General features: G+C 44.3%; 2 protein-coding genes across 4 annotated transcripts in view; one reads left to right on the forward strand and one right to left on the reverse strand.

Moving 5' to 3' along the window:
• The first annotated feature begins 1,896 nt into the window (after window positions 1-1,896).
• Window positions 1,897-86,473, forward strand: plcd1a (phospholipase C, delta 1a). 2 transcript variants are annotated; one of them, XM_043690857.2, is made up of 15 exons: window positions 1,897-2,074; window positions 41,986-42,150; window positions 54,703-54,931; window positions 63,018-63,147; window positions 63,657-63,885; window positions 64,363-64,564; window positions 66,437-66,581; window positions 70,083-70,235; window positions 72,260-72,403; window positions 73,744-73,900; window positions 77,362-77,478; window positions 77,571-77,749; window positions 83,871-84,006; window positions 85,117-85,266; window positions 86,275-86,473. In XM_043690857.2, exons 1-15 carry the CDS (start codon window positions 2,047-2,049, stop codon window positions 86,355-86,357), a joined length of 2,247 nt encoding a protein of 748 aa, XP_043546792.1. In that variant the 5' UTR covers window positions 1,897-2,046; the 3' UTR covers window positions 86,358-86,473. The 2 variants fall into 2 exon arrangements, with proteins under 2 accessions (XP_043546792.1, XP_043546789.2); XM_043690854.2 differs by lacking the exon at window positions 1,897-2,074 and adding an exon at window positions 19,567-19,890.
• Window positions 86,474-108,742: 22,269 nt separating this feature from the next.
• The window catches only part of vill (villin-like), a 163,017-nt gene continuing 143,957 nt past the window's right edge, over window positions 108,743-127,802 (reverse strand). For both annotated transcript variants that reach the window (XM_043690859.2, XM_043690858.2), the window contains exons 15-20: window positions 126,380-126,525; window positions 125,796-125,940; window positions 119,894-120,082; window positions 113,743-113,817; window positions 112,755-113,003; window positions 108,743-112,278 (exon numbers count right to left, since the gene is read on the reverse strand). In XM_043690859.2, coding sequence (XP_043546794.2) covers window positions 112,165-112,278; window positions 112,755-113,003; window positions 113,743-113,817; window positions 119,894-120,082; window positions 125,796-125,940; window positions 126,380-126,525 — 918 coding nt within the window. In that variant the 3' untranslated portion in view covers window positions 108,743-112,164. The remainder of the gene's footprint in view (window positions 112,279-112,754; window positions 113,004-113,742; window positions 113,818-119,893; window positions 120,083-125,795; window positions 125,941-126,379; window positions 126,526-127,802) is intronic.

Raw genomic sequence — 127,802 nt, forward strand, 5'->3', positions numbered from 1 at the left:
TGTTAGCGGCGAGGTGGTTGGATTTTCAATGCAGTCAGGCAGAATCACCGGGGATTCATCAAAGATGCAAAATTGTAGACCCAGAATACCCTGAAGTGGTTGACAATTGAGGGGCTTGACAATGGACAGATATAAAACTCCCCCTTGTAACCATGTAACGGAATTTGTACAGCCCGATCAAGGGTCACCACACGGACAGTGGGAGATTGGGGTTAGGGTCCATTGGGGTTCATTGTTCCGGATGGCGATTGTTTTCACCGTTCAGAGTTTATTTTTAAAGAAGTGGTTGTTTGTTAGGGTTTGGGAAGATTGTGGTTCTCGGGGGCCGCGATGAGGCTGTTCCCTTCTGTCTTGATATTTTCACTCACTCCTAGAGTTGATTCTCCTGAGTTTCCCTTTTAAATCTGGTTTAAGCTTTCTACCAGATCTTGTCCCATATTCCAGCTTAGTTGTTGTTGGAGTAATGGTAATATTACTGGTGCGAGTAATCCACGCCTTTCCAGGCTAATTCTCTGGGGATGCAGGTTCAAATCCCAAATGATGGCTAATGGGATATCAATTAGTACATCCCGAAAAGTATATGTACCAAATAATTAGTTATAGTATTAATATTTAGAACATAAAACTTTTTGTTTCTGAATACAAGTTATAATTTACGTATGGTTTTGTATAAAATGCACAAAAACTTATTACGTTCCCAATTCGTTTAAATGAGGGTTTTTTTTAACGTGTGGCCAAAGGTCTAAAATCGACGGGATCCAAGTGGGCGGAAGGCGATAAAGTTCTGGGATTGCCTCCCTCGATAACAGTTGATCTGACATCCCGCTTCATTGATCCATCTTTCCTACGCGTCCTTGTACCAAGAGCAACTCCGACTGCCACAGAAAATCCAGCACTGTCCAGGCTGACAGCTCTCCAGAGACCCACAGAGGCTGAGTTCCAGATCCCAATATTCCTTGTGTGAAGGCCCTCCCTCATTTCACCCCTGAGCAGTTATCCTTCTCTGGACTCCACCCAGGAGAGGGCCTCATGCAGCCTCTCAAACCCACAGGCCCAATCGCCCCGACTTGCGTCTCTACACGCTCTTTCCAGACAGGATGCCCTTATATTTCCCAGTTGGGTTGAGGGTGTTCAGATTAGCTTGAATGAGAAACAGTGGTCTGGACCCAGATACAGCTTTGTAAAAAGCAAAGGTGGTGCAACCATTACTTCTCACTTCAGAAAGGTATCTTTAACGTTGAGAATATTTCCACTGAACCATGCTCTTGCAGCGAGTCCTGTGAATTGTCAGGGTTTGGATAGAACCAGGGGGTTCCATCACATTCAGCCTTGGAACTATGTCGCCCTATCTTTCACTATCGCAGGAACTGACTGTCTGGAACACCTCAGGACTGAAGGGGAGTGAGCAGATAGCTCACCACCTTCCCGGGTGCAAATAAGAATGGACAGAGATACCCACATCCCTTCGGTGGTGAAAAAAATACACGTTATTGACAGTGTCCGCAATATTTTTACTGTCCTACTCTGCTGTTAAATTGTGCATTGTTAATATCCTAGCTGACAATAGGCATTGAGAAGACAGACGATGTTGGATTAATCACAATGAAATCTTATTTCGCCGCTCGCCGGGTTCGCCTCTGGGCTAAAGGACAGACCTTTGCACGGCCAAGTAAATATTCCTTACACTTCATTTTAAACAATTGGTGCAATTCTGCTTCTATGTTTAATCTGTTCTCCCGCTGTCTTTGAAAGGTACAGGGCAGGGGCAGGTGTAGTGCCTTTTAGAACGTGGTGAGTGGGTGATAGACAGGCGAGGAGGGGCCGAGCGGCCAGGAGGGGCGGGCTGACTCTCCATCACAAGGTACAACGCTGGCAGTGAGTGAGAGGCTGTGTGTGTGTTTGCAGGCTTTGCAAAAGCACGGTTGGTCTTCTCTTCCCATCGCTGGCACTTGGGAAAACTTCAAACCCGCACATTTTCAGAGTGGATTCCTGTTCTGTTGATATATCTTTTCAAAATCACACTTAGTCTGGCGAGAGGGATCCGAGATGCAGGACTGCAATGGAGTGGAGAGTGGTAGGTTTTTTTTTAACAAAAGTACTTAAATGAACGCAGGGGCTGGGTTGGTGGGACAATAATGGTGAGCTTTTTGGTTTAAAATTTATCAGTTCAATGGAAACAGCGTGGAATATTCCAACGATAACAAGTCTAGTAAAATCATTGATATTTTCTGTACCTACAAGCTGAATTATTAGTTTTTTTTCCCTCTGGGGCATGTTGTGTGAAGTATGTTATCTCACTGTCAGTTGGAGCCCAACCCAGATATGGTGCTTTCTCTCTCATTTCCCCACCCCCCGAAGTTGACATGCATGTCCCAGGTAAAAAGATCCTATGATCAGGGCCGAATGGACTGTGGTGGTTCAAGAACGCGGCTCCCCGTTGCCTTCTCCAGGGCAACAGGAGATGGGCAAGTGCTGGTCCCAGCCAGCAAAGCCCCATGTCCCGTGAATGGTTTGTTTTTAAAGTCGCTCTACTCTCTTTCACAGCGTGGAAATGCGGTGTGCTTGGAGGGGTGTCAGGATACCAGTGTTTCTCATCAGTGCAGTAGAGACTTCTTGAAAGCTGGGTTAATGTGCAGTTCCACTGTTTGGCACACTCAGCTAGTTTCAGGGATAATGTTGGGACATTCCGTGTACTAGGATTCTGCTTCGCTCTGCGCGCCTGTGTTTTACAATGTGTCGTCCCTTTCATTGAACGCCTGGTCAGTATTTTGGCTTTTTTTTTTGTAAATTTTCTTTTCCCATTCTCCCTCACTGTGATGGGAGAGATCACAAGCTTCCTGTCATGAGAGTCCAATCACCTACCCCTCCCCCACACCCCAGGGGAAAAACCTTGTTTTTTGCTGTATTTATCAGATGTCGTCTTGTGCTGGAATGAAGGGAATGCAGATTGGATTTGGAGTGCTGTTCACTCCATGACTCTTAAAAACAAAGGAGGAGTCAATTTGCCCATCATATCTGTGCTGCCACTTCAAAGAGTTGTGTGTGTATATTGACTTTTACATTCTCCTTAATACAATTCTTTCAAAGATATATTCTGATTGTCCAGCTGGTTAATTTAGAACCAGCATGTACCGGTTATGTTTCTGCATCTGGTTCATAAGTACTGTGGCGGGAGAGCTGCAGAGGACTAGTTGGCACATTTTTTTAAAAAGTCAGAACTGGTCCAGCTAGTTGCTGGGGTGTGTACTTGTTGGTGTTCAATCATTTTCTTCCAGACAACTCTAGCGGTGTGACCTCCCTTTTATAATTTGTGTTCAATTATCAACATGTCTAGGTAAATAACGCATATTTTCAAACCAATCTGTTCAGAGATGTTATTGTACACCTCTCGAGCAGGTAGGGAATGAACCCAGCTGTCCTGGCTCAGAAGTTGGGACACTAGCATTGCACCACAACAATCTTAATGCATGTCTGGTATAATACAGGAACACGAATGAGCAAGAATGTGTATATTCTATACCTGATCTGCAAAACATTCACAGAACTGCAGGTGGCAGCACGTAACAGCGTGGACTTGAAAACTCAATATTGTTGCTGAGCAAGATGAGGCTATTAAACCCATTGTATCTGCACCAGCCCTTTCTAAATGAGCAGTTTACTTAGTACCATGAAGAAGAGTAATCAAAACTCAATGTTAGTTTGCTATCTCGACATGGATGCTGCCTGACCTGCTATGATTTCCAGCGTTTATTTTGTTTTCATACAGATTGCAGCATCTACAGTAATTTGCTCCTTAGTGCCGTGTTCCTGTTGTCTCCTCGTTCCTGGGACTCTCTGCATTCTTCCTAAGACTTAATAAGTCTAAAATATTTTTGAATGCTTCAATTAAACTTGCCTCCACCATACTGGCAGGCAGTGCATTCCACACCCTAACCACTTGCTGAATGAAGACCATTTGCTGTAGGTGTAGAGGTAAACCAATTGCGTCATCAAGGCTGCTCAGCTGCTCATTGAGATGGTGGCTGTTCTAATAATCCTTAACTACTTTCCTGGCTATCCTCCTCAACCTACAATTGCCTTACTTCAGCTTGCCACCCTCCGAAGTAATTAATTCTACAGATTCATCACCCTCAGAAATCCTCCCTTGCCTCTCCCATAAGGGAGAGGCATAAGACTGTTACCCTGAGATAATGTCTGCCAGTCTTAGACTCTTTCACAAGTGAACAATTGTCTCAGCACCTGTCAAGACTCTAAGAATCTTGTGTTTCAATAAGGTGTCTCATTCTTCTAAACTTCAGTGAGTTTCACCAAAGATCCTCATACAGCACCTTCGAAACCCACAACCACTTCATCCTGAAGGACAAGGGTAGTAGATACATGGGAAGACCACCACCTTCAAGTTCCCTCGGAGCCATTCACCAATCTGACTTAGAAATATATCATTCTGCCTGGGTCAAAATCATGGAATTCCCTTCCTAATAGCAAGGTGGGTCTACCCACAGCAGGTGGACTGAATGGTTCAAGAAGGTAGCTCACCATCACCTTCTCAAAGGCAACTTGGGATGGGCAATAAATGCTGGCCCAGTCAGTCATACCCACATCCCACAAATGAATGAAATAAAACAAAACCTGTAAGGATAACATGCTCAACTCTTCCTACATAAGAGATCCCATGCCTGGGATTGATCTAATGAATCTTCTCTGGACTGTCTCCAGTGCCAGTTATCTCCCCTTGGACAAGGGGACCAAAACACTACACCGTATTCCAGCTGTAGTCTGACTCATGCCTTGATTAGTTTTAAAAAGGCCACCTTAACTTTACATTTTAAAAAAAAACTGTGGATGATAAATCAGAAACAACAGAAATTGCTGAACAAAAATAACAGCAGGTTGAGCCGCATCTGTGAAGAGACAGCAGTGTTTCTAAGAAGGGTCATTGGACCTGAAACATTCATTCTGCTTTCTCTTCACAGATGCTACCAGACTTGCTGTGCTTTTCCAGCAATTTGTCTTCCTAATTTTATACTTCATTTCATTTTTGAAATAAAGGCCATCAATCCTTCCCCCATTACTCACTGAATTTGTATGCCAGCGTTTTGAGATTCATGGATGAGAACTCCCAAATCCCTCTGGACTGTAGTTTTCAGCATCTTTCACTGTTTAAATAATATTCCAATCCTGCCAAAATGCCTGACCTCACTTTTACATGTTCCATATGCCGAAGTTTCCCATTCACACAACGTGTCTGTGTCCCTCTGTAGACTCTGACATCCCTTATCACTTGCTTCTATTTTTGTTATCTGCATTTTAGGCAATAGTAGATTCATTTCCATCATCCACGGCCTTAATAGTTATTGTAAATAATGTGGCCCCAGTGCTGAACCCTGGTCATACCCATTAATGCCTTTGGCATTCATTTACTTTATTCTGAATATTACATGCATTTTAAAAAGAGCCATTTAATTATGCCTTTTTACTATTTTCATTCCCCTTCGACTCTATATGCTGCTTTAAATATCTTTGTCCCTTGCTGTCACATTCTGATATCGTTATCTAAATAACTGCCCCACAATGCTGATATCTCTGTTTTGGAGGCTTATATATCCAGAAACTACTTTTTTCTTACCCACCCCACTTAGTTTAAAACCCTCCCTACAGCCGGAGCTATTCCGTTTGCGAGGGCACTAGTCCCACTGAAGAAGTTTGTTCTTATTGTTTTTGCCAATTTCCTTAAATCCATACCTCCTCATTCTCGCGATTCTTTCACAAGTGGGAAGAAATTTTCTTTTCGGACAAGCCCCTCATGATTTTCAAAATCATTTTCAAATCTGCTCTCTGCCTTCTCCTCTCCTAGGAGAGCAGTCCTAACTTCTCCAATCTTTCTTCATAATTGAAGTTCTTAATTCTTGGAATCCTCATAATCCTGGGTTGAAAATATGTTGCTGGAAAAGCGCAGCAGGTCAGGCAGCATCCAAGGAACAGGAGAATCGACGTTTTAGGCACAAGCCCTTCTTCAGGAATCTTATGCCTGAAACGTCGATTCTCCTGTTCCTTGGATGCTGCCTGACCTGCTGCGCTTTTCCAGCAACATATTTTCAGCTCTGATCTCCAGCATCTGCAGTCCTCACATTATCCTCATTATCCTCATAATCCTCTCTACACTCTCTCTCCAATACATTTGCAACCTTCCAAAAGTACACCTGAAAGATGAAGTGCAGTGGTAGATGAGGAAAGAAAATGTCACTCCTTCTTCTCTTTAGGTTTCACTGCCCCATGGAGCATCCTGCCCCTGTGTGCCACTTGCTGCAAGGGGTATCTAGGTTTGAGACAAATATCAAATGGACTGGAAAGACTGAAATGAGGAGAGTATCCCCTTATAGCTATCCATGTAGGATGTCAAAAATAAGGAATGCCACAGGTTCCAAAACCAGAGGGCATAGATTTAAAGTGAGGGGGGAAAGAATTAAAAGGGACCTGAGGGGCAACTTTTTCACGCAGAAGGTGGTGCGTATGTGGACGGAGGCTGATACAATTACAACATTTAGAAGGCAACTGGATGGCTATATGAATAGTAAAGGTTTATGAGGGATATTGGCCAAATGCTGGCAAATGGGACTAGATTAATTTAGGATATCTGGGTTGAGTTGGATTAAATTAGATTAGATTAGATTACATTACAGTGTGGAAACAGGCCCTTCGACCCAACAAGTCCACAACATTTACCCCTTACCTAACACTACGGGCAATTTAGCCTGGCCAATTCACCTGACCCGCACATCTTTGGACTGTGGGAGGAAACCGGAGCACCTGGAGGAAACCCACGCAGACCTGGGGAGAATGTGCAAACTCCACACAGTTAGTTGCCTGAGGCGGGAATTGAACCCGGGTCTCCGGTGCTGTGAGGCAGCAGTGCTAACCACTGTGCCACCGTGCTGCCCACTAATGGTCTGTTTCCATGCTAGACAGCTCTATGACTCATTAATTTAGGAGATGCGTCACATTTAGGGTCATGACTTCACAAGTATCTCCAGCATCCATTCAGAATAGGAAAAACATGGTTTAAGGATTTAGATGGAGAGAAAGAATTGTGCCTTGAGTGTTAGGACCGGTTCTGGGATAACTGGAGCCAAACCACAAGAATGGGTTGCATCAACAGGGAGGATACCAACGCAATTGTAAGTCATTTATTTAAGAGACTGAGAAGTTTAAACTAGGGGAAAGTGAATAGATTAGATTCTGTACAGTGCGGAAACAGGCCCTTTGGCCCAACCAGTCCACACTGACTCTCCGAAGAGGAACCCATTCCAGACCCACTTCCCTCTGACTAATGCACCTAACACTACGGGCAATTTAGCATGGCCAATTCATCTAACCTGCACATCTTTGAAGTGTGGGAGGAAATTGGAGCACCCAGAGGAATCCCACGCAGAGAATGTGCAAACTCCACACAGACAGTCGCCTGAGGCTGGAATCAAACCTGGGACCCTGATGCTGTGAGGCAGCAGTGCTAACCACTGAGCCACCATGCCGCCCATAGTAGATGGAAGGCAAAATGCAGCCAAATAAAATGAGCTAATGGAGAAGGAAGATACCGATGTGGCTAATATTCCTGTAGAAAAACCTTCCTGATGAAAGGCTTATGCCTGAAATGTCAATTCTACTGCTCCTCAAATGCTGCCTGACCTGCTGTGCTTTTCCAGCACCACCCTTTTCGACAGAAACAAACTTTGTAAGAGGAACTTAGAGCAGAGAAATATAGTCAGCTGGACTTTATAAGTTTTAAAAGAAAACCTTACAACACTGTAGGTTAGCACAAAGCAAAATCCATGGGAGAAGGAGCAGCATTAAAGGAAAATGCCAAACTGAAATGCATTTATTACAATACAGAGAGTGTGTGGGTAGTGAATGGAGCAAATCTTAATTAACTGTCCCTCAATTCAATGATAAGTCCACTCAGGCACATATTTCTTCTATGGTCTTTAATATGATTGGCCCATTCTTGATTTGTCGATCTTTTGGGTACATGACGCATAATAGTGGGTTCCGGAGTGCAGGATTTGTTTTCTTCCCTGCTATTGCTTTGCCTTCTCAATAAAATGTGGAGATGCTGGTATTGGACTGGGCTGGACAAAGTCAGAAGTCACGCAACACCAGGTTATATTCCAACAAATTTATTTAAATTCAGAAGCTTTCAGAGTGCTGCTTGTCATTTCAAATAAACCTGTTGGACTATAACCTGGTGTCATGTGACTTTTGATTTTATCACTAAGCCATTTGGATTCTGTGATGCAGCTTAATGTACAGGTTGTCGCCATCTTAAATCTTGGGAACAAGCTGTTTCCAGTAATTAATGTCAATGCTGTCAGGCTTCAAAGAGAGCTTCAGAATGTCTTTAAAACATATTTCTTCTTCCCTGAGCACTGGGCATTTGAGAGTGAGGAAAAACAGGACTTGGCAGGGGGAAATGTTTCTATGTTATCTGGACACAATGTTCAGTCCATCGTGATTGGTCAAGCAGGAATTTTCCGAGTGCTTTTGGAGGTTCTTCAAGAAGGACGCGAGCATTTGGTCAATGGTCATCACCATTGAACTTGAAACTTGCTGCAAAGGCATTGCTATTGAAATTTCTCTTGTACCTTCAGTGACACACAGCCAACGTTTCACTGCATTTCAGGACTGTGGCAATGTGAACACTAGGACTTTTGATTTTTGTGGTCAAACGCTTGCTGGAGTAGTTTGTAAGCAGGCTGATTGATTGCTGCTGACTTCATCAATGGTGACCTTTTGATTTAGGTCGCTGTCAAAGTCTAGAAAGTGCTCAGCGTATTCCAGAGAGTCTCCTTGAATATCTATTGGAGGTGAATATTTGGCTGAACATGTCTGGAGTGATATCAGTTTTGTTTTGGTAACATTCCAGGACAGATCAAATCTCCCATGCAGAATTTGAATAGCTTGGTGAGGCTTGTAAATGAGGTGCAGAGTAGACAACAAGATTTGCACTTTCAGTTCAGGTAAAGGTTAAGCAGCCATAACCCAGTGAACCATAGGGCTGTGTTGTCATTAGAGGCTGGTGGATTAACCTGAGGGTCCCCACACCTCAAGCAAAAGGAGCAGTCGAGAAAGTGGAACCTTAATAGTAACCTCAGCTGGTACAGGATCCCATGCTATTAGTATCATTCTGCATCACCACCTGCCCAGCCAACTGAACTAATCAACCCCTCTGTAGGTCATGTAGTGGTCAGTTTAGCTTTAGCATAGAAGCAACTGAAGTTAGTTTTCCATCTAATCAGTAATCAAAACTGACACCAGATGTTTAGTGGAATTGATAGTTACTGTCAGGTAGATTGACACCAGTCCAGTGGAACCATCAGAAGTAATGATCTTGGAGTATCTAGGTTTAATGTTAAAGGAAAATAAATCCAGATTATGGTGTATTTGAGAGGAATAGAAAAGATTAACAAGGAGATGGCACAACTACAGTGAGGGATATCTTCAATAGAAGGGCTTGATGTAAATGATTTAATATGGTGGGAGGTCAGAACTTTAATATGACTTGTGATGTGATTAGGAATGTATTCCCAATCTCCATATTGTAGAAAGAAAATAGAAGAGAAAATCAGCAGTTTGATTAGAGAAAAATAGGAATACCAACATTATTATTCTGGAATATTTGGATGAAACATGGAGGGGGAAGAAAACAGAACCACTGAAAAGGTGAGCAGGACTCCTTACCCAATCAGAAAATGGGTAAACTGGCAAAAACAGAGACTTTGAGTTAGAGAAAGGTTCTCATTTGAGCCAAATATGGCCAGGAATGTAGTTTGTCATGAAGTTCCAGATCTAACCACCAAGGAGGAAAATGTCAGCGCAAAAATTAAGATATCTGAATGAGAGATTTTCAGAAAGATGAGTGAGCTATGTAAGATGAAGTGGATAAAGAATTTTGACTCACATGATTCGAACACTCCAGTGAAATATTCTTTTAAAAGCCGAAAGTATGGTAATTTTTTTCTTAAAACAGGAGCTAATTTTGATAATTCTAAGTGGGGAAAATATTAAGATATTTTAAAGGGTGAAATGATCATCTATTTGCATCAAGATTAAAATGTTAGAAATAACTAATGTTGATTTGTAGAGCAACGATCATGTTTGGTAAACCTCCAATCTTTGAGGAATTAACAACGCTAGAGAAGTAGGGGAAAGTGAGGAAAGGGGTCAAGTTGGGGGCGGGGGGGGGGGCGGTGTGGATGAGCAAATGGAGTAAGCAATAGACTGGTGTTCAGCAACACCCCAGTCCTGATGCATGTCCCTCAAGTAAGCATGAACTGCCTTTGACCCTGCAAGCAACATGCTGGTGATATGAGGTCCTTAAATGATATTGTCACTTAAACTCCAGTTGGCCTAAGGTGGGAAGGTTCTCCACATGCTGTCCCAACACTGAATTAATTGGGATGGAGGTAAGAAGATTGCGGGATCCCCACTTCCACCAACCCTCACTGTGGGAGTGAATATTAAATTTTGTCTTTGGACTCCACGCTGTAAGTAGGATTTTTGATGCCTTCGAAAGAGTGCAGCACAACTTGGTCTGCTGCCTTCATGGTGAGGCAGTACTAATACAAAGGGAGAGTAGGAAACTAGATATTTCCTCTGAACAATGCAGATTACAATTTCTTCAAGTACACACATGAGATTGTGGTTTCACTCCAGGGTTAAATTTTGAGGCAGCAACCTCCTCACTGTTGAGGATGGGATTGGATATTTGAGTGAAGGTGACAAGGGAACTGGGTGGATGCATGTGATTATAGACTATTTGCTCCCATGGAGAGTGTACAGAAACGCAAACTGCACGGAATGAATGGCTTCTCTTTGTTTTAATTGTTATGTATTTTTGTGTAATGTTATCACATTGCCCAATTGTTACTGACTAGGTTATGTAGGCTTTGCAATGTATCTACAGATGTGAGCTCTTATTTCAAATGAAAGCTGTTCCAACCAGCAATAGAGGCAAAAAACAAACAGTACTGATCTCTAGGATTAAGTTGGACTCCAACATAATCACAGCCCGCTGGTATTTTAATGATGGGTTACTGCACTAGTTTAAATTTCCAGGACACTCAGCTTACCACTCAACAAGACTATTAAAATCAAAAGTCCATAATGTTTAGGCTACTGGTTGCATGTAGTTTCCCAAACTGGTGGCCATCAGACTTGCAAGCCAGTCCACAACTATCCTTCTATTTCCCACAAACTTGCTTCCCAACTTTTCCAGTCCTTGTCTGGTCTGTCTCCAGCACTCCACTCCTAAATTTACAAACCTTGATGTCCAAATGGCTCTCTTCTCCCCTCCCCCAAACTCCCCTATTTACCACCTTGATATTTTGATTTTCAGTTGGCTCAACTACCAGTTCACGGTCCCTGCACTTTCAAAGAGGTATTATGCAGCCTCCCCTCCACAAAACTCTGTTGAACATCCACGCTGGAATTCTTTACCCAAAAGAACAGTGGAAGTTGGGGCAGTGAATTTATTCGAGGCTAGTTTAGACATCTTTTTGATAAGAGAGTCAAGGTTATGTGAGGGTGGGATGTGGAGAGTGATAGGGCAGAGAGGAAAGTGAAGTTAAGACCATAACCAAATCACCTGACTTGAATTATTGAATCACAGTGAACTTTCGTCATGATTTTCTTGTCTGTTCTTGACATCAGTTGGGAATTAGAGAACAATTTGCTGTATAAAGTAAAAACCTCTTATTTGTTCTACCCACGTGCTTTAATGATTCATAGACAGGGTCACCAGATCCCTCAGCATTGCAACGTTCTGCAGTCTCTGTCAGTGTTTTAGTAATATTCTGTTCTGATCCTCCTCTCAGAAGTGGTTAAACGTGTGGACTAAAGATCTTAATGGTCACATATTTGTCAAGGTTATCAATCAAAGAATTTGTCTTCAATTTAGATCAGAACAAAAGAATCTTGCCCTCCTCACATGATGCACAGCATTGACATGGCTGACCATTCCTAACATTCCCTGCCTCCTCTGCTTTACCTAGCATTGTGGTACTGAATTCATGGTTGCACTTACACATATCCACCACCAGGGGCATTTCTTTATATGCTCCACAGAACCCCTCAAACCTTCCTTCATGATCCATTCTTGTGTACCTGTTACAGAGGAGCATATGAATTGGGATCGGGAATAGTCCCCTCTTGCCACTTTCACCATTCAATAAGATCATGGCTGATCTGATAACTCCTCATTCCTGCCTACTTGAATTGCTCTTTCTCTCCTCTCTCCCATGCACTCTTTCCCCACCCCCAAAACCAAAACACTGATTATCCAGAATCTATCTACACCTGCCTTCAAAATATTTGAGGATTCTGCTTTCAACACGTTTTCGAGAAGAGTCCCAGAGGCACTCTGTATTGTCTGAAAATACTTCTCACTTCAGTCTTGAATGGATGACCCCCCCCCCCCCCCCCCCCCCAGTCTTTACACAGTGCTGTTGCTCTTCAGTAGCATTATTTGCAGGCATTGGCTCAGCTTTCATATGCATGCTCCTGTCATTCATTCCAGTTTGACCCCTATCGAGAATAACTTGGTCAAGTTACAGGAATTCCTCAGAACGTGTTCAGTCCAACCAGTGGAGGAAACCTCATATGAACACCAACTGAACTGCTGGTTTTGAACTCTGCATTTTAAGAAGGATATTGTGGCAAGAGAGATATGGGGTGGATACACTAAGTGGCTGCCTGCTGTGAGAAATGAATATATTGAGTGTCTTGGAAAAATGAAACTCCTTTCTATTGAAATAGAAATTGGACATTGGATAAGTATTTAAAAGTGCACAGGGATGACTGTGGACAGAAAAAGATGGAAAATTATCTCACCAAGCTTTAGTCATCTGACCGAATATCTCTGTGACCCAGTGTCACCTTATGTTTATAATGCTTCTGTAAAGTGCCTTTGGCTATTTTAAGTTAAAGGCATTGGTGTGGATCTTTGGAGTCCAAGAAGGTCCCAGAGGACTGGAAAATGGATAATGTAACACCCCTGTTTAAGATGGGAGGGAGTAGACTGGCAGGAGGCTGGAAGAACGCAGCAAGTCAGGCAGCATCTCGGGACGGAGGCAGAAGGCTGGAAATTATGGGCCGGTTAGCCTGACTTTGGTCATTGGTAAGATTTGAGTCCATTATGGATGAGTTTGCAGACTACTTGAAAGTGCCTGGTGAAATGCGGCTGAGTCAGCATGGCTTTAAGGGGAGGTCATGCCTGACAAATCTGTTCGAATTCTTTTGAGGAGATAACAAGCTATTTTGACAAAGAAGAGCCAATGCACATAGTCTATTTGGATTTACAGCACACATTTGACAAGGTGCCTCACAGGAGACTGCTCAATAAGATAAAAGCTTGTGATGTCAATGGACTGCATTGTTTAGAGGATTTGACTGACAGGCAGAGTGGAGATAAGTGGTGTTTTTTTTTCAGAACGGCAATGGTGACGAGTGGAGTTCTAGGGGTCCATATTGGGGCCACAACTGTTCACGTTATGCATTAATGATCTGGATGAAGGAACTGAGAGCATTAAGTTTGCAGCTGATGCAAAGATAGCTGGAGAGACAGATACTGTTGAGGAAGTGGGGAGACTGCAGAAGGACTTGGACAAGCAAGGAGAGTAGGGCAAGGATGTGGCAGACGGAATATAATGTGGGAAAGTGTGAGGTTATGCACTTTGGAAAGAATGGAGGTGTAGACTATTTTCTAAACAAGGGAAGGCTTTGGAAATCTAAAGTGTAAAAGGGCATTTGAAGTACTAGTTCAGGTAAATGTGCATGTTTATTTGGCAGTTCCTTTCTGTTGAAATAGAAATTGGATATTGGATAAGTATTTAAAAGTGCACAGGGATGACTAGACAGAAAAAGATGGAAAATTATCTCACCAAGCTTTAGTCATCTGACCGAATATCTCTGGAAGGCAAATGCAATGTCAGTATTCATTTCAAGAGGGCTAGAATACAAGAGCAGCAACATACAGCCATAGCAGTGTAAGGCTATAGTCAGACCACGTTTGGAATATTGTTTCGGGCCCCATACCTGAGGAAGGTTGTACTGACGTTGGAGGAGGCCCAGAGGAAGCTTACATAAATGATCCTGGGGATGAAAGGCTCGTTATACAAGGAGTGGTTGAGTATTCTGAGTCTGTGCTATGGAGTTTGAAAGGGTGAGGGGGGGTGTCATTGAAACCTACAGAATGCTAAGATGACTCCATGTCCACACTATCCAGATGCTTCCACTAATAGGAGGACACCAGGGCACAGCCTCAGAGTGAAGGGATGACCCTTTTAGAGCGGAGTTGAGGAGAAATTTCTTCAGCCAGAGGGTGGTGAATCTGTGGAACTCATTGCCTTCCAGAGTGCTGTGGAGGACATGTCATTGCATGAGTTTATTTAAGATACAGGTCCTTGATTAGTAAGGGGCTCAAGGGTTACAGGGTGAAGACAGGAGAATAGGATTGGGAAACATCAGCCTTGATGGGCTGAATAGCCTAATTCTGCTCCAATGTCTTCTGGACTTGTTAATTGTAGCACAGATCATGCCTCAATGTAAGGATAAACGTTGTAGGTGACTGAAGGTACAGAACATGAACAATTGGCCATGTGAGATTGGGTCATCTGTGTGGACCTCTATGTAATCTCCACCAGATTCTGGTAACTCATCAGCGCTAAACTCAATGATCGATTCTAATCCTCCTTCATGTGCAACCTCTCTATGACATCATGTCTACCTATTCCTGTAGTTGTCTGCAGTTCTCATTCTGAACTCTTTAGACCGTGAACTCTTAAGCATCCTCCACTTTCTTGGCATAGCTGCAAACCATACAGCATTCAGAAATCTAGACTCTTTAAATCTGACAATACCTTTCCTAGAGCTCTCTAATTCTAACTCTTTGTTTGAAGAGCATCTTAAACAATCTTTGACCAACTTTTTAGTCACTGTTGTAGGAAGATTTTAAAGAGGAATCTTTGTTCAGAGTCCAGCATAAATCTATCTTTATTCAATGCTCCTTATCACACAGGTTGGAAGAGGTCACTGGAAACAGACTCCAAGATACTGCCCCTCTCCCAATAAGGCACAGGATATTTAAACGTTCCATATTACAATGGTTACATGCAACATTGACATCAGCGCTTGCCATCTCCCCTCTGACTGTTATGTCCCTTCCCGGATGTTTGCCAGCTGCATCATACTAAGTGTGTGCTGTTTGGTACCCTGTGAAACTGCGATTGTTTATTTTCCCATGGTCGTAATATTTTGCAATTGCACCCCCCTTTTTGGTGTCCTTTCACGCGGTTATCTGTTTATATCCTTTAGTTTATGTTATTTGGTGTTTATACCATTCATTCTTTAATCCTCTCTTGGTGACGGGATGGGGACCTCTCTCTCATTTTTACAGCCATTTATCTAAAGGATGTTAGTTAGTTAGTTGCACTTATAATTTCAGTAAACCTACATATATAATCTGTAATGGCACTTACTTAAACCTTTTGATTATGGTGGCAAAATAACAAGTTTGCTCTTTCCCAGTAAGATTTCTTTGAAGCACATCATTTCTCTTATCTGGTCGTCATGTGTATGAAGACCATGATTCTGACTGGAAATTGCTGCCTCAAATCTCTCCACCCACGGGCAACCATGACAGTCACCCACCTTTTGGCTTGGTGTCTTTTTTTTTCTTAAATCGGTTTGTTATATCCCTCAAGAAACCTGGGATACCTTCTAGTGTTAGAAATTTTTTAAAAAAAAATTTGTTTATAATTTTTGGAACTTGGATTTTAAAGATGTGTTTTTGATTCAGTTCAGAAGTAATTGTTTATTTTTAAAGGTCAGAAAGGCTTTTGGAGCATTGACCTAAATACATAATTTTCAAGAAAACCTGCAATTCAGTCAGGATAACAGTAGTTTTAATTGATGGAATGTTTACACTACTGAGTTTATGACAGATTTGGGGTGGAGGGGTTTTTAAAAAAAAAACAGATTGCAGACATTATTGTGTGTTTTGACTTCAGAAGAATTGGAAGTTCACTTGAGAAGGGAGAACTTTTTTTTTACCCAGCTGATGAATCAAGTTTTCGGTTCAGGTGAGTAGTCCCTCTACGAAAAGAATTTTAGTTTGTGAAGTCTCCGAGCTGAGGGAGTTTATGTACAAGTTTCAAGGTGTCAGCACTGAAAAGTGATTTGTGCCAGCAGTCCAAGAAAGAGAATTGAAACAAAATCTTAAAACTGCCTCTGATCTGAGAGAGAACTGGGTTGGCAGTTAAGAAAGAAATGAGTTGCAATAAGTGTAATACTTCTGTGGAATTTGAATAGCTAACAGTTGCTGATAAACAGTAACAAAGTTTCAACCTGTGTTAAGGTCTTTCTAAACTGTCTTTAGATTGTGATTTTTTTTCTTTTGTCCAATGAACTTGTGTTCTTTTGTTTCAAAAAGAAATTGGCAGCCTTATTTGAATATGTTTGTCATTAACCACTGATAAGCAACTGCAAAAGTTAAATAATTGATCCATCAAACCAGGTGTAATATGGGATCTGACCTGTCCAGTATTAATATCAGTGGAGATTATAACATTATGTAAATAAATACAAGGTGTATTTGGTAAGTCCTTGTTCAGACTGGATCATTTGTGTGTTTTTATCATGTAACTGTTTTCAGCTTTGACTCCCTGCCAGAAGGTCAAGAGCTGAGACATTGGCTAATATCTGGTTAGTGTTACACAAAGTTCATTTCCAAGAGTAAAGCAGCCCGAATCAAACTACATCAGGATTCAAGTAGTGTTCAGTTTCCATTGATACTTGGTAGGTAACAATGGCAATATGTAAATGCCAGCAATTTGAACAAGACATCTTGATCAAGATCCCCAGTCTTAAGATATTGTTCACTGGGTTTCCTGCAGATTGGGATCATTGGTCAATGGTATGAGCTAACCAATCAGTATAACCATGGTGACAAGAGCAGGGTAGAAGTACAGAACTCTGAAATGAATGGTTCATTTCCTGACTCCTCTTAAGACTGCGCATCATCTACAATGCTCATGCTAGCAATCTGCTGGAGAATGCTTTCCTAGAAGGATGGAGCCACAACAACACTCAAAGTACAGGACCAGTTTGCCTTATTACTGTTAGCGCCATCACTGGACATGGCATCCATTCCCTCCAACACTGGCACCCATTCAACCCTTACCCATGCGAACAAAGACAGTGGCCTTTAAGGAAAATCATCAAGTCGAACTGTTCCGTGACTTGGATGGATATTACGGTTTGCATTTAATGTGCCCCAGAATTTTGTAATTCCTGACTGAGCACATTTTTGTGGGAACACCAGGAAAAGGGTTGTATTATCTCAAAGGAGAAATCTCAACATAAGGATGGCTAATAAATTACAATGTTCTCTGTATCACTGTTTGGATCCTCCCCATGTGCTACACTGAGCGAAGCTTACGCATGGTGGCATATTTCAGAAAAGTGGCTAGATTGGATTTTGAACTCCCAAAATATTTATGTGGAGAGCAAGGCTGAGTCATGCTTGTGTGTCCGCTTTCGGTCCTATGTACCCTGGCCGCATTCAAAATTCAATCCTGGTGCAAAATCTGGCTACTCTTCTGTTTTTGCAATGGCTTTTTGGACTAGTGGGAAAGCCAAGTGCCGCCTCTGGATGGGTGATCGGTAGAGCAGTCCCATCCATCTCCTCGATATCCCCACCTCTTCCAACAAGACCAGCCAGCCTGTATAAAACAGGTGTCTAAGTTATTTACTCCAGTCCCTACGCTGCTGCGATATATTGTGCACGGAGCTACAAACTCCACCCCTGCTAAGACAGGCAGATTGAAACCCAGTCGAGAGTGTGGTGCTGGAAAAGTACAACAGTTCAGGCAGCATCCGTGGAACAGTAGAATCAATGTTTCAGGCATAAACCCTTCATCAGGAATTAAGGGCTTATGCCCAAAATGTCAATTCTCCTGAAACCCAGGTCAACTGAGGAAAGAAGAAATTCGGATCTCGTAAATACCCAAAACCAGTCCAAGAGATTGCTCTGGCTAAAATCCATCCTTGTAATAGCAATCTCTCATGAGGTGATGTTTTCTCCACACCTCATGATGATGGGCTTTTAGGGAGACTACATCCAGAGTACTGTGTACAGTTTTGGTCACCTTGCAATTTTATGTTTACATTTTTTTTAAAAAAAATGTATTAGAAACTGTACAGGTTCATTTGACTGGGTTATCTTGTGGAAAGCTTGTGGTTTGGGTCTGTGAGCATTGAAGTAGGGAAGGATGAGGTGTGAACTTACTGAGATACAGGAGTCTGAGATGGTGGAGGTGGGTAGATGCTGACAGGGTGTTTCCCTGGGGGCAGGAGGGAAGGTTGGGGGAGAGAATCTAGAATGAGAGACAGAGCACCATGTAAAAATTAGTGTCTCATTTGAGGGGACAGATGGAAAAGTGTTATGGTCATAATCAGATCAGTTGTGATCTTTTTATCAATTGGTTGAAAAGAGATGCAATAGAAGTGTTTAAAATCACAAGTTTGATTTTATTATTGTCACATCTACCACAATACAGCGAAATGTACAGTTTTGCATGCTAACCAGACAAATCATACGTCACAAGAATGCAGAATATTTCCACATGTAGGGAATCTAATCTAATCATATAGTCTTACAGCTACAGAGAAGGTGCTGAGGAAGATCAGCTCTAATATTGAGAGTTCATAAGTCTGATGACAGCAGAGAAGAAGCTGTTCTTGAATCTTGGTACACGTTTTCAAGCTTTTGTATCTTCTTAATGGGAGAGGGTGGAAGAGGGTATAACCTGGGTGGGAGGGATTTTTGATCATGTTGGCTGCATTCCTGAGGAAGTGGGAAATATAGACTGAGTCCCTGGAAAGAAGGCTATTTTGTGATGGACTGGGCTGTGTTCACAACTCTAATATCTCCTGATGTATCCTGATGGAAAGAATCCTTGGCACATCTATAAAAAGTGGGTAGGCAGAAGTCCATCCCATGGGCAGGAGGATCCAGAACCAAATGCGCAGGTTTAAGGCAACCGACAAAAGAATCCATGTGAAGAAAAATGTTTTACTTAAAATACAGCAAGTGGTCAGGATCTGAGATGTGCTGCCTGAAGATATGTTGGAGGCAGATTCAGTCACTGCATTTAAAAGGATGTTGGACCTCCTGTCAGAAGAAGAAAAGTTAATGAACTGCAGGAATGCGGTGGAACTTGGCAAATTGTTTGCTCTTGCTGGGAGCTAGCACAGGGTGGAACGAGTGGTCGCCTCTTGTGCTTTTTAACCATGCCAAATTTCTATCAGGCCTTGAGACTGTGCCCAGCCCACTCTCCAGAACTGGTTCCCCAACTTTCCAGGTGTCCCTGCATCGTAACACTTCCAGAAGACTCCACTGGCTGTGTAAAGACATCTTTTTTTGGGGGGGAAACCTCGAAATTCTAATAGAAATGCGAGCCTTGGTTCCTTTTTTTTCTGTTTTAGTAATGTTTGGGATATACCAGGTCAAGGAGTCCAAAGTCTGAAACCCGCCCCTTTCTTTTAAGAAAACACGGAGCTCGAGAGGGAATCTAAAACCCTCCCACACACTCTCAGTGGCCCTCGCCAGCAACCTTGCGGGGAAGTTTCAAGATTCAGTCTGTACCAAACTCCGAGGCGGAAGGAAAAGGCTGGCCGCTGTTTGTGTACATTGCGTTTGATTTAGCAATAACGGCAAATTATATCGATTTTGTAAAAAAAAAATGCAATGCATTCGCAAGTCCAGGAGAACCGAGCAGGAGGATGAGCGGCTGCGGGAGGCGACTGACAAGGAGGTCCAAGCCAACCTGAGCCGGCTCGGTAAGAGTTATCCCGGCTGGGGGCTGGGCTTTGTCAGTGCCGGAGAATCTGTCTGTCTTGTCTCTCTCTCTCTCTACACTGAGAGACCCACACAAGCTGCTGGTATTGGAAGTGCCAGCACGCACTCACTTACACACACACACACTCACTCTCTCTGCCTCTGTCCCACCCAACACTGCCAGCAGTGTCCGAGTCCAGCCCAGGCAAGTTCAGCTGAAAGCTTGCAAGCTTTCAATCAAGCGAGAAAAAAATTAACACCACCACTCTGGTGCGAATTTCTTCTAAAATTCCCCTTTCAGGTCTTCCTCTCTCTCCCTCCGTGTGTGACCCTCTCTCTACCCGCCCTACCCCTTTTTTTAAGTGGGAAGTTCTCTCTTTCCTCCCTCTCAGGTGTTACCACTCCCTCCCTCTCCTGCCCTCCTTCCCTCCGCTCTGAGCAATCTTGCTTCTGTTATGAGCTAGTGGCGGCATGTTTACACTAATGCTGTGTGGGGTTTTGCCTTTTGATAGGATATCCTGTTGCAGTCTGTCTCTGGTGTATGTCATGTCCTGATTTATGTATTTTACTTCGATTCCCATTTTACATTCTACGCTATTTAATTTCCTTCTCTGCTGCCCCTCTAAACCAATGTTTGTACGTTTGCCTTTACATTCGTATTCCAAGCCAAGTGCCTCAGAACAAATTTGCACGGGGCGGGTTTGGGGGTTGGCAGCGGGCAGGAAACCGAGGGGAAAGTTTGGGTGGTGGGAGGCGGGGTGAGGAAGAGAGAGAGAGAGATTGACGCGAGGGATGTAACCTAGCTAATGACCCAGAGATTGAATTGGAACGCTTGCAATGAAAATTTTGAGCATTTGAATTTTTTTTCTGACCAAAGGGAAAATAAGTTATTGTAAAATAATTTATTAGCGATCCTGTCTGTAATTTGCAAAGCTCAATCATTTCTATCTCCTTTGGAGAAGGAAGTTACCACTTTCACCTCTTCCATTCTCAGACTTGTTGACTCACAACTAGTCTGTGATTTGAGCTGCTGGAAATTGGGATGGTGGGATCAGATTATTGGGTAGCAAATTTCTTAGACTGGTGGAGGGTATGTCACTGTCACAAACAGAAGGTGTTTTTACGTGGTTTAAAAATCACACAACCCCAAGGTTATTTTCCAACAGGTTTAATTGGAAGCACAGTAGCTTTTGGAGCACTGCTCCTTTATCATGTGTTTGTGAAGGATGAAAGAGCAGCGCTGTGAAAGCCAATGCTTCCAATTAAACCTGTTGGATTATAACCTGGTGTTGTGATTTTTAACTTTGTACACCCCAGTCCAACACCAGCATCTCCAAATCATGTTTTTACGTGGTCATAGTGGAGGTTGCCTTGTCTGTGGTGAATAGAGAATCAAGGATTGAATAATGAGGCAATCGTACATGCCTCTGTGAGGGCAGAGTGCTAAGAAGACCATCGACGCAGCAGCATCCATGCAGACAAGGACATTTTCTTGAGTGCTTTTTGTGTGGCATAGTCTCTTCCTAGAGAGATGATTGAATACTTTTTTGAAGACTCTATCCATATCTGCCTTAATTGTCAAGAGAGTCAAGGGGCACACTGGACAGTAAATATGAAGCCACAATCTAACCAATCATGATCTTATCAAATGGTGAACAGGGTCTGAGGGACTGAATAGCCTACAGCTTCTAACTCATGTTTGTTAGGGATATAATAGATAGTCAGAGGTTGGAAACATGTTGAGGAGAGGCAGCGATCTCTGGGTGCAGTCACACAGGATATCACTGGAGACTTTGCCCAGGGTGTTTCTGACTGACTGGGTTTGGCAGGAATTATGTTTTCAGAACTGGCAGTTTTAACAACATCGGTAATATTCCATGAAATAAATTTTATGACATTTTGTTACTGATCCCTAATTGTCCTTGAACTATGTGGGTTGCTAGGCCATTTGAAAGCATTACTGTGGGGTCAGGAGTCATATTGGCCAGGTCAGGCAAAGGTGACAGATTGAACTTCCTTCCCAGCCAATGGCAATATTGTCAGGGTTTGTTAATTCCAAATTTTTAAAATTGATTTTTAATGTGGTGAGGTTTGAATCCATTCCCTAGAGTTTTACATTTGCTAGTCCAGTGATAGTACAGCTACTATATCAAGTCAAATTTTGTAACCACTTTTTCTAATTCACTGCAGGAGTTATCATAAATTTGCATTTTTATTTCTCCTGTCTCACCATAAAAAAAATCTCTCTCACAATGGGTTCCTATTGACTGTTACACAGCAGTGATTTTTTTTTCACCTTTAGGAGCAGTCGATTTTATTTTCTTCCTGGTTGGGTGATGCATAAATACAACAGGCTTGTAATTGCCGTGTTTGTACCTTCTTTTGAAAGAGTATAACATTTGAAACATTCCTGATCTGAGAAGGTGGTGTCAGTCCTCCACCTCAAAATCTGATTGGTTTCTTTTGTGGTGGACAACGCTGGGCTAAATTTTGGCACCTTTCTAGATCAGGGATCAATGCACTACCGACCAGAGCCACTTGCCTAAGAAGAAAGCAGTAAGGTCACAAAAGCCAACGCCTAAGTTTTATAATTTGCTAGTGCTTGGGGAGGATTAGTGCCCCACCCAGCGCAACAAAAATAATCAGATGCTAGAAATCTCACTTGCCCGCGTCAGTAGCATGCAAAGATATTCAACAATAATCCAAACTCCACCAGCCAATGGTAACCAGTTTATCGGGGAAAAAAAAGCTCAGTTGTGTGCAATGCCTTTCTCGGGTCCGAACTGGAGTCCGAACTGAATTGAAGTCATTGTGCAGAAAACAGTAATGTTATGATCCTAGTGGACATTACTCTTGAACATGCTATTGATTTCAAAATCCAGTCTGGCTTGATAACTACGTAAAAACACAAATTTAACATGGTGATCAAGTTTGAATGCATGTACGAATAGATTCAAAAACAACTTCTCAAAAACAACTTCTCAGCTGTTATCAGATTTTTGAACAGACCTCTCCGATGTTAATTCTTGTCTCTTGCTGCACTGCACTGTCTGTTTGCCTGTTAACACTATTCTGCACTCTGTTCTGCCACGCTGCACTTTGTATGGTACAATCTGCCTGGATAGCACACAAACAACTCTTTTTACTGTATCTAGCTACACGTGACAACAATCAATTGTCTTTCAGTGAAACATAAGCACACACAAGGCTGCAGATTTGGAATGAACAATAAAACAAGCGTATTACACAAAAGAAAAGAAATGAGTAAACCAAGCCATCTGAATATAATTTCTCTCATTGGAACCCTATTGGAGAAGATTCTGAAAGAGAATTAATCTCAATTTGGAGAAGCAAGGTTTGATCAGGAGTCATTAGAATGGCTTTGTCAGTGGGAGGTCATGTCTAACACATCAGGTTTAATTTTTCGAAGAGGTGACCAAATGCGTAGGGCAGTGTAGTTGATATGGATTTCAGCAAAGCCTTTGACAAAGTTTCACATGGGAGACTTTTTAAAGAAGGTAAAAACACCTGGGATGTGGGGGTTACTTGACAATGGATCCAAAATTAGCTGGTTGGTAACAGCAGGCTGTTTGTGTGAATAGAGGCCATTGCCAAGTGGCATACAACAGGGAATGGCGCCGGGTCCCCCCTTGTTTGTAATGTAAATGTAGGATGTAGATGCGAATGTGGGACAATGACCAGGAAGTTAGTGAATGACATCAAGATTGGCCAAGTGATTGACAGTGAGGTAGAAGGTCTTAGTTTATAGGAGGATATTAACTAGTTAGATCAGCGACAGATGGAATTTAAATTTGATAGGTGTAACATGATTTACTTTGAAGGAAGTAACAAGACAAGGGAGTACTCGATGAATGGCAGGACATGAGGAAGCTCAGAGGAACAGAGGGATCTTGGAGTGCTTGAAGGTGGCAGGGTAGGTTCATAGGATAGTTAAGGAATACAGGACTCTTGTCTTTATCAGTCAAGGTGCAGATTATAAGAGCAAGGAGGTTAAGTTAGGGCTGTACAATAGGTCACAACTGGAGTACTGTGCACATCTGGTCACTACTCTAGATACAGTTGTACTGGGGAGGGGAGGGGAGGGGGGGGTGGTGGGGCTGTAGAGGAAATTCACCATGGTGGAGCCATTTCAGCTATAAAGACAGGCTGATTAAGCTTAGGTTGTTTTGTATGGAGCAGAAAAAGCTGTGCGGGGGAGGGGTGGGTGGAGTGCCTCCTTGTGGTATACCTGTATATGATGGAGAGGCATGGACAGGGTAGATACAATGCCACTGTTCTCAGTTGAAAGGTCAATAACAAGTGGGAATAATTTTAAGGTAAAAGGCAGGAATTCTAGAGAGGAGTTAAGGAAAATTATTTGCATCCACAGGTTGGTGGGGATTTGGAATGCACTGCTTGGAAGGGTAGTTAAGGCTATAAACCTTACCTTCCTAACAAGTACTTGGGTAAACACTTGAAATGGGCTGTATGACTTCTTTATACTGTATAATTCTATGATAATTCTAAAGATTGCGAAACCAAAATTCCTTATTCCTAACAGCATTGCTTTATAGCCAGATAAATTTCATTTTCACCATCAAATCTCTAAGTTGACTTTTAACTGCTTCTGGTCCTGAGAGCTGTGAACTTTGTTTCTTTGACACTCACAACTGAGGTCTTGGACTTTCTTAGCTTCAAATAACCAATGTAGGTTTCTAACCAAACATTCTTGGTCTGAAACTTTAACGTTTCAATGAGGTAACTACTTTAACTATTCTGAACAATGCTTTCTAAGAGAAACTAATATTTCTCCTCCTTCACACCATCCAAAAAACGTTCAAATTCTGAATTCTTAAAGGTAATGGAGCAAAGACTGATGTAGTGGACTGTTTGTTCAGCTTTCTCCTAAAGTCTAAGCTAAATATGATCCTTCACTATTTTTAAACTCAAAAACAAGCTAATGTCTTGAAATGTAAAACCCCGCAATATAAACTTGTATCAGTTTTTCAAGAGTTAATTCAGACACTCACTTTCTGACACCAAATCAGAAATTGCTGGAAAAACTCCACAGGTCTGGCAGTATCTGTGGCAAGAAAGCAGTGTTGAATGTTTCTAGTTTAATGACCTTTCTTCAGAACTGCTTTCTGACAATACTGTTTTTAAAATCATACTGTAAAGACTGATTTTAGTTGATATTTAAATGCCTTCAAAAACGACTCAATTGCCGCTAGTTTAAAATCCAAGCTTTTATTTCTGTAAAGATATTAATATGTAAATATCTCCTTTTTTTTTAATAGTCAGTTCGCAAACAGCAGAATTACACACATGCCAATATGATATAAAAACAACCAAATGTTGGCTAGGGGACTTGATATTGACTGGGTTATCAGGGAGAATTATTTTTGCCTCTCACCGAACAGAGGCTGTGGAAACTTCTTACATCCACCTGAGGGGGCAAACTGGACCGCTAGGTAACCTGGTGAAAGACAGTCCCCCAAATAATGAAGCATCATCTGTAGTTCCCAGGGGAATATCTTGTGGCTGGACTATATGATACTTAGATTGAGTAAATAAACTAGGCATGGAAATATGTTGTGGCCATCCTGAAGATTTGGATATCACAAGGGCAGGGATGGTTGTCGGATATTTCAGGGGTTAGATGTCCCTGAAGGAATAGGGGGAGGTAAAAGAGGTGGAGGAGTGGCATTGCTAATTAGGGATAGTATCACAGCTTCAGAAAGGGTGGTCGTCGAGGAGGATTTGTCCACTGAGTCAGTATGGGTAGAAGTCAGAAACAGGAAAGGAACAGTCACTTTATTGGGAGTTCTCTACAGGTCTCCTCTCTTTCCTCCGCCCCAGTAGCATCAGAGACACTAAAGAGCAGATTGGGAGGCAGATTTTGGAAAGGCAAAGAAGTAATGGGGTTGTTGTCATGGGTGACTTCGACTTTCCTAATAATGATTGGAGCCTACTTAATCCAAATAGTTTGGATGGAGTAGTTTTGTCATGTGTCCAGGAAGGGTTCCTGACTTGATATGTACATAGACCGACTAGAGGGGAGGCCATATTGGGTTTGGTGCTTGGCAACAAACCATGCCAGGTGTCCTATCTCTCAGGGAAAGCATTTGTGATAGTGATCACGACTCCCTGACCTTTTACTGTAGTCATATAGAGGGATAGAAGCAGACTGAATGGGCAGGTATTTAATTGGGTGAGGGGGAATTACAATGCTATTAGGCAGGAACTGGGACATTTAAATAGGGAACAGATATTCTCAGAGGAATGCACAACAGAAATATGGAGGTTGTTTAGGAAGCACCTGTTGATAATTCTGGACAAGTTTGTCCCATTGAGGCAACAAAGGGATGGTACATTGAAAGAACTTTGAGTGACAAGGGATTTGAAACATCTAAGCAAGAGGAAGAAGGAAGCTTACTTAAGGTTGAGGGAAGGATTAGACTGGGCTTTAGAAGATTACAAGGTAACCAGGAAGGAGCTGAAGAATGGACTTAGGAGAGCTAGTAGGGGCATGAGAAAGCTTTAGCCGGTAGGATAAAGGAAAACCCCTAAGGCATTCTACACTTTTGCGAGGAACAAGATGGCCAGAGTGAGGGTAGGGCCAATCAGGGATAAGTGGAGTGAACTTGCACTTGGAGTCTGAGGAAGTAGGGGAGGTCCTTAATGAATACTTAGCTTCAGTATTCATTCCTGAGAGGCACCTTTGACATTTCTGAGGACAGCATGAAACAGACTGATATGCTAGAACTGGTTGATATTAGGAAGGAGGATGTGCTGAAACCTTTGAAAAACATAAGATAGATAAATCCCCGGGCCAGATTGGATATACCCTAGGTTACGACAGGAAGTGAGGGAAGAGATTGCTGTGCCTTTGGCGATGATCCTTACTGTCTGCTGGAGTAGTACCAGATGATTGGAGGTTGGCAAATGTTATTCACTTGTTCAAGAAAAGCGATAGGATAGTCCTGGGAATTACGGACCACTTAGTATTATGTCAGTGGTGGACAAAGTATTGGGATGGATTCTGTGGCATAGGATTTAGGATTACTTGGAAAACCATACTCTGATTAGAGATAGTCAGTGTGGCTTTGTGAGGGGCAGATCATGCCTCACAAGCCTCACTGAGTTCTTTGAGGATGTGACAGAACGCATTGAAGGTAGAGCAGTGTATGTGGGTCTTAGGCGAAAGTGAGGATTGCAGATGCTGAAGGTTAGAGTCCAGATTAGAGTGGTGCTGGAAAAACACAGCAGGTCAGGCAGCATCCGAGGAGCAGGCAAATCGATGTTTCGGGCAGGAGCCTGATGAAAGGTTCCTGCTCCTCAGATGCTGCCTGATCTGTACTTTTCCAGTACCATTCTAATTTGCACATGGATTTTAGCAAGGCATCAGAAGGCTCATTCAGAAAGTAAGGAGGCTTGGGATACAGGGAAACCTGTCTGGATACAGAATTGGCTGGCCCATAGGAGACTGAGGGTGGTGGTAGATTGAAGGTATTCAGCCTGGAGTTGGGTGACCAGTAGTGTTCCTCAGGGATCTGTTCTGGGATCTCTGCTCTTTGTGCTTTTTTTTTTAAAATATAAATGACTTGGATGAGGAAGTGGAAGGGTGGATTAGAAAGTTTGCTGATGACACGAAGGTTGGTAGAGTTGTGGATAGTATTGTAGGTTGCAGCGAGACATAAACAAGATGCAGAACTGGACTCAAGTGGCAGATGGGGTTCAACCTGGAAAAGTGTAAACTCTTTCTTTCACTTTGGAAAGTTGAATTTGAATGTGGAATTTAAAGACCGGATTCTTGGCATTGTGGAGAAAAGTGGGATATTTGGGTCCATGTCCATAGATCCCTCAAAGTTGCCACTCAGGATGATAGAATTGTTAAAGCGTATGGTGTGTTGGCTTTCATTAGCTGGGAGATTGAGTTTAAGAGCCAGGAGGTTATGCTGCAGATCTGTAGGGTCCTGGTTAGACCACACATGGAATATTGTGTCCAGTTCTGGTTGCCTCATTATAGGAAAGATGGGGAAGCTTTAGAGAGGATGCAGAGGAGATTTACCAGGATGCTGTCTGGACTGCAGGACGTGTCTTATGAAGAAAGGTTGAGGGAGCTAGGGTTTTTCTCACTGGAGCGAAGAAGAATAAGAGGTGACTTGATAGAGGTGTACAACATGAGAGGCGTCGATGGAGTGGATAGACAGAGACTTTCTCCCATGATAGGAATGTCTATCATGAGGGGGCATAATTTTAAGGTGATTGGAGGAAGGTTTAGGGGAGATGTCGGAGGTAGGTTCTTTATACAGAGAGTGGTGGGTGCGTGGAATGCACTGCCAGCAGTGATAGTTGAGTCAGACACATTAGGGACATTTAAGCGATTCTTGGATAGGCACATGGAAGATAGTACAATGAAGAGTATGTAGGTTAGTCTGATCTTAGGATAAAGGGCCAGCACAACAGAGAGGGCCGAAGGGCCCGTACTGTGCTGTACTGTTCTATGGTCAGGAGTCTCCATGTATCTCCTGAAAGTAGTAGCAGGATTTTGTTTTAATTTTCATTTCCTCCAGGAATTAGCTGTTGGGATCTGGTCAATGATGTTTCTATATAGCACAGATGGATTGGACTGTTAGCTTGTGTGGCTTTTCTCCTGAGGTTTGTGAAGAGGCTCCACATCCTACAACTGTCCAGTCAGTGCTCTGACGTTGAATGACTGACTGACTGCTTTCTCAAAGATACAAGCCATGACCAGGGAAATGGACTTCTGTTGAAGACTTATGCCAGTCTTGCCGACCAGCCAATGGTGAAATTGTAGGATAGTTCCAGTACAGGAGATGCTGCAAAGTTAGTAAAACACAATTTACGTTTCTGGCTGTCCTTCATTTAAGCAATTTTAATTTTGTCCTCATTTATGGTTTCTAAATGGTTTCCTACCACTGAGGATAAATGAGTGGTGTGTTGTTGCTGGGATTATCCTTTGTAATGTCTTTGGAACAAGAGTACAGTTTTTTTTGTTCTGACCTCTGGCACCACCTGAAAACCTAAGCAGGGTTGGATGATTTATGGCCTGTATCTCCATATTGTGTACTGTTCCTTCACTCTGTTTCCTTGGATGAATCTCATCCACATTTGATGGCCTCCTTTAGCTGAGGGACATTGTTGCAATGGCAATTCAGAAAGGATTCTCGGTTGATTCCTGGGATGCAGAGATTGTACTCTGAAGAGTGAGTACAAGCCTTCACTTGCTTGAATGATGAGGTTTTTTAAACAAATTCCTGAGGGGCTAGACAGAGTTGATGCTGAGAAGAGTGTCTGCTCTTTTGCAGGTTTCTTGAAGTAAGGAACACTCTCAGAATCTGGTGTCTCCCATTGGAGGGGAAGGATCCTCTCTTACTATTTTAAGAGGACTGATAGTCTTTGAATTTGCTTCCCCACAGAGCACTGAAGTGTGTGGGTTGAGATCATTAAAAATGTTCAAGGATAGAAAAAATTCTTGAATTATGAGTGGTGAAGGCTCATGGGAGGACAAGCAGGAAGTGTTGATGCCACAATCAAATCGTTCATGATTGTATTAAATTGCACAGCAGGCTTGAGAGATCAAATGGCCTCTTCCTCATAATTGCTGTATTCTTATGGTGACTGATCAACTTCAAGTTAAGCCAGCCTTTCTAATAATTCCTCTATCAATTTTTGACTCCTCAGCATCTCAACTGCCTTCTCTTTCACTATTAAATGACCAAATTCCCCTCCCTTTTAGTAAGAAAGATACTCACTTAGTACTTTAGCCCTGCTTTTCGTTTGTTAGCCTCATGGCATAGCATATCCCCCACTCAACCATCACCTCAAGCCAGGACATCAACACTGGTTCAATGGAGAATGCAGGAGTGCTTCCCAGAAGCATCACCTGACATTCCTGGAAGAGGTGCCAACCTAGTGAAGCTACCAAACAAGCCTACTCGCACCTGTTGCAGAAGCAACAAGTGATAGAGCTAAGTCATCTCACACCAACATCTAATCAGTAACTCACTGGAGGAGAAGGCTCCACAAATATCCCCTCAAAGATGGAAGAGCCCAACACATTGGTGCAAAAGATAAGGCTGAAGCTTTCCCAGCAGTCTTCAGCCAGAAATGCCTGAGTGGGTAAGCCATCTGTGTCCTCCAATGATTTCCAGCATCATAGCTACCAGTTTTTAGTGAATTCGATTCACATCACGTGATATCAAGAAATAGTTGGAAGTACTGGATACTGCAAAGGCTATGGGCCCTGACAACATTCCAGCAATAGTCTGAAGATGTGCTGCAGAACTTGCTCCGCCAGCCACGCCCTTCCAGTACAATTACAACACTGGCATCTACCTGTTAATGTGGAAAATTGCCCAGATATGTACCTATAGAGCAGGACAAATCCAACCTGATCAATTACCACTCCATCAATCTACTCTCTCATCAGTAAAGTGTTGGAAGGTGCCATTAACAGTGCTATCAAGTACAACCTACTCCGTGGCAGAGTTTGGGCTCCCCCAGGGTCCTCAGCTCCTGACCTCATTACAGCCTTGGGTCAAACATGGACAAAAGAGCTGAATCCCAGAGGGGAGGGGAGAGTTACAGCCCTTGACATCAAGGCTGCATTCAATCGATTGTGGCATCAAGGAGCCCTGGTAAAACAGGAATCAGTGGGCAAACTCTGGTTAGAGACATACTGCATTCCTCTTCAGTTTTCTTAGTCTATCTGTCCTTTATTAACGAAGGATTTCTGGCTTTGTTTATCTTTCTATTCCCCATTTATTGGACTGTACCTTGACTATGGCTGAACATTTTCCCTTTTTAAAAGCAGTCTAATTTTCTGTTTTGTCTGCCAATAATTTGATTTGATCAAAATGAATGCACCGCTTAGTTACATGTCTGGTCTGATTCAGAGAGTAGAAGATTTAGTATGTAATTTTTATCCAATATGCTGTAAATTATTCTCGATACTTTACCATCGTTCTGGAGTCATGGCATGGTTTGTCTTCCTGCTGGAGGTTGACCTTCTGAGTAGTGCTCAATGCAATGTTGCTCTACCCACTATTATGTCGGTCTGCCTTGTTTCACTTGTCATTGAAATCTTATCGGCTTCTATCATCAGTAAAGAGAAGAATGACATTGCCAGCTCAAACTTTGCACAAGGTTTGCACACTTTCCCAAGGAAGGCCTGGTGGACGATGAATGGAAATTTTATCAGAATGTGTTTTTCTTGAGAAAGCTGGTTCTATAATTCAGCATCTCTCTCATTGCCTGCCTCTGCAACAATATGCTGTTATCAAAGGATGCCTGAAAAAAATGTTCAGATTTTGTGTGGTGTTTTTGTATTACAAATGGAAAGGAGTTCCTATTATGAAACTTAATACTGAAGTATAAGTTCATACATTTTGGCAGAGATTGGAGAGATACAATGCAAACTGTCTGGGGGTTTGTGTGTATTGATCCTTGGCAGTTGAGGCACATCGGATATGAAGTGGGGATGTTTATGCTGAACGTTTTTATATATAACACAGTACCTTGCTTTCCTCCTTTTCAAAGATACTTTTTAAAGTCTAGCCCCTTCACCATCTGGTCTCCATAGTGTCATTCTGCCCTCTTGTGGGGCACCTTGGGATGTTTAATTACATCGAAGGTGCTTTTACAAAGGACTTATCGTTTACGTTTATTGTTTAATACTTATTGGCCAACATAGATCTATTAATCTCAAATTTAAAATTGACTATTTATCCGATGTCAATGACCAGTTGTGAGAGTTCCAAGCTTCTACCTTTCCTAATTTTCGATCCTGAAGAGGCCGCCTGTAATTTTTTTGAACATAACCTCAGGTTCTTGCAGTTCATGTCAAGGTCCTGAAATTTCAATCTGGTTAACCTAAATATTTGTGCTAATCTTTCCTCTGTTGTAATGCCCAGGCATGTCCACCATATGGCCAGTGAACTTCGATTAACTTAACCAACCAGTTTTTAAGCTTGTAATGCTTTTGAATTAAAGCAGATCAGCATTCAACTTTTGGTTTAAACATGACAATAGGTTTGTCTGTTGTATATTACTACTGAAGGTTCCTTGTGATAATTTTTAACAAGAAATTGTTGATATCAAAATTAAAGGAAGATGGGAAGACAAGTCCTATTAAGCTGTTGCCTGAATTGACACCCTCATTGCTGTGATTGCTTTCCATGTAATCTTTTATAAAAAATAAAACGCCTCTTTGATGTTATGAAAAGGCACTCCTCAGTATTAACCCTAAGTACCACTTACTATGACCATGAGCAGAATAGCTTTGGGTCTCACTCCTTTGAATATCCAATGTCCAGGTCTTCCTCAGTCTCTGTAATAATGTCTATTCTGCCAACATGACCTGTGATTGCAATAAGATACTTGATCTTCAATTCAAGAGCCTCTTCTAGTTAGAATGGGAAGTGGCTTTCTACCCCATTAGCCTTGTAGATCCATACTGGGAAAGAGGATGGTGGCAGCAGGCGTACATCGGGGCAAGGTACCGACTGGGTTTGAGACAGGTGACTTTCTGATGTGCACCCAGCTCTTCTCCCTCCCTCTAATCCTTGGAAGGTCAGCAAAGCCCAAATAGGAAGCACGTGGTGATTGCCAACTCCCTCTTTTGCGTACTGTCCTGTTTTTCATTCTTGATTTGTGGATGGGAAATTTTGACACCTAATACTTTCCTCTGCCAGGAGCCACTTGTCATATTGGCTTACTCTCTTTGTTTAATGTGACGCTTTCACTTACTCCTTGAAAGCTGGGTTATTTTCAACTTCCCTGGCAACATTTCTTTTTCCAAGAGGGAAATCCAGTGAATCTCTGCTGGGTTGACACTGCAGGCATTGACTTGCAACTCTCAGCAGAGAACTATTGGCTGAGGTGGCCACAGGTGAATTGTAGGTGTGGCAGTGAACAGCCCTTGGTCCCTGGCTGGTGTTGTGAGTACTACTGAGCTCCTCAGGAAGTAGCTGAGATAGGTGGAGGACTTGATAGTTTCCTTGACTGACAGAATTGGCCATTTTGTACCTTTCTTTGCCTTGGTATCCTGATGTTTGGGACTGAGACCAATTCAAAAGTGTGTGTGTGTGTGTCAGTGAAACTGTCAGCAATGAGTCCTTATCAGTTCTGTTTGTTGTTCTTGGCTGGCCCCTCCGATTAGGTTGATGCTAGCCAAGTAAATAATGACTGTGTGTGTGTTTTTTTTTGCTTACATTAACCTTTTTCCTCTTTCGTGGTGTCCACCCATGATGCATGCCATTTCCCAAAATTACAAGCAGAACAGCGCTCTGCCAGACCCCAGATCTAAAGGCCCAGGCTGCTAAAGGATCAAATCTACCTTCAAACTTTTCGTCCCAAGGCGAGTGCCCCAGATTTTTCCAAACAAACATGCCAAATAAATTCCCTCACCCCTGGAATCATTCTGTTAAATCCTCTCTGCCAACTCTCAAAGCCTCTCACATCCTAAGAAATGGTAAGAGTTTGCCCCATGGCCTATTGGGTATGCTATGGCATTTATGGCTAATCTTTTACTTCAGTTCCACTTTCTCATCTGCTCCCTCTATCCCTTGATTCGCTGGGATGCAAAACATACTCTGTATCTGCTGTAAATTCAATGATGGAGCATCTGCATTCCTCTGAGAGAATTTTAAAGGCACTCCGTTCCCCCAGAGGGAAGCAAGTTCTCCTCACCTCAGCCCTGTCTGTTCTCTTTTCAGCCCTATCACCACCGCTAAGTTGCTCGTCAGGCTTAATCCTTGCCTCTCTGAATCACCTGTCCTTTGTTAGAAATCAGGCTTGACACCCTGGTCAAACAATGGCATTCTACAATATCGCTGGACTTTGTAACCAGTCACCAATGGCAATGGCAAATAATCTGGCTCTTTGGGCGTCACCATTTGAGAGATTTATTATCTTTTTAAGAAAGCAGTTTGATAACTTTTATCACAAGGCAGGCATTTCAGTAATTCTGCACTTCCAATGCCAATTTAATATCTCAAAGCCAGGAATGCTCTAGTTTTGTACTATCCATTGACTTTGAATTTGCCTACTTTTTATGAGAGCATTTACCCAATGTCCATGGGTAAACGCAAGTGTCTCTTCCATTCTAGGATCGCACTTGGTAGTTGTGATGAACTCACTTCATTAATGTGGAGCTGCCTAGGGTGTGGTCTGCTCTCAATGAGCCAGGAGAACCAAATTCTCTGTCTCATCACTCAACACTGCAATTAAGGTTAAACATCACCATAGTTTCAGAGGACAACAGGGCTGCCCTCTTATTAGAGAGAGACAATTGTGGTGAGTTTAACCTGAAGGCCACCATGCCTTGGGTGAAGTTGAGAAGGCAGGATTCATGGTAACCTCAGCTGGCTGAGGATTTGAATCTGTGCTGTTGGCATCAGACTGCGTCGCAAACCAGTCATCAAGCCAATTGAGCTATTCACCTCCTTGGTACTGCTCTGAAACCCCCAGAGCCTGTCGCTGATTCCCACACCCACCACAGCAGCTGGTGGAATTTTAAAATAATAAAATCTGGAATTGAAAGCTACCCATGAAATTGTCATTGATTGTCATACGAATCCATCTGATGACTGTTAATAGTAAATTAAGAATGAAATTTGCCGCTGTCATCTGGTTTGGCCTACAAGTGATTCCAGACACCCCCCACAAAAGTGAAATACTGCTGGAAATCTGAAACAAACATAAAATGCTGGAGAAACTTTGCAGGTTTGGCAGCCTCTGTGAAAAGAGAAACTGAATAAACGTAGAGTCTGATATGACTCTTCCGAACAAGAGTTGGAAGATTCCATTTGATTGGAACATAGTGAATAACTCCTACCTTCAAAAAAAGCAGGAGACAGAAACTGCAGGCCTGTTGGTTTAATATCTGTCACAGGGAAAATGTTGGAAGCTATTATTAAAAACATTACATTTCTAAAAACATAGAAACTATTATTAAAAGAGCACTTCAGAGACATTCAAGGTAATAAGGCTATATTGACATGGTTTTGTGAAAGGGAAAGTCATATTTTACCATATATTTTGATTTAGATATGCTTGGATTTCTTGAAGGCATTTGATAAAGTGTCACATCAAATGTCATTGCCGAAACTGAAATCTCATGGTTTAGGGCGTAACACATTGCCATAGATAGGAGCTTGAGTTGCTAACATGAGACAGAGGTATAAGTGAGTCATAGTTTTCTAGTTGGCATGTTTTGGTGTGATACACTGATCATTGCTGGAGCCTCAACATTTTACAATTTATATAAATGACTTGCATGAAACGAGAGAGGAATGGTTGCCAAGTTTGCTGATGACACAAAGATACGTAGAAAAGGAAGTTGTGAACTTGGCAAAAGGACCCTATAAAGGGATGGGTTATGAGGTTATGTGCCATCCGGAGTATAATGTGTGAAAATGAGATATTGGAAAAAAAAGCATTGTATCTAAAGCAGTGAGGTATTGGAAAATGCTAACATGCAAATGCAGCTAGAAATCAGGTCAAGTTGATAAAATGTTTTTGGTTATTGTGAGGGGATTTGAATGTAAAATGGGGAGGTTATACTTCCACTATCTAGGGTATTGGTGAGACTACATCTGGAGCAGTGTACTGTACAGATTATCATCATATTTAAGGAAGAATGTAAATACATTAGAAAGTTTATTCAACCTAACTGGATTAAGTGGGTTGCCTGAGAAGGAAAGGTTGGACAGACTAGGCTTCTATCCACTAGCATTTAAATGAGTGAGAGGCGAGTTAATTGAAATACAGGTCTAGAGGGGCCACGAAAATCGTGGAGAGGATGTTTCCTTTTGTCGGAGAATATCGAACTAGTGATCACCGCTGTAAAAATAAGGTCCACCCATTTAAGATCAAGATGAGAATTGAGTCCTGCATCTTTGGAACTCTTCCTCAAGAGGCAGTGAGAGCAGACGTTGTTTTTAAGATAGAAGTAGATTAAGCAAGGGGGTAAAATATTAGTTAAGAGTCCATGGGTGAACTTTTCAGGTCAGTCTGTCACAGCACCAACTCCAACTCCACTTATTTGTTCCTCATACACTCAGTCAAGTTTTCACCAAATTACCCTTTAACATATGACCATCTGTTTCCAATTTCATTCAGCCTCCGGCATCCCTGCCAGACCCTACTCAATAATAACAGGTTAGCAGGGGTCAGTGACAATATGGAGGAACCAGAATAGCCATTATCCTCTTGAGTAGTGCAGTAGGCTCTAGTAGCTAGGCGGTTTACTTCTGTTCCCAATTAATATTTATGTTCTTTCCCTATCCACCCTTTCCTTAATTCCCAAAGTGACCAAAACTCCGTTGATTTCGATTTTGAATACCAAGCATTCACGTTGCACTGAGGTAGAGAATTCCAAAGAAGAAATTTCTCACACCAAACAATGGACGACACGGTGCCACAGTGACTCTGCCTCACAGAGCCAGAGACCTGGGTTCAATTCCCGCCTCAGGCGACCGTCTGTGTGGAGTTTGCACATTCTCCCAGTGTCCGTGTGGGTTTCCTCCGGGTGCTCCGGTTTCCTCCCACAATCCAAAACAAATGTGCAGGTTAGGTGAATTGGCCATGCTAAATTGCCCGTAGTGTTAGGTGAAGGGGTAAATGTAAGGGAATGGGTCTGGGTGGGTTGCGCTTCGGCAGGTCAGTGTGGACTTGTTGGGCTGAAGGGCCTGTTTCCACATTGTAAGAAATCTAATCTAACCAACCCATTATTTTGTAGGTGTAACTGCTTGCCACCTCACCCAATTCTCCAGCTGAGGAAAACAGCCTCTATAGCATCTGCCCTGCCAAGCTCTCAATTTTTTTAATACATTGCCATGTGTGTTCCTCAACTCCAGAGCGTAGAGCCCTGTTCTACTCTATCTCGCCTCATAGGGCAACCTACTCACCCTGGGAATCAATCTAGTCTAATGCTAGCTCTCAATTTTTATGTAGACCTTTCTACATTTGTTCACCATATGCCCTTGGCTCTGCCTCCGTTGATGATTCATTTGGCAACTGTGGCTGCTTCAATCCCAAACAGCCCCCAATACTCGTAGAGTTTCCTCACTGCTTGTTTGTTTTGGACTGCAAGTTTAGGATAGGATTCTGTGTTGCCTCAGGTTTGTGTCTGTTGAGTAAGAGATGCTTGCAAAAAAAGCCTCTTTGATCAACGATGAAACTAAAATGGCAAATGCATTCTACTTTGTGTTTTTCAAATATTTGAAGGAATAGCTTTTGGATTGGACTGTTCCCTGATTGAAGCGCAAACCCCAGCTTCCTGTCCCTCCCCTGCCACCTGAGAGTGATATTTTTATCTATTTTCCTGGAGTACCAGTTTTGCGTTGTGACCGTTCTCCCTAGGGACAGATGGGCAGCCAAGTATCTGACCAATGGACTTCGTCATCTTCATGCTGCTGCTCCTCAGCCTGGCAGTGAGTGGACTCTCTATCCTCCTCGGCTGGTGGGTCCACTCCAGAACAGATTCCGACAGCGAGAGTGCGGAGTCAGAAAGCGGGACCTCCTCTTCCATCAAGGGGGGAGCAGAGGCTGAGATTGATGGATCATCGTCTAAAGATGGCATAAGGCAGACCAATGTTGGTGGGAAGGCTTGGAGGCCTGTAAACCTAGAGCTTGGAGATGGGAGTTTAGATCGTGGACTTGGGAGCCTGGTGTCAGGAGTTGAAAGTCTGGGGCCAAAAGTTGAAAGTCTGGAGTCTGAGGCTGGGGATTCAGAGTCGGTAAACAGGAGCCCAAAGCCTGGGGCTGGAGATCTGGTGTTATTAGGTAAGGGCTTAGGGTCTGGAGCTGGGAACCTGGATTCAGTGGATGAGGACCTAGATACAGTAGTTAGGAGCCCAAAGCTTGGGGCTGGGGACCAAAATACTCTAGATAGATGTACAGATCTTGGGGTTAGGGTCCCAGAGGCTCTGGGTAAGGACGCTGAGCTTGGGGGTGAGGGCCCAGACTCTCTAGCTAGGAGCTCAGAGCTTTGTGCTCACGGCCTAGCGACTCCAGGTACAGGCTCAAATCTTGGGTCTCCAACCCCAAAGGTTGTGTGTAGGGAGCTGGAGCTAGTGGGTGGGGAGCCAGGAACTGGGAGTCTAGGGACAGGAGTTGACTGTCTGGATCCCAGAGTTGAAAGTGTGGATCCTGGTATTGAGTGCACGGGGTCAGGGATTGGGAGTCAAGATTTTGGAGATGAACAATGTGTTCTGAGAGCTGGGAGGCAAGATACACAAGTCAGAGAGCAGAATGTGAAAGATAGAAGTTGGGTTATGAAGAATGGAAGAAAGGAACCCGGTATTGGGAGTGGGGCTGTGAGGAGTAGCCATGAGAAATCAAATGACAGGAGACGAGATGTGAGGAGTCGAAGAGGAGTGCCAAGGGGCAGGAGACAGATGACCAGGGCAGGGAAAATGAAGACCACTGCTGGAAGTCCAAAATTGAGAAATTGGAAAACAAAACCAATTGATCTGGTAAAGGAGAACGAAGATTGGAATTCTATGTCAGAGAGCAACAGGAAAGATCCAGGTAAACAAAAGCCATGTTAATCCTGATTATGTAAATAGATCTGTGTTTGTAAGGGAGAATAAATGCAAGCACAGTTGGTATGTGAAGATTGTATTTTTAATACATTATTATGTGTGAGCACACCTATCAGGATGTTTTATACAGAATTAGATGTGCAACCACAGACACTTTATTACTGACATGAAGGTGGACAAATTCAAATAAGTGTTTGGATGGCATATGCTAAATCTCCAGCAATAGTCAACACGACAAACATGTTGCTGAATCTTTTCATCTTTGTAGGCGAAAGTGAGGACTGCCGATGCTGAAGATCAGAGTTGTGTGGTGCTGGAAAAACACAGCAGGACAGGCAGCATCAGAGGAGCAGGAGAATCGACGTTTCTGGCAAAAGCCCTTAATCAGGAATTCCTGATGAGAAGCATCGATTCTCCTGCTCCTTAGATGCTGCCTGACCTGCTGTGATTTTCCAGCACCCCACACTCAACTCTTTCCATCTTGTGTACTTCAGGGGAAATGCAGGAGTGTCAAATTTTCAAGCTATCACAACCTTTTATATGACAGGACAAAAGGTGCTGATTTGGCAAATTTGCACAGCTCTGAAGAGCCAAGTTGTTGCCATGTGAAACTAGAGGCTGCCCAAGCTTCTAGAATGTTCAAAGTGCAAGAATTGAACATATTATTATTTCCAGTGCAAGTGTAAATGAACCAGTTTGAACGTGGCTGATCTCAAATCTGTTGTTAGTGTATCCATTAGCGCACAGTAGGCAGCACGTACTGAACAAACTTATCACAGAATCAGGTCTGACAGATGCTTTGGGTTTTGCAAGCATGGACTGGTCTGTAATCTGCCGAGTTACAAGAAAAAGAAGGAACATCTTGTTTGATTTGATCAGCCAATCTGTGGCCTGTTTACATTTAAATGGGTTATGTTCTTACGCAGGGACCTGGCCCCTGCATGAAAAAGGAGCATGTTCAATTCTTGCATTTTTTTTGTTTTTAGTTAGCTGGGACTTTGAGCAGCTGCTAGATTCCTGTTACTGTCTCCATGGCTCAAGTAATCAGTTGACTTTCCAATTGTACAACTTGTTGTGATTCTTTGGAATGTAGCATTCTAGTATTTGTCCTGATGAGTGCAAGATGAGAATCTTCACATTCTGAACTATAGACAATAGGTGCAGGAGTAGGCCATTCAGCCCTTCAAGCCTGCACTGCCATTCAATATGAACATGGCTGATCATCCTTAATCAGTATCCTGTTCCTGCCTTATCTCCATAACCCTTGATTCCACTATCTTTGAGAGCTCTATCCAACTCTTTCTTAAATGAATCCAGAGAGTGGGCCTCCACTGCCCTCTGAGCCAGAGCATTCCACACAGCCACCACTCTCTGGGTGAAGACGTTTCTCCTCATCTCTGTCCTAAATGGTCTACCCCGTATTCTTAAGCTGTGTCCTCTGGTTCGGCACTCACCCATCAGCGGAAACATGTTTCCTGCTGCCAAAGTGTCCAATCCTTTCATAATCTTATGTCTCAATCAGATCCCCTCTCAGTCTTCTAAACTCAAGAGTATACAAGCCCAGTCGCTTCAGTCTTTCAGTGTAAGGTAATCCGCCATTCCAGGAATTGACCTCGTGAACATGCGCTGCACTCCCTCAATAGCCAGAATGTCTTTCCTCAAATTTGGAGACCAGAACTGTACACAGTACTCCAGGTGTGGTCTCACCCAGGGCCCTGTACAGCTGCAGAAGCACCTCTTTGCTTCTATACTCAATTTCTCTTGTTATGAAGGCCAGCATGCTATTAGCCTTCTTCACTATCTGCTGTACCTGCATGCTTGTCTTCATTGACTGGTGTACAAGAACACCCAGATGTCTCTGTACTGCCCCTTTACCTAAATTGATTCCATTGAGGTAGTAATCTACCTTCCTGTTCTTGCCACCAAAGTGGATAATAGAAGTAAGCTGTTCGTAGTTTATTCTAGGTCCTCCTGATATTTTTCTATTTCACCTCTTTCTGCTCCCCTCACTAATCATTTTCGCTTACATGACTGAATGTCAATCTCTTGCTGAACAGATTCCCAGCGACTGACTCCGATGCTAAAGTGTTAAGCCACTAAGTGCAAGTTACTCTTGTTAGTGTCCCAGCGAATGTTTGCACTTGCTTTTGCTGAAGTAGTGTGTTCCATTGACCTTGTTTGAGATGAAGAGTATAAAATGATCACAAGTTAAGATTTGACTGTGCTACTATAAGATATGGAGTGTGTCTGGAGTGTAAGGCACTCGTGATTTTAATAAACATACCATCAAGGGACACATATTTTCTAATGCTACACTTTTTTTTTTATTTGCTCACAGACTAGGCAACATTTATTGCCCATTTCTAATTGTCCAGTCACGAAGGTTGTGGTGGGCTCACTTCTGAAATACTCCTAAAATAAACTGCACTTTTTGACTTTGTTTTTGGTCTTGGTTTTGATGCTGTAAATTTAGGTTTAACTGTACAGTACAAGATTTGCTGTGTCTATTCAGCGAGAGATTAAATAGGAACAAGAAATCTTCACTCAGTCGTAGTCATCTCTCCTTCTGTAAGTCAGCTTCCGTTTTCCAGAATATCCCGATCAGGCAAAAATCTTAAATACTAAGGTTTTAGATTATGACTACCCTTTGTGTAAAAGTCCCCCAGCAATGAATTGATTCTCAAGTAATTTTGCCTCTGCTGCAGTACTTTATCTGTAATGCTTCACTCTCGATGTGTTTTTCTGTCCTGCCCGATTTCCACTTGACTGGTGGCTGTAACTCCAGCAGCCCTCCTAAGTTCAAAAACCATCCTGAGTAAAGCAGCCCAGTTGGTTGGCAGAAGTGGGTACTGCAGATGCTGGAGATTAGAGCCAAGGTGAGAGTGGTGCTGGAAAAGCACAGCAGGTCGGGCAGCATCCGAGGAGCAGGAAAATCGACGTTTTAGGCAAAAGCCCTTCATAAGGAAGTGACAGATTACTTGTTTGACATTCCAACCATATGATGACAAATTCATGCTTTTCTCTTCCAATGGTAGACTGGGGCTGTAACGTGCACTGTCTGCAAGATAAACTAAAGCAACGCACCAAGAGTCCTTTTTAGGGCACTCCATAAAGTCCCAAACCAGTGACTCTTTTATCTAGAAAGACAAGCGCAGATACATGGGAACGCCACTGCTTGCATATTCCCCTCTAGCGCACACACCATCTGACTGTGGAAATATTGACATTCCTTCATGATCAGTGATCTGTCATCTAATCTTTTAAGGAGGAGCTAAGTTTTTGGCAAGAGAATGAACAGCTATTGCAGTGGTTAGACAGGAAAGTGGAGATAAAAGCAGGAATCAGATCAATCATAATATTACTGAAAGGCAATCAGGCTTGAGGGGCTGAAAGCCCTAATACCCCTGCTATTGCACTGCCCTCATCTGTCTTCCACCTTAAAGCACCCTACCCCCCCCCCCCCCCCACCCCCCAACTTCCCTCATTGCATTTTTGACGTTGAATTTTCTTTTACATCACAAGGCTTTATCAACGACGATGACCTGAATGCCATGCTGAAAGGCAGCAACCTACAGAAGATCAAATCCAGCACCTGGATGAAGCCCCGTTTTTACAAGCTGCTCGAGGACTGTCGAACAGTGTGGTACGACTCGCAAAAACTCCTGAAGTCAGCCAGGACCCAAATCTGTGAGTCTAACCTTCAAGCTTTAACATTAAACCTTTTTACTTTTAATTTCTTTTGGCACAGTGGTTAGCACTGCTGCCTCACAGCGCCAGAGACCCGGGTTCAATTCCCACCTCAGGCGACTGACTGTGTGGAGTTTGCACGTTCTCCCCGTGTCTGCGTGGGTTTCTTCCGGGTACTCCGGTTTCCTCCCACAGTCCAAAGATGTGCAGGTCAGGTGAATTGGCCATGCTAAATTGCCCGTAGTGTTAGGTAAGGGGTAAATGTAGGGGTAGGGGTAGGGTATGGGTGGGTTGCGCTTCGGCGGGGCGGTGTGGACTTGTTGGGCCGAAGGGCCTGTTTCCACACTGTAAGTAATCTAATCTAATCTAATCTAATCTAATCTAAAAAAAAGAAGAGTTGATAGCTATTTGACTACAGGTCAGTAAGGGGGAAATCACTTTTTGAAAAACATTTATGTGTAACATTCATAGAGGCATGGAAATCTGGAACAATCTGAATCAGTTCTTCTATAACCTGGTAATTCTGTTCTTGTGCAATCCCGTATTATAAAAACATTTGTGAAATAGTAGCACCATTTAATCTAATGGAGCTGGAATTGTGTCATAACCACTACAAGCTTTAAAACTTTCATACTTTAGAGACAGTATTCCCAATTTGTCAATTGTGTTATGATGCATTTGTGTTAACAAAACACATGCTATAACAGAATGACCTGTATACCTTTTAAAATTAAAAGTCAGATGTTCAGGAGTGAAACATCTTTTTTGTCTTCTGTTCCCAGAGAAGGTTATGAAAATTTGTGTCTGTCTTCCTTCACAAAGCTGTTTAAAGCCAGAGGGGAGGGAACTGGAAGCATCAAAACTCTGCCATCAGTGGATATTTTTAACATATCATTTTGTTTTATAACGGTCACGTGGGATGTTCTAGGATATTTTGTTACCTTTGTATAGGTACACGTTGTTGAAATGGTGGCCATCTCTCTCCCATCAGAGCTTCCTGCACAGGAACTGTACACACACAAGGCCTCTCCATATCCACACCGCTCCAGCCTGGCTCCGATAAAATGGGCTTCTGTGCTTCACCCAGGGCACAGCCAGTGGGGAGCTTCAGAATGTGATGGGGCCAGGATCGTGTGAGCACCCTGCGGTTTGGATGGCTCATTGACCTTTGTGTCACCATTTTGCCCAAAACACTGGAGGGGGGGGGTGATGGAGATGATGATTCTGTGCCTTAGGAATGTGATGATAAGCCCTCACATGGGCAGCAGGAGCGGCAAATGGTGATGAGGCTGAGTAATTAAGTAAACACCAAAAGACAGTTGATTATGACTGGCAATTACAAGGCACTCCTTTTAATATAACAAAGCAGCCTTTGATAAACTTGGGATTTACAACTCTCCTTAAATCACCCTTCAACCCTCTGATCAGATCGTTCAAGAGGATCAGCATTGAGCTGCATCATTGCATAAATCCATTTGAGATTTTGTATATTGTCTCGTGTTTCACAGTTCCTCTCGCCTTTTATTAGGTTTCACGTTTTAAGCCAGCTGGGTGCAGGGGGAGGGGGCTTCCAGAAGTGGGATAGAGAGAGAATACTGGGAAGCTTTCAAAATATATGGATGTGGTGGGCAATCTCCCCCTGAAAAGTTAATCACTGGGGTGACAAATCAGGAAAAGCGTCTCCCCTACATGTTTTTATAAGGTGCTGCTTCTCTTCTGTGGTCACTGTTGTGGACTGAAGCGGGAGGTTGCAGCAGACAATTTACTAGAGGAGAACGGTTGACTGGTAGGTGGGAGAATGGAGTGGCTACAAAATGGGAGAATGCTGAATTATTTGAAATAAGAAACCGAAAGAACTGCAGATGCTGGAAATCAGAGATAAAAATAGAAATTGGTGGAAAAAGCTCAGCAGGTCTGGCAGTAGCTGTGGAGAGAAAGCAAAGTTCATGTTTGGGTCCAGTGACCCTTCCTCAGAACGGATGGCAGCGAGGAAAATATCAGTTTTAATGGAGAAGATACGGTGGGGGGGAGGGGATAAGGAGTAAATGATAGGTGGAAGGTAGAGTCCAAAAAGAGAAAAGGACAGTTGGACAAGTAAGAGTGGACAGTGATCAGGCTAGGAGGATGAAAACCCTTAATGGGGACTGGCAGTGGCTAACAAATGGGTGGTGTGTTATAGCAGACCATGTGATAAGGCCTGGTGTGTAGTAGTTGGGGTTAAGGATATGAGAGTTCAAGTCTGAAAATTGCTGAATTAGAGAATGAGTCCAGAAGACTGTAGAATTTCTAAGTGGAAAATGGGGTGCTATTCTTCCAGCTTGCACTGAGTTTCTCTGGAGCACTGCAGCTGGCCAGGGAACAGAGTGGTGTTGACTTGACAGGCAACTGGAAGTTCTGTCTTTTTTACCAAACCAAACGTAGGTGTTCTGCAAAGCAGTCACCCATTCTGTTTTGTTTCCCCAATGCAGACGAGACCGCATTGTGAGGTATGTTTGGGGCCTTGGATACTGAAGAGAAAGGAAATAAAGGAGTAGGTGTTACACCTTTTAACAGTTGGAGGGGAATGTGCTGTGGGACCAGGGGTCATTTCTCCCCCCTCCCCACCCTCTACCTTCAAGCCAACAGATACTCAACCCTGCACAACTCACTCCTATCTCCTTCCCAAAATCCACAAGCAGCACCACACTGGGCTGGAAATGAAGACCCGCAAATCGTAAAGGTTAGCCTTTGAGAAATAGCGAGAACTTCCCTCAAAGTATTTTAACTCTTGAGACTGGGGCTATTTTCCCTGAAGCAGTGAAAGCAAAAAGGAGGACCCATCTCTTCCCCACAAGTTAACAAAGATCTGACTGCACTAATCCCATTTTCCATAACCCAGGAGGCTATGGCAACACGAGTATATAAAATACTGCGTAAATGGAAAGAGTTCCTGACAACCACCTTTTCCAAGCAGTGAGTTGAAGACTCCCACCACCTTCTGACTGGGGAAGGTTGGGGGAGGGGGGAAGAAAGGACTTCTTAGCGTCTTTCTCTGTAGCTCCTGGTTATTGGCCCCTGTACAAATGGAAGAAGTGTCTCCCTGTCGAGTCCATCTATGCTGCTCAATCTTGTACACCTCTATCAAGTCACCTTCCAGCTTGCTCTGCTCCAATTAACACCAGCGAATTCAATCTTTGCTCATAGTTCAGACCCTCCAAACCAGGCAGCATCCTCCTTATCCTTTTTATAATGTGGTAATCTCAGCATAATCTCCTTGCTGTTTCCTTTATTAGTCGAGACAGTGAATACAAGTAACCATATGCTGCCTTAACCATCTTATTTACCTATTCTGCTACCTTCAGTGAACGGCCTTCTTTCGTGCTACAAATGTGTCTAAAACACTGGCATCTACCTGGCAATGTAGATAACTGTCCATGTATGACTTGTGTGCATCAAACTAAATAATCCAACCTGCCTAATTGCCATCCTATTGATAGACCCGATCATCAACAAAGTGACAATAGGAATATTGATACAATGATCAATCTGTGCTTGGAAAGGAACAATCAGCTTATTGACACTCTGTTCGGGTTCCACCAGTTTCACTCTGTTCCTGACCTCGTTACAACCTTGGTGCAGAGCTGAGTGTGACTTCCTTTGACATCAAGGCAGCATTTTGAGGGAGCTTGGCACCAAGGAGTCCTGACAAAACTGGAGATAGTGGGAATTGGATTTTGTGGGGGGAAAGAGAGGAGGGAGAAGAACTCTGTCTGCTGGTTGGAGTCATATCTGGTGTAGGGGAAATATGGTGGTTGTTAGAGTGCAACCATCTGAACCCCGTGGCATCTCTGTAGGTGTTCCTCCAGGTTGTGTCATAGGTCCAACCCTCGTCAACTGCTTCATCAATGACCTTCCTTCCAATGTGACATCAGAAGTGGGGATGTTTGATTGTATGTTATGCAGTGCTGTTAATGATTCCTCGGAGTCTGAAGCTGCCTAAGGGCAGCAAGATCTGGATAATATTCAGGTGTGGGCTGAAGGTGGCAAGTGAGATTCATGTAACGCAAGTGCTAGGCAACGCCCATCTTAAGAACATAGAATCTAATCATTTGTCTTTTTAATGGTGTTACCATTATTGAATTACCACCATTAATATCCTAGGAGTTTTGATTGACCAGAAATTAAACTGGATGAACCATGCACATCCTGTGGCTAAAGAGTAGATCAGAGACTAGGAATCCTGCAGCAAGAAACTCCCCTCCTGACTTCCTAAAGCCTGTCCACCATCTACAAGAGACAACTCAGAAGTATGATAAAATCTCCCCACTTGCCTGGGTGGATGTAGCTCCCACAACACTCAAGCTTGACTCGAGCATTGTCCCAAGTACTGCAGTGGGTCAAAACGTCAGCTCACCATCGCCTTCTCCAGGACAGCGGGCAATAAATGCTGGACCAGCCAGTGACAGCCACATCTCATTAATAAGGGAGTTGAAACCCTGGTGGGGTGGGTGTAGGTAGGAAAGTGCCCAGCTTTGATGGTAGAGGTGATAGCGTACAACTGAAGACTAATGCTTTGGGAATATGGGTTGAACCCCATCACGTGGGTGAAATTTTGAAGTTAATAAAAAGCCAGCCTATGTAACGATGTTCGTAAAAACTCATCTGGTTCAGTAATGACCTTTTTAGGGAAGGGAATCTGCTGTACTTTCTTAACTGATCTAGGTGTGACTTCAGACTCTAATGTATTCGACTCTTAACTGCTCAAATTTTAAAATAAGAGTACGCCATTCTGCTCCTCGGGTCTGCTCTGCATTCACTGGCTGATCTGTATCCTCTCCTCCACCTTCCTGTCAGTGGCCATCTTCCCCAATGGCCACCCCAACCCCTCCCAATAAACCCTTTACTCCATTATAGATCAAAAATCTACCTAAATCCAGAAAGAGAATTCCAGACTATTGACGCCTGAATGAAAAAATGCTCCTCCATCTCTCTTAAATGGGAGATGTTTGTTTTTAAACTAATGCCTTCTGTATCAAGATTCCTTTTGAGGGATACATCCTCTCGGCATCTACCCTTGAGCTCCCTCAAAGTTTATACTTTTCAAAAAAACAAAAATCGTTTTGGTACAGCCCAACTTGCTAAACCTTTCCTCATACCTCACTGTTGCAGAAATTGACCTGGTGAATCCCCTCTTAACAGTTTCATATGAAATCTGGGTAGACCATTTGGCCTCTCAAGATGATGGCTGATCTATCTCAGGCTTCAACTCCTTCCATGCCAGCTTTACATTGCCCTCAATTCCCTGATATTTCAAAAATTTGTCCTCCACCTCTTTAAATACTTTTTGATCTAGCCTCTCCAATCCTTGGGTAGAGAATTCGAGGCATTCAGTACCTTTTGGGAGGTATTACAATTTACTTTGTATCCCAGTTTTAAATGTGTCCCATTATTTTGTAATTACATCCCCTGGTTTGAGATTTTTCCATTAACAGAAACCTCTTTTCAACATCTATTCTGTCAACGCCTCTGAGTTTTTCTTTATGTTCAGTGAAATCATCCCCAAATTATTCTAAACTCCCCAGAATGTTGCTCAATTAATGGGGAAAAGCTAGCCCAGAGCATTGGGCTGAATGGCCTCGATCTATGCTTGAAGATTCGATCATCTAGCACCCAGAACACAGGGAGAGGCCTTTCGGTCTTAACTTCATAAAAGTCTTAGAAGCCAGTGCCATGTCTTTTTATTGCTAGATGAGATATGGCCGTAATTGGTAAAATCAGCATTTGTTGCTTGTGCTTAATCCTTGACTTAATGGTTTTCTGCCATTGTAGAAAGCAGTTGAGTTGTGAGTCAGTCAGACAACAGATTTCCTTCATTGGTGAACCAGACAAGGTTATTCAACTAACAGTGGCAAAGCTTTATGCCAGATGTATTAAAAGTTCTTCCAGCTGCCTTGGTGGGATTTGGATGTGGGTACCCAGAGGTTAGTTTGGGGCCTCTGGACTGGTCGAGTGATATTACTCCAGCATCTTTGCTTCCTCGTCAGTGTAGTCACTGAAGGAAATACAGCAGTCAATTTATACAAAGCAAGCTCCCAAAAAGCAATTGTAATGATGACCAGCTGAATTGTTTCGTGGTGTGCAGAAAGATAAATGTTGGCCAGGCCCCTCTTCTGGAAGCTTTCACAAAATGCTGAATTCTGCATTGGCACTCACTTGAAAATGCTCTGAGGGATCGACAACAAATCCTGCTATTGGTAGAGTCCCCCTTCCATATCCTGGTCAGGCTGGGGTTCTGGTGTGTAAGGAGGGGAGTAGTGTGGGATTGATGGAGAAATCAGCAAGGGTAATTTCCGTCACGGCAAGGGTCCCCAATATATTTTTATTTCAGGAAAGGAATGTCGTGGCAAATTTGGTGATGGAAGTAACTGTATAAGACCACATATGGAGAGCTGTGTACAGTTTAGCATGTTGTTGTTTTGGAGGTAGTTCAGAAGGAGGATTTCATGAGACAGATTTCAGAAATGAGGAGACTGGGCATAAATTGCTCAAACACTCCAGTTTAAAAGAATAGCGGAGGTTTAATTGAGGTTTTGAAGATGCTAAAGGGCATTTAAGTGGACATTGGACATACATTTGGATAATAATGGAACAGTGTAGGTTAGATGGGCATCAGATTAGATTAGATTATTTACAGTGTGGAAACAGGTCCTTCGGCCCAACAAGTCCACACCGACCCGCCGAAGCGCAACCCACCCAGACCCATTCCCCTACATTTACCCCTTCAACTCACTACGGGCAATTTAGCATAGCCAATTCACTTAACCTGCACATTTTTGGACTGTGGGAGGAAACTGGAGCACCCAGAGGAAACCCACGCAGACACTGGGAGAATGTGAAAACTCCACACGGTCAGTCGCCTGAGGCAGGAATTGAACCCAGCTCTCTGGCGCTGAGGCAGCAGTGCTAATTTGTGCCACCGTGCCGCCCACTAAATTAATTTTGCAGGTCAGTGCAATACAGAGGGCCAAAGGGCCTGTACTTTGCTGTAATGTTCTATGTTAACATCCACTTCTCTACCCTCATCGATTACCTCCTTCAGCTCAAAATTCAATTGGATTGGTAAGACATGAACTGCCCTGCACAAAGCCATGCTGACTCTCCCTAACTAGGCCATGAATTGAATTGAATTTATTGTCCCGTGTACAGAGGCACAGTGAAACGCTTGTTCTTGCGAGCAATACAGGCAGATCACCTAGTTAAGTAGAACAGATAGTAAATAATAGATAAACAGTGGCAAAAACAAAAACACAGGTACAGGCGAATGTTAAGAGTTTGAGAGTCCATTCAGTATTCTAACAGCAGTAGGGTAGAAACTGTTGCGAAACCGGCTGGTGTGTGTGTTCAGGCTTCTGTACCTTCTCCCCGATGGTAGAGGTTGTAGAAAAACATTGCCAGGGTGGGATGGATCTTTGAGGATGCTGGCGGCCTTTCCTTGACAGCGGGCCTGGTAGATGGATTCTATAGATGGGAGGGTGGCCTTTGTGATTGTCCGGGCCGAGTTCACCACTCTCTGTAACCGTCTCCGATCTTGAATGGTACAGTTGCCATACCAGGTGGTGATACATCCAGACAGAATGCTCTCGATGGTGCACCTATAAAAGTTGGCAAGGGTATTTGCCAAATTGCCAAATTTCCTCAGCTGCCTGAGGAAGAAGAGATGTTGTTGGGTCTTTGTAACCAATGCGTCCACATGAAGAGTCCAAGAAAGCTTGTTGTGGATGACCACTCCCAGGAGCTTGACACTCTCCACTCATTCCACCTCTGTGCTGTTAATGTATAGGAGGGCCGACAGTCAATAATGAGTTCCTTGGTTTTGCCGGCATTGAGAGCTAGGTTGTTCTCAGTGCACCATTTTTCCAGGTCTTCCACCTCCCGTCTGTTTCATCGCCATCTGAAATTCGACTGACTATGGTGGTGTCATCAGCAAACCTGTAAACGGCATTAATCTTGGTATTTGGCGATGTAGTCATCGGTATACAGCGAGTATAATGGGCTGAGCACGCACCTCTGGGGGCTCCAGTGTTGATGAAATATTGTCCCCAATCTTCACTGATTGTGGCCTGTGGGTCAGGAAATTGATGATCCAGTTGCAGAGAGTGAGGCTTAATCCGAGATCACTAAGTTTAGTAATCAGTCTCAAGGGGATAATAGTGTTGAAGGCTGAAGTGTAGTCAATGAGTAGGATTCTTACGTAGCTGTTCTTGGTGTCAAGATGTTCTAGGGAGGAGTGAAGGGAAAGTGATATGGCATCTGACATGGATCTGTTGGTCCGATAGGCAAATTGGAGTGGGCCAAGAGCAGTGGGGAGGCTGGAGTTGACTAATGCCATGACCAGCCTTTCAAAGCACTTCATGACCATTGAAGTTAGGGCCACTGGGCAGTAGTCATTGAGACATGCTGCATGAGCCTTGTTAGACACAGGGATGACGTTGGCCCTCTTGAAACAGGCAGGGACAGTGGCCTGCTGCAGGAAGAGGTTGAAGATGTCTGAGAAGACCTCTGCCAGTTGATCTGTGCATGCTCTGAGTGCACGACCTGGTACTCCATCTGCTCCCATCGCTTTCCTTGGATTCACACGAGGAAAACTGATCTGACCTCTGATGCAGTGACAGTTGGGATAGGTTCGTTAGGACTTGTCGGAGTAGGTGTTACCTCTCTGCCGAAATTCTGCTCAAAGCGAGTATAAAAGGTGTTGAGATGATCTGGGAGGTATGTGTCCATCGTCTGCTATCTTGCACTGTCTCTTTTTAGAACCTGTGATGTCATTCAGCCCTTGCCATAGTCGCTGGGTCTCTAGTTTGGATCGGTGTTGGTCCTTGGCTGTCTTAATGGCTCTGTGAAGGTCATACTTGGATTCCTTATATTTGAGTAGGTCTCCTGATCTGAAGGCCTCACACCTGGTGTTTAGCAGGTTCTGTATGTCCTGATTCATCCAGGGTTTCCTATTGGGGAACACCTGGACTGACTTCCTTGCTTTTCCAAACGTATGTAAATTGCATCCCTAAGAATTCTTTCCAGTAGTTTCCCTCCATTGACGAGAGACTCACTGGCCTGTAGTTTCCTGGATTTATCCCTATTTCCCTTCTTGAACAGAGGAACAACTTTAGCTACTTGCCAGTCCTCCGAGACCCCTCCAGTGGCTAGCGAGGATACAAATATCTTGGTCAAGGCCCCAGCAATCTTCTCACTTGCCTCTGTCAATAATCCAGGGTAGATGCAATTGGGCCCTGGGGACCTATCCACCTTAATGCTCTTCAAGAGATCCAACACCACTTTTTCTTGATCTCAAAATGTCTGAGCATGCTGCTATCCTCCACATCCTTCTGGATGAATATCAATGCAAAGTACTCATTTTAGGATCGCCCCCTTATTCTCTGCCTCCAACCACAAGTTCCCTCCTTTATCCTTGTGTGCTCCTGTCTTCTCCCTCGTTAACCTCTTGTTTTTAATGTCTCTATAGAATACCTTGAGCCACTCTTTTAACCCTACTTGCCAAAGTCGTCATCTGGCCCTTTTTGCCCTCCCAATTCTCTGCTTGAGTACTTTCCTTATATTTCTCATGGGTCCTGAACGATTTTAACTTCCTAAACCTTAAGTTCTGGAAACTCCATAGATTTTCTGAAAGTTCACCTCTGTAGTGTCTTGAAACCAGATAGGCATCACCGCTTGGGGGCTCCCACTTCTCCGTTGTCCCAAAAGCAATGAGTTATAGGGGAGCTAGGGATTTTGCATGCACCTCACTGTTCGTGAAACAGCTGGAAAGCTACAAACGTTCTCAAACAATGGAAATGAGAGGTCTTGTCACAATCTGTGATCAGACTGTGTGTGTGTGTCTCCCTGTCTATTTTTGAAAACTGAGTCAGGAAACCTGGCTTTCCTGATTATTCCCACTTCTGTTTTGAACTGTCACAACTTTTGAATGTCAGTTGTGACATTCTGATAGCAAGCTTCTCAGCAATTGGGGGAGGGGGAGGTGGTGATACATCTGTGCATGCAAATGCACCTACATACACACTCAGTATTGCTTAAATATTGTTTGAACCCTCTTACTGCCACCTGTATCTTAACCAGGACCCTTTTCTCCCATAACTATCGCCCAAGACTATTTTAACAGAAGGTAATTAAGGCAAGTAAAATGTAAAAGAGTTCTAACACTTGCAGTATGAGTTGCATTAGAGCCCTGTCCAATTATTTATCTCTGGGAGCTGAGTTATATGGATTTTTATTGTCTCGTACAAAAATAATGAAGTTGTTTTGTGTTATATGCAAAATGTCTCCACACTCTGGCGCCATCTTGAAACACTGAATATAATAAAAGATTTTACTGCAATAAAGCTCATCTGTCGTCTTGTTCCCCCTCTGCTCCTCCAGCCACTGCTTGACATTGCCTGGGTCTCGGTTACAGGCCTCCGCCTCTGCCATAACCATTACCGCTGTATCCAAGCTGGAACCATGGCCCTTGGGATGCGTGGGTTCCGTACCTCCCCATTCTCCATCCAGCCCTCTTCCAGCCACTGCCACCTGTCTGCTGGCCATCCCTTTCACTGACTGTTCCACTTCTTCAGGTGCCCGGGCCTAGCTGTGGACCCGGATCCTCACGGCGGCCTGCGGGTTTGGGCTGGAGGGGTCAGCCTGGTCTCGCCCCTCTCTCCCTCTCTCCCTCTCTCCCTCTCTCCCTCTCTCCCTCTCTCCCTCTCTCCCTCTCTCCCTCTCTCCCTCTCTCCCTCTCTCCCTCTCTCCCTCTCTCCCTCTCTCCCTCTCTCCCTCTCTCCCTCTCTCCCTCTCTCCCTCTCTCCCTCTCTCCCTCTCTCCCTCTCTCCGGAAGGTAGTGATATTCAGCATGGCCAATTCACCAAACCTGCACATCTTTGGACTGTGGGTGGAAACCCACACAGACAGTCACCCAAGGAACCAAACCCAGGTCCCTGGCACTGAGGCAGCAGTGCTGCTCCTATTTTTTTCTGGAGGCAGTCACTGACTTTGTAGATAAACATAGTTATTGAACTGTTCACAAACAATAGGGAAATCCACCAGCAATTGCGCTGTTTGTGGTGGTAGTGGTTGACAGAAACACTGGGGCTTAGAATGGTGTATGGGGATAGTCTTCTACCCAGGCATTTATGTATCAGTCTAACCTCTTGTCTGGAGGTCCTTGCTGCAAATTGCCAACCCCACTGTCCCAAATGTGATGGACCCCTTTCAGACATGGTATTGCAATAGAGTTTCTAACGTCCAACACTACAGTAAACTTGTATTTTTATGGCACCTTTTTAATGTAACCAAGCTCTTCCAGACGCGTCACAGGGGTGTTACAAAATAAAGTCTAGTACAGAGCCACAGAGAGAGAGATTGGATCAGAGACCAAAATCTTGGTCCAAGTCGAAGTGGGAAGGCTTAGGGGATAAATTCCAGAGCTTAGAGCTCAGGCAACTGACTCTACCAATAATAGTGATTTATTTTTACACAAAAGGCTAGATTTGGAGGACAGCAAAAATCTCAGCGGGTTATGGAGTCAGACTGGAGGAGATTTCAGATGGCAAGGGCCAAGGCTAAGGAGGGATTTGCAAACACTGGTGAAAACTTTTAATATCAATAAATATCTTGGCTGGGAAGCAGTGCTGGAATAGAAATAATTGTTGAAAACGACTTTGTGCAGGTGATGACGTGGCAGCCGAGTTTTGGGTGACCTTCGAGGTTGTAGAACCATAGAAATAATACATCACAGAAGGGATCCATCCTGTCCATGTTGACCCAAAGGCATCCTTTCTAATCCCATCTTCCTACACAAGGTCCGTAGCCAGGGTGGGTTAACTGTGGGACATCAGGCCAGAGTTTAGGAACACTTCAGCTTAGCTGTGAGCGGTTACATGTTTACATGGTGCATTAGAACATAGAACAGTACAGCACAGAACAGGCCCTTCAGCCCATGATGTTGTGCCGACCATTGATCCTCATGTAAGGCAAACCTAATGTACGAACCCTCAAATTTCTGTGACCATATGCATGTTCAGCAGTCTCTTAAATGTCCCCAATGACCTTGCTTCCACAACTGCTGCTGGCAATGCATTCCATGCTCTCTCAACTCTGCGTAAACAACCCACCTCTGACATCCCCTCTATACTTTCCACCAAACAGCTTAAAACTATGACCCCTCGTGTTAACAATTTCTGCCCTGGAAAAAAGTCTCTGGCTATCAACTTTATCTATGTCTCTCATTATCTTGTACACCTCAATTAGGTCCCCTCTCTTCCTTTTATCCAGTGAAAAAAGTCCGAGCTCAGTCAACCTCTCTTCGTAAGATAAGCCCTCCATTCCAGGCAGCATCCTGGTAAACCTCCTCTGAACCCTCTACAAAGCATCCACATCTTTCCTATAATAGGGCGACCAGAACTGGACACAGTATTCCACATTGATGATCCACTGGACACATTGATGTGGGTTTTTCTGTTGTTGATACTCTGAGCACTGCCTCCTCTCTGACCTGATTGCTGTTTTTTTGCTGTTCTCCCACAGTCTCGATTGATGACATTCAGGAGTTGCGGCCTGGTCACCAGTCTGAGGGCATGCAGAAGTTTGCCATGGATATCCCTGCTGCCTGCTGTTTCACCATCGTCTTCAAGGGCACGAAGAAGAACCTGGATCTCGTTGCCAGTGACGCGAAGGAAGCCAATCATTGGATTGACGGCCTCAACAAGCTTAAGAAAAGAGACTCAAAGATGAACAAGAGAGAGCGTCTGGACCAGTATCCTTTTCTGGGGATCCAATGTACGTGGGGTGGGGAAAGAAATAAAATTCTTCTTGAATGCCCCCTTATCCACTGGCATTATGCATTCACTCTCTCCTCCAGCAGTGTGTGCCACTTACAAGACGCACTACATTACATCAATTCACCAAGCATTCCCTGACAGCATTGGCAAAACTCATGGTCTCCAGCATCCAAAAGGACAAGGACAGCAAATACGTGGGAACAACACCACCTACAGGTTCCCCTCCAAATCATAGAGTCCTTAGTGTGGAAACAGGCCCTTTGGCTGAACAAGTCCACACTGATTTGAGTATCCCATGCAAACCCATTCCTTTCCCCTATTACTCTACGTTTATCCCTAACCTACACATCTCTGAACAATATGGGCAATTTAGCGTGGCCAATTCAGCTAACCCCCCACATCTTCAGATTGTGGTAGGAAACCCACACAGACATGGAGAATGTGCAAACTCCACACAGACCGTAGCCCAAGCTGGAATCTAATCTGGGTCCCTGGTGTTGTGAGGCAGCACTGCTAACCACTGAGCCACCCTGTGAAGTCATTCAACATTCAGTCTTGGAAATATAGTGCCCTGTTCTTTGACTGTCGCTGGGTCAAAATTCTGGAATTCCCTCCCTCAGGGGATTGTGGGTCCACATATGCAGCATTGGCCACGTGTTCAAGCGGATAACTCACCACCAACTTCTGCAGGGTGATTAAGGAAGAGTGTCCCAGCAAGTGTAGCCCATCTCCCAAGAATGAATTTTTGTGTCCCCCTCCTCTTCCCAGATGCCACTCATTGAAATCTCTGCCTGTGTCCAAGCAGGTGCTTAAACAAGTGGTGAGTCTTCACAGAAAATGCACGATTAGAGAGAGAAAATTCACCCAACCATTCTGCATGCCACACCTTGGCAATAGAATGGAAAGTGGGCTATTCAGCAACAGGAAGCTTCACACATCTGTTGGACCCATCTGTTTCCCACTATCTGTTTACTTGGAGGCTTGCACTTGGGTACAGGTGAAGATAGTGTGCTATGACATAGCAAGTAAAATAGGAATCCACCTCCACTCACCCTGTTGGAATGCAGAATGAGGGCTTGCGTTTACATGTGCTTTCCTCAACCTCCGGGTATCGTCGAAACCCGTTGTAGCCATTGGACAACTTTTGAAGTGCAATCTTAGTGGTAGTTAGAGGAAGTAAGAAGCAAGCCCCCACCTGCCCCAAAAAAAGCCACACAAACGACACACTGGTAATAATGATTTGAGGGATGAAGACCGCATGTGGGAGGAGGATAGATCTTACGACACAGACGTGAAGAGAGACACAGACCCATCCAATGTGGTGCTCCTGATCTTTTGTATCAGTCAGCAACAGGCACATGGGGTCATGTCTCGTTTGGAGATGCACGTTAACCATATGGCCCTAGAACAAGTTTAAAATAAATAATCCATGGTAACTGGTATCTCGACCATCTTTACAAACCTGCAGATAAGTGGAATCTGGTCTGAATAATCAAAGGCAGTGACCAGATAATGCTATTTCCTGCTCTCGGAACAATTGGCTCGAGCTTCAGTGCTGGCTCCTGAAAGGAACCTTCTCTTTTTTTTCTTCCCACATCTGTTATTTCAAACAGCAAACAGTGAGGTCATGGTGTCTGATACCACTCGTGTGGGTGTGGGGTCAAAGTGCTGGAGGGAGGAAATCGGCCTGGATGGGGACAGGCAAACTAATACAGCTCTGCAGTAAGAATAGGAGCACGGGAACCTTCCCTGACCCTTCTGCTTCCTGAAGCAGTATTGTTCAATGTAAGGCCACTCTTCATTGATGCCTGCTTGTGCAGTTTAGTGGATAAAACACAAGCCTATGATTCAGAGGGTGATACTCCCACTCCAAACCCCAGCTTGCCACTGCCCTGAAGAACACCAGTCCTCTGAAGAGTATGGGGAGATTTTTCCAGTGTTTAGCTAAAGTTTATCTCTCAGTCTGCAGCATGTGACCAGATAACCTGGTTTTACTTTTAAATCATGTTGCTGTTTATAAGACTTTGCTGTGTGTGGACTGTCTTGCAAGTTTCTTAAAGCACAGTGAGTCCAGTCCACTCCTGTGGGCGGCACGGTGGCACAGTGGTTAGCACTGCTGCCTCACAGCGCCAGAGACCCGGGTTCAATACCCGCCTCAGGCGACTGACTGTGTGGAGTTTGCACGTTCTCCCCGTGTCTGCGTGGGTTTCCTCCCACAGTCCAAAGATGTGCAGGTCAGGTGAATTGGCCATGCTAAATTGCCCGTAGTGTTAGGTAAGGGGTAAATGTAGGGGTATGGGTGGGTTGCGCTTCGGTGGGGCGGTGTGGACTTGTTGGGCCAAAGGGCCTGTTTCCACACTGTAAGTAATCTAATCTAATCCTCAGCCTTGTACTCACAGACTTGTGATGGCTCTCTGTCCATTTGTCACTGTCTCCTCGTGTGTGTTCTTGTGTCCAAGCCGCACCTCTGCCCTCCCTGACTTCTATAGCCCCCTCTGGCTTTACAGCCCTCCGCGAACTCCGTTATCTCATCCAACCCTTGACAGTCCTCCCTATCTCCTTAACTACCTCTCGCCCCAGTTCTCTTTCCAATCCTCCCACTTCCTCCAAACCAAAGGAGTAGCCATGGGCACCCGCATGGGCCCCAGCTATGCCTGCCTCTTCATAGGATATGTGGAACAGTCCATCTTCCGCAGCTACACTGGCACCACCCCCCACCTTTTCCTCCGCTACATCGATGACTGTATTGGCGCTGCCTCGTGCTCCCACGAGGAGGTTGAATAGTTCATCCACTTTACCAACACCTTCCACCTCGACCTCAAATTCACCTGGACCGTCTCAGACTCCTCCCTCCCCTTCCTAGACCTTTCCATTTCTATCTCGGGTGACCGAATCGACACGGACATCTACTATAAACCGACCGACTCCCACAGCTACCTCGACTACACCTCCTCCCACCCTGCCCCCTATAAAAACGCCATCCCATATTCCCAATTCCTTCGTCTCTGCCGCATCTGCTCCCAGGAGGACCAGTTCCAAAACCGTTCAACCCAGATGGCCTCCTTCTTCAAGGACCGCAATTTCCCGCCAGACATAGTCGACGATGCCCTCCACCGCATCTCCTCCACTTCCCGCTCCTCTGCCCTTGAGCCCCGTCTCTCCAACTGCCACCAGGACAGAACCCCACTGGTCCTCACTTACCACCCCACCAACCTCCATGTACAACGTATCATCCGCCGTCATTTCCGCCACCTCCAAACGGACCCCACCACCAGTGATATATTTCCCTCCCCTCCCCTATCAGCGTTCTGAAAAGACCCCTCCCTCCGTGACTCCCTCGTCAGGTCCACACCTCCCACCAACCCAACCTCCACTCCCGGCACCTTCCCCTGCAACCGCAAGAAATGCAAACTTGCGCCCACACCTCCCCCCTTACTTCCCTCCAAGGCACCAAGGGACACTTCCATATCCGCCACAAATTCACCTGCACCTCCACACACACCATCTATTGCATCCGCTGCACCCGATGTGGCCTCCTCTACATTGGGGAGACAGGCCGCCTACTTGCGGAACGTTTCAGAGAACACCTCTGGGACACCCGGACCAACCAAACCAACCACCCCGTAGCCCAACACTTTAACTCCCCCTCCCACTCCACCAAGGACATGCAGGTCCTTGGACTCCTCCATTGCCAGACCATGGCAACACGACGGTTGGAGGAAGAGCGCCTCATCTTCTGCCTGGGAACCCTCTAACCACAAGGGATGAACTCAGATTTCTCCAGTTTCCTCATTTCCCCTCCCCCCACCTTGTCTCAGTCAAATCCCTCAAACTCAGCACCGCCTTCCTAACCTGCAATCATCTTCCTGACCTCTCCGCCCCCAACCCCACTCCGGCCTATCACCCTCACCTTGACCTCCCTCCACCTATCGCATTTCCAAAGCCCCTCCCCCAAGTCCCTCCTCCCTACCTTTTTATCTTAGCCTGCTGGACACACTTTCCTCATTCCTGAAGAAGGGCTTATGCCCGAAACGTCGATTCTCCTGTTCCTTGGATGCTGCCTGACCTGCTGCGCTTTTCCAGCAACAGCTTTTCAGCTCTACCTCTCTGCCCAACCAATTGTTGGGAACCTTTCAATTCCACCCCATCTTCACCCCATTGGTGGCTGTACCTTGTGCTGCCTACACTGAGCTTTGGAGTTCTCCTTCAATACCCGTAAGATGTCTCTGCCTCACTACCACTGCTCCTTGAAGTTGGTTTTAACAAACAACTTAAATGCAAGGCTCTGCCCTGCTAATATCATCTTGTGCAGTCTGGTGTCAGTTTTGCACCTCAGGATTGCTACCTTCAATAAAGGTCCTAGTTGTTTTGGCAGTCAAATAATCCCATCACTGTACTCTCAAGCTTTCAAGAATATATTGAAAGAAACAATTGTTTACTTCAGAGGCAGGAGGTTTCTCCTCTGAACTAGCAGTAGTGAACTGTACCCACTTATCCTCCCGCTACTCCTTCCAGCTTACTCTCTACACCACCATGTGAATACTGCAACTGAGCAGAATTTGTGTACTTTTGTTTTTTAAGGATTTCTCATTCGTACACTGGTTATTTTGAAAAATGTCAAACTTGACCTGTGATCATCTCCAAACTGACCTTGATTTGATGGAGAAAATTGTGGTATTTGAGTACATGAATATTGCCACCATTTCACTTTTCTTGGCTGGGTCTAAGGGTCTGTTTGGTTTACAGGATAGAGGCACAATGACAAGAGTTTAAATGAATTAGTCATAGAGATGTACAGCACGGAAACAGACCCTTCGGTCCAACCCGTCCGTGCCGACCAGATATCCCAACCCAATCTAGTCCCACCTGCCAGCACCTGGCCCATATCCCTCCAAACCCTTCCTGTTCATATATCCATCCAAATGCCTCTTAAATGTTGTATCATCTGCCTCCACTTTCTCTGGCAACTCATTCCATACACGTACCACCCTCTGCGTGAAAATGTTGCCCCTTAGGTCCCTTTTATATCTTTCCCGTCTCACCCTAAACCTATGCCCTCTAGTTCTGGACTACCCGACCTCAGGGAAAAGACTTTGTCTATTTATCCTATCCATGCCCCTCATAATTTTGTTAACCTCTATAAGGTCACCACTCTGCCTCCGCTCCAGGGAAAACAGCCCCAGCCTGTTCAGCCTCTCCCTATTGCTCAGATCCTCCAACCCTGGCAACATCCTTGTAACTGAACCCTTTCAAGTTTCACAACATCTTTTCCGACAGGAAGGAGACCAGAATTGCGCACAATATTCCAACAGTGGCTTAACCAATGTCCTGTACAGCCACAACATGACCTCCCAACTCCTGTACTCAATACTCTGACCAATAAAAGCCTGCTTTCCCAAAATGTAGCACTTCGCATTTATCTGAATTAAACTCCTCTGCCACTTCTCAGCCCATTGGGCCCATCTGACCAAGATCCTTGAAGCTGTTGTCTGAACAAAATATAGTTTATTACATGATAGCAATATGTATTTTTAATGAACCTGCTCAGAGATATCGTGCCATCTCTGGGCCACGTGATCCTGGCTTCCTGGCACAGAAGTAGGGAAACTACCTTAACAATTGGGTATAAGTCTGATTATTGTTATGAAGACTTGGGAGACATAGATGATCTGTCTGTCTCCTTCAAGTTCCAGACCTATTCTCTGCAATTTTCCACCTAAGACTGTATGATATCAGCAGACTGGTTGGAGTTTATTGCTGGCTCCAATATTAATTAACCCTTTCAGAACCATGATGTAAAAAAAAAAATCACTAGGCATTGTCCTGTACCATACTGTCATGTTGGTTTTTCTGCAGTGTGGCATATTGGCTGAACCATTAGGCAATCATCAGCTAATGATCAGTTCATCGGAGTTTAATGAGCTGGTACTAATAAATTAGTGTTCTAATGGAGGATTTCAAAGTATTATTGAGTGGTTGGCAAGGATGACAGGGACCTTTTTGATGTGCCTGTATACCAGTCCCTTAAGATATTAGGGCGAGAGGATAAATTGGGTTAAAAAGACATATGATACACTTGCCTTTATTAAACAAGGCACCGAGCTTAAGATTAGGAAGATTGTGCTAAAACTGTATAAACCATTGGTTAAGACATAGACTGTGTATAGTTCTGGAATCCATGAGGTATGTGATAGCAATGGGAAGGGTACAGAGGAGATTTACCAGGATTTTGCCTGGGCTGGAGACTTTGTTATGAAGAAAGATTGGAGAGACTGGGGTTGCTTCCCTTGGAGCAGAAGAGACTGAGAGGGGACATGATTGAGATGTTTAAAATGTATGAGGGGCATAGGCTGAGTAGGCAGGAAGAATGTTCTTTCATTTTGCAGGAACCATTGACTGCAGGGGCATGGATTTAAGTAAAGGGGCAGGAGATTTAAAAGGGATGGAGTCATACAGCACAGAAACACCCCCTTCGGTCCGACCTGTCTTTGCCGACTGGGTATCATAAATTGAGCTAAGCCTATTTTCCTACACTTGGCCCATTTCCCTCTAAGGCAAAAACAAGGACTGCGGATGCTGGAAACCAGAGTCTAGATTAGAGTGGTGCTGGAAAAGCACAGCAGGTCAGGCAGCATCCGAGGAGCAGGAAAATTGACATTTCGGGCAAAAGCCTGGGCAAAGATTCCTGATGAAAGGCTTTTGCCCGAAACGTCGATTTTCCTGCTCCTTCGATGCTGCCTGAGCTGCTGTGCTTTTCCAGCACCAATCTAAACCATATCCCTCTAAAACCTTTCCTATTTATGTACCTATCCAAATGTCTTTCAAATATTGTAATTGTACCTGCCTCTAACATTTCCTCTGGCAGCTCATTCCATATGCACACTATCCTCTGTGAAGACATTGCCCCTTGGGTTCCTTTTTTAAATCTTTACCCTCTCATTTTAAACCTGTGCCCTCTAACTCTGGACTCCCCTCCTGGGGAAAACACCTTTGCTATTCATCTTATTAATGCCCCTCATGATTTTATAAATCTTCATAAGATCACCCTCAGCGTCTGATACTCCAAGGATAAAGTCCCAGCCCCTCCTAATTCAAGCCGCCCAGTGCCAGCACATCCTGGAAAATCTCACCTGTGAGGAAAAACATTTTCAAGAGGGTGGAATCTGAAACTCACTGCCTGTAGGCGTGTATAGCCAGAAAACCCTTGCATTACTTCGATGTGCACTTGTGATGCCAAGGCATGCAAGGCTATGGTGCAAGTGCTGGAAAATAGGATTAGGATAGTTTATAGATTCCCTGCCGTGTGGAAACAGGCCATTTGGCCCAACAAGTCCACACCGACCCTCTAAAGAGCATCCCACACAGATTCCCCACTCTGTCCCTGTAATCCTGCATTTTCCATATGCTAATCCACCTAACCCACACATCCCTGAACACTACGGGCAATTTAGCATGACCAATTCACCTGACCTGCACATCTTTGGACTGTGGGAGGAAACCGGAGCACCCGGAGGAAACCCACGCAGACACGGGGAGATTGTGCAAACTCCACACAGACAGTGGCCTGAGGCTGGAATTGAACCCGGGACCCTGGCTCCGTGAGGTAGCAGTGCTAACTACTTGAGCCAGCGTGCTGCCTTAGCTTCATTGTTTTTTTGGTCAGTGCAGACATGATGGGCTGGAGGGCCTTTTACTATTTGTAGATCTCTCTGACTCTTGTAAGTTGGTAGTATGACCAAGGAGGTCATTTAAAAAGCCCTTGCATTAAGTGGAGGATGGTGCCATTATTTTAAAAAAAAACTAGCAAGGTACCTGTAATTAATAAGGGGCCAAAAGCAGCTAATATTGAATTTAAAGTTGGAACATCTTTTGAGGGCTGTTGCCGTGCAGTGGTAGTGTCCTTACTTCTGAATTAGGAGACCTGAGTTCATGCCCCAGCTGCTTCAGAGATGTGTCATAACATCTCTGAACAAGTCGATTCGAAAATGTCAGGGAAATCTTAGAGTTTGCAGAGCTTTGAAGCTTGACCAGTCGAGTTTGCTTCCTTGAATTACCATTCAGATGGTTTCAGATTTATCTTCAAAAGGCTGACGTGAACAAAGACAATAAAATGTCGCTGGATGAAGTAAAACAGTTTCTGCGCATGATGAACATTGAGGTGGACGATGCGTACGCAAAGGAGCTGTTTGTGGTACAGTATTGAGAGCCACTCTTCATATCTTCTGTGCAGGAATGTTTGGGGGAGGTGGGGGTGCGTGAGCTTAGTCGTTATCGCTCGCGATCACATTCCTCATACCTGAGCCCAAACAGTTGGCTGTTCATCTACAATGTGCATCACAATCATCCCCCAATTCCACATTTTTCATCAACGCCCTTCTCCATTTTAAACTCAGACTGGTGATGCAGAGTGGGGGTAGAAATTAATTTGGCTGGCCCCATTTCTGGTGAGTACTGGTATGGATTTGTACTTTTCTGTCTGATAGGGTATAGATTCACCAGTAATCTAAAGGGAGTGAATAAATAGTTGAAGGAGGGGAAAAAAGTGGAGGAATACAAGGATAGAACAGTGTAATGGGACTAACTGGATTGTTCTTTGAAAGAGTCAGTACAATGGCCTTGCCTTCCCAGTGTGATACTTTCCTATCATTGCTTTCTTTCACCTCACACTCTCCAAACTGAAATCTCCTTTATATTCCACAGAAATGCGATAAATCAATGGATGGCACAATCCAAGGCAAAGAGATCGAGGAGTTTTACAAGCTGGTGACAGAGCGGGAAGAGATCACTACCATCTTCGAGGCCTACTGTGACAAGAACCGCTTCCTTACGGTGGACAAGCTGACGGATTTTCTCCGGAAGGAGCAAAGGGAAAACGTGAACCAGGAGTACGCAGCACAGCTCATTCAAAAGTACGAACTCAATGAGGAAGGTAAGCCCCTGCCCTAAGATGCCCCTCACTTCTGAAGTAGAGTTGCTAACTCTGCAAGAATGTATTCCTGGAGAGCTCTTTGCCTGACTCCTCTTGCCAAGCATCCTGCCCCACCCTCATACCCTTGACCATCCAAGGCATCTATTCCTAGCCTGCTTGTGGCCAATCAGAGTGCAAAGAATTTTTGTGATCTGACTGGATTATATTTCACTTTCAGTCAAATATTCTTTTGCTCCCATCTCAGTTCATTCATTAAGCAGAAAGTGTTAAAAGAAAGATGGTTAATCCATTTTCTTTTGTCCCCATTATTCCTTTCACCCTGTTATTGCCCATGGCAGTGTCAGGATATTGATGTTCTAACCTTCGAAACCCCCGGCCAGTCCTCGCAGATTGACAATTCTGTTTTCCAAGTTCTTTTGCGAGTCTGATAGGGGATATGTTTGGATGTTAACAATGACTCGTTTGTTTTGTCATCAGCAAGGTTTGATTCCATCATGACCAAAGACGGTTTTATGAGCTATCTGATGTCACCAGCTGCTGATATTTTCAACCAGGAACACAACAAAGTTTACCACGACATGACCAAGCCACTCAATAAATACTTCATTTCATCCTCCCACAATACCTACCTGACAAAAGATCAGCTTGAAGGACCCAGCAGCGTTGAGGCCTACATCAGGTACTGACATCTGCAGAAGGCTCTGTCTGCTTAAACTAGCACAAATGTGTATTTAACAAGGTGGGGTGGTGTGGTGTTGGTTGGTGGAGAAGGCAGAGGTAGAAGACTGTCCACTGACTATCCAAAATCAAACGTGTACTCCTTCCTTCTTTTGTCAGTTCCAGGGAGCTATCTCCATGGAACACCATGGAGTCACCTTGTCCAATTGATCAGCATCCTTTTCTCCTGTCGTACAAATTGTGAACATTGGAAATTTGGCATTCTTGCATTTGTCCTGATAAGAGAGAAAGTGAGCGCTGCAGATGCTGGAGATCAGAGCTGAAAATGTGTTGCTGGAAAAGCGCAGCAGGTCAGGCAGCATCCAAGGAACAGGAGAATCGACGTTTCGGGCATAAGCCCTTCTTCAGGAAGGACTTATGCCCGAAACGTCGATTCTTCTGTTCCTTGGATGCTGCCTGACCTGCTGCGCTTTTCCAGCAACACATTTTCAGCTTTGTCCTGATAAGTGTAGGACAAAAAGCTTTGACAATTATGATAGAGCTTCATGGCTTTTATTTTAGCCCAAAGTTCATTATTGTTTTGGGGAGAGGTAACATTCTGCCCTGCAGTTTGAGAGGAAGATTGAGCTCAGGGGTTACCAGCTATTCAGGAGCATGCTACAGCCACTTGCCTTATTGTTTTTCTTTGGTCTAAAAGCATGGCACTGAGTACCCTGGTGTCTGACATCTGAGTTGGAGTGTATTAAGGTTAACATGAATAACTGGATTTGAGGCCGTAATCCGATCAGCAATGATTCTGTTGAATGGTGGTTAATAGAAGGGGCTGAAGGTACTCCCACACTTCATTGGTATATTTGTATGCTTTTGATGGACATATATGCTCCTCCTCCAGGGAATTTAATTCCCTGCTAATCCCCAACATGCATGCTTGAAATCACAGAGACAGACCTGATCTGTTCTATCATCTTATGCTGCTCATCCCTTTCATTGCTTGTCGGGAACACTCTACAAAAGTGAGGCATTTGTGCTGAGCTTGGTCATTGCTTCACCAGTTGAGTATTGGGTTCGGTTCTGGGGTCCTTGTTCTAACATGTACGCTAAACTCTGAGAGGGGGCAGCAGGAATTTACCAGAACATTAGCAGAGATGAAAAACTTCTGTCACGGAACCATTAGGGCCAATCTCCTTCGAGCTCAACAGGAGGTAATAGAATTGTTTAAAGGTATGAGGAACACTTGTGGAATAAATAAGGGGCAACTTTCCATTGACAGGAACCTCTGCAATTTCATTTAATATAATTAATAAAAGAGCCTGGCAGGAATTGGGGGCAAAGTATGTTTTTCCACAGTGAGATGTGATAATCTGGAATGGGCTGCATGAGAGCTTTTTCATTCACTTCATGGGAAGTGGGCCTTGATGACAAGATCAGCATTTGTTGCCCATCTCTAATTGCCCTTGAACTAAGCGGCTTGTTGGGCTGTTTGAGGGCAGTTAAGAGTTGAGCACACTGCAGTGGGTCTGGAGTCAGATGTAGGCCGGACTGGACAAGGATGGCAGAATTCCTTCCTGAAAGAACATGAGTGAAGCAGTTGGGTTTTTGCAACAAGCAGTGATGGTTTTGTGATCAATCTCTGACCTTAAGACTGGCTTAATTTCTTTTCTTAAAAAAAAAAGTTAGTAGAAATAATCATACTTAACAGAGAATTTAAATACTTGTAGTGGGGGCAATAATTGTGGTGATATGGGGGAAAAAGACCAGTTGAGGAAGAAATTGGACTGCTCTGTCACAGAACTGGAACAGATGTAATAGGCTGAATTGCCTTTCTCTGTACTGTGATGCCACAGGAAGCTAAGTTATGCTGTCTTGCCTGCAGTGCCCTGAATAAAGGCTGCCGCTGTGTGGAACTGGACTGCTGGGATGGACGAGATGGAGAACCAGTCATTTATCATGGCTACACCTTCACCTCAAAAATCCTCTTCAAGGACGTCATCCAAGCTGTAAAGCAATATGCCTTTAAGGTAAGCCAGTGTTCACAGGACTTTGTGTGAGCCTTCAGTTCATTGTAACTCAAAGCCCTGTATGTGAGATTGAACTGAGTGGCACTGAGGGTTAGATCTAACCTGTTGTGTCTGACAATTGACTGGGACCATAAAGATGAACAACAACAGTAAGAGCTTATGTTTGGAGCAAAGGGAAGAAAGTGTTGAATTAATGTAGCACCATTCACAACTTCAGGACCTCCCACCAGAATGTTGAGGGGGAGGCAATGGCCCAATAGTTTTATTATCGGACTATATTAGTCCAGAGATCCAGGTAATGTTCTGGGGACCTGGTTTCAATCCTGTCTTGGTAGATGATGAAATTCGAATTGGTGACTGTGAAATCATTGTTGTTTGTTTGGAGTGGTGGGGAAAGCCATGGTTCACTAATGTCCTTTAGGGAAGGATACTGCCATCCGTACCTAGTCTAGCCTGTCATGTGACTCCAGACCCTGTCATGTGACTCTGAACTGCCTTTTGGGATGAGCAATAAGTATTGGCTGAGCCAGCGATGCCCACATCCTGAAATTCTGAGTGCAATCTGCTCCATGACTAGGATTCTCATATTTATATTTGTGTCAGACCTCAACTCCTCCTCCCTTCCCTCCCCCAAAAGATACTGATTGGCTCCTATTCAAGCACCGTTTCAATTTAAAATTCTCATTCTTGTTTTCAAGCCCAACTCTCCCCATCTCTTTAATCCCTAACCCTGAACATCTGATTCTGGCCTCTTGAGCCTCCCTGATTTTAATTGTTGTGCCTCCAACTACTAGAGACTAGCATCAAAATTCCCTTCCTAAATCTCCCTGCCTCGCATCCTCACTTTCCTCAAAACACTCCTGAAAGTATAGTTCTTTGGCCAAGCTTTTTGGCTATCAGCCCTAATGTGTCCTTGTATGGTTTCTTCTCGAAATATATATTTGTTAAAGCTGCTGCAAAGTTCCATGGGTCTTTATTACATTGAAGGCATGAGATAAATATAAATCCTTTCCTCTCATGTACTCATCTAATTTCCTTTGGAAAGTATCTCAGCTATTTTCATCAACCACTTCCTGTTGCAGCAAGTTCCAGCTTCTTGCCACACTCTGTTAACGAATTGTTTAAAAAGTCTTTTGGAATCTGAATGGTGAAAGGCAGTAATTCTTGCAGCTGAGTAGCTTACTAGGCCATAGTTGAGAGTCATCCACATTGTGTGGGTTTGGAGTCACATAAAGGCCAGATCAAGTGAAATTTCCAACAGATCGGATGGGTTTTCATTAAAACCTGTAACAGCTTCATGCACAAAGAGCCAAAGTGGGGAAATGGGGGGAGGGGGGTCAAAGTGCCATTCTGGGAGCTATTATACAGTTTTGGTTCAGTCTCTGGATAACTGAAGAAACCCTGGACGATCCTGGAAAGTATAGTGGACCACCAATGCATTAGATTTTTAAAAAACAAAACAAAAAAACATCTGAATTTCAGAGTCTAACAATGACCATTTCAAAACCAGCTGGTTCACTAATGTCCTTTAGGGAAGGAAACTGCCAGCCACACCTGTCTGGCCTACATGTGACTCCAGACCCACAGCAATGTTGACTCTTAATTATCCTATGGGATAGACAAATGCTGGCCTAGCCAGTGACACACACACCCTGTGAATGAATAATAGAAAACTTGGATGCAAAGATAAGTAGAACGGGGAGACTTTTGGGGAAAAACTGTAAGGGTTTACAAAACAGAAGTGTTAAGCTTGTTTAATATGTAAGGGTTAATATGTAATGTAAGGGTTTACAAAACATAAGTGTTAAGCTTCCTTTGTTTAATACTTGCATGGTAAAATATTTTGTTTAAAATATGAAATCTTGAGTTTCTTTCAGTTAAGTTATTTTTAAAATTAATGATCAAGACTTCATTGTCCAGAATCTCTTTTGTATTGTTCATTTGTGGGATGTGGCCAGGGTCTATTGTCTGACCCTAGTTGCCCCCTTGAGAAGCTGCCTTCTTGAACTGCTGCATTCCACCTGCTGTGCGTTGACCCACAATACCCTTGGGGAGGGAATTCCAGAATTTTGGAACAGCGATATATTTCCAAGTCAGGACGGTGAGTGGCTTGAAGAGGAACTTGCAGGTTACTGGTTCCTTTGACCTTCTAGATAGAGCTGGTCATGGGTTTTGAAGGTGCTGTTTGAGGATTTTGGGTGAATTTCTGCAGTGCACCTTGTGGATAGTACACACTGCTGCTACTGAGCGTTAGTGGTGGAGGTTTGTGGATGTTCTCCATTCAAGTGGGCCGCTTTGTCCTGGACGGTATCGAGCTTCCTGAGTGTTGTTGGAGTTGCACCCATCCAGGCAAATTGATGTCTTGTAGATGTGGACAGGCTTTGAGAGGTCAGAAGGTGAGTTATTCATCGTGAGATATCCTTAACCTCTGGCTGCAAGAGCAGGTCAATGTTTAGATGGCAAGTCCGGTTGAGTTTCTGGTCAATGGTAACCCCCAGAATGTTGATGGTAACATCAATGTCAAGGAGCAGTGATTAGATTGTCTCAATGAAAATTGGCATTGCCTGGCATTTGTGTGGTGCGAATGTTACTTGCCAGTTGTCAGCCCAAGCCCGGGTATTGTCCAATCTTGTTACATTTGGAAATGGACTGCTTCAGTATTGAGAAGTCTTGAATGGTGCTGAACATTGTGCAGTCATCAGCAAAGATTCCTATTTCTAATCTTATGAGATGGTTTGGACTAGTACACTAACCCTGAGAAACTCCTGGAGTTAAGATGACTGACTGACTGTCAATCATCAAAACTCCAACCAGCAGAGGATTTGCGTCTGACACCCACTGAGTCATAGAGATGTACAGCACGGAAACGGACCTTTCGGTCCAACCTGTCCATGCCGACCAGATATCCCAACCCAATCTAGACCCACCTGCCAGCACCCAGACCATATCCCTCCAAACCCTTCCTATTCATATACCTATCCAAATGCCTCTTAAATGTTGCAATTGTACCAGCCTCCACCACTTTCTCTGGCAGCTCATTCCACCCATGACACATACCACACTCTGTGTGGAAAAAGTTGACCCGTAGGTTTCTTTTATATCTTTCCCCTCTTACCCTAAACCTATGCCCTCTAGTTCTGGACTCCCCGACCCCAGGGAAAAGACTTTGCCTATTTACCCTATCCATGCCCCTCATAATTTTGTAAATCTCTATAAAGTCACCCCTCAGCCCCAGGGAAAACAGCCTCAGCCTGTTCAGCCTCTCCCTGTAGCTCAAATCCTCCAACCCTGTCAACATCCTTGTAAATCTTTTCCGAACCCTTTCAAGTTTCACAACATCTTCCTAGGGTTCCTTGATGCCACAGTTGGTCGAAGGACTGTCGCTGTCACTGTCACCTCCCCTCTGGAATACCGCTCTTTTTCTTGTCCACGTTTGAACCAACACTGTAATCTCTTGATGTCTGTCCAACTGAATGATGTACAATGGTATTTGTTTTCCAGGCTTCTCCTTATCCTGTCATCCTGTCTCTGGAGAACCACTGCAGCATAGAGCAGCAAGTTGTCATGGCACAGCAGATGAAGAGCATCCTCGGTGACATGCTGCTTACCAACACAATTGACGGCAAAGTCCCAACCAACTTCCCTTCCCCTCAGGTAAGAGACAACATGATGAGAGATGGGAGTGGAGGCCTTGAATCAGCTATGATAGGGTTGAATAGTGGAGTGAGCTTGATGGGTAGTGTTGCTTTGCAGTACCGTTGGCAATGATCTTCTCGTCTTCACTGGCAACGGGGGTGGTACCAGGGGACTGGAGAGTAGCGAATGTTGTGCCCCTGTTCAAAAAAGGGAACAGGGATAACCCCGGGAATTACAGGCCTGTTAGTCTTACTTCTGTGGTAGGCAAAGTAATGGAAAGGGTACTGAGGGATAGGATTTATGAGTATCTGGAAAGACACTGCTTGATTAGGGACAGCCAGCACGGATTTGTGAAGGGTAGGTCTTGCCTTACAAGTCTTATTGAATTCTTCGAGGAGGTGACCAAGCATGTGGATGAGGGTAGAGCAGTGGATGTAGTGTACATGGATTTTAGTAAGGCATTTGATAAGGTTCCCCATGGTAGGCTTATGCGGAAAGTCAGGAGGCATGGGATAGAGGGAAATTTGGCGAATTGGATAGAAAACTGGCTAACCGGTCGAAGGCAGAGAGTGGTGGTAGATGGTAAATATTCAGCCTGGAGCCCAGTTACAAGTGGAGTTCCGCAGGGATCAGTTCTGGGTCCTCTGCTGTTTGTAATTTTTATTAATGACTTAGATGAGGGAGTCGAAGGGTGGGTCAGTAAATTTGCAGATGATACGAAGATAGGTGGAGTTGTGGACAGTGAGGAGGGCTGTTGTCGGCTGCAGAGGGACTTGGATATGATGCAGAGCTGGGCTGAGGAGTGGCAGATGGAGTTCAACCCTGCCAAGTGTGAGGTTGTCCATTTTGGAAGAACAAATAAGAATGTGGAATACAGGGTTAATGGTAGGGTTCTTAGTCAGGTGGAGGAACAGAGGGATCTTGGGGTCTATGTACATAGATCTTTGAAGGTTGCCACTCAGGTGGATAGAGTTTGTAAGAAGGCCTATGGAGTATTATCGTTCATTAGCAGAGGGATTGAATTCAAGAGTCATGAAGTGATGTTGCAGCTGTACAGGACTTTGGTTAGGCCACAGTTGGAGTACTGTGTGCAGTTCTGGTCACCTCACTTTAGGAAAGATGTGGAAGCTTTGGAGAGGGTGCAGAGAAGATTTACCAGGATGTTGCCTGGAATGGAGAGGAAGTCATACGAGGATAGGTTGAGAGTTCTCGGCCTTTTCTCGTTGGAACGGCGAAGGATGAGGGGTGACTTGATAGAGGTTTATAAGATGATCAGAGGAATAGATAGAGTAGACAGTCAGAAACTTTTTCCCCGGGTACAACAGAGTGTTACAAGGGGACATAAATTTAAGGTGAAGGGTGGAAGGTATAGGGGAGATGTCAGGGGTGGGTTCTTTACCCAGAGAGTGGTGGGGGCATGGAATGCGCTGCCCGTGGGAGTGGTAGAGTCGGAATCATTGGCGACCTTTAAGCGGCATTTGGATAGGTACATGGATCGGTACGTAATCTAGGTTAGAAGTTTGGCACAACATCGTGGGCCGAAGGGCCTGTTCTGTGCTGTATTGTTCTATGTTCTATGTTCTATGCTTTACTCCCATAGTTTACATTCCAATATTCTGCTGCACATGTTATCTCATTCTATAAGAGAGAGACAGGATACTTTATAAATGTTGAAGCATTAGAAACAGTGGAGGTGCAGAGTCCAGGTAGATCACTACAAAGCCATGAACAGGGACTGAAAATCAAAAAGGCGAATGAGATTTTGATCTCTATCTCAAGGATTGGGGATAGAAGTTATCCTTCACTCTGGATAAACCTTTTGAATTGCTGCGTTCCAATCTGGGCACTGCACCTTGGACCTTTGCTCACCCTCTGAATGCTGTTCTTCAAGACTCTAACCCATTGAGTGAGGAATCTCCGAGGCTGGACAGCTATTAGGTGATTGTCAGGGTGGGAATGGTTGGGAGGAGGGTGGTGAATTCACCGTAAGCCAGCAGTGCGCATTCAGTAATTGTTCCTGGTTTCTGTTGAATGACATGCAGCAACTGAAGGGGAAGATCCTGGTGAAAGGGAAGAGGCTGAATCGCCTGGAAGCTCCCCAGGATGCAGACATGGGCGATGAGGTTTCTGATGAGGATGAGGCCGCTGAACAAGACAGTGAAGACGAGCAAAAGGAAGTAAAAAAGGTGGGTGATCTTGCAGGTGAAATTTGCACCTCCCCTGCTCCTTTTTCCCCTTCCACCACCCCCACATTGTCCTTCACCCTCCTTCATTACCCCCAGTGTCCCTCTTTTCCCCCTCCTCTCTTGGCCCTTACCAGTCGGTCCGTTTCTCCCTCTGCCTCTCCCACTTTCCCTCATTTTTATTCCATTGATTCTACTAGAGGCTTGCGAGAGGAAACGATCAGCGAGAAGGCAACAAGAACTCAGTTGCATAGACCTCAGGACTTGTGTCATTACAGTAGCATGAATATCTGCTCGAGGCAAAGACTTGGCCTCTGGCTGTTACTGGAGTAAGATGTCATCCTTTCACAATGAGGTGAGGTGCATTGTTGGATCAAAGTACAAGGAGATTTGCTCTGTTTCTAAACCCATACTGTACCTCTCCTGGGAGTGTTTGATGGGAATACTTAGAGCAAGCTTTATTCTATAATTAAACATGTTTCCGAAATGGGTAGCTACAATGGAAAGTTTTATGTTCTAAGGAAGAAGGCTGAATAGTTTGTCCTATCCTGGAAACCCATCATGTCCTTCCCATCACATTACTAATTCGGTCTTTGAAAACTCTTGAGATTTTGCTTACTCGGCGATCTCCAGCCTTCGCTGTTAACCAACATTTCTAGGTGAAAGCATATTCCCTCTGACTTTCCCAATGCCAGTTTTTAACTGACTTGTCTTTGTCATATAATCGTGAGGTTTAACCCAAGACTTAGTGTTTCCTCCTCAGCCACTTTGTTCTCGAATGAAAAGTCATAGCGTGGTGAGGCACAAAAGATTAGATTCTCTACAGTATGGAAACAGGCCCTTTTGGCCCAACAAGTCCACACCAACCCTCCAAGGAGTAATCCACCTGACTCATTCCCCTATCATATATTTACCCCTGACTAATGCACTTAACTCTACAGGCAATTTTAGCATGGCCAATTCACCTGACCTGCACATCTTTGGATTGGCCATTTGGCCCTTCAAGCCTGTGCTAGTTTATTAAGAGCTATTCCACCCAGCCATCCCCCCCACCACTCATTTTCCATATTCCTGTACCTTTTCACGAATGTATCCGATTCCCTTTGAAAGTTTATGCTGTATGTCTAAGCTTAGGAAAAATGCACCTTGGATATCTTGGGGTGTTAGAGCATTCCATGCAGTCTTGTTAACTGTGGGGTTAAGGCTGGTACTTTTCTTTCTGATTTGACATCAGCCAAGACTGTATTTGTCCATCTTGCCAAGCTCGGAGTATCTCAATGAAACGGTATCTAAGAAACCCTACACCTGTAACTGTGTTGAGGCTAAATGTCTCTTTCTTCCAGAGTGGGAAGATAAAGTTGGCTAAAGAACTCTCCGACCTTGTCATCTTCTGCAAGAGTGTCCACTTCAATGGATTTGAAGATGCTGCACAAAACCAAGTTTTCTATGAGATGTCATCCTTTGTAGAAAGCAAGTTCAATAAGCTGACACAGGAAACGGGTAAGTCGAACACAAGGAATAGTATTTAAAATAGACCACTTGGCCCTTCAAGCTTGCTCTGTCAATTGTCATGAGCTGATCTACCTAATTTTCACCACCTCTCAATATCCTCATATCCCTTGATTCCATTCATTCCCAAAAATCCATGGATCTCAACCTTGAAAATATTGAGCATCTAGGAGAAAGTGAGGACTGCAGATGCTGGAGAATGAGTCAAAACGTGTGGCGCTGTCTAACCCTAACCCTATTGCACCTTCCTGATGGAGGGTTTATGCCCAAAACGTCGCCTATCCTGCTCCTTGGATGCTACCTAACCTGCTGTGCTTGTCCAATGCCACACTTTTCGACTCTGTTTCACCTTGGAGTAATACAAAGTTGACTCTCTAGCTCCAAATCCAAATGATATAGATTTTTAAAGCTCTGTAAATAAGCTTTACAGAAGTTTCTCTTGTTTTTTTTGTGCGATCTTTAAAGTGAGTTCTACTTACTCTAAAGTTAAAAATATCTCAACACCAGGTTATAGTCTGACAGGTTTACTTGGAAGTACTAGTTTTCAGCCTATAACCTGGCGTTGATTTTTTTAACTTTTGTCCACCCCTGTCCAACACCGACACCACCTCATCACTCTCCTGTAAAGTTGGTTACTAGACTCTCCAACTCCGTCCACAGTCTCAAACAATTAAGAATTGGGCAAGGATTTGTGATAAGACTAGCATAATCAGATATGATGCAAGCAAGCCATGACATACTATACCAGATGAAGAAATTTCTCCTCTTGTTAGTCATAACAAGCTGCACCCTCATTCTTTAATCTTTCATGGAATGTGGGTGTCACTAACAAGCCCAACATTTCTTGCCCATCCCTGGTTACCCTTGAACTGAGTAGTTTTCATTCCAGAGGGCAGTTAAGAGTCACCCACCAGGCTGTGGGACTGGAATCACATGTAGGCCAGATTTTCCTTCCTAAAGGACATTAGAAATTTAGTATTTACAACAATTGCAACTAGACTAGCTTTTAGTTAATTTAAATTTCACCACTGCAATTTTGGGATTTGAGCCCTCTTACCTTAGGCCTCTGGATTACAAGTCCAGTAATATTGCTACTGTGTCACCCCCTTCCACTTATTCTGGCACTGAATCCCCATTAGCTTGATCCCCAAGGCATCAGAAACAACTCCTCAACATCTACCCTGTCAGGCACTTTCAGAATGCTTATACACTTGATCAAGAGTACATTGTATTCTTCTAAATTCTAAACAGCTTAGAGGGCATCCATTGATAGTGTGTCACTCGATGCTGGTCATCTGAAAATTTCAGATCTGTCTTTGTTAGTGCTCATCCAACATAGATTGTCATGTGACCTCATCATAAGACGTGGTTACAGAAAGGACTTGCAATTACGCAGATCCTTTCATGACTTGTGTGTCCTCAGTGGTTTGTGAAAATAAAGTCCGTAGAGAGCAAACACCTTTAAATAGCAATAAAATAATAACTAAATAATCTGCCCATTTGATTGGAATTTGGCCAGGCCATTGGGAAATCTTCTGTTTTTTTTAAAAAAAAATTAGTGACCCTGGGGTTTTCTACACCCATTGGGGAGGGCATACATAGAATCGTAAAATAATTGCAAAATAGAAAGAGGCCATTTGGCTTATGTCGCTGCCTATTCTCAGCAAAAGCTCGTTCCACTCCTGTGCCTCTTCTCTGTAGCTCTGCAAATTTTCCCTTCAATTAATTATCTAATTCCCTATTCAATGCTTTGATTGAACTCGCTCCATCACAATTCCTGGTTGTGCATTCCAGGTCCTAACCATCCACTGCATTTTAATAAAAAACTACCTGTTCCTTCCGATCTTTTTTGCCATTCTGTGCCCTCTGGTTCTCAACCATGGTTTCTATCTACCTGCTCCTTTTTATAGCCCTTATGATTTGGAGCATTTTGGGCTCAACCTTCCTTGTATTTTTAAAATGAAAAATAACCCCAACTCCTCCAATCTTCCAACATAACTGAGGTTCCTCATCCTTGGAACCATTTCTGCAGCCTCTGGTAAGGCTAGATCCATCCTTCCAAGTTTGGCTTCCAGGACTGGACTCAGTGCAGCACTTGAAGCTAACAGAGAGCTTTATAAAGGGTCAGTGTAACAGCCTTTTTTAGTTAGGCCGAAGTGTGTGCTGGAGATTATAGAGTCAAGATTAGAGTGGTGCTGGAAAAGTACACCAGGTCGGGCAGCATCCAAGGAGCAGGAAAATCAACGTTTCAGGCAAAGGTCCTTCACAAGGCCTCATTCCTAATGAAGGACTTTTGCCCGAAATGTCGATTTTCCTTCTCCTTAGATGCTGCTTGACCTGCTGTGCTTTTCCAGCACCACTTTAATCTTAAGTCTTTTTTAGTTCTCTATTCCAATATTTATAAAGCTGGGAATCTCACATATCTCCGTTAACCACTTTCAATCTGTCCTGCCCTGTCGAGGATGTGTGTACAGACTCTATATCCAACTCTGTTCCATTTTAGTGTTATAGCCTTTGTTATCACCTCTCCTGCTTCTTCCGACCAAAATGAATGGTTTCACACTTCACTGTATTAAAGCATCACCTGCCATTTTGTCTGCCCACTTCACCAGCCTGTACTCTTCACAGGTTATAAAGGCCCGTTGTTCGTAAATTTCAAAATTGTGCCATTTACACCCTAGGTCCAGTTCATTAATATAGATCAGGAAGGTAGAGTTTTAAAACAGATGTCTAGGAAATCTGACCACAAGCCCTTCTCTCCAATCCAAAACACAAAATGATTAGGATTACTGTCATTTCCATGTCAGCCAGACAATTTTATATCATGTCACTACTGTCTCATAATGGTGTTCTAACTGTATTGTTCATATAAACAGAGGCAAGATGTTGTTTATTTAAATACCTAGAGCACTTATAAAAGAGTGACTGCTGGTTGCTCAGCAAAAAGCAGGTGTATGTAATGCTTCATTCTATAAATAAACCTGCTATCAATAAAAGTATTAATGTCTGTTGTACTTCACTGATTTGGAATTGTACTAACATCTCCCTTTTTATTCAATGGTGTCTAACTTTACTGTCAAGCCTGTTATCTACATATGTTCTTTATGTAATGCTTTTTGGACATTCATGTGTACCACATCAACCACATTATCCTTATCTCTTAGTTACTGCATAAAAACACTGGGCCTTGGTTTGACATCACAGCTAGAGAGGGAACTTCCAACAATGCAGCACTCTCTTAGTATTGCACTGGAGTAACAAGCTGGACTGAATGCTCAGGTCCCTGGAGTGGGACCCAATCCAGAGCAATCTGACTCAAACTCAGGATCAGTAACCACTGAGTTGAGGCTGACATTGTTGTTTTGGACTGATGAAGCAGCTGAAAGTGGTTTTGCAGAAGATGTTACTCTGAGGAATGAAGCTAAATATTAATCAGCTGTATTTTCCCACAGCCAAGCCATTTATTGAACTGAACACCCGACAGCTGAGCAGGATTTACCCAGCAGGACTGAGAACAGATTCCTCCAACTACAATCCTGTTGACATGTGGAACGCGGGCTGTCAGATTGGTGAGTCACCTCAGTCTAGCATGGTCATTACATACAATGAAAAGGATGTCAGTGAGTAACAGAATGTATCCCCATTCCCTCTTTCTCTGTAGTGGCTCTAAATTTCCAGACTCCAGGGCAGGAGATGGACATCAACCAGGGGAAGTTTCTGGACAATGGTTTTGCTGGTTACAATCTGAAGCCAAAATATTTGAGAGAAAAGAAGGCTGGCTTTGATTCAAAGAACGTTCAGAAGGGTTCCTGGCTAAATAAGAAGAAGCTCCATGTGATGGTGAGAGACTACAATTTTCTTCATCTTCCTCAGGCTTTTGCTTTTCCTGCTTGAGCTTGTTGAATTTAGGCCTAGGGTCTTGCCAGGGAGTTAGCAAGTTGTTTCTCACTTTGCCTCAACAGACAAGACTGATGGCCAAAGGAGCAGGCTGGATGGCAGCTAGTTTAATAGGCAAAAACAATCACTGGCCATATGCTTTTTAGGAATGTTTGTGCTTCCAGGCTAACAATCCAAAGGCATGGCTTCTCCAGCTTGGGCAACTGAGGATTGACCTTGGTCGTGGTGGCTGTAAAACCACCAGGTTGTCAATAAAAGCCCATCTGGTTCACTGATGCCCTCACTTGTTCTGGCCTATATGTGACTTCACACTCACCATAATATGGTTGACTCTTAACTGACCTCTGTAATGGCTTAGCAGCCCACTCAGTTCATGGGCCATTGGGGATGGACAACAGTTATTAATCTAGCCAGTGACGTCTATATCCCATGAAAGAACAAAAAAAACGTAAAAACAGAAGCAGGAGTAGACCATTCAGCCCCCTTGAGGCTGCTCCACTGTTCAGTACATCATGGCTGAACATTGGCCTTAAATCCAATTTCCTGCTGATTCCCTAAGGAAACCTGCAAACAGGAGGATGGAATCTGACCATTCGTTGACTGATGTGACCTCTGACCCATATGCCTTAATGTCATTAGCCACCAAACATCTTTTTTTTTTCCTCTTGGGTTTGCTCGATATTGTCTCTAAAATGAAGAAATTTCCGGCCTGTTCTTTAGCCTGAGATTAGGTCCTGTGGTTTTAGACTCACCAGCTAGAGGGAAACATCACGTCTACATTGGCTCTGTCAGAATTCTGTAAGTCTTAGTGAGTCACCTCTCTCTTTAAAACTGTAGGGAATATAGACTCCGTCGCCCCAATCTCTCCTCTTTTTTTTGTTACAAAGAAAAATCCCCGCTTCCCAGGGATTAATCTGGTGAACCGCACTTGCATCACGTGCACAGCAAGCAAATACCTCCTTTAGAAAAGGAGCCCAGAACTGTATGCAACCTCACTCAGGCCCTGTGCAATTGCAGGAGGACATCTTTACTCCTATACTCAGATCCCCATGTAATGAAGCCCATCATACGTTTGCACTCCTAGTTGGTTGCTGTACCCTGCATGCTAGAATTTCCCTGCATGCTAGCTTTGAGACTCATGAGCAAAGACGTCCGAATCCCTTTGGACACCTGCACTTCCCAGCTGCTCTCAGTTTGAGAATTAACCTGCCTTTGTGTTTTTTTTAAACTACCAGTGTGAATAATTCCACACTAATTTGCATTATATACACTTACCATAACTGTAGCCCATTCATGTAGCCTGCCCAAGTCCTCTGAAAGTCTCCTTGCATTCTCTTCACAACTTAGATTCTCATCCAGTTTGGTGATATCAGCAAATTTGGAAATAATGCAATTCATCCCAAAACCAAATTGTTCGTGTAGGTTATGAGCAGTTGTGTACCCAACTGGTAACAACCTGCCATCACTTTTGAAGTTTTTTCCTATTTTCCGTAGCTGTTTAGCTTCTCCACCATTTACCAATTCTCTTGTTCACCAGTGACAGGCTCACATTTACAGTCATGGAGATATACAGCACAGAAACAGACCCTTCGGTCCAACTCGTCCATGCAGGCCAGGTATCCTAACCTAATCGAGTCCCATTTGCCAGCACTTAGCCCATATCCCTCTAAACCCATCCTATTCATATACCCATCCAGATGCCTTTTAAATGTCATTGTACCAGCCTCCACCACTTCCTCTGGCAGCTCATTCCATAAATGCACCACCCTCTGCGTGAAAAAGTTGCCCCTTCGGTTCAGGGTGAGAAGGAAAGATGTAAAAGGGACCTTTAGTTCTGGACTCCCCACCCCAGGGAAAAGACCTTGTCTGTTTATCTTATCCATGCCCTTCATGATTTTTATAAGGTCATGCCCCCTCCCTATAGCTCCAACCCTGGCTACGTTCTTGTAAATCTTTTCTGAACCCTTTCAAGTTTCATAATATCCTTCCGATAGGAAGGAGACCAGAATTGCACGCAATATTCCAAAAGTGGCCTAACCAATGTCCTGTACAGCCGCAACATGACCTCCCAACTCCTGTACTCAGTACTCTGACCAATAAAGGAAAGCATACCAAATGCCGCCTTCACTATCCTATCTACCTGCGACTCCACTTTCAAGGAGCTATGAACCTGCACTCCAAGGTCTCTTTGTTCAGCAACACTCCCTAGGACCTTACCATTAAGTGTATAAGTCCTGCTAAGATTTGCTTTCCCAAAATGCAGCACCTCGCATTTATCTGAATTAAACTCCATCTGCCACTTCTCAGCCCATTGGCCCATCTGGTCAAGATCCCGTTGTAATCTGAGATGACCTTCTTTACTGTCCACTATACCTACAATTTTGATGTCATGTTATTAACTATACCTCCTATGGTCACATCCAAATCATTTATATAAGTGACAAAAAGCAGTGGACCCAGCACCGATCCTTGTGGCACACTACTGGTCACAGGCCTCCAGTCTGAAAAGCAATCCTCCACCACCACCCTCTGTCTTCCTCCTTCGAGCCAGTTCTGAATCCAAATGGCTAGTCTCCATGTATTTCATGAGATCTAACCTTGCTAACTAATCTCCTGTGAGGAACCTTTGTTGAATGCCTTACTGAAGTCCATATAGATCATCCCTGATGAAGGGCGTTTGCCCGAAACATCGATTTTCCTGTTCCTCAAATGCTGCTTGACCTGCTGTGCTTTTCCAGCACCACACCATCGACTCCATGTAGATCAGGTCCATTGCTCTGCCCTCATCAATCCTCTTTGTTACTTCTTAAAGAGCTCCTTTAAGAGCTTCTTAAATCAAGTTTGTGAGACATGATTTCCCACGCACAAAGCCGTGTTGACTATCCCTAATCTCTTGTTGCCTTTCCAAATACATGTACATCCTGTCCTTCAGGATTCCCTCCAACAACTTGCCCACCACTGAGGTCAGGCTCACCGGTCTATAGTTTCCTGGCTTGTCCTTACCACCTTTCTGAAACAGTGGCACCACGTTAACCAACCTCCAGTCGTCTGGCACCTCGCCTGTGACTATTGATGATACAAATATCTCAGCAAAGGGCCCAGCAATCACATCTCTAGCTTCCCACAGAGTTCTAGGGTACACCTGATCAGGTCCTGGGGATTTATCCACCTTCATGCATTTCAAGACATCCAGCACTAGCTCCTCTGTAATGTGGGCATTTGTTTTAGCTATTTGTTCCCTTTTCTCAAACTGTAAAGGGACTTCTATTGAGTGTGTACTGTATGGAATTTAGAAGGATGAGGGGGATCATAGATTCCCTACAATGTGAAAACCAGCCATTTGGCCCAACAAGTCCATAGCAACTCTCTGAAGAGCATTTCACCCAGACTAACCCTCCTACCCTATCCCTGTAACTGTGCAATTCCCATGGCTAATCCATCTAGCCTGCATGTCACCGGACCCTGTCGGCAGCTTAGCATGGCCAATCCACCTAATATGCACGTCTTTGGATTGTGGGAGGAAACCGGAGCACCCGGAGGAAACCCATGCAGACACTGGGAGAATGTTTGTGCAGAGTTTGCACAATTGCCTGAGGGTGGAATTAAACCTGGGTCTCAGGCACTGTGAGGCAGCAGTGGTAGCTGGTGTGTTGCCTCATAGTGTTGTGTAAAGTTCAATCAGACTGAATCAGGGGCCTGGATAGAGTGGATTCTACTGCAAAAAATACGGAGGTATGGCATTGAGGGTGAGTTGGAGGTTTGGATTAGGAGTTGGCTGGCTGGAAGAAGACAGAGGGTAGTAGTTGATGGCAAAGGTTCATCTTGGAGTGCCGTCACTAGCGGTGTTCTGTTTTGGGACCATTGCTGTTTGTTATTTTTATAAATGACCTGGAGGAGGGGTTAGAAGGTTGGGTGAGCAAGTTTGCGGATGATACGAAAGTCGGAGGAGTTGTAGACAGTGAGGAAGGATGTGACAGGTTACAGCGGGATATAGATAAGCTGCAGAGCTGGACAGAAAGGTGGCAAATGGAGTTCAATGTAGCTAAGTGTGAGGTGATTCGCTTTGGTAAGAGTAACAAAAAGATGGGGTACTGGGCTAATGGTTGGATACTTGGTAGTGTGGATGAGCAGAGGGATCTTGGTGTCCATGTACACAGATCTTTGAAAGTTGCCACCCAGGTAAATAGTGCGGTGAAGAAGGCATATGGCGTACTGGCTTTTATTGGTAGAGGAATTGAGTTCCGGAGTCCTGAGATCATGATGCAGTTGTATAAGACTCTGGTGCGGCCACATCTGGAGTATTGTGTGCAGTTTTGGTCGCCATACTATAGGAAGGATGTGGAGGCACTGGAACGGGTGCAGAGGAGGTTTACCAGGATGTTGGCTGGTATGGTAGGAAGATCGTATGAGGAAAGGCTAAGGCACTTGGGGTTGTTTTCATTGGAGAAAAGAAGGTTTAGGGGTGACTTGATAGAGGTGTACAAAGATGATTAGGGGTTTAGATAGGGTTGACAGTGAGAATCTTTTTCCACGTATGGAGTCAGCTATTACAAGGGGGCATAGCTTTAAATTAAGGGGAGGTAGGTATAGGACAGATGTTAGGGGTAGGTTCTTTACTCAGCGAGTCGTGAGTTCCTGGAATGCCCTGCCAGTAGCAGTGGTGGACACTCTCTCATTATGGGCATTTAAGCGGGCATTGGATAGGTATTTGGAGGATAGTGTCTGGATCAGTGGTGCTGGAAGAGCACAGCAATTCAGGCAGCATCCGAGGACAGGCAAAATCGACGTTTCGGGCAAAAGCCCTTCATCAGGAATAAAGCCTCCTTTATTCCTGATGAAGGGCTTTTGCCCGAAACGTCGATTTTGCCTGTCCTCGGATGCTGCCTGAATTGCTGTGCTCTTCCAGCACCACTGATCCAGAATCAGGTTTCCAGCATCTGCAGTCATTGTTTTTACCTCATTTGGAGGATAGTGGGCTAGTGTAGGTTAGGTGGGCTTGGATCGGCGCAACATCGAGGGCCGAAGGGCCTGTACTGCGCTGTATTCTTCTATGCTCTATGTTCTAGGACATGGAGAAGATGTTTGCACTGGTGCGAGAAACTAGGATCCAAGGTCTCAGACTCAAAGGGACCACCTTTAGCACTAAGATGAGAAGGACTTTCTTCAGCCAGAGAATGGTTAATCTGTGGAGCTCATGGCCTCCATAATCCTCTGTGGCAAAGAGAGTGAGAGAGGCCCTTCATTAGTAAGGGGATCAAGGGTTATGGGGGAAGGCAGGAATAGGGTTGAGAAGCATATTGAATGGTGGAGCAGACTTGATGGACCAAATGGCCTAATTCTACTCCTATACCTTACAGTTCTTTTACAATCTACTTTTATGTTCCTCACAAACTTGCTGCTTTTTCCTTTCTTAAACAGTTTCTTCGTCCTCATTGGCTGGGTTCCCAGTCTCCGGTTTGCCACTTACTCTGGCATCCTGAAGTCATTTCCTTTGATCTAATGAAACTTCTAATAATACCTATGGTGATGGATCTTATCTCTTTGGGTGTTTCTGCCTTGGAGGAATGTGTATCTGTTGTAGACCATGTAGTATATCTTTAAATATTAGCCACCGCCTGTCTGCATTGGATTTTTTCACTGTATTTTTCCCAACCTATCCATAGACCCTTCTAGTATCCTTTGCTTAGATTTGTTTCAGAAAGAACAATGTTGTCATACCTCACAGGGGGGAATGCACTGAATATCAAGACCCACTACTTCCAGAGTTGCCACAAAACTTTGAAAAAAGTTGGAAGTGTCCAACATTCACCAATTTACTTGATTTCCAGACCCAGATTGATAGAAAATGAGGCAGATATCTGCCCCCCCTTCCAGCTGGAACAGGTTGAGATGAAATTCCTGCTTCAGAATTCCATCGTGAAGTTCCGGATGTGAAACAAAAGCAGAAAATGCTGGAGAAACTCAGCAGATGTGGCAGCATCAATGTTATGAGTTCAGCATGCTCCTGATGCATTGCTAAAACACTGACTCCCTCTGGTCTTCACAAATTCCTTGTTTCCTTCAGGTTATCTCTGCCCAGCAGCTTCCAAAGTCGAACAGGCTGAAGCTCAAGTCAGTTGTGGATCCTCTGGTGGTGGTGGAGGTTTTTGGTGTTAGTGAAGATTGTGATTCAAAAGAAACAGAACACATCTCCAACAATGGTAAGTTACGTTATAAACCACCTCACCTGTACAGCATTATGTCCAGACCCTGAAATTACATTAGAAGCAATTCCGAGAGGGATCACTATACTCAAATCTCAGATGAAGGGCTTCTTTTGAAAGAATAGTTTAGGCCTAGACTAATTGGGGCTTAAAAGAATGAGGGGTGATCTTACTGAAACTTAAAATATCCTGTGGGAACTTGAAAATGGATGTTTCCTCTTGTGGAAAAGACGAGAACTATGGGGCATAGGTTTATGAATAATGGGTCTCCCATTAAGTTGGACGAGAAGGTTCCTTTCCGAACATGTTCTCTCCTGAGAGATGAGAGGCTGGGTCTTTGTCTAACTCAACCTTAAACACATTCAAAGTTCATTAGTGGGAGATTGAAAAGTGAAGTTGAGACCACAGTCACGTTAGTGATCTTGTTGAATGCAGCAGCTGGCTAGAAGGGCTAAATGACCGTCTCCTGCTCTATGTTACTTACAGGACTTTGCAGTCCGGTCTAAATACAGACTCTTGGTATGCAGCCAGAGCTAGATACAGGCTGGTATCTACTGTCCATCCTAACTGTCTTGTACAGTTGAGCCATTCTCTTCAAAGAGTTCAGGCCAATATGAGGTTGGGGGGGGGTCACAGCTGAGATCAGAGGTTGGAGTGGCTCAGTGATTAGCACTGCTGCCTCTCAGCACCAGAGACCTGGGTTCGATTCCAGCCCTGGGCGACTGTCAGTGTGGAGTTTACACATTCTCCCTATGTCTGCTTAGGTTTTGTCTGGGTGCTCTGGTTTTTTCCCACAATCCAAAGATGTGCAGATGAGGTGAATTGGCCATGCTAAATTGTCCATAGTGTTAGGTGCATTAATCAGAGGGAAATGGGCCTGGGTGGGTTACTCTTCAGAGGGTCGATGGTTGGGTAAAATGGCCTGTTTCCACACTGTAGGGAATCTAATCTAATCAAAGTTAGATTCTCTTCATCAAAGAACCAGTTGATGACCGCATGGAGTTAGAATCCCTACAGTGTGGAAATGGGCCCTTCGGCCCAACAAGTGGGGGGATTCAAACCCCCAGTTTCTCTCTGTAAACAACTCTCCATTTTTGTCCCATTCAGGATTCAGCCCCATGTGGAACACTACCTTCCAGTTTGACGTTTCTGTCCCTGAGCTGGCTTTCGTGCGGTTTGTGGTGCAGGACTACGACATGTCGTCCAAGAATGATTTTATCGGACAGTTTACACTACCCTTCACGAGCTTGAAACTAGGTAAAGTAACTAGCAGGGCCCTATTTTGGAAAGACTGACCACAGCCGCCCTCTCCTACCTTTCCCTGGACAGTCAGACTGCTGCCTCAGGTTTCCTTGGGTTCAGGGTGAGAATTGTCTGGCATCTCTCACTGGCATAGTGGCAGTCAGTTACCCTCTGGAGTACCATGCTGGCTGCTGCCCCCTCCTACCCCTGAAGCAGAAGCCAAACTTGAGGGCTGAGAATAGGAGTGATTCCAATACAAGGAGGGACTCTCCTATCTGAAGAATTTCCCTCGTTGAATTATTTTCACGAGCATGGAATTAAACAAGAGGGTGGTCAGGAACCCACAGCCTGGGATGCAAGTTGAGGTGGGAAACCTCAGCCTTTTTCGGAAAAAAAAATGTTTGGATGAGCACTCAATGTCATAACATTCAAGACTATGTACAAGGCAGGATAGGGGACAAGTATAAACAGGCATATGCTTTGGTGGTACAGAGTGGATGGGCTGAAAGGCCTCTTCTGTACTGTATGACTCTCTGACAGAAGAAAAGGAACTTGACTTATTACTGTTCTGTATCTTTGGAAAGATCAGTCGATCTCCAACTTTCCCCCGAAGGCCCAGCATACCTTCCTGCTTTTCTACTAATTGGCCAATTCCCTTTGGGATCACAGTAGTGGGTTGTGGGGGTGGGAGGGCGGGGTGGTGCACTTGATGGGCTCCGGAGGGTGCTATGATTGGGTGGGGTGATGGTGGCATGATGGGTTCCGGAGGGGGCAATGGTTAGGGGTGGGGTGGCGGCATGATGGGGTCCAGAGGAAGCAATGGTAAGAGGGTTCATCACGGGGTCTGGAGGGTGCAGTGGTAAAAGAGGGGGCATGATGGGGTCCACAGGGGGTGATGGTAATGGGGTAGAGTGTGACAGGGTCTAGGGGGGGCAATTATGATGGGGTAGGGGTGCCGTGATTGATTGTTTGTCTTTGACCCTGACAGGGATGCCATTTCCTCATTTTGTTTGCTGTTCACAGGCTATCGACACATTCACCTCCTAACAGAGAGCGGGGATCGCCTTCCCTCAGCGTCACTCTTTGTCCACATCATGATTGAGTAAAGCACCAGGATCTGCTTCCATCTAAACCCTGACTTCCAGACTGCAGCCTACAGGCCCAATGAGGGGGTGTATGTGTGAGACAGAGAGAGAGAGAGAAGGCAGAGTGGGGGTGTGGGTGCGGGGGGGTGGGGGAAGGTGTGGTAAATGACGAGAGATTGGGCGGATGGAGTGAATGAGAGGGTGGAAAGTAGGAAAGCGTAGAAGGGCATGACCAGGTGAGGGGGGTGCGCGATGATGAGGGTGGGGATGGGGATTGGAACGGGGGAGAGGGAACAGGCGGCAGTTTGCACAAAAACAATCCTAGTGTCTGGTTTCTTTCCAGAGGACTGTGGGAGATTTCGATGCTGCTGATGCTTGTTTTGACCTTTTTTCTAAAAAAGATTCTTAGCATATTTTAGTTCAATGATAATCTATAGGCACAGGTGAGAGAGGGGTTACATTCACTCATCCGATGGTACCTGATTGCTTGGGATATTCTTTATAAGACACTGTCTACAACTTCCATTTTATCAATTTTATTAAAAGAACTCATCCTGCCCATTGTTTTCACGTCTTTTTCTAAAATGCTGCATTTGTATAGCGTCCTTAGCCACCTTGACATGTTGCATGTCACATTCCCAATGAAGGGCTTATGCCTGAAACGTTGATCCTCCTGCTCCTCGGATGCTGCCTGACCTGCTGTGCTTTTCCATTGCTACACTTCTCAACTCTGACATGTTGCGGTCAACAATGTTCATTTTTGAAACTCATCGCTGTTGCATTGTGTGCACAGCAAGATTCCAAACAACTGAGAACGACCCGGTTATCCAGCCATCTGTGACGTTTGTCAAGTGAAGAGAAGACACTGATGGCCTTAGAGAGGGAAGCCATGTGATCCTTCACACCCAAACCCAGCTGGGCTGCTGGTTTCACAGACACCCTGGTATTCTCGTCTCAGACTGGAGCTGATGGTTGGAGTGTACAGCCACAAAAAGAGAGCATAGAGTGACTGAGGATGATCGTTGTTTGACCAGTTATAGCCTAAAAACTGAAATGAGGGGGTGCTGGAACATTTAAACCTCTGAGCACTTAAAATGCCAGGGTACAGTTAGCTATGGATCAAGTACAGGTGAACCAGGGATGGCCAATAACTGCTTGCCCAGACAGTGCTGCCCCACATCCTGTGAACAAATTAAAAGTGGCATTGGTGTAGTGTGGTCAGTATAGTTGCAGTGGGCCAAAAGGCCTGTTTCTGTGCTGTATGACTGACTCTGTAACAGATTCATGCATTCAATACAACCCTTTGCAAAAAGTGGAACAGACAGTGCAAGGAATGGATGAATTATCTGAACAGTTCATCTCTCAGCCGCTGAGCAGCCAAAACACTTTGTCATCCTGGTAAGGTAGGGAGCACAGAAGGAGAAAGTGAGGTCTGCAGATGCTGGAGATCAAAGTTGAAACTTTATTGCTGGAACAGCACAGCAGGTCAGGCAGCATCCAGGGAACAGGAGATTCGACGTTTCGGGCACAGGTCCTTCTTCAGGAATGAGCAGAGAGTATTCAGCAGGAGAAGATAAAAGGTAGGGAGGAGGGACTTGGAGGAGGGGCGTTGGAAATGTGATAGGTGGAAAGAGGTCAAGGTGAGGGTGATAGGTCGGAGTAGGATGGAGGCGGAGAGGTCAAGAAGAAGACTGCAGGTCAGGAAGGCGGTGCCGGGCTGGAGGGATTCGGCTGAGACAAGGTGGGGGGAGGGGGGATGAAGAAACTGGTGAAGTCCAAGTTCATCCCCTGTGGTTGGAGGGTTGGAGGGTTCCCAGTCGGAAGATAAGACGCTCCTCCTCCGACCGTCGCGTTGTTGTGGTTTGGCGGTGGATGAGTCCAATGACCTGCATATCCTCGGTGGAGTGGGAGGGGGAGTTGAAATGCTGTGCTACAGGGTGGTTGGGTTGGTTCGTCCGGGTGGCCCAGAGGTGCTCTCTGAATCGCTCCGCAAGTAGGCGGCTATGGAAGTTTCCTTTGGGGCCTTGGAGAGAAGTGAGGGGGGAGGTGTGGGCGCAAGTGTTGCACCTCCTGCGGTTGCAAGGGAAAGTGCCGGGAGTGGAGGTTGGGTCGGTGGGGGGTGTGGATCTGACAAGGGAGTCGCGGAGGGAGTGGTCTCTACGGAAAGCTGATAGGGGAGGGGAGGGAAATATATCCTTGGTGTTGGGGTCTGTTTGGAGGTGGCGGAAGTGACGGCGGATGATGCGCTGTACATGGAGATTGGTAGGGTGGTAGGTGAGGACCAGTGGGGTTCTGTCCTGGTGGCGGTTGGAGGGGCGGGGCTCAAGGGCGGAGGAGCGGGAAGTGGAGGAGATGCGGTGGAGGGCACCGTCGACCACGTCGGGGGGGAAATTGCGGTCCTTGAAGAAGGAGGCCATCTGTGTTGTATGTATTTTGAACTGGTCCTCCTGGGAGCAGATGCGGCGGAGACGAAGGAATTGGGAGAATGGGATGGCGTTTTTACAGGGGGCAGGATGGGAGGAGGTGTAGTCCAGGTAGCTGTGGGAGTCGGTTGGTTTGTAGTAGATGTCCGTGTTGATTCGGTCGCCTGAGATAGAAACAGAAAGGTCTAGGAAGGGGAGGGAGGAGTCCGAGACTGTCCAGGTGAATTTGAGGTCGGGGTGGAAGGTGTTAGTGTAGTGGATGAACTGTTCAACCTCCTCGTGGGAGCACGAGGTAGCGCCGATACAGTCATCAATGTAGCGAAGGAAAAGATGGGGGGTGGGGCCAGTGTAGTTGCGGAAGATGGATTGTTCCACATACCCTACGAAGAGGCAGGCATAGCTGGGGCCCATGCGGGTGCCCATGGCTACTCCTTTTGTTTGGAGAAAGTGGGAGGATTGGAAAGAAAAGTTGTTCAGGGTGAGGACCAGTTCGGTCAGTCGAAGGAGGGTGTCGGTGGAAGGGTACTCCGCTTCTTCCTTTACCGCCGTACCACCCAGTACCCTTCCACCGACACCCTCCTTCGACTGACCGAACTGGTCCTCACCCTGAACAACTTTTCTTTCCAATCCTCCCACTTTCCGTAGAGACCACTCCCTCCGCGACTCCCTTGTCAGATCCACACCCCCCACCGACCCAACCACCACTCCCGGCACCTTCCCTTGCAACCGCAGGAGGTGCAACACTTGCGCCCACACCTCCCCCCTCACTTCTCTCCAAGGCCCCAAAGGAAACTTCCATATCCGCCACAGATTCACCTGCACCTCCACCCACATCATCTACTGCATCCGCTGCAGCCGGTGTGGCCTCCTCTATATTGGGGAGACAGGCCACCTACTTGCGGAGCGATTCAGAGAGCACCTCTGGGCCACCCGGACGAACCAACCCAACCACCCTGTAGCACAGCATTTCAACTCCCCCTCCCACTCCACCGAGGATATGCAGGTCATTGGACTCATCCACCGCCAAACCACAACAACGCGACGGTCGGAGGAGGAGCGTCTTATCTTCCGACTGGGAACCCTCCAACCACAGGGGATGAACTTGGACTTCACCAGTTTCTTCACCCCCCCTCCCCCCACCTTGTCTCAGCCGGATCCCTCCAGCCCGGCACCGCCTTCCTGACCTGCAGTCTTCTTCACCTCTCCGCCTCCATCCTACTCCGACCTATCACCCTCACCTTGACCTCTTTCCACCTATCACATTTCCAACGCCCCTCCTCCAAGTCCCTCCTCCCTACCTTTTATCTTCTCCTGCTGAACACTCTCTGCTCATTCCTGAAGAAGGGCCTGTGCCCGAAACGTCGAATCTCCTGTTCCCTGGATGCTGCCTGACCTGCTGTGCTGTTCCAGCAATAAAGGGAGCACAGAAACCAGCCTACACTGCAAGATCCCACAATCTGCAAATGATTGACAGCACCACTTTATAAATACATGGACAAAGGGGAAATATTGACAGTAGGCAAATTGTTCAGCTCTGCAGCACGATAGTGTTAAAAGTAGGGGTTTTCAATTTTAAACCATGGGGGTTTGGTGGGAATGAATCTAGGCCTCTATTTAAACATCGCCTCTAAAAGACGAGTCCTTTGACAGTACTACGTTCTCTGCACTGCACTGGAGTGTCTGTCTGGACTTAATATGCTCAAGCCTTTTGCATAAGGTTTGAACACATCGAACTTTATTAACTATGTGTGAGGGATGAACTTCAAGCCATGCTGAGCTTATAGAAGGAACAAAGTGGAATTTGCATGTGCAATTGTTTCTCTCCTTGTGCAAAAGGTACTTCCACCTTCCTGGAGTTTGGAGTGACTGGTACTCACTGCCCTCTAATGGTCCATCTTCACATTTCAACCTCCATTGCCCAACCTGAATTCTCCATTTCGGTTGGATCTGGGAGCGTCTTACCTGGCCAGAGAATTAACCCTGACCACCTTTGTATTTCAACCTTATGTTTGGTTTATTTTATTGTGGATGAGATTATTATGTGTATACTAGGCCCCAGAATCTTTTCTTCTTTCAAAAATATACTTATGGATAGTTTATATAAGTGCATACAAAGTTTCTAAATCAGTCTTGTACTGTTTTTCTGTTTTTAAAAAAAAACAAAATATTTGAATTTTGATATTTCTCAGTTTTTCCACCGTTGCAAAAAAGAAAGGCATTTCTGCAGAAATGCTGTGTTCATTTTGAAGGTCTGACAACTCAATGGACTTTCATTGTAGAGTCATACAGCATGGAAACAACCTTTCAGACCAACCACTCTATGCTGATCATAATCCCAAACTAGACTAGTCCAGCACCATTTTGTCTCTTGTCCTTAAGCCAATTTTGTATCCAATTGGCAAGCTCAGCCTGAATCCTGTGTGATCTAACTTTACTAGTAAGATTGCTAAAGTCCAAGTAAACGACGTCTGCCACTCTGCCCTCCTCAATCTTGGTTACGTCCTCAAAACAAACTCTATCAAATTTGAGAGGCATGATTTCCCGCATGCAAAACCGTGCTGACTATGCCTGATCAGTTCTTGCTTCTCCAAATGCATAAAAATCCACTCCAACAACATACCATCAAAGTCAGACACAAAGGTTTATAGTTCCCAGGCTTCTCCTTCAACCCCGTTTAAACAAAGGCACAACATTAGCCATTCTCTAGTTATCAGATACCTCACCCATGTTTACAGATGATACAAATATTTTCTGCTAGGGGTCCCATAATTTCCTACTTAAAGTCCCACAATGTCCTGAAATTCCATTGATCAGGTTCTAGAGATTTATCCACCTTTTATATTTTCTAAGACCTCCAGCATATCTTCCTCAATCTGAACTGTTTTCAAAATGTCAATATTTATTTTCATGCATCCTGTAGCCTCCATTTCTTTTCTGCACAGCTTTTTTTTAAAAAAAGTGAAATATTCATTTAATATGTCCATTTCATAAAATTCAATGCAAAAATTACCTCTGATCTTAAGGAGCCCTACTCTCTCTTTCTAGTTGCTCTCTTACTCTTAAGGTGTTTGTAGAATCTTACTGGATGATCCTTAAGTTTATCTGCCGAGGTTACGTCCTATTGCATCTTTGCCTTCCTGATTTCCCTCTTACGAATGCCCCTGCTCTCTATACTGTTCAAGAGGTTCATTTGAATGCAGTTGTCAGTATCTAATATGAACTTTTTTATCCTTGACTAGAGCCTCTATATCTTTATTCATCCACTGTTTCCTACTCTTACCAGCCTTACCTTTCACTCTAACAGGAACATAATGCTTCTGAACTCTCCTTATCTCACTTCTGAAAGCCTCCCATTTGTCAGTTGACCCTTTTACCTGCGAACAGTCTACTCCAGTCAACCTTTTGAGAATTCTTGTCTCATACCATTCAAATTTGCCTTCCTCCAGTTAAAAACTTTTAACTTTTATGGAAGGCTTAAATATATTAAAACTAATGGAGTTATCATCACTAGGCCCAAAGTGTTCCCCTAATGTCACTTCAGTCACTTGCCTGCTTATTACCCAAGCGAAGGTCAAGCTTTGCTCCTTCTCTCGTAGGTAGATCTATATATTGATAAAGAACATATTCTTGAACACATTTAACAAATTCTTCACCATCCAAACCTTTAATACTATGGTCGTCCCAGTCCATGTTTGAAAAATTAAAGTTCACTATAATTGCAACCTGCTTATTCTTACACATATCTATGATCTCTCTACATATTATTTTCCCCAATTTCCCTCTGATGATTGAGGGAGGGTCTATAATACAAACTCATCAAGGTTATCATTCTTTCTTATTTCTAATTTCAACCCATTTACTTTCACGGAACAATTTTTCTGAAATATCTTCTCTAGGTGTGGGGTGGCATGGTGGCTCAGTGGTTAGTACTGCTGTGTCACAGCGCAAGGGACCTGGCTTCGATTCCTGCCTCTGGTAACTGTCTGTGTGGAGTTTGCACATTCTCCCCGCATCTGCGTGAGTTTCCTCAGGGTGCTCCGGTTTCCTCCCACAATCCAAAAATGTGCTGGTCAGATAAGTTGGCCATGCTAAATTGCCCATAGTGTTAGGTGCACTCATCAGAGGGAAATGGGTCTGTGTGGGTTACTCTTCGGAGGGTCGGTATGGACTTGTTGGGCCGAACGGCCTGTTTCCACACTGTACGGAATCTAATATGGTGAAAATGTTTTCCTTGATCAGAAATGTCACTGCTCCTCTCTTGCCTCCCATTCTATCCTTCCTATAACATCTAAAACCTGGAACATTGAGCTGCCAGTCCTGTCCAGCTCTTAGCTATGAAATCCCAATACCATGTTTTCATACATGCCCTTCAGTTCATTGGCCTTTAAGACCCCTTGCAATAAATGCAGTTTAAAATTTCAGAGTTACTACTTTCTCTGACTTGCTCTTGTTTATATTTTATCATTAGCTTGCTCTTTTCAGATTCATAACAATCCTCAAATACCTTTCTATCCACAATGCTACTTATTCCCGTCTCTAATAGTTCACAGTCTCTCTTAATAGAACTAAAAATCACACAACAGGTTATAGTCCAACAGGTTTAATGGGAAGCACTAGCTTTCGGATCGCTGCTCCTTCAGGTGGTTGTGAAGTACACCATTGTAAGACCATTTATAGCAAAAGTTTACAGTGTGATGTAACTGAAATTATACATGGAAAAACACCTTGATTGTTTAAGTCTCTCATCTGTTAGAATGACCATGATAGTTTCACTTCTTTCATATGTAAATCACAAAACGTCTTTCAAAAGTTGAGTTCTCAGGTTAACAGTAACAATTGGTGTCAGCGCAGGGAAGATGTTGAAGGTGTTAGCCCCCATGTTCCCTGTCTTTGCCATAATGTTGAGACTGATTCTAGTTTAAAAAGTGAGTTAACAGAGTCTTACATGGATTTGTGTGTGTGCTTGGGGTGGGGGTTTGTGAGCGTTTGTGAGAAAGTGTATGTGTGTCTGTGTGAGTGTAAAGTGGTCTAAGTCTGTGTGAGGGTGTACGTGAGTTTACACCCACTTTACACTCTGATAGACACACACACACACACACACACAGTCTCTCTCTCTCTCTCTCTCTCTCTCTCTCTCTCTCTCTCTCTCTCTCTCTCTCTTCCCCCTCTCTCTCTCTCTCTTCCCCTCTCTCTTCTCTCTCTCTTCTCTCTCTCTCTCTTCCCCCTCTCTCCTCTCTCTCCTCTCTCTCCTCTCTCTCCTCTCTCTCCTCTCTCTCCTCTCTCTCCTCTCTCTCCTCTCTCTCCTCTCTCTCCTCTCTCTCCTCCTCACTCTCTCTCCTCTTCCTCTCTCTCCTCTTCTCTCCTCTCTCTCTCTCTCCTCTCTCTCCTCTCTCTCCTCTCTCTCCTCCTCTCTCTCCTCTCTCTCCTCTCTCTCCTCCTCTCTCTCCTCCTCTCTCTCTCTCTCCTCTCTCTCCTCTCTCTCCTCTCTCTCTCTCTCTCTCCTCTCTCTCTCTCACTCCCTCTCTCTCCTCTCTCTCCTCCTCTCTCCTCTCTCTCCTCTCTCTCCTCTCTCTCTCCTCTCTCTCCTCTCTCCTCTCTCTCCTCCTCTCTCTCTCTCTCTCCTCTCTCTTCTCCTCTCTCTCCTCTCTCTTCCTCCTCTCTCCTCCTCTCTCTCCTCCCTCTCTCCTCTCTCCTTCCCCTCTCTCCTCTCTCTTCCCCCTCTCTCCTCTCTCTTCCCCCTCTCTCTCTTCCCCCTCTCCTCTCTTCCCCCTCTCTCCTCTCTCTTCCCCCCTCTCCTCTTCCCCTCTCTCTCCTCTCTCTTCCCCTCTCTCCTCTCTCTTCCCCTCTCTTCCCCTCTCTTCCCTCTCTTCCCTCTCTTCCTCTTCCCTCTCTTCCCCTCTCTTCCCCTCTCTTCCCCTCTCTTCCCCTCTCTTCCCCTCTCTTCCCCTCTTCCCTCTCTTCCCCTCTCTTCCCCTCTCTTCCCCTCTCTTCCCTCTCTTCCCCTCTCTTCCTCTCTCTTCCTCTCTCTCCTCTCTCTTCCTCTCTCTTCCTCTCTCTTCCTCTCTCTTCCTCTCTCTTCCTCTCTCTTCCTCTCTCTTCCTCTCTCTTCCTCTCTCTCTCCTCTCCCTCGCGCGGTACACACACACACTCTCTCTTCCTCTCTCTTCCTCTCCCGCGCGTACACACACACACGTGTTTGTGGGGCGAATTTGTTCCTGCAGTGTTACATTGTACTTTGCTCAAAAACTGCATGAATCCATCTGTTAACTCACTTTTTTAGATTAGAATCAATCTAAACATTATGGCACAGACAGGGAACACGGGGCTAACACCTTCAACATGTCAACATCTTATCTGCACTGACACCAATTGTTACAGTTAACCTGAGAATTTAACTTTTTTAAAAAAGTTGTGATTTACATATGAAAGAAATGGTCATTCTAACAGATGAGAGACTTAAACAATTAAGGTATTTTTCAATGTGTAAATTCAGTTACATCACACTAAACTTTTGCTATAAATTCTGTCTTACAATTGTGTACTTCACAACCACCTGATGAAGGAACAGTGCTTTGAAAGCTAGTGCTTCCAATTAAACCCATTGGACTATAACCTGGTGTTGTGTGATTTGTAACTTTGTACGCCCCAGTCCAACACCGGCATCTCCAAATCATTAATAGAACTAGCAATTCTCTCTGCCAGGAAATTGGTCCCTTTCCAATTGAGGTGGAATTCGTCCTCTTTGAACATGTCTTTTCTGTCCCTGAAGAGATCCCAATGATCCATGAATCAGAATCCCCGAACAATACACCACCTCTCAAACCATTTATTTATCTCCTCTCCTTTTATTCCTTCCCTCATTAGAGGTTAGCACTGGGAGTAAACCAGAGATTACTACTTTTTGAGGTTTTAATATTTAATCTTCTACTTAAGGCTTTACAGAGTGAATATAAGAGGTTAGGTTTTTCCCTAATTATATCATTTATGCCAATGTGTACAATAACTTCCAGCTTCTCTCTCTCCCTTTTAACAATGTTAAAAATCTCACAACACCAGTTTAGAGTCCAACAGGTTTATTTGGACTATAACTTAGTGTTGTGTGATTTTTAACTGTACACCCTAGTCCAACACTGGCACCTCCAAATCATGACCTTCTAATGATGTTTTAAACGTTTTGAGATGTTCTTAATCCTGGCACCAGAAAAGCAATGTACTATCCCATACTCACAGGGTAAAAACAAGGGCTGGAGATGCTGGAAACCAGATTCTAGACTAGAGTGGTGCTAGAAAAGCACAGCAGTTCAGGCAGCATCCGAGGAGCAGGAAAATCGACGTTTTGGGCAAAAGCCCGTCAATTTTCCTGCTCAGATACTGCTTGAACTGCCGTGCTTTTCCAGCACCACTCTAGTCTATTCCATACTCATGCTCACTGTCACAGAACATCCTGTCTGTGCCTTTGATGGAAGAGTCCCCTATAACAACTATCCTTTTAAATTTTGTCCAGTATCACCTAACATAAGATTCATTCTTAGTAGTTGAGAGTGTGGTGCTGGAAAAGCACAGCAGGTCAGGGAGCATCCGAGGTGCAGGAGAATCAATGCTTTAGGCATGAGCTCTTCAGCCCTAAACATTGATTCTCCTGCTCCTCGGATGCTGCCTAACCTGCTGTGCTTTTCCAGCACCATGCTCTCCGGCATCTGCAGTCCTCACTTTCTCCTAATTCGTTCTTAGTACCCAAGTTTCCTCTGGGAGACCATCCCTTTCAACAGTATCCAAAAAGGAATATTTGTTTGAGAGACAAATAGCCACAGGAGACTTCTGAACTACCTTCTTACCTTTTCTGACAATCACCCAATCATCTTTGTAATCACTTCTCTAAATCCACTAGCCATCTCATTCTGTGTCTCTGATTATACCGAATGATATTAAGCCTAAAAAGGTTTTAATAGCATCTTATACAGTTCTTTCTGTTAGAACGATATAGTGCGACCTCGCACTATAGAAAATAACGCTATGGGAAACCGCTATAGAAATCAGGCTGTTGAAAATCATGCTATGGAAAACCTGCTCTATCCCTTCATCAGAAAGTTCATGTTATCCAAGCACTGTCCACCATTAAGCAATAGCATTATAGCCAATTCGCGCTGGTGAAATGCACATTAAAGAAGAATTACCTGTATAGAAAATAAATGACCTTTCCTCATTCACAAACATTAATACGGATGCAAAAACAAAATCACTCCTATAAATCTTAAATGAATTCAACCACTTAGCTGAAAGATCAAATTAAAAATGGCTCCTACTTGAGTAGTACAACAGTCAGCTTTGAATCCCAGGTAAAATTCCTCCCGACCTGACTATATGAAGGCCTCTCCAAGCTTAAACACAACTCCATTTAGAGAAAAAAAACCTGCCCTCTGTGATTCCAAAAAAAGAGCTCTTTATCGATGTTTTTAAAAAACACTCTCTTTCATTGCTTTTCTTTATTTTAGGGATTTTAAAAAAACTTGACCCATCAATGTGTTGGGCTCTCCAAATGCTCTGTATGTAGAACTCTTTTTTAAAAGTTGGTACTTTTTTTTTCATTTTGTTTAATATTCAATATTGACAAAGAATCACAATTCTTAAATGACTGAAATGTAATAATTATAAAAGAAGTAAGCCTGTAATCTCAGGAGCAGCTGCAATATCCACACTACTCTCAGTCTACCATCCAACTTTGGCACTAGATGGCATTCTGGTCCCCAGATGTTCTCCCCTAAGGTTTAGTACTTTGAGAAAGCACTTGCGTTATTTTTAGGGGAAATGTAAAGTAATAGGGTGAGGGAATGGGGTCGGTGTGGACTTATTGGGCCAAATGGGCTGTTTCCACACTCTAGGGATTCTATGATAACTCTGTGCCCCTCAGCAAGACGAGTAACGATAACAATTGCCAAATACACCACAAAACCATAATGTCGTGCACAGTGCTGCCAACAAAAAAACATCGATGGAAATGTGTTGCTGGAAAAGCACAGCAGGTCAGGCAGCATCCAGGGAACAGGAGAATCGACGTTTCGGGCATTAGCCCTTCTTCAGGAATGAGGAAAGTTGGTCCAGCAGGCTAAGATAAAAGATAGGGAGGAGGGACTTGGGGGAGGGGCGTCGGAAATGTGATAGGTGGAACGAGGTCAAGGTGAGGGTGATAGGTCAGACTGGGGTGGGGGCGGAGAGGTCGGGAAGAAGATTGCAGGTTAGGAAGGCGGTGCTGAATTTGATGGATTTGACTGAGACAGGCTGGGGGGAGGGGAAATGAGGAAACTGGTGAAATCCGAGTTCATCCCTTGTGGTTGGAGGGTTCCTAGCCGGAAGATGAGGCGTTCTTCCTCCAACCGTCGTTTCGCTGTGGTCTGACGATGGAGGAATCCAAAGACCTGCATATCCTTGGTGGAGTGGGAGGGGGAATTGAAATGTTGAGCTACAGGGTGGTTGGGTTGGTTGGTCCGGGTGTCCCAGAGGTGTTCTCTGAAACGCTCCGCAAGTAGGCGGCCTGTCTCCCCAATATAGAGGAGGCCACATCGGGTGCAAAGGATGCAATAGATGATATGTGTGGATGTACAGGTGAATCTGTGGCGGATATGGAAGTTTCCTTTGAGGCCTTGGAGGGAGGTGAGGGGGGAGGTGTGGGCGCAAGTCTTGCACCTCCTGCGGTTGCAGGGGAAGGTGCCGGGAGTGGAGGTTGGGTTGGTGGGGGGTGTGGATCTGACGAGGGAGTCACGGAGGGAGTGGTCTTTACGGAATGCTGATAGGGGAGGGGAGGGAAATATATCCTTGGTGGTGGGGTCCGTTTGGAGGTGGCGGAAATGGCGGCGGATGATGCGCTGTACATGGAGGTTAGTGGGGTGGTAGGTGAGGTCACCTACCACCCCACTAACCTCCATGTACAGCGCATCATCCGCCGCCATTTCCGCCACCTCCAAACGGACCCCACCACCAAGGATATATTTCCCTCCCCTCCCCTATCAGCATTCCGTAAAGACCACTCCCTCCGTGACTCCCTCGTCAGATCCACACCCCCCACCAACCCAACCTCCACTCCCGGCACCTTCCCCTGCAACCGCAGGAGGTGCAAGACTTGCGCCCACACCTCCCCCCTCACCTCCCTCCAAGGCCCCAAAGGAAACTTCCATATCCGCCACAGATTCACCTGTACCTCCACACATATCATCTATTGCATCCTTTGCACCCGATGTGGCCTCCTCTATATTGGGGAGACAGGCCGCCTACTTGCGGAGCGTTTCAGAGAACACCTCTGGGACACCCGGACCAACCAACCCAACCACCCTGTAGCTCAACATTTCAATTCCCCCTCCCACTCCACCAAGGATATGCAGGTCTTTGGACTCCTCCATCGTCAGACCACAGCGAAACGACGGTTGGAGGAAGAACGCCTCATCTTCCGGCTAGGAACCCTCCAACCACAAGGGATGAACTCGGATTTCACCAGTTTCCTCATTTCCCCTCCCCCCAGCCTGTCTCAGTCAAATCTATCAAATTCAGCACCGCCTTCCTAACCTGCAATCTTCTTCCCGACCTCTCCGCCCCCACCCCAGTCTGACCTATCACCCTCACCTTGACCTCGTTCCACCTATCACATTTCCGACGCCCCTCCCCCAAGTCCCTCCTCCCTATCTTTTATCTTAGCCTGCTGGACCAACTTTCCTCATTCCTGAAGAAGGGCTAATGCCCGAAACGTCGATTCTCCTGTTCCCTAGATGCTGCCTGACCTGCTGCGCTTTTCCAGCAACACATTTCCATCTCTGATCTCCAGCATCTGCAGACCTCACTTTCTTCTCAACAAAAAAACATCCCCTTGTAGCCCAGTCAGGCCACATTTCACGTACTGTGTAACCGAAAGAAGCTTGTAATGTTTACCCTGCCCATATAAGAAAGCCTGGTTATGCAGACGTTGATGAAGCTTTTGGTACTGCACCTCCGCAAGAAGACATTGGCCTTGAAATGTGTGTGACAGAGGTTCACCAGATTTAAAAACTAGGTTTAAAGTGATTAAATTTTGAGGAACACCTGCATAAATTAGACTTCTTTTCTGGATGTAAGTTTGCTCGCTGAGCTGGAAGGTTTCGTCACCCTACTAGGTAACATCTTCAGTGGGCCTCAGGTGAATCACTGCTGATAATTCCTGCTTTCTGTTTAAATGTTTTGGTTTCTTTGGGTTGGTGATGTCATGTCCTATGATGAAGTCACTTCCTGTTCCTTTTCTCGGGGGTGGTAGATGGGGGTCTAACTCGATGTGTTTGTTGACAGATTTCCGGTTGGAATGCCATGCTTCTAGGAATTCTCATACATGTCTTTGTTTGGCTTCTCAAAGACATGCACAAGAATTCCTAGAAGCATGGCATTCTGACTAGAACTTTATCAGCAAACACATTGAGTTAGACCCCACCTACCACCTCTTGATAAAAAGGAACAGGAAGTGACTTCACCACAGAAAATGACATCACCAACTCAAAGAAACCCAAACATTTAAATAGAAAGCTCGAATTATCAGCAGTGCTTCACCTGAGGCCCACTGAAGGTGTTACCTAATAGGGTGACGAAATGTCTGGACATGAGCCTTCCAACTCAGCGAGCAAACCTACATCCAAAACCTCAACCTGAGCTACAAATCTTCTCAAACTTTTATTCTCTTGAATATAAACGAGGCTTAAGATCTAAGGTGAAATGTGTTTTAAACTGTTGAAGGACTTGATGGGATTGAGCAAAAGAGAAATTCTTTCCTCTAATGGAGGGTGTTGTAGAAGATAATGGTTCTGAAGGAGGTAATGTTCATATTGTATTAGCTGCACCTATTCTACTGATTGTCAGTGGTCAGAAACAAACCTCCACTCCAGCTTTCAGGGAAACTGATGTATCTGTACCTGCACCCGGCAGTACTAATAATTAAGCAAGGCAAAATTTTGTTTTATTTATTGTTATCATCTTCTATTGATACCGTACTGTGATGTACGTACTTTCTAATCAATACACACCTCTGGAGCAACTGGAACTGGAATCCAGACTAGCACTGCATCACAGGAGCCCTTTTCTCTCATAATGTATCATCTTCCATTAATCACTTAGATCCAAGCCAAAGGAGATTGGTGGCTGTGAACTACCTCAAACAACCTTTACCAAGTATCACTACCTGCTAAGGTGGCCAATACCACAAGCGGGAAGGGGTATCCAGGGCATTGTAACTGTATAAAAGTGCTGCCAGACCTCCTGAGCTTTTCCAGTAATCTCTGTTTTTGCTTCTGATTTCCAGCATCCATGGTTCTTTCAGTTTTTCATTTAGTTTTTACAAGCTCAGTCTTATTATTGTTAATGGAAATATGGCAGCCAATCTGCACAGAGCAATGTATCTCAATCAGCAACATAACGAGGTATTGGCCTTGTGGTTTTATCGCTAAAAGATTAATCCAGACACCCAAGTAATGTCTAGCGACCTGGTTTGAATCCTATCATGGAAGATGGTGGAATTTGAATTCAATAAAAAAGATCTCTGGCCCATATGCATCAAGGAGGTGAGTAAACCAGAGACTTAACCAGGTTAGTGTGCAGTAACCTGGGACTAAATCAGGTTAATATGCAGTACAAGACACTAGACCAGGCTAATCTGCATTAGCCAGACAATAAACCAGGTTAATGTGCAGAGTAAAAACCAGGTTAATGTCCAATGATCAGAGATTAAACCAAGTCAATATGCACTGATTAACCAGCTTAATGTATAGTAACTATAGACTAGCCACTGATTAACCAGTTTAATGATTGACCACTCAAAGATGTTGTCAAACGTGAAAGGATGCAGAAAGGATTTACAAGTATGTTAGACGGTTTGAGCTATAAGGAGAGGCTGGGGTTATTTCCCCCGGAGCGTCAGAGGGGTGACCTTACAGAGGTTTATAAAATCATGAATGGCATGGATAGGGTAAATAGACAAGGTCTTTCCCCCAGGGTGGAGGAGTCCAAAACTAGAGAGCATGGGTTTAAGAAGAAAGGAGGGGAAAGATTTAAAAGGGACCTAAGGGGCAACTTTTTCACGCAGAGGGTGGTGTGTGTATGGAATCAGTTGCCAGAGGAAGTGGTGGAGGCTTGTACAATTACAACATTTAAAAGACATCAGGATCAGTATATGAATAGGAAAGGTTTATGGGCCAAATGCTGACAAATAGGACTAGATTAGTTTAGGATATCTGGTTGGCATGGACAAGTTGGACCAAAGGGTTTATTTCCATGCTGTATATCTCTATGGCTCTCTGTCTAATGATGACCATGAAACCATTGCTGATTGCTGGGAAAAAAAAACATTTGGTTCACTAATGCCCTTTGTTCTGGTCTGGCCTACATGTGACTCCAGACCCACAGCAATGTGGTTGACTCTTAACTGCCCTCTGGACAGTAAGTGCTGGCCTAGCCAGTGATGCTATAATCCTGTGAATGAAATAAAAAAAGACAAAGTGTTTTTAGTGATTTTCATTGAGGGATAATTATTGACCAGAAAACATGTTCTTTTCCGAAATAGGGTTGTTAGATATTTTACACCTACCTGGGAGGAGAAACAGGACCTCATTTAACCTCTGACAGTGCAGCACTCCCTCAGTACTGGTATGAGAGCGTTTGTCTGGGTTTTGTGCTTTAGTCTCATGTGAATCTTGAATCTACAATATTTTATCTCTGGCAAATATGCTACCCACGGAGTTTGTTTTTTGAATGCTGTTAGAAACAACGTATAACTTTACATTTTCTACTCTGTATGTTAGGAAGGGTCTTGTTTCGTTTTGTAGAGCTTTTCTTGTGGTTTGGTGTCAAGGGGTTTGGAGGCCTTTGTAATGAGGTTTTACAAATTGTTGTAATGAAAAGATGGGGGCTTAGTAGTTTCACAGAGGAATACAAATTGAAAAATACCATTAGTGACAGTAGTGTAGGGATGGATAAATCGACAATAAAATCTAGAAGGGAGTCAGTGTGCTTGAGTGTGTGTTTAGTAGAGAATGGTTGTAGAAGAGTCTCTCCAATAAGAAATCCTGCAAGACTGCTGGAAACTGTGCTTAGTGAACTCGTGTTTGCTCTAACATTAAAGTGATAGTTTAGTTTGCAGGTGTCTCAGGGAGAAAAAGTCCAGCTTACGAGAAGCATCTAATGAATGTAGTAATTCACCAAAGGAAACAGATTGCAGTTGTATCAGCCTAAGCAGGGCACATTGCTGTTCGGATCATGATGTCTCTTTGCTGGGGTTTTAGTGATTGCTTAGTGAGAGTTTGAATCCTTTTCTGGTTTTTGTAATTAAATAGTCATGATTTTTAAGTCTAGTGTAATATGTGTTCTTTTGCTTGTTTAATCTTGTTTTGTGAGTTGAAAGTACATTGGCAGACTCTTCTGAGCATGTTCAGTTGTAGATCTCTATGATTTACAAAAACATTAGGGTCTGGATTAGTGGTGCTGGAAGAGCACAGCAGTTCAGGCAGCATCCAACGAGCAGCGAAATCGACGTTTCGGGCAAAAGCCCTTCATCAGGAATAAAGGCAGTGAGCCTGAAGCGTGGAGAGATAAGCTAGGGGAGGGTAGGGGTGGGGAGAGAGTAGCATAGAGGACAATGGGTGAGTGGAGGAGGAGATGAAGGTGATAGGTCAGGGAGGAGAGGGTGGAGTGGATAGGTGGAAAAGGAGCTAGGCAGGTCGGACAAGTCTGGACAAGTCATGAGGACAGTGCTGAGCTGGAAGTTTGAAACTAGGATGAGGTGGGGGAAGGGGAAATGAGGAAGCTGTTGAAGTCCACATTGATGCCCTGGGGTTGAAGTGTTCCAAGGCGGAAGATGAGGCGTTCTTCCTCCAGGCGTCTGGTGGTGAGGGAGCGGCGGTGAAGGAGGCCCAGGACCTCCATGTCCTCGGCAGAGTGGGAGGGGGAGTTGAAATGTTGGGCCACGGGGCGGTGTGGTTGATTGGTGCGTGTGTGTCAAGCCAGGTTTAATTCTGGGATCTGACTTGTACCACCAAGTGGGTTCATAACAATGAAAGTGAGGGCTACAGATGCTGGAGATCAGAGTCAAGAAATGCGATACTGGAAAAGCCGGTCGGGCATGTGACATTCATGATGAAGAGCTATCCTACTACTTGGATGCTGCCTGACCGGCTGTGCTTTTCCAGCACACGTTTTGACTTCATAACAATGTATGTTGCTTCAAATGGAAATGGCGATCGATTTGTTTGATGGAGGGAAGAATGCTGACTCAGATTCAGAATATTCCATATTCAATTTATTCCATAGCATCTTTAATATCTACCAGTGAGCAATCAAATAGAAAGACACTGATGTTAAATATCCACAAGGGAAATCAAGGATTGTGTTAAAGCCAAAGAGGGGTATGTAAATGGGCCAGAAAAAGCAACAAGCCTGAGGACTGGGAGCAATCTAAAATTCAGCAGAGGACAAAGGATTAAATTGGGGAAGAGAAAATAGAATGGAAATAAGCTTGCGGAAAGCATAAAAACTGACTGCAAAAGCTTCTATATATGTGAACAGAAAGAAGGCTGGTGAAGACAAATGCAGATCCCTTACAGTTAGAATAATGTACAACAAAGAGATGGCAGACCAGTTGAACAAATAGTTTGGATCTGTCTTCATTAAGGAGGATACAAATAACCTTCCGGAAATGTTAGGGAACAGTGGGTCAAGCCTGAAGCAGGAACTGAAGAAAATCCTTAATAGTCAGGAAATGTTATTGGAGAAATTGATGGGATTAAAACCAGAAAAGTCCCCAGGGCCTGATGCTCTGCATCCCAGAGTACTTAAGGAAGTGGTCTGAGAAATAGGGAATGCATTGGTGATCATATTTCAGCATTCTGTAGATTCTGGAAGAGTTCCTATGGGCTGAAGCGTAACTAATGTAACACCACTTTTTAAAAAAAGGGTGAGAGAGAAAATGGGGAATCATAGGCCAGTTAGCCTGATATTAGTGGTGGGGAAAATGCTGGAGTCAATTATTAAGGAGGTAATAACTGAGTATTTAAAGAGCAGTGACAAAATCCATCCAAGTCAGAGTGGATTCAGGGAAATCATGCTTGACAAATCTTATGGAATTATTTGAGGATGTGACCAGTAGAGCCAACAAGGGTGAATCAGTAGATGTTGTGTAACTTGACTTTTGAAAGGCCTTTGACAAGGTTTCATACGAGATAAATAAGCAAAAATTCAAGCTCATGGTATCGAAGGTAATGTATTAAAATGGATAGAAAACTGGTTGGCAGGTAGGAGGCAGAGTTGGAATAAATGGGTCCTTTTCAGAGTCACAGGCAGTGACAAATGGGAAACCATTTCAGTGCTGGGACCCAGTTATATGTTAATGATTTGGCCAAAGAAATTGAATGCAATATCTCAAGTTTGCAGATGGCACTAAGCTGAGTGGCAGTTTGTGGAGAATGCTAAGAGGCTGCAGGCTGACAGAGTGGGCAAATACTTGGCAAACGCAATATGATGTGGATAAATGTGAAGTTATCCACTTTGGTCGCACAGAGAAAGGCAGATTATTATCTGAATGGTGGCATTTCAGGAAAAGCTGCAGTGCAATAAGACGCTGGTGTCATGGTGGAACAGTTGCTGAAGGTTGGCATGCAGTTAAAGCAGGCAGTGAGGAAAGCTAATGGCATGCTGGCCTTCTTAGCGAGAGGATTTGTATCGAAGCAGGGATGTCTTGCTGCAGTTATACAGGGCCTTGGTGAGGCCACACCTTGAGTACTGTGTGTAGTTTTGGTCTCCTAGTCTGAGGAAAGACATTTTTGCTATTGAGGGTGTAAAGCATTTGTTGAGGTTCCCATGGTAGGCTGATGGAGAAAGCGAAGTTGCATGGGGTCCACTGGGTACTAGCTAGATGGATTGAGAGCTGACTAGGCAACAGGAGACAGCGTACTAGTGGAAGGGAGTTTCTCAAAATGAAGAACTTTGACCAGTGGTGTTCCACAGGGATCTGTGCTGGGATCACTGTTGTTTGTAATATACATAAATGATCTGAAGGAAAGTATAGGTGGTCTGATTAGCAAGTTTGCAGATGACACTAAGATTGGTTGAGGATCAGATAGTGAAGGGGACTGTCAGAGAATGTAGCAGAATATAGATAGATTGGAGAGTTGGGTGGAGAAATGGCAGATGGAATTCAATCCAGACAATTGCAAGGTGATACATTTTGGAAGATCCAATTCTAGAGCAAATTATACAGTATATAGAAAAGCCCTGGGGAAATTGATGTCCAGAGAGATCTATGTGTTCAGATCCATTGTACCTTGAAGGTGGCAACGCATGTGGATAGAGTGGTCAAGAAGGCATACGGCATGCTTTCCTTCATCAGACGGCGTATTGAGTATAAGAGTTGGCAGGTCATGTTACAGTTGTATAGGACTTTGGTCTGGCCACATTTGGAATATTGCATACAGTTCTGGTCACCACATTACCAGAAGAATGTGGATGCTTTGGAGAGAGTGCATTGGAGGTTCACCAGGATGTATGAAGGGTGCTAGCTGAGTAGATTAAGATTATTTTCATTAGAAAGACAAAAGTTGAGGGGATCCTGCTTGAGGTCCACAAAATCATGAGAAGTATAGACAGGGTGGATAGCAAGAATCTTTTTTCCCCAGAGTGGGGGACTCAGTCTCTAGGGGTCAAGGTGAGAGGGGAAACGTTTAGGGGACACAAGTGTGGGAAGTTCTTTACACAGAGGGTGGTGGGTGCCTGGAGCGCGTTGCCAGCGATAGTGGCAGAGGTGGGCACAATAGTGTCCTTTAAGATGATAGATACATGAATGGGTAGGAGCAGAGGGATACAGACCCTTAGAAAATAGGCAACAGGTTTAGATAGAGGATCTGGATCAGCACAGGCTTGGAGGGCTGAAGGGCCTGTTCCTGTACTGAAATTTTCTTTGTCCTTTGAGTCCAGTGAAGGTTCACCAGACTGATTCTCAGGATGCCAGGACTGACATATGAAGAAAGGCTAGACTGTCTGGGCTTGAATTCACTGGAATTTATAAGAATGAGGGGGATTTCAATTAACATGTAAAACCCTGATGGGACTGGACAGGCTAGATGTGGGAAAAAATGTTCTTGATGTTGGGGAAGTCCAGAACTAGGGCTAAGAATAAAGGGTAAGCATTTAAGACTGGGATGAGGAAGGATTTCTTCACTCAGAGTTGTGAATATGTTGAATTCCCCAACACAGGAAGCTGTTGGAGCCAGGTCATTAAAAAAAATTCAAGGGGGAGCTAGACATGGCTCTTGTGGCTAAAGGGATCTAGGGGTATAGATGGAAAGCAGTCCTGGGGCACTGAAATTACATAATCAGCCGAATGGATTATTCCTACACCTATTTTCTATGTTTCTATCCCCTTCATCACCTCTAACAGTATATAATTGAATATTTAAAACCTCCTCTTCCCAAGCATGTTACATGTACTAATTCCTCTGAAACTGAATGACTTGCTGGATCATTTCAGAGGCCAGTTCAGCATCAATCACATCGCTTGGGGCTGGAAACACAAGTAAGCAAGACTAGGGAAAGATCTCCTTCGCTGAACGATGTTAGTAGACCAGACAAGGTTTTAAATGACAGGTTTTGAATTCCATTTCATTTAATTGACTTTCACTAGCTACTGTGGTGGAATTTGAACCCATGTCCCCACTAGCTTGGGTATCTGTCCTTTAATCCAGGAACATTACTTTGGTTAGATGTCAAGTGCTGGAAATAGCATCAGAGAATAGTGCTAACTCATGACCAGGTTCACCAGCAGAGACTTGAAAAACTCAGGAAAGAAAAATTGAGGTTTTCAGAATCATGGGTTATTATAAAATGTTTCTGCTGATAGGAAGGTGGACAATAATTGGAGATAATTGACAAATGAACCAGTAGGAAGAGGAGAAATCTCTTTGTAATCTGGAAGCAGTTTCAATAGGAAGTTTCAAGACAGAATTAAATGAATACTGGAAGAGGTACAGAACTATGGGGAAAACAGCAAGACGTATGGCAATAATTGGGACAGCTCTTTCAAAAAACTAGAATTGGTACAATAGGCTGAATTGTCTCCTTCAATGCGGTTTCATTCCATAGTGTCCCTTCTTTCCTTCAAAAAGCCCAACTAACCTAGACCTGAACTTTCATCTTTGTCTATTAACTTCCATTACCCTCTCCATGTCAATCCTATTTCCAGTAAATCACTGACTTCCCATTCTGGTTCCCATGTCAGCCATTTCTATTAATGGTTTCTCTTTGAATACTGTTCCTCTCTCTTTTTAGACTGCCAGTATCATCCTCCATTCAAATAAAATTGCTTGTCTTCATCAATCTGGCAAACTTACTGTCCCATCTTCAACCTTCTTTAATTCTCTAAAGTTCTTGTCTGTGTGTCTCAAATCCATTCCCACATCTCCAGGAGCTTTACTTTTGAATATACCTCCTCCGGCTCTTATCAAAGTCACAAATAACATCACATGTGGCCGTGTCTAATCCTGGCCTCTTGAATCTCCTTGAATTTAACCACTTCACCAGTTTAGCTGCATGACCCCTGAAGTCTGATATTCTCTTCCTACACCTCACAGCCTGAACTTCACTTTCCTCCTTTAACAGTCTCCATAAAACCTCTTTCTTTAACCAAACATTCAACTATGTGATGTAAACCTGCTTTTTAAGAAATTCTTTCACGAAGTGTGGGCGTCACTGGCTGGCCAGCATTCAAAGCCCATCTCACATTGCCTCAGAGAAGGTAGTGGTGAGCTGTCTTCTTGAGTTACTGTAGTCCATGTGGTTTGTGTATACCCACAATGCTGTCAGTGTCAAGTTTTGATTTATAACACTTGTGTGAAGCACCCTCAACATTTATTATGTTAAAAGCACCAGATAAATTGTTGCTGATTCAACAAGGATAAAGAGAAATCTCATTTAAGAATCTAAAAAAAACCACAACAAACATTTCAATCACAAATGTTTTTTATTACATAAAACTGGTCTGGTAGACATATCAACCTCTCAGATCAGCCGAGATGGAGAGAAGGAGGAAGCGTAGAGTTTAGTTAGCAATAGGCATTTCCCAATAGTGGTTTCCAGATGGAAACCCTGACTGCTTGGGATAGCAGAGTTGGAAGCGTCCCCTCCCATGCCCCTTGACCAGCACCCTTGTCAGCTGACCATGAATGTAACCATGGCACCTGGAAGCCATTTGTGCTGCAAAAGGCCCTTCGTCCTCAGTCATCAATAAATTGGCACTTCTTAATGGTCAATGTGGTTTGTCTTTGGGACTTGCCAATCTTCCAAAAGTGGCCTCAAGTCTCCAGAAATTGAGGATCAATCCCTTGGACATCACCATAGCCAACCCCACTGAAAAAAATCTAGTGGTTCTAAACAAATTAATGCTTTACTTCATTTCAAGTGAAAACATTTTGGATGTTTTTGGATATAAAATCTTTTTGGGACATGTATAGTCATGAACAGCACTGTATAACTGCAATACTTTCTTTTGTTATAAAAATTTTGGAGAACGGGGCAAGGATAGATAACTGACAGTCAAGAGAAATCCCATTGGATGACAAAACACCTACCCACTTTCCCTGGAAGACTGACCAACGGCAAGAGTGAGGACATGTCATGTGTTAATCCTCTAGAAACACATCCAATTGAGTTGGTGGCTCTTTTGACCATCTTATGGATCTGACTAGACTAGCATTTATTGCCCATTCCTGATTTCCCAAAAAAGGTAGTGATGATCAGCCTCTTGGACTGCTTCAGTTCATGGGGTGTAGGGATTCACAGTTGTTAGGCCCTAAGTTCCAAGATTTGATCCAGACACCGTGAAGGAATAGATATACAGAGGAACCCCAATTATCCGAATATCAATTATCCAGATTTTGGATTATCCGAAGAAGATCTCAAGGTCAGGATAGAAACATTACAGCAAAGAGGTGTTTCCAACACTGATCGCGTCTTTTGTTTACAATGATTAAAAATGAACTCTGCTTACTGAAATACTGCCGAGAACAGTCCTGGACATCGATGGGAGCCAGGCACCATCTCCAAATTACTGCCTACCTGCCCTTTCTCTCTCTTCCATACTTTACCTGGAGTTCTACATAGGGGTGTACCCTAAACCCCCTTCCACAGATGATCTCTCCAACATTGTCCTGTACAGGACTAAAAGTGGAACCTGTCAAAAAGTTGCAGTAAAAAGGTGTGTGTGTGTGCTATTTTGACACTCACACCGCCAAAGGTAGCAGCAGTCTTGCTGTTGGTGTCCAGCCTGGCTGCCCTGGAGAGGGTGTGGGGGGCACACAGGGGGCTGTCGGGTGGACAGTAGGTGGGGCGAAAGGGGTGAGGGTGGGGTTGGACGGGGTGGAGGTGGACAGGTCGCGGGGGATTGGACGGGGTTTGGGGGGGTGGATGGGGGGGTTGGAGGGTCGGACAGAATTGGGGTTGAGTGGGGGTGGGGGCTCGCATGCGGTGTGCTGCTACCTAGTCTCTTGAACTGGGAGTGGACTTACCAAGCACTCGCTGTGTCAATCCCATTGAATTGAGATGAGGGAGGGTGGTGGGGGTAGAGGCTTCAGCAATGCTGCGGGTCCCTTACACATAAGTGTGTGTCTGCTCAGAAATAAACGCTGAGACAGAGAGGGAGAGCAAGGCAAGCAAAGCGAAGAAAAAGGAAACTTCAGATAAGTCCGAGCCCCAGAGGAGAGGCATTGAATCAATTAACCGAATAATCAATTATCCAGATGAAATATTGCCCCACCCCCCATCTCGTTCGGATAACTGAGATTCCTCTGAATTTCCAAGTTATTATCTTGCGTGGTTTGGTTGGGTACCCCTTAATTGTCTTTCACAATTCAATGAGAGTATCTGGATCTATCAGACCTGATGGTGCCCAGCAGACCCCATTGCCCTGGTCTTCCCTTGGATAGGAGAGGACTCTATGCCCTGAAATGGATGGACACATGGTGACCATTTCTCCTTCTCCATGCACCTCTAACACCCCACTCTGCCACTCCTTAATCCAACCTGGAAACTTGACACCCCAGTCCTTGCCCAAACTAGAGAAGTTTACATGTTCTACTCAATCTTCTGAAATACAGTTTCAAAATTAAAGAGAAGAAATACAAACTCAAAGGAAATGTCACAAACAGTGAAAGCAGTGGCACTGGATATTGCCACATATGTGTTGCTATTGGGGTTATTTATAGACTAATGGCCCATGGGGAACTAGGTTGACTGCTCACAGGAAGCCCTCATCATGTTGCCATCTCTCCTGCTAGATTATTTTGCTGTTTCCTGTATCCTGCATTTCACACTTTATTTTTTTCTCATGACACTGATTTGTTGCTGACTCCAAAAGGTGGTTGGCACAATGATGATCACCCTTCTGGTGCCTCCCACACCAGTGGCCATTCACCATACACATGACTTGAATGCCAAGCTGCCTATTTGAACAAGTGGTGTTGGTGGTGCATGACAGCTCATTTACGGGAGCCTGGGCTGGGAGGCAACATTTACATTTACAATAATGCTGTCATCTTGGAGCTGCAGACAGGAGCAGTGGAAGATCCGACATTTTCTCCATCACTTGACTGACCAGGAATCTCACCATTCTTACTACCTGCTATTGGCAGGTGTTGGAAGGATTTATATGTTAATACTCAAAGTGTTTGGCCCCATTATGAACGCACTTTCCGTGGCCATCACGTGTTGGGCTGGGACTCAAGCCTGGAGACTCTGGTTCAGAGCCTGGGATGTCACACATGACACCACAGGTCAACGCGCCTGAACTGGATGGAGTCTCTATGACCTGCACATGCTTGCACTGTCATTGGGCGGTACTTGATAATAGCTTGGAGTGTGATCCCTCCCTTAATAACAATTTTCCCAACCACCCATTCCCTCATGCTGCCCTCACTCCTCCACTGCCTCTCCTCCCATTGCCTGACCTCAGCCCATTTGCCTCAGTATTTGGTGGTGATCAATCTGGAGCAATGGCACATATAGCAACCAGAGGCAGCTTTAATGCTGAGAGATTTGGCAAATAAAGTCTTCCCAGGATCAGTGAAGTGGATCTGGGAACTTGCAGCAGCAAACTGTCTCACTAATCTCTCCTTGGACGGTTTCTTTTCCTTGATTTTGGAGCATCCTGGGAAACTCTTTCAATAAAATGTAGACTATTATATTATTGACCTTTTAGAATCTGCGGCATTGCACAAAGAACTTAAAATTTGCAAAACAAAAAAAAAGAAAAAATATATGTATATCTGACTTCTATTTTCTACTTCCAGCCCCAGTTGACAGAGACATTACAATCTTGTCGATTAAAACCAAAGATGTTGCGGAGCCCAGACAGAGAAGTCGGAAACCGTTCAGAAAAGGTTCTTCTGTTTCTTCAGGACCTTCTGTTTCCAGGAAGGGCACTCTTGAAACTGGTCCCGTGTCATTCCAAAAACATCCATAAAGTCTGTGTCAGACAAGTATTGCTGCAACAGAATCAAATGGCATACTTAAGTCAGAGAGGTGACAGGGGCAGAAAATGGTGGGAAGTAGTTGTTGAGCAGGGCACCAATTAATAACACCAACATTCATCTCCTTCCCTGCCTTTGTCTTGTCTAAATCTTGGTTCGCACAACCTCAGTGCACAGGACGAGATGATTCAGCTCATTGCCTGTGCACCAGCACTTTTGAAAGATTTATCCAATCATCCCCACTTTCCAATGGTTCTGCAAATTAAACAGCACCCAAGTTATCCTGATTTAGCAAACGTCCAGGTCATTAGCTGTTTCACTGTGCAGATGCCGTCTGACCATTTCCAAAATGGTCTGTTTTGATTCCAGGTTTTCCTATTTTCTACCTCGGCTTAGCAAGAATCATCTGGTTTAACAATCACTTTCAAAGATTGACACTCTTTCACTGCCCGATCTAATATCCTCTGTAATGCACACCAGTCCTTGCTCACCTCTCTCTTGTCAGCGTCCACACCCTTGGGCAGCTCATCTGCTGCTTTGTTCATCAGTAACTCCGGTGGGAAATATTCCTTCCCATTGACAATGGTGGGTCCAGAGGATGTGGCAGGAGGAGCTGCTCTGGCACCTCCAGACGTTTGGGTGGCAAAAGGTGACGATGCCGAGGCCGAGGGATGGGAGAAAGCTGAAGATGGCGCAGGACTGTGGCCTCCTTTTTTGTTCAGATCCATGTCATTGAGGTCCTGGATGTGTTTGTGCAAGAAAAATGTCTTGTCATAAAAAAACAGCTTCCTTTTGTTGAAAATGTGAATAATTAACAGAATGAACATAATCTGGAGTTCAGGAGTGGGTTCTTTCCCAGCTGTCACCATTTCTGTCTTAGTAAACATTCCGATCTTGGGAGTTTGTTCATGGGGATTGTGTGTTTAGGGATTTTGGCCAGTCTTCAATTCAAGGTTTTGTATCTTTTTCTTTTCTCACTCTCTGAATCCCGCCTTCATCTCATTCTCACTGTCCCTCACCTTCCCCCATTTCTTATCTCTCGTTCATTATCTCCCTTTAGTCTCACACTCTCCCATGTCCTTTTCTCTCTCTTCATCCCTCACTTTTCCTACCTCCCATTTTCCTTCTCCATCTCTTCTTGGTTTTCTTAGCCGACCCTCTCTCCCTCTTCCTGCAGATGGGAGAATCTCAGTAAATGTGTGTGCCTAGTTTCTGTTGAGATCAGGATATTGATGAAAATGCCACCCAGAAAAGCTCAATAATGGCTTTGTTTACCAGCTGAACTCCCACTTCCTTGACACCTCAAACTCCAGTACCCTCTGCCCTGCCCCATTCTTGGAATTTGGAGAATCCCAAGAGTAGACAGAAAGAGGACTATCTTTAATGAGGGAATTGTCACTCTCTATGTGCTAAGCTATAGTTACAACAGAAGGAAAACACTAACATGTAAACAATAATCAAACTCTTGGCAACACTCACCACAGAGATCTGACTGATCCCCGAGACATCTCCCAGGTTATGTCTCATCTGATCATAGGGACTTCCATTGCCAGTCTAAAAAGACAGAGACAAAGTTATTTTCACATCTAAAATAAATCCTGTTCTGAACCTTCGCTGATGGGTTGGATGAAGTGTGGCGAATGTGTGGGAAAATAGTTTAGGGCTGTTTAAGGTGAAGGCAGAATGGGACAGCTGATAGCTTCATAGCAACAGGCCTGGTGAAGGAAGGCTCAGATATTCCTTCCATGGTCAGGTTTGAAATAGCAGCTTTGAAAACTAGGTTTCCCTTTCTCACCTACAGATGGGGCAAGAGGAGCACGACAACACTGTGGCTCAGACTTAGAGTCCAAACTCCAGTTACAATAACAACAATAAGGCAATATCTGTGTACTGATGCGTGAAGTGATACACTGGGAAGGAAGAATGAGGAGGGACAATGGTTCAATAAGCCACGCCAACAGGAGCTACGGAAACACTTGTACCAAAGATAGCACCATACGAGGCAGACTTGAGAAAGCTTTTTACTGTACTTCTACAATGGAGTATATGTGACATTAAAGGATATTCATTGTGTGTGCAGATGAGGCATTAAAGGCAGCAGGACACCTTGACAAGGCTGATAATAAAACTGAGAGCTTCTGGAATTTATTGACTGAAATAGAATACAGCAGGAAGGAAGGTCTGTTAAGCCTGTGTTAGCCACTGCTTTAGGTCCAACTAGAGAATGATGTCCATTTCAGTGCACTACTTTAGGAAGGCCTTTGAAAGAACATAGAGGAGTACTTACTAGAACCGTACTGGGGCAGGGAGATATCTAGATATGTGATAAGGTCAGACAAGTAAGGATCATTCCCTTTGAAGCAAAGACTTGTAGGGAAGGCAATAGCCTAGTGATATCATCATCAGGCTATTCATCCAGAAATATGGCAAATATTCTGGGGTCCTGGTTTTGAATGTGTCATGGCAGATGGTGGAATTTGAATTCATTAAAAAATAATTCTGGAATTAAGGATCTATTGGTGACCATGAAACCATTGCCAATTGTTGGAAAAATCCATCTAGCTCACGAATGTCCTTTATGCAAGGAAATCTTCCATTCACATCTGGTCTGGCCTGCACTTCACTCCAGACCCACAGAAATGTGGTTGACTCTCAACTTTGATTTGATTTGATTTGATTTATTGCCATCACATATACCCAAGTACAGTGAAAAGCTTTGTTTTGCGAGCAGTACAGGCAGCACGGTGGCTCAGTGGTTAGCACTGCTGCCTCCCAGCGCCAGGGTCCTGGGTTTGGTTCCCGCCTGTCTGTGTGGAGTTTGCACATTCTCCCTGTGTCTGCATGGGTTTCCTCCCACAGTCCAAAGATGTGCAGGTCAGGTGAATTGGCCATGCTAAATTGCCCACAGTGTTAGGTGCATTAGTCAGGGGTAAATATAGGGTAGGGGAATGGTTTGGGTGGGTTTCTCTTTGGAGGGGCGGTGTGGACTTGTTGGGCTGAAGGGCCTGTTTCCGCACTGTAGAGAATCACAATATAGCAAACAAGGACGTACAGATCATAGGGCACTTAGACAGAGCAAGGTATACAGGTTACAGCTGCAGAGGCGGTCAGCAAAGCTGGAACAACATTATTTGAAGTTAAAGAGTCCACTCATCTGTCTAATAATGGCAGGTAAGAAGCTGTTCTTGAACCTACTGGTGCATGTATCTCTATCTCCTGCCTGATTGGGGCCGGGCAAGCCATTGTATCAATTGCTACAAAGTCTCAACAAAGAAATGGACCTGAACAGACCAGCTGGCATCAACCTATGCACAGGAAAGAATTATGGCAGAAAAAACCCTGTCAACCCTGCAAAGTCCTCCTTATGAATTTGTTCTCTGATGAAGTGACCAGGAAGGTTGATGAGGGCAAGGTGGTAGACGTAGTCTATATGAATTTCAGTAAGGCCTTTGATAAAGTTTCACATAGTAGGCTGCTCTGGAAGGTCAGTTCACACAGAATCCGGGGGAGCTGGCAAATTGGATTTACAATTAGCTTGGTGGTAGGAAGCAGAGTGTTACAGTGGAAGGATGTTTGTTGGTCTGGAGGCCTGTGACTAGTGGAGTGCCTCAGGGGTCAGTGCTGGGCCCATTGCTGTTTGTTATCTATATCAATGATTTGGATGGGAATATACAAGGGCATGATTAGTAAGTTTGCAGATGACGCTACAGTGGACAATGGGGAAGGTTATCAGAAATTGCAGCAGGACCTTGATCAGCTTGGAAAGTGGGCTGAGAAATGGCAAACGGAGTTTAATATAGATAAGTGTGAGGTCTTGCATTTTGGAAAATCAAATCAAGGTAGGAGTTTCATGGTGAATGGTTGTGCCTTCAGGAGTGTAGTGAAATGGGGGACCTTGGAGTTCAGGTGCATGGTTCTCTGAAAGTGGGATCATAGGTAGACAGGGCAGTGAAGGAGGCTTTTGGCACACCGGCCTTCATCAGTCAGGGTGTTGAGTATAGAAATTGGGAAGTTATGTTGCAGTTATACAGGATGTTGGTGAGTATTGGGTTCAGTTTTTGTCTCCTTATTATAGGAAGGATGTTATTAAACTGGAAAGAGTGCAGAAGAAATTTACAATGATGTTGCGAGAACTCAAGGGTCTGAATTATAGGGAGCGACTGGGCAATTTTGGAGAAGATTTGTAGCTCGGCTTGTGGATCAGATTGTATGTTTGCTCACTGAGCTGGTAGATTTGATCTCAGACGTTTCATCACTATGCTAGGTAACATCATCAGTGAGCCTCCGGTGAAGTGCTGGTGTTCTGTCCCACTTGCTATTATGTGTTGTGGTCTGTTGTGGTGGGTTATATCACTTCCAATTCTTTTTCTGAGAGGTTGGTAAATGGGGTCCAAATCAATGTGTTTGTTAATGGAGTTCCGGTCACTGCTAGACGAACCAAGGGCACAAACACCTGACAGCACCAACTCCATCAGCAAGGACATCATCCTCAAATTAGTAGATCTGTGCCTCACAGTCCACTTCACCTTCAACAAGACCTACAAACAAATCAATGGGATGCCAATGGGATCACCAATATCAGGACCCCTAGCAGAAGCAGTTATGCAAAAGGTTAGAACGAACAGCCTTTCCCACCATTCAGCCCAAGCTTTGGGTCCGCTATGTGGATGACACCTTTGTCACCACGAAATGCAACACAGAAACCCACAAAGACAAACAACTTCCAAATTGGTATAAAGTTCACCAAAGACAAACAGAACAACAACAAACTCCCTTTCCTCAACACACAATATAATGCAAAGCCAATGGAGAGCTACAGACAAGTCTTAACAGGAAAGCCACACACACTGACCAGATGCTCAACTACAGGAGAAATCATCCCAACACCCACAAATAGAGCTGCTTCAGGACATTATTTAAACAAGTCACAACATACTGCAGCACCCAGTAACTAAAAAAAGCCAAGGAAAAACACCTGTACAGTGTATTCAGGAACAACAGGTACCTGATAAGCACAGTCCACCAATTCCTACGCAACAGACCTAAACAAGGTGACACAACACGCCCAGAAATTCGAACCACCCTGCCATACATTAAAGGCATCTTGGAGATGATGACTAGACTACTCTGGCCCCTAGGCATCATGGTAGCCCACAAACCAACCATCACACTGAAACAGCTCCTGATGAATTTAAATGTACCAACAACCAGCAGAATGAATGTCATGTACAAAATACCCTCCAAGGACTGCAACAAACATTACATTGGACAGACAGGCAGGAAACTAGCCACCAGGTTACATGAGCATCAACTAGCCACCAAAAGATATGACCAATTATCACTGGTGTCCTTACACACAGATGAAGAGAGACACTAGTTTGACTGGGACAATACATCCATCCTAGGACAGGCTAAACAAAGACATGCACAGGAATTCCTGGAGGCCCTAGAGGCCTGGCATTCAAACCGGAACTCCATTAACAAACATATCGATGGTTGGACAAGTTAGGACTTTTTTCTTTAGAGGGAAAGAATAAAAGGGAATCTGAGGAGCAACATTTTTACACAGAGGGTAGTACGCATGTGGAATGACCTGTCAGCGGAAGTGGTTGAGGTGCGTACATTAACATTTAAAACACATTTGGACAAATGCATGGAAAGGAAAGGTTTAGAAGGATATGGGTCTAGATCAGAGTGGTGCTGGAAAAGCACAGCAGGTCAGGCAGCATCCAAGGAGCAGGAAAATCGACGTTTCGGGCAAAAGTCTTTCATCAGGAATTTCTGATGAAGGGCTTTTGCCCGAAATGTCGATTTTCCTGCTCCTCGGATGCTGCCTGACCTGCTGTGCTTTTTTAGCATCACTCTGATCTAGACTCTGGTTTCCAGCATCTGCAGTCTTCACTTCTGCCTTCGAAGGATATGGGCCAAGTGCAAGGAAATGGAGTTAGCGTGGATGGACATTTTGGTCGGCATTGACCAGTGTGGGCCAAAAGGGCATGTCTCCATGCTGTAGGACTCTAAGACGCTCTACTAACATCTGGGGGCTAGTGCCAAAATTGGGACAACTGTCTCACAGACCAGTCAAGTAACAACCTGACATAGTCATACTCATGAAATCATACCATAAAGACAATGTCCCAGACATCACCATCAAGCATTCCTGGATATACCTTGTCCTGCTGGCAGGGCACAGTCAGGAGGGAGTTGCCTCTGGGAGTCTTCAACATTGACTCCAGAACCCCATGAAATCTGATGGCTTTAGGTTAAACACTGATTAGGAAACCTCCTGCTGATTTCCACATACCGTCCTCCCTTGGCTGATGAATCAGTACTCCTCCATGTTGAGCAACACTTGGAGGAAGCACCAAGGGTGGCAAGGGCGTGAACTGTATTCTGGGAGGGGAATTTCATTGTCCACCACTAAAGGTGGCTTGGCACCCGGGTCAAAATCCTGGAATTCCCTCTTCAAAGGCATTGTGGGTCAACCTACACCATGTAGATTCCAGCGGTTTGAGAAAGCAGCTCACCATCACCTTCTCAAGAGCAGCAAGAGATAAGCAATAAGTGCTGGCCCAGCCAGCAACACCTACACCCCATGAATGAAATGCTCTGCTTGAAAATATTAGTAGGGGCTTAAAAGTAACTTACAAAAATATTTAAAGGGCACAATTTTACAGGGTCAAAGGCAAAGAATAAGGGAGTTGGACAAATGGGGTAGCTCTTTGAAACAGCCAGTACAGACATGATGGTTCCTTTTGTGTCATAAGGTTCCATGAATATAAGATAGGCGCTTCAGGGGAAAGGCAGATAAATTAAACTTAACATTTTAAAAAAAAATTCATCATTTTACTATTTGAGGACTCTGAATACAGTGAAGGTGATAGAAATGCTATTTCAATGCTCTCGAGGAGTCAGATTGTCACTCGGCTTCTTTCTTCTTATCCTTCCCACAGATTCCACATTTCTACATTTCTCTCTTAGACTTTCAATTTGGGCCCTTTTGGAAACACGGAATGTATCTGAGCTGTGCTGTAAACTAAACCCTTTTAAACACTAAATGTGGTATTTTAGAGTCTGTGGGTTCCAAAGGCACTTTGAAAGGGAAAGAAGTTAAGGAGTGAGGGAAGACGGTGGGAGATGGCTGCCTGGGGCTTTGTGTTGAAAAAGGAGCCAAGTGACTGGAATTGGTTGAGTCAGCTGCTTGGGAGGGTCATCAGTGTGAGTGACTGGGGTTAGGAATTAGTGTTGAGTCAGTGGGGCAGTTTTATAGTGAGCTAGTTGGAGCAGTTTTTAATTTCTTTAACTTTTTCTGGTTGACCATTGAGGTAAATGAGTTGGAACTTCTTGAACTCAAGAGTCAGAGACTTTTTAAGACAGTTCCAGACAGCAAATAATTTCCCTTCAGAAGTTTAAATTTTCCAGGCAATTCCCTCAGAGTCAGTGAATCACACATCCAAAGAGATCTCGAAATGCATCTTTCAGGATGTAGTTAGTCTCCTACTGTCTGCAAACTGAATAATCTGGGCCAATATCTTTACAAAAAGTGGGGGAGTATTTATTTTCAGTCAATGGCACGCAAAATTCAAAGGTTACCAAACAAGTGGCTCTTTATAAGCGATGCTTGACTTACACTCCATTTATGCGAATCCCAGGCATTGAACCACCCAGTAAAGGTCAGGGGTTCACAGCCTTGCTTCACAGTGATGATGGATGTACCCAGGTCCCGATCAGCTGGGTGGGTCTGAAGGTACTCTAGTGCCATCATCTCAGCCTGTTTCTTCTCATATTCGTTGGCTGACTGGCCGATCCACAAGAACAGCTACAAAACAGAGAACACCAAAAAAAAATTAAATTAAGTTATGATGATGCTGTAGTTTTAAGAGCTTATTTTATCTTGGTTTCTTTTGAGAAAGAGATGAATGACAGGTGAAGAGCTGGCTACTGAAGATCTGGATACTGAAGATCACTTGTGTAAACAGCTTGGGAGACCTTGTTTTTTTAATGCAGCCTGAATGGGTGTGGCCACCTCACCCAGGTCAGGATTTCAGGATAGCATCAGAAGCTATTGGGGTCTCAACAGAGTTGGAAGCTTCAGTGCATGTCGCCTGGTTGCTGCACTCTGAGTTTTCTCTTAATGTTTTTTTCCTCCTGGATGGGAGAACTGCATGTGAGAATCTGCGCCTGAATTTTCTTTTTTGCCAAGGATGTGTTTATGGGATGTTACTGCATTGGAACAATTAATTAGTAATAGTTACTGTATCTATTTTTCCGTTAAGTTTTCCAATAGGGCTGTTATTCGGAATTCCTCTCTTTCAGTAGTTGTATTTTGACTATGGTGTTTAGGTGAATTATGCTTTACTTAAAGTTGAGCAGTTTGACCAGCCACATTGCATCTGGAACAGACACTTCACATTTGCTTTGAAAAAAAAAGATAAAGTTAAGGTCTCAGCTACCTTCTTAAAAATATTTTGAGGGAATCCGGTCTGGTTCATTACACATTTTAAACCCTCAGCTGTTAACACACCAGTGAGGGATGTAGGTGTGAGGAAAGGCAACCCATATGAGGCCTTGAAAAGCTAATGGTGAAATGGGCAGCTTCCATCATGAGACCTGAAGTTAGAGATAGTACAATGGATCAGTTCTTAGGATGATATTGATTGGGAAAGCTATAGCTCTAGTTCGTTAGATGGGTCGGTATTTGTCCAATGTGTGCAGGAGGGTTTCCTGACACAATATGTAAATAGGCCAACAAGAGGTGAGGCCATACTGGATTTGGTTCTGGATAACGAACCAGGCCAGGTGTTAGAATTAGAGGTAGGTGAGCACTTTGGGGACAGTGACCACAATTCAGTGACTTTTACTCTAGTGATGGAGAGGGATAAGTGTCCACTGCAGGGCAAGAGTTATAGCTGGGGGCAGGGAAATTATGATGCGGTGAGGCATGACTTAGGAAGCGTGGCTTGGAAAAGTAGGCTTCAAGGCAAGGGCGTAATTGATATGTGGAGCTTGTTCAAGGAGCAACTATTGAGTGTCCTTGATAAGTATGTACCTGTCAGGCAGGGAGGAAAGGGTCGTGTGAGGGAGCCGTGGTTTAATAAGGAATTGGAATCCCTTGTTAAATGGAAGAGGGCGGCCTATGTAAAGATGAGGTGTGAAGGTTCAATTGGGGCGATTGAGAGTTATAAGGTAGCCAGGAAGGACCTGAAGAGAGAGCTAAGAGCAGCAAGGAGGGGACATGAAAGGTCCTTAGTTGGTAGGATTAGGGAAAACCCTAAGGTTTTCTATAGGTATGTCAGGAATAAAAGAATGACTAGGGTAGGAATAGGTCCAGTCAAGGATAGTAGTGGGAAGTTGCGTGTGGAGGCTGAAGAGATTGGGGAGACACTTTTCGTCAGTATTCACTCAGGAACAGGACATTGTTGCCGATGTGAATACTGAGTCACAATTAAGTAGAATGAATGGCTTTGGGGTATGTAGGGAAGAGGTGTTGGAAATTCTGGAAAGGGTGAAAATAGATAAGTCCCCTGGGCCTAATGGCATTTATCCTAGGATTCTCTGGGAAGCAAGGGAGGAGACTGCAGAGCCATTGGCCTTGATTGTTATGTCCTCGTTGTCTACAGGAGTAGTGCCAGAAGACTGGAGGCTAGCAAATGTGGTTCCCTTGTCCAAGAAGGGGAGTAGGGATAACCCTTGTAACTATAGGCCGGTGAGTCTCACTTCTGTTGTGGGCAAAGTCTTAGAGAGAATTGTAAGGGATAGGATTTATGAACATCTGGATAGGAATAATGTGATCAAGGATAGTCAGCATGGTTTTGTGAAGGGCAGGTCGTGCCTCACAAACCTTATTGAATTCTTCGAGAAGGTGACTAAGGAGGTGGACGAGGGGAAAGCGGTAGATGTGGTATATATGGATTTTAGTAAGGCATTTGATAAGGTTCCCCATGGTAGGCTACTTCAAAAAATATGGAGGTATGGCATTGAGGGTGAGTTGGAGGTTTGGATTAGGAATTGGCTGGCTGGAAGAAGACAGAGGGTAGTAGTTGATGGTAAAGGTTCATCTTGGAGTGCCGTTACTAGCGGTGTTCCGCAAGGATCTGTTTTGGGACCATTGCTGTTTGTCATTTTTATAAATGACCTGCAGGAGGGGCTAGAAGGTTGGGTGAGCAAGTTTGCGGATGATACGAAAGTCGGACGAGTTGTTGACAGTGAGGAAGGATGTGACAGGTTACAGCGGGATATAGATAAGCTGCAGAACTGGGCAGAAAGGTGGCAAATGGAGTTCAATGTAGCTAAGTGTGAGGTGATTCACTTTGGTAAGAGTAACAAAAAGATGGGGTACTGGGCTAATGGTCGGATACTTGGTAGTGTGGATGAGCAGAGGGATCTTGGTGTCCATGTACACAGATCTCTGAAAGTTGCCACCCAGGTAAATAGTGCGGTGAAGAAGGCATACGGCGTACTGGCTTTTATTGGTAGAGGAATTGAGTTCCGGAGTCCTGAGGTCATGTTGCAGTTGTATAAGACTCTGGTGCGGCCGCATCTGGAGTATTGTGTGCAGTTTTGGTCGCCATACTATAGGAAGGATGTGGAGGCACTGGAACGGGTGCAGAGGAGGTTTACCAGGATGTTGGCTGGTATGGTAGGAAGATCATATGAGGAAAGGCTGAGGCACTTGGGGTTGTTTTCATTGGAGAAAAGAAGGTTTAGGGGTGACTTGATAGAGGTGTACAAGATGATTAGGGGTTTAGATAGGGTTGACCATGAGAACCTTTTTCCACGTATGGAGTCAGCTATTATGAGGGGGCATAGCTTAAATTAAGGGGTGGTAGGTATAGGACAGATGTTAGGGGTAGGTTCTTTACTCAGCGAGTCGTAAGTTCATGGAATGCCCTGCCAGTAGCAGTGGTGGACTCTCCCTCTTTATGGGCATTTAAGCGGGCATTGGATAGGCATATGGAGGATAGTGGGCTAGTGTAGGTTAGGTGGGCTTGGATCGGCGCAACATCGAAGGCCAAAGGGCCTGTACTGCGCTGTATCCTTCTATATTCTATGTTCTATGACAGGGCCATGTCATGGAGAGAGATTGAGTTGACTGGGTGAGTCCGAAAATGAGAAAAATGAAAGGTGATTGCACCGAGACGTTTAAAATTGTAGAACCTGACAGGACAAATGCTGGGAGAAATCCCTAACCCCAGCTGGAGAATTGAGATGTAGGGGCTGAAGACTTAGAATAAATGTTGGCCTGTTCTTTTTTGACTCTTTCCTGGAGTGTGGACATAATAGACAAGACCAACATTTGTTGCCCTTTCCTAATTACCTTTGAAACAAGGGCCTTGCTCGGGCCACTTCAGAAGACAGTTTAAGAGTCAACTGTATTGCCGTACATACGCAATCACATATAAACTAGACTGCCTACATTCGGCAGACTTTCTTCTGTAAGGCCATTAAGAAACCAGATGTATTTTTACAATAATGGATGACAGTTGCCATGGCCATCATCGTTACTGAGACAAGGTTTCAATTCTAGGTCTTAATTTGTTGTGCATGTATTTGTCTGGCTCTGTGGATCATTAAGTGCAGATAATACCACCAAGACCATCCTCTCCCCTTAGAATATTCTCATTAATGAGAAATTTGTTAGACCATAAGACGCAAAGAGGTACATGAACCTCTGGAATTCTTGCTCCAGAGAGCAAGTGGAAGTTGAACCAATGAATATATTCAAGGTCAAGATTAAAAGATTCTTGAGCATTAAGTGTTGATGTAGAATATCACCATGATTTATGGGCAGCATGGTGGCAGTGGGTTAGCACTGCTGCCTCACAGCGCCAGAGACCTGGGTTCAATTCCCACCTCAGGCGACTGACTGTGTGGAGTTTGCACATTCTCCTTGTGTCTGTGTGGGTTTCCTCTGGACGCTCCGGTTTCCTCCCACAGTCCAAAAATATGCAGGTTAGGTGAATTGGCCATGCTAAATTGTCCGTAGTGTTAGGTCAAGGAGTAAGTGTAGGGGAATGAATCTGGGTGGGTTGCGCTTCAGCGGATCGGTGTGGACTTGTTGGGCTGAAGGGCCTGTTTCCACACTAAGTAATCTAATGATTATATGGAATGGTGAAGATTAGAAGGGTAAAACAGTCTACTCCTGCCCCTGTTTCTTCAGTCCTTAAGTACTAGCGTTGCAATTAGTCACTGGCAGAAGAAGTGGCACTCATTTCATGAAAAAGTGAATGTGTGGGGGCGATCTAATAGAGTTCAGCACTTTTATAACAGGGTGCCATCCAGAAAGCACAGAGGAAATGTTTATATTTGTGGGGGAGACAAGAACTGTAGATCACAATTATAGGACAGTCACTATAAATCCAATAGGCAACTCAGAAGAAACTTTGTAATTCAGAGAACAAATGTGGAATTTGCTGCCTCATGGAGTGGTTCAAACAAAAAGCAGAGGTACATTTACAGGGAAGCATGAAAACTCATTAGGGAGAAAGGAATGGCAATTGTGCTAATATCCATATCGTAGTTTAGGGAGAATAAAGCACTGGGTAGTAATTGAGAGGCTCAACCCAATCTGAGGATTGAAGTTCATTAAGCTACTTTCAAGTGTTAGTGACCGTGAAAATATTGTCATAAAAAGTCATCCAATTCACTAATATTCTTCATGGGTGAAAATTTGCCGTTCTTACCAAGTCTGCCCAAGTGTGATTCCAGTCCCACAATAATGTTGCTGAAGGACTTCTTTCCCTCAATTTTTACAACAATCATCATCATGGTCACTACTGCTGATGTGAGGAGTCTGAGACTAGTGTTATAATCAAAATGTATTTATTGAATTTAAATCCACTAGCTGCTGTAGTAGAATTTGAACCCATGCCCTCAGAGTATTAGGCAGAGTCTCTAAATTATTAGTCTAAATGCATTACCACAAAACTATTATCTGCCCACCAGTAGCCCTTATATAGAGATGATGTCAGTCAGTCGGGGTTCCAGCTCAGGATTACTGTGTAATGATCCTGTGTAGATGAGACAGTTTCATGCTTGACTGAAAGATCAATTTTCCCACCTTGGTGGAGGGAAGGTTCTAGATCTAAGGAGAAGATTCCTGAAATGAGTCATCATCGTCAACAGAAGCAGTAAGATGGTGAATCTAATTGGAGGAGAGAATCAAATTCTTCCAGTCTTTTAAAAAAAGTACTGGACCTTGAGTTAATGGGCCAAAGGTTTTGGGCAATGCACCCGTTTGCTGAGCTTCTGTGGAACTGATGTAGTCAGTCAAGATAAATACACCAGTGCCCTGCCAAATCACAGGCCTGCTCTATCTCATTGGAGAGACAACTGGGGGTGCTTTAATCTGAAGGTGACCACACATCAGATAAAGGGAGGCAATGAGATGAAGAGCCCTTCATGGTAACCTCAACCACTTTGGGTATTGAATCCATGCTGGTGGCATCACTTTATATTGCAAATCAGACATCCAGCTAACTGAGCGAACCAAGTCTGTAATGATAGTGAACAATTTCTAAATCTGTTTGTACCTCTTCCCATGTGTCCAACAACATGACGTCATCTTCATCAAGGTCCTCTTGAGTGAAGTCATAAATTTCAGACATGATGAATCGCCCAGTCTGATTGGAGCATTCAAAGAGGCGAGGGTCATAATCACATTTTTCTTCTTGAAACCTTGGGTTCAGATAAAGAGTTGTCATTGACCAACACAGACTGAGATCCAGAGAGCAACAGTGAACGAAAGAGAGTCATCACAGACCAGTGACATCCAGAGAGTGAGAGAGAGGGGCATCACTGACCAACACAAAGTGAGATCTAGAGAGAGAGAGAGAGAGAGAGAAAAGGAGACACAGTCATCAATGATTAACACAGAATTAGGTCTGCAGAGAGAGAGAGAAAGAGAGAGAGAGAGAGAGAGACCAAAAAAGAGGCATTGCTGACTAACACTGATCAAGTGAGAGCCAGCCAATTAGGTATTGCAAAATCGATTTCCTAAGAAGTCACTAAGTTAGCAGGTGGTTCTAATTGTTACTGTTTATTTATCAACTTTGAGAGAATGTCATACAATTGCAGACAGCAGTCCCTGCGTTTGATCTTGTCTGGTGGTTCTTACCTTTTGTCACTTACGTAACGCCCTCTCCCTCCCAGTGCTGCCCAGAAATCTGGAGGTTCCTGAGCCTCCAGAACAGTCTGCTTCTCTCGCTTTGACAGATTGTTAGCCACCGTCTTGGCCATCTCACGCTCATCGCCACTGCAGCCCTGGAACAACCAGTCAAAATAAAAATAGCTATTCAGTAAAGCTCAGCTCATGAAAACACTGCTCCCCAGCTCCTACCTCATGCTGAGTCCCCTTCATACAACACCTCAATGTTCACTGGCCTCCAGTTATAAAACTTTGATTTTAAAATTCTCATCCTTGTTCTCAGTTCCCTCATTGCCCTCACCTCAGAGCCACAGGCTTCAATCTGTCTTTATTATATATCAAATAGACTGTTACTAGATATTTCAGAACGTGGCCAGACCTGACTATTTATTCCCTCAGAGCTCATAGCCTGTAACTCTCGACTGCCTGATGAAGGGCTTTTGCCCGAAACATCGATTTCGCTGGTCCTTGGATGCTGCCTGAACTGCTGTGCTCTTCCAGCACCACTAATCCAGAATCTGGTTTCCAGCATCTGCAGTCATTGTTTTTACATCCTAGAATTTACAACTGCCCTCCCATTAGTGGCTGAGAGGGAGGGCCTGTGAGATTTATTTTCCCACCCAGCCTTTGTATCAATTTTCTGAGAGGTGTAGGTATGGGGTCTGCTGGCCTGCCCACTTCATGTTCCATTGAGGTCCATAAGTAGCCAATTAATGACCATTTTGGAAGGTCGAACTTGAATATTTAATATAGGATCAAAGACAGGATTCTTAGCAGTGTGGAAGAACAGAGGGATCTTGGTGTTTAAGGACATAGACCTCTCAAAGTTGCCACCCAAGTGGATAGGGTTTTTAAGAAAGCATATGGTTTTGGCTTTCATTAACAGGGGGATCGAGTTTAAGAGCTGTGAGGTTTTGCTACAACTCTACAAGTCCCTGGTGAGGCCACACTTGGAATATTGTATCCAGTTCTGGCCGCCCTACTATAGGAAAGATACAGAGGCTTTGGAGAGGGTGCAAAGAAGGTTTACCAGGATGCTGCCTGGACTGGAGGGCTTGCCTTATGAAGAGAGGTTGACTCAGCTCAGACTTTTCTCTCTGGAGAGAAGGAGGAAGAGAGGTGACCTGATCGAGGTATATAAGATAATGAGAGAAATGAATAGAGTCAATAGCCAGAGACTTTTCAACAGGGCAGGATTGACTGGTACAAGGGGTCATAGTTTTAAGAATTAAGAGAAAGGTATAGAGGGGAGGTCAGAGGAAGGTTCTTTACACAGAGAGTTGTGAATGCATGGAATGTATTGCCAGCGGTGGTGATGGAAGCAGAGTCATTAGGGACATTTAAGCTACTGCTGGATATGCACATAGAGAGCAGTGAATTGAAGGATGCTTAG

This window comes from Chiloscyllium plagiosum, unplaced genomic scaffold (assembly GCF_037043375.1).
Source record: "Chiloscyllium plagiosum isolate Xiang-an unplaced genomic scaffold, Cpla_swu_hap1 HiC_scaffold_5, whole genome shotgun sequence".
In the NCBI taxonomy this organism is placed as follows: Eukaryota; Metazoa; Chordata; class Chondrichthyes; order Orectolobiformes; family Hemiscylliidae; genus Chiloscyllium; species Chiloscyllium plagiosum.

Excerpts from the sequence above, each read along its gene's own strand:
- plcd1a (XM_043690854.2), top strand. The coding sequence starts at position 19,794 with ATGCAATGCATTCGCAAGTCCAGGAGAACCGAGCAGGAGGATGAGCGG. Across the intron at positions 63,148-63,656 it reads ACGCAAAGGAGCTGTTTGTG|AAATGCGATAAATCAATGGA; the intron begins GTACAGTATTGA and ends TATATTCCACAG. Across the intron at positions 77,479-77,570 it reads GAACGCGGGCTGTCAGATTG|TGGCTCTAAATTTCCAGACT; the intron begins GTGAGTCACCTC and ends CTTTCTCTGTAG.